This window comes from Suillus subaureus, assembly GCF_016647635.1.
Source record: "Suillus subaureus strain MN1 chromosome Unknown BJ212scaffold_61, whole genome shotgun sequence".
Classification (NCBI taxonomy): domain Eukaryota; kingdom Fungi; phylum Basidiomycota; class Agaricomycetes; order Boletales; family Suillaceae; genus Suillus; species Suillus subaureus.
The window spans coordinates 2,852-146,088 of NW_024538617.1; the positions used below are offsets into that span (position 1 = coordinate 2,852).

General features: G+C 42.7%; 28 protein-coding genes across 28 annotated transcripts in view; 10 read left to right on the plus strand and 18 right to left on the minus strand.

Annotated features, from left to right (window-relative positions):
* The window catches only part of BJ212DRAFT_1449816 (uncharacterized protein), a gene marked incomplete at both ends in the record, with an annotated part of 3,240 nt that extends 2,117 nt beyond the window's left edge, over window positions 1-1,123 (minus strand). Inside the window, 5 exons of the mRNA XM_041338759.1 lie at window positions 1-143; window positions 186-336; window positions 387-408; window positions 596-901; window positions 1,015-1,123. The exon at window positions 1-143 is cut by the window's left edge and continues 41 nt beyond it. Coding sequence (XP_041186787.1) covers window positions 1-143; window positions 186-336; window positions 387-408; window positions 596-901; window positions 1,015-1,123 — 731 coding nt within the window. The remainder of the gene's footprint in view (window positions 144-185; window positions 337-386; window positions 409-595; window positions 902-1,014) is intronic.
* Window positions 1,124-1,134: 11 nt separating this feature from the next.
* Window positions 1,135-1,759, minus strand: BJ212DRAFT_1304384 (uncharacterized protein; the record flags this gene model as incomplete). The annotated part of the gene is made up of 4 exons (XM_041333584.1): window positions 1,135-1,253; window positions 1,276-1,307; window positions 1,345-1,449; window positions 1,569-1,759. 4 exons carry the CDS (start codon window positions 1,757-1,759, stop codon window positions 1,135-1,137), a joined length of 447 nt encoding a protein of 148 aa, XP_041186788.1.
* Window positions 1,760-8,144: 6,385 nt separating this feature from the next.
* On the plus strand, window positions 8,145-8,884 carry BJ212DRAFT_1486807 (uncharacterized protein; the record flags this gene model as incomplete). The annotated part of the gene is made up of 2 exons (XM_041341170.1): window positions 8,145-8,384; window positions 8,471-8,884. 2 exons carry the CDS (start codon window positions 8,145-8,147, stop codon window positions 8,882-8,884), a joined length of 654 nt encoding a protein of 217 aa, XP_041186789.1.
* Window positions 8,885-11,849: 2,965 nt separating this feature from the next.
* On the minus strand, window positions 11,850-12,251 carry BJ212DRAFT_1284646 (uncharacterized protein; the record flags this gene model as incomplete). The annotated part of the gene is made up of 1 exon (XM_041331837.1): window positions 11,850-12,251. A coding segment is annotated over one exon (402 nt), but the record flags the coding sequence as incomplete, so codon positions are not given.
* A 2,503-nt stretch (window positions 12,252-14,754) lies between these two features.
* On the minus strand, window positions 14,755-14,925 carry BJ212DRAFT_1284665 (uncharacterized protein; the record flags this gene model as incomplete). The annotated part of the gene is made up of 1 exon (XM_041331840.1): window positions 14,755-14,925. The coding sequence occupies one exon, from the start codon at window positions 14,923-14,925 to the stop codon at window positions 14,755-14,757; it is 171 nt and encodes a 56-aa protein (XP_041186791.1).
* Window positions 14,926-17,570: 2,645 nt separating this feature from the next.
* BJ212DRAFT_1304385 (uncharacterized protein) lies at window positions 17,571-18,936 on the plus strand (the record flags this gene model as incomplete). Its single annotated transcript, XM_041333585.1, has 7 exons — window positions 17,571-17,776; window positions 17,908-17,936; window positions 18,089-18,179; window positions 18,331-18,355; window positions 18,552-18,597; window positions 18,697-18,724; window positions 18,783-18,936. The coding sequence occupies 7 exons, from the start codon at window positions 17,571-17,573 to the stop codon at window positions 18,934-18,936; spliced, it is 579 nt and encodes a 192-aa protein (XP_041186792.1).
* A 4,057-nt stretch (window positions 18,937-22,993) lies between these two features.
* On the minus strand, window positions 22,994-23,506 carry BJ212DRAFT_1486809 (uncharacterized protein; the record flags this gene model as incomplete). Its single annotated transcript, XM_041341171.1, has 1 exon — window positions 22,994-23,506. One exon carries the CDS (start codon window positions 23,504-23,506, stop codon window positions 22,994-22,996), a length of 513 nt encoding a protein of 170 aa, XP_041186793.1.
* A 13,859-nt stretch (window positions 23,507-37,365) lies between these two features.
* BJ212DRAFT_1486811 (uncharacterized protein) lies at window positions 37,366-39,329 on the plus strand (the record flags this gene model as incomplete). The annotated part of the gene is made up of 8 exons (XM_041341172.1): window positions 37,366-37,656; window positions 37,713-37,844; window positions 37,905-38,063; window positions 38,112-38,130; window positions 38,193-38,303; window positions 38,357-38,664; window positions 38,713-39,178; window positions 39,232-39,329. The coding sequence occupies 8 exons, from the start codon at window positions 37,366-37,368 to the stop codon at window positions 39,327-39,329; spliced, it is 1,584 nt and encodes a 527-aa protein (XP_041186794.1).
* Window positions 39,330-40,917: 1,588 nt separating this feature from the next.
* Window positions 40,918-42,378, minus strand: BJ212DRAFT_1304387 (uncharacterized protein; the record flags this gene model as incomplete). The annotated part of the gene is made up of 5 exons (XM_041333586.1): window positions 40,918-40,944; window positions 41,020-41,181; window positions 41,260-41,430; window positions 41,527-41,831; window positions 42,060-42,378. 5 exons carry the CDS (start codon window positions 42,376-42,378, stop codon window positions 40,918-40,920), a joined length of 984 nt encoding a protein of 327 aa, XP_041186795.1.
* A 21-nt stretch (window positions 42,379-42,399) lies between these two features.
* On the minus strand, window positions 42,400-43,137 carry BJ212DRAFT_1284650 (uncharacterized protein; the record flags this gene model as incomplete). Its single annotated transcript, XM_041331838.1, has 2 exons — window positions 42,400-42,852; window positions 42,901-43,137. Coding segments are annotated over 2 exons (690 nt in total), but the record flags the coding sequence as incomplete, so codon positions are not given.
* Window positions 43,138-43,519: 382 nt separating this feature from the next.
* Window positions 43,520-44,365, plus strand: BJ212DRAFT_1304388 (uncharacterized protein; the record flags this gene model as incomplete). The annotated part of the gene is made up of 5 exons (XM_041333587.1): window positions 43,520-43,565; window positions 43,624-43,635; window positions 43,778-43,849; window positions 44,056-44,159; window positions 44,222-44,365. The coding sequence occupies 5 exons, from the start codon at window positions 43,520-43,522 to the stop codon at window positions 44,363-44,365; spliced, it is 378 nt and encodes a 125-aa protein (XP_041186797.1).
* A 1,784-nt stretch (window positions 44,366-46,149) lies between these two features.
* Window positions 46,150-51,283, minus strand: BJ212DRAFT_1548357 (uncharacterized protein; the record flags this gene model as incomplete). The annotated part of the gene is made up of 18 exons (XM_041341889.1): window positions 46,150-46,171; window positions 46,249-46,267; window positions 46,368-46,817; window positions 47,255-47,566; window positions 47,630-47,794; window positions 48,220-48,818; window positions 48,895-48,905; window positions 48,973-48,988; window positions 49,024-49,565; window positions 49,615-49,677; window positions 49,834-49,959; window positions 50,047-50,102; window positions 50,462-50,578; window positions 50,628-50,723; window positions 50,849-50,889; window positions 50,929-50,979; window positions 51,075-51,090; window positions 51,247-51,283. The coding sequence occupies 18 exons, from the start codon at window positions 51,281-51,283 to the stop codon at window positions 46,150-46,152; spliced, it is 2,739 nt and encodes a 912-aa protein (XP_041186798.1).
* Window positions 51,284-53,942: 2,659 nt separating this feature from the next.
* Window positions 53,943-54,824, plus strand: BJ212DRAFT_1304390 (uncharacterized protein; the record flags this gene model as incomplete). Its single annotated transcript, XM_041333588.1, has 2 exons — window positions 53,943-54,105; window positions 54,244-54,824. 2 exons carry the CDS (start codon window positions 53,943-53,945, stop codon window positions 54,822-54,824), a joined length of 744 nt encoding a protein of 247 aa, XP_041186799.1.
* A 1,495-nt stretch (window positions 54,825-56,319) lies between these two features.
* On the plus strand, window positions 56,320-56,682 carry BJ212DRAFT_1304391 (uncharacterized protein; the record flags this gene model as incomplete). Its single annotated transcript, XM_041333589.1, has 1 exon — window positions 56,320-56,682. The coding sequence occupies one exon, from the start codon at window positions 56,320-56,322 to the stop codon at window positions 56,680-56,682; it is 363 nt and encodes a 120-aa protein (XP_041186800.1).
* Window positions 56,683-59,703: 3,021 nt separating this feature from the next.
* Window positions 59,704-60,228, plus strand: BJ212DRAFT_1252242 (uncharacterized protein; the record flags this gene model as incomplete). Its single annotated transcript, XM_041329725.1, has 1 exon — window positions 59,704-60,228. A coding segment is annotated over one exon (525 nt), but the record flags the coding sequence as incomplete, so codon positions are not given.
* Window positions 60,229-62,975: 2,747 nt separating this feature from the next.
* Window positions 62,976-63,344, plus strand: BJ212DRAFT_1226665 (uncharacterized protein; the record flags this gene model as incomplete). The annotated part of the gene is made up of 1 exon (XM_041329461.1): window positions 62,976-63,344. A coding segment is annotated over one exon (369 nt), but the record flags the coding sequence as incomplete, so codon positions are not given.
* Window positions 63,345-69,962: 6,618 nt separating this feature from the next.
* Window positions 69,963-70,224, minus strand: BJ212DRAFT_1221978 (uncharacterized protein; the record flags this gene model as incomplete). The annotated part of the gene is made up of 2 exons (XM_041329398.1): window positions 69,963-70,070; window positions 70,126-70,224. Coding segments are annotated over 2 exons (207 nt in total), but the record flags the coding sequence as incomplete, so codon positions are not given.
* A 6,744-nt stretch (window positions 70,225-76,968) lies between these two features.
* BJ212DRAFT_1304393 (uncharacterized protein) lies at window positions 76,969-78,255 on the minus strand (the record flags this gene model as incomplete). Its single annotated transcript, XM_041333590.1, has 4 exons — window positions 76,969-77,112; window positions 77,457-77,719; window positions 78,087-78,126; window positions 78,193-78,255. 4 exons carry the CDS (start codon window positions 78,253-78,255, stop codon window positions 76,969-76,971), a joined length of 510 nt encoding a protein of 169 aa, XP_041186804.1.
* A 15,332-nt stretch (window positions 78,256-93,587) lies between these two features.
* Window positions 93,588-94,700, plus strand: BJ212DRAFT_1304394 (uncharacterized protein; the record flags this gene model as incomplete). The annotated part of the gene is made up of 4 exons (XM_041333591.1): window positions 93,588-93,616; window positions 93,695-93,776; window positions 93,833-93,848; window positions 93,877-94,700. The coding sequence occupies 4 exons, from the start codon at window positions 93,588-93,590 to the stop codon at window positions 94,698-94,700; spliced, it is 951 nt and encodes a 316-aa protein (XP_041186805.1).
* Window positions 94,701-104,091: 9,391 nt separating this feature from the next.
* On the minus strand, window positions 104,092-105,408 carry BJ212DRAFT_1304395 (uncharacterized protein; the record flags this gene model as incomplete). The annotated part of the gene is made up of 5 exons (XM_041333592.1): window positions 104,092-104,125; window positions 104,273-104,291; window positions 104,382-104,471; window positions 104,618-105,223; window positions 105,285-105,408. 5 exons carry the CDS (start codon window positions 105,406-105,408, stop codon window positions 104,092-104,094), a joined length of 873 nt encoding a protein of 290 aa, XP_041186806.1.
* Window positions 105,409-112,053: 6,645 nt separating this feature from the next.
* BJ212DRAFT_1486822 (uncharacterized protein) lies at window positions 112,054-112,656 on the minus strand (the record flags this gene model as incomplete). Its single annotated transcript, XM_041341173.1, has 4 exons — window positions 112,054-112,224; window positions 112,276-112,298; window positions 112,349-112,532; window positions 112,585-112,656. The coding sequence occupies 4 exons, from the start codon at window positions 112,654-112,656 to the stop codon at window positions 112,054-112,056; spliced, it is 450 nt and encodes a 149-aa protein (XP_041186807.1).
* Window positions 112,657-120,596: 7,940 nt separating this feature from the next.
* On the minus strand, window positions 120,597-120,835 carry BJ212DRAFT_1284644 (uncharacterized protein; the record flags this gene model as incomplete). Its single annotated transcript, XM_041331836.1, has 2 exons — window positions 120,597-120,706; window positions 120,763-120,835. Coding segments are annotated over 2 exons (183 nt in total), but the record flags the coding sequence as incomplete, so codon positions are not given.
* Window positions 120,836-121,213: 378 nt separating this feature from the next.
* BJ212DRAFT_1199272 (uncharacterized protein) lies at window positions 121,214-121,679 on the minus strand (the record flags this gene model as incomplete). The annotated part of the gene is made up of 2 exons (XM_041329042.1): window positions 121,214-121,401; window positions 121,451-121,679. Coding segments are annotated over 2 exons (417 nt in total), but the record flags the coding sequence as incomplete, so codon positions are not given.
* Window positions 121,680-122,059: 380 nt separating this feature from the next.
* On the minus strand, window positions 122,060-122,593 carry BJ212DRAFT_1284668 (uncharacterized protein; the record flags this gene model as incomplete). The annotated part of the gene is made up of 2 exons (XM_041331841.1): window positions 122,060-122,399; window positions 122,451-122,593. Coding segments are annotated over 2 exons (483 nt in total), but the record flags the coding sequence as incomplete, so codon positions are not given.
* A 291-nt stretch (window positions 122,594-122,884) lies between these two features.
* On the minus strand, window positions 122,885-123,205 carry BJ212DRAFT_1284664 (uncharacterized protein; the record flags this gene model as incomplete). Its single annotated transcript, XM_041331839.1, has 1 exon — window positions 122,885-123,205. A coding segment is annotated over one exon (321 nt), but the record flags the coding sequence as incomplete, so codon positions are not given.
* A 4,686-nt stretch (window positions 123,206-127,891) lies between these two features.
* BJ212DRAFT_1304397 (uncharacterized protein) lies at window positions 127,892-128,490 on the minus strand (the record flags this gene model as incomplete). Its single annotated transcript, XM_041333593.1, has 4 exons — window positions 127,892-128,005; window positions 128,045-128,098; window positions 128,151-128,328; window positions 128,483-128,490. The coding sequence occupies 4 exons, from the start codon at window positions 128,488-128,490 to the stop codon at window positions 127,892-127,894; spliced, it is 354 nt and encodes a 117-aa protein (XP_041186812.1).
* A 7,322-nt stretch (window positions 128,491-135,812) lies between these two features.
* Window positions 135,813-136,409, plus strand: BJ212DRAFT_1304398 (uncharacterized protein; the record flags this gene model as incomplete). The annotated part of the gene is made up of 4 exons (XM_041333594.1): window positions 135,813-135,906; window positions 135,938-135,997; window positions 136,057-136,180; window positions 136,223-136,409. The coding sequence occupies 4 exons, from the start codon at window positions 135,813-135,815 to the stop codon at window positions 136,407-136,409; spliced, it is 465 nt and encodes a 154-aa protein (XP_041186813.1).
* Window positions 136,410-143,150: 6,741 nt separating this feature from the next.
* The window catches only part of BJ212DRAFT_1304399 (uncharacterized protein), a gene marked incomplete at both ends in the record, with an annotated part of 432 nt that continues 345 nt past the window's right edge, over window positions 143,151-143,237 (minus strand). The window contains one exon of the mRNA XM_041333595.1: window positions 143,151-143,237. This exon is cut by the window's right edge and continues 345 nt beyond it. Coding sequence (XP_041186814.1) covers window positions 143,151-143,237 — 87 coding nt within the window.

A 143,237-nucleotide genomic window follows, 5' to 3' on the forward strand; every position in this document is an offset into this window, starting at 1 on the left:
TATGAGTCAATAGCTTGTTGATGATGAAATACACTGGCATAATGTAGTGCAGATGTAAGGGAATTGGACTTTGAGAATGTATGCTCACATGTTTCGAGGTCCTTGAGTCCCAGGCCTTTAATATAGGTTGTCAAGGAAGAAAGCTGACATAATCATTGGTGTGCATGTCCATGGAAAGTGCCAACAAGGCACAGGTGATGCAGTGAGCATATGAGTGGTCCAAGAGAGCTGTTGTTGAGAGTAATCTTGAACTGACAGCTGATATCATACCCAGCACCTAAATCATCACCAAACACCTTGAGCATCCTAGCAACCACGGCTAAGGGGTATTTTGCACTGTAAGGAAAGTTGTCAGAAATAGATATGAGAACAGTGTAATCACTTACAGCTCCCCACTCTGTACCATGTCTGCAATGAGGAGACAGAAATCATGTCAGCAGACTGCAATGAAAACACCCATTTAATCATATATGCCCCAAGCTTTCTTCATCTTAGTATTGTCCATATTTTTCCATCTTCCTTTGCACAAATTCTCTGGTGGTACCAAGTTCTGACAAACAGTCAATTGTAACAACCTAAGGAGTATGTTGATGACTCACATCATCACTTGTTGCTGATAGCAAGTTCTGGGCAAACTGGTTGACAAAACTACAAGACAGGTAGTGGTTGCTGGTGAGTAGTTGGCCAGTAGGGAGTTCAGAGGATATGCCAACAGAGTCCAAGTTGTTGTTGTTGAGAGTTCGACGAATCACCTGCTTCAATGAATCATTCTTGTCCATGGTGTAAAGCATTTTGAAGGTCAGCTGTTCCTCATCAGCCAGCACATAAGAACAAGCCAGACAGGTATGTCTGAGATGCCAGTTAGGTGAGTCTCGCTGGATAGATTTCATTACCATGTCAGCTTTATTTGAAGGTACACATCAAAGGTGATGCAAAATTGGTGTGATAGATGTGGTGAAATTCGACCTATGTGTTTAGTTAGCACTAGGCACAAAGTGTGGACAGTTTGAAAACATACTCCATGTAGATCACACATAGTTTTGACAAATGTTTGGATGCAAAAATGAGGGCTTCTAATATGTGCCATGTGATACAATTCAAGAGCTTCCATAGTTATGCCCATTGCTGGGGATATCAGAGAGCAAGGTAGCACTCCTTGGCGAACAAGTGTGGAGGCAATAGTATGGTCCATAGACAAGATTTGAAGTAACACTTTTTCAGCAACTGCATAACAAATGACATGATTGCCAAAGCTATGAATCAGTAACAACTTACAGAAAGAATCTACAACAGTCATCGGCCACTTGCTACCATTTGAGTCCAACATCTCATTAGTATACTCACTGTGATATTAATTGTAAACTTTGGAAGCCCATCCTTGTTTTCTGTAGGCTCCAGACAAGGTACATGTCACTCATTATGGGGATCTGCTCAGTGAATGCCACATTTCTATGCAGAACATGATCTTGACATGTACAATTGTTGACCCATTGTTGCACCCCACAAACACTGTCCTGTTTATTGATGAAGGTATTTGTCAGTATCTGACAGTTAGTACTGACACTTACATTTTCCAGACATCTCCCAGGACATCCCTTGTGAGGTCATTGAACTCCCCACCAGCATGACTGATGGGGAGCGAATCAGTCCCATTGCACACATCACCAAAGCTGTATTCATCAGCATCTTTGTCAAAGCCAGGAGGAAGGGCAGTATCATTTCTGAGTGTGTTGAGAGTCTGATGCTCATTAACACCCATTGCTTTACAAAAGGTGAGTGTTTTCGATTGAATCTTCTCTAGCTACACTACATATACAAAGACTGACCTTGTAGACGTGTTTCACAGCACTGTGCAAACACAACAATGGCTATACACTTGTTAAAGTGCCTAACCAAAAATATTGTTGTAGGTTGATGCTCTGCCTAGCTGCTACACTTGCAAGCAAGAACGTTCGACCCTAAAGGGAATTGCTACTGAGAACAGCCGATGATACTAAAGACCTGAAAGTGCGCAGAGCGCGGGAACAAGTGCGCGGGTATGTAGAGCGCAGGTATGTAGAGCACAGGTATGTAGAGCGCGGGTATGTAGAGCACGGGAATGTGGAAGTGTAGTTGATGAGTGGTCGATGAGCGGTTGATGCGGAAGTGCAAGATGCTAGGGTAGGGAAGTCTTAAGGAATGGCGTGGGTAACAAGTGAGGGCAAGGGTATTGATTGCACAGGTAAGGAAAGTCAAGGTAAGGTGTCCAGGTATAAGGTAACCAATAGGGGCTAAAAAGCGCACACTAATGGTGACTGCTCCTAAGTAAAACCTAAGGGAAGGAAATACTGCAGAAGGGAAGTAAATATGAAGTAGTCACTCTAGGCACTTTATACTAGCTAACCCTCTCGGAAACGGAAGGGACAGGACAGACAGGCAGTAGGAATATGTAAAGACATGTAATAAGGCTGCAACACTTGTTACAACACACAAGGCAAGGCAAAATATGTACCAATGAGGTAGGATGGACAATGGACTGACACGGGACATCTGTAAGGTAGTCCGAAGGCGTGGGAAATCAACTGCAGGTATGCGCGCAGTGCGGGAGTGAATGCATGGGTCCACAGAGTGCAGGAATATGCATCTGGAGCGGGTTGAGTGTGGGAAAAGCGGTTGATGGTTTTGTAGCTTTCCATCACCTATATCAAAAGATGGCCATTGCAAGCCTAGTGGGAATATGATTGTCACAGCGCCCTTTGCTACTGGCTGCTTGTTGAACCAGTACCCTGTGTTTGACTACCTTAGAGATACTTTTAGTGGTGGGGAGTCCATTATTGTCCCTTGATGATCCTATTTTCTGGATGGACTGGAGGAACAAATTGCTGTGAATTTGCCAAGTTTGATGTCTGCCAGAATCCCACATATCTCACAGACCCACATAGCACACCAGGTATGATTTTTGAATGAATATTTTATTATATGTGACTAATCCCTACACAATACTCACAGGATGCTGACTGGGGCCTATGCCATACTGTGACTAATCATTCAAGTTGCACCCACAAACTTTCATCTATTATCTTGCCTTCTACTATCATTGTTGAGTGTTTCCTTGTCAAATCTGCCATGTCACACAGTCTGTCACCACCTGCTGTCATCCCTGATGATCACATTCAAGACCTCCACCATTTGCTTGAGGGCATGACCCTCTCAGATATGTACATATCTATCTTCCAAATCACTTACAGGATCATGCTCAAGAACAGGTTCATTGTTGGACACTATAACTTGGAGGTGGAAGACTGCAGAGGAGACTATTACTTTGTCTCAATCATTGCACTCGTGCTCGATGCCTATGAGCCAAATAATATCAGTGCCTGTTTCAGGGCATCATACCATCCCATCTGCTCCATCTGCTGGCTCATCCACATGTGAATCTGCAACCACAACAGCTCCACAACTTCCCTCTCATATACTTGTGACTAGCTTCACACCCATTGTGCCTTCTGCACAGGAAGCAAATGGAGTGCTCTGTGCTCCTTTTTGGCTTCCTGGCCTTGGCTGCATCCTAGCATGTGCAATAAATAATTGATGAAAATTTGAATGAGAGCATAGGGGGATGGGGGAACAGACCAAAAGTGCTTGCTCTGCTCACACCTTTGGCCCATTCCCCCATTCCCCTGTGCTCTCATTCAAATTTTCATCAATTATTTATTGACATGTGCTGCACTTGAATGGGCAACAGCATCAAGTTGGAGCTTGAAAACCCATGACTGGGCCATGCAAGATTCCCAAATCAAGGTTTAAGTGAGCTAAGCATTCCCATGTGGCCTTTAGCAAAATACGCAAAATAAGCGAAAGCCATGCGAGCTAGTGAGATGATTCCCACCCGTCGCATCCTACTTTATAGATTCCCAAGCCAAGTGAGATCCTTATGCCATGCACAGGTCTAACACCAGAGGGCTTTTGGGTGGTCACTGTTGGACAAGAAGTAGGAATATTTTATAGTTGATAAGTGTTGCTGATCACTACTTCTAATCACATTGATGATTGTTGAAGGGCTGATGTTGCACAATGGACTAATTTCATGAGCGGTGTCTTCTTACTTGAGGTGTCTTATATAAAAGTGGTCAAAAGGCAATGACACCACAATTACACTTTTGATAAGACTGAATGCTGCCAACAATCTCAAGTTCGTGGTCTATGACTTTTCTTCTTTCATGGTAGATAACGCAGCATTTGTGGGAGGTTACCTGCTATACAGCCTGGTGGTTTTATTCTACCTGGTTGTAAATAGGGGTTCTACAATACAAGCCTAGCTTTATCTGGCAAGACAGATAATGTAGAGTATGTAGATAAAACTTTATCTAGTCTTGTGTTTGACTAGACAAATAGAATAGATTCTGTAGGTAAGTCTCTCTAGTCCTGTGTTTGACTAGATAGAGAATAGAGTTTGTGAGTAAGTCTCTCTAGTCCTATACTTGACTAGACAGAAAATAAAGAATAGGTGTGTACTATGCACAGAACTAGGTAGCAAATAATGCTAGATATTCCCCTGCCTTGATATACTAAAGGACTTATCAAAGGGAACTAGGTAGAAGCTGATTGGATCTCCCTGCCTAAATGCAAAGGGTTTAATCCAAGGAAGATGATATGATATAAGAGCAGATGATCCAACAAAGGAATCTGCAGGCACAGATAATATGGCTTGACTTGATACTTCTAGTCCTCTGAAACTATATGTCAGATGCACACTAGACAGCACAGGTACAGTCAAGAAAAGAATAAATGATCTCAGAGCAAGTAAACCAAATGTACTTGGTCTGCACTTCCTGGCTAACACAAAGAGTGTCAATGTCAGAGAAAGTGGAAGAAGTGGAGGTTCTTTTAAATGATAAAAGAGATTCTTATTTTTTGTGGGTGGAGAAGTGCTCTCCTTAAATACATGAGATGGGAGAAACTGTATAGTACCAAGAAATAAGGTTGGAAAGAGAAATGACATCAGAGTTGCATCATAAATGACCTCATTGTGGAGCAAAGTGGAGCAAAAGTGAAGCCAAGTAGAGCAGAACATTCTAGCATCCAATGACATCACTATGACATCATAGATGACTTCATAGTATCCAACAGAATATTCCAGAAATTTCTGTGGAGCTATATGACATCATCATGACATCATACCCTGCAGGTACATTTTGTGGAGTCTCTGGGAGGTCAAAGAATCAAGTAGGTAAAGAAATGAAAGAAAAATATGAAGAAAACAAAGTAGAATAAATCATAAGACAGAACAAATCAAAACACTGGCTTTTTAGATAGGGTTTTGGTAGGCTTTTATCTTTTCTCCTTGGTTATTTCTAGTCAAAGTAAATAAGCCAAATGATAGGCAATAACCTAAGCTTTTGTATGACTATCAACTTTGACCAGGTCAATATATGATTTCTTCATCATATTTGACTTTTCTTCAACACACCATATTTTTGCATGATTGGAGCATGCAAAGTGAAATATTGCACTTGAGTCTGTACTCAAAGTACATTTTGTGTAGTCTGAGGACTAAGCTAACAGACTATGGAAACATGGGATAATATGTCATATACATGTTCTGCATGATTCCCAAATCATGCAGGACAGTGTATCTCAACCGCACTTCTCCCAGTGTTCACACTTCATGTATCCTCTAGTGCCCATTCAGTTTCAGAGTCTCCCTCAGTCATTTCGAGAACTCTCTCTCAGTAGCTGTCCTTTGGGTTGAGTTCTGTCTCACATCCAGGTCTTGCTATAGAGTTCCCCTAGTAGTAGTCTGTTTCTCCCATAGTCCAAAGTCCTCACCTTCAATGGGTATACACATCTGGCCCCCATCCTGTTCACAAATCTGTCTGCAACGGTTCCCAATGACTTCCTCAAAACACCCATCATGGTCAAAGTAAGCAATACATCCTCAGCTGCTTTCAAAGCAATATACAGACACTGACTTCATCCATCAGATTATCTGTGTTGAGATATTCAGGAAGGCTTCACTCTCTGGGAAAACAAAGGGACATCCAAAGGCTAGGGGTCATTGTTGGGACACACAGTGTGTAATGGAGGGTCTTAGTGCTAGTGCTGCTATTGTGGTAAGTGACTACTAACATTGTGTTACATTCCTCAGCATGGTCTCTTTGAATTTCCATGTATACTGATACCTTTGCATTCGCAGGCACATTTCTTATTGACACATGACCAGGAGCTCATGGCAACTGGATCAGCCACAAAGATCAGATATGGTCAAGACTATGACTTTTACCTAGAACATTTGTTCAAGCACAGCTTGTGGGCCATCAGCATGATGGATTACTACAACAGGGAAGTTTTTGGCACAAGCTCAGTTTCAGCAAGTCCTTCAGTCCCATCATCTACCTCTCAACCTCACACCTGGGAAGACAGTTTTTTATGGCAGTTAGAAGCTCCTGCTCCTGCTCCTGCATCCATGCCTTCAGCTCATGTTACCACACCCACAGGTCATACTAATGTTGTCTCCAACCATCAGACTATTACAGTGGCTCAAAAAACTGTCCACATGTTTTTGCATTTTTTACTATTTACAATATTGTGTGAGAATACATAAAGACCTCAGTGACATGCTGATACAATATTGTAGTGCTGCTTCAGGGCTTTGGATTGAGCACCACATTATGAGAATCAGAGGAGATATGGTGGAGATACAAGGCTTACAAAATCATGACTCATGTGGACAGTTTTTTGAGCACATATTAAAACTATATAAATCATCATTTATGACACCATAACAATCATGCCACCATTAAATAAATTATAAAGTGGTGTCATTATGTCATTTTAAAACCACATCTAACTATACAAACCAAAAATTTCCATATGTCATGGTTATATTCACCATGAAAGCCACTCCCCCTGCTCAAAGGGATAATATCCTCTCTCTTTCCTATTCTGGCCTCTCTGCTTGTCAAATTTCCTCTAGAACTGGAGTATCCAAGTCCACTGTGGCCAAGTTCATCAAAGAAAGTCACACAGACAAGGAAAACTTCTGTGAAGGGTGTCCATCCAAGCTCACCTCTACTGATAGGAGGGCTATTATTTAACATATCACTACAGGAAAGGCTGATAATGCTGTCCAGGTCACCTATTACATCAATTCCACCATCACATTCCCTGTCTCTTCACACACTGTGAGAAACATTCTCAAGACAGCTCATCTCAGGTCAGTAACAAGGAAGAAAAGGTTCTCCTCTCTATCACACATAAACAGAGATGACTAACCTTTGCCTTAGCCCATCAGAATTGGATTACATGGACTGGAAGCATATTATATGATCATATAAGACCACAATAAATAGGATTGGGTCAGATGGCAAGGTATATATGTGAAAAAGAAGGGTGCTAGTCCTCTCTGCATATGTGTGATAGAGAGGAGAGCCTTTTCTTCCTTGTTACTGACCTGAGATGAGCTGTCTTGAGAATGTTTCTCACAGTGTGTGAAGAGACAGGGAATGTGATGGTGGAATTGATGTAATAGGTGACCTGGACAGCATTATCAGCCTTTCCTGTAGTGATATGTTAAATAATAGCCCTCCTATCAGTAGAGGTGAGCTTGGATGGACACCCTTCACAGAAGTTTTCCTTGTCTGTGTGACTTTCTTTGATGAACTTGGCCACAGTGGACTTGGATACTCCAGTTCTAGAGGAAATTTGACAAGCAGAGAGGCCAGAATAGGAAAAAGAGAGGATATTATCCCTTTGAGCAAGGGGGGTGGCTTTCATGGTGAATATAACCATGACATATGGAAATTTTTGGTTTGTATAGTTAGATATGGTTTTAAAATGACATAATGACACCACTTTATAGTTTATTTAATGGTGGCATGATTGTTATGGTGTCATAAATGATGATTTATATAGTTTTAATATGTGCTCAAAAAACTGTCCGCATGAGTCATGATTTTGTAAGCCTTATGTCTCCACCATATCTCCACCGATTCCCACGGTGTAGGGCTCAAATGAAAGCCCTGAAGCCATACTACAATGTGGTATAACCATGTCCTTGAGCCATTTGTGAGTTCTCACACAATATCATAGATAGTGAAAAATGTCAAAACATGTGGACAGTTTTTTGAGCCACTGTACCATCCCAGCTGTGCTGCCCTCCCTGGATGCTACCACTGGCAACTGGTTCCAATGTGCCTTCATCTATCACCTCCCTGAAAATCAACATTCCTAACAACAACACCAATAATACCACGAACATCATCAACTTTCATTCCCCTAACAACAACACCAATACCACTACAAACTCCATCAACTTTCACTTCCCTAACAACAACATCAATACCACTATGAACTCCATCACTCACGCAACATGCAGTGCCAAAATTTTCACCTCCCAGCCAGGAGTCAGCCACACTGTGGATTTCTATGCACTTATTCATCCACATGGGGGGCTGGTTCCTCCACCCATCAAACTGCTGTTGGCACCCAGCTCCCTTCCCCAAGCCCATATGCTACTGGCGCTTGGCCCATTCCCCCATTCCCTCACCTCCTTCAACCAAACCCTTGCCTCCTTCAACTGACCCCTCACCTCCTTCAACTGACCCCTCAGCTCCCTCTCCCAAACCCTCAGCCCCCTCTCCAAGACTCTCAGCTCCCTCCGCTGAACCAACTTGACACTGGTGCTCAGCGCAGTCCCCCAGCTTACCTTCCCCCTTCACATCACCCCTCTCCTCATTTCACTGGCACCAGGGGCAGTCCAGTTGATGACCCAGATGGTGACCTCTATGATGACCCTTACGCTGATGACAATGGCCCTCTCTCTGCTCCCCACCACCGGTTGCTTGACCTATTCTGTTGTCATCAGCCCTCAGCCCACTCCCTCAAGCACATGTGCCACTATTAATGAGTCCCCCCTCCTCCCTCCCCACAGCACATGTTTTTTTGTTCACTTGTGCACTTGTCTGATGGGTCTGGTTCCTGGTACTTATTCATTGTTCCCCTCCTCATGTAGTACATATAGCCTGCTGGAATTCTGTTGTTTGGGCAGGTGGAGACTGACAGACTAGTTACTATATTCCTATGTCCCTTATCATGTGCACTACTCACATTATCACTCACAAATGCACAAGTATGGTTTCAAAGTCCAATCTGTGCTGGCCATCTATGGCCGAGTTTGTTCTCAAACTTTACTGATAGTTTACCAAGTCTTACCAAGTCTTAGCAATGTTTTAGTGAGTTTAGAAATCAACTCTGAGTCCCATTAATGTGCTTGTCCAACTCAATGAGGCTGCAAACTATGACTTACTATATCTATATGTGGGCAGCTGAAGTATCACTGAGATATATGTAGTAGTCAGATTGTCAGATTAAGAGTGGAGACTACACTCTATGGATTTTGAGATAAATCTATCATTACCAGTCACTCAATGTACTATCAACAAGCATACCATCAAAAATGAAAGGGAAAATGCTGAGCTCAGCAAGGACTCATTTAAATATGCATGGATACTCCACAAACTAAAGGCTGGTATCACAATCAACATTGCTCTCTGAAAGTTGTTAATGAATATGTAGGACAAGATATGCAACACACCTGGTAGTATCTCACAACCACTACATCTTTAATTACCCCTGAGCTCCAGACCATCAGATCTCCACTGCTAGCCTGATCCATACCCCCCTATCCCATTCACCCTATGCACACTCCATCTAGCAAGACATCTGGACTTCACCTTGTCTCAGATTCCAGACTATATCCACCTCCTCATATCCTGGTCCTGTATCCACCTCATCTTCCAGATCCCCAGATCTCTGGACCTATTCCCACCTTCTGTCCAACATCCTGCACCTATTGCCATTTAGACATCTCTGCCTTTCTGGCTTTTGGTTACCTCTTGTCCATCCTGCTTATTGATCCTTGTATGAGTCTTCATCTCCAAGTTCATTTAGTTATGTTCCATCTTACTTACTAATGTGTTTCCATGTGCTCATACATAGCCTTGCTCCTTTGCTTACTGATCCCCTCAGATATTCTCCAGTATATAATCCCTGTAGATACTCCTGTAGTTCCTCAGTTTGAATATCATCTTAGACTTTGCTCTACTTGCCCAATCCTCTCTCAGACTTTGGTGCACCTAAAGTGTGTCCTATCCATCAGGCCTAGGGATTGATTCCCTAGGCTGGAGCTTTGTCTTTCTGACACTTACCCTCTTTCTGAACTTAGGTCCAATCCCTGTCTCTCTGACTCTACCTTAGGGTAGTCTACCTCTGTTTGTTTCTACATTGGACTCCATCCAATGTAGCCCCTGTTCCTTCTGGGCCTCTGGATGTCCTGCCCTTCATCCTCCGTCCTCCATCCTCTGTCCTCCTGTCCTTCCGTCCTGTTTCCTGTAGAAGTGTTACCTTGCAGTGGAAACTCTCCTGAGCACTTCCTGCATTCCTCCAGAACTCTCCCACACTCCTCCAGACATTTCCTGTGCTCCTCTAGAAGTCCTCCAGACTTCATCAGGCCATCATTGGACCTCATATGAAATGAAGGGCATATACTTGGGTAAGGGGCACAGTGTATGAGCTGAGGCCAAGCCCCTCTGAGTCAGTCTCTCTCTTCTTTGAGCACAACAGTTCTTAATACTGCCATACAGTCATCACCAATAGTCATGCACTCACATTCTCATGCTCAAAGGTTTAACAGGAAGGGCAAATAGAAAGTGACTGTACTTTCCAATGACAAGGTGTGTGTACAAATCTACAAGTCAATATGTTCACTGACTGTGAAGAACATGTGCAGGATATGCCAGAAGTATCGGTGTCAAAAGGCATGGAATCCTCAGCACCTGTAGGAAAGCATCCAGTAGGTTTGATATCCACCTATATTGAGCTATGTATCACCTTAATGATTCAATTTGTATAACTGTCTATAGTAGATTGAAGATTTGGATCATGATCTTTATCATATACATATCACTATGGCCACTGTTACAGTGCCCCATTCTTTTTCTCATTATCACTGTGGACACCTTATGGCTATACTTCTGATGCTTCCTTTTCACCTTGCTGTTTCCTCATGGTCTTCCTTATCTCTGACTCATACTTTGTTTTCCCATGAACCTTCCTTTCTTAGTACTTGTTACCCTTTGCCCAACTTGGTCTGTGCATGATTCCTTTATGTATATAAATCCTAGTTACTGCTTGTATTTTCTCTAACTTGAATCTACTTGGTTCTTTTTGATAACTTAAACTCTAGCTCCTTGGGAAGGAGGCTAGCCTGTGTCCTCTTTGAACTCTAGATCCTGCGGGAGTCTAGACAATCACTCCTGAGGGTGGCATTGACTTGATAAGGCCTTGTCCTTGATCGACCCTGATCTTGACTCCTTTATTGGAACAATGCTCTATCCGAGTTTGTAACAGCCACCTCCATGAGTCTTGCCTTAATGTGTATCATGGACAACACCAGCTAACATTAGGTAGGAGGATATTGGGAACTTTTATTTTTATTTTTATTTTTTGGTGGAACAATATTGTTAACTAGCAACTGATAAGGTTAATTCTAGCAGACACATTTGGGGCATGGGGGTTTCATACACTTTAGTGAATAGAATAGTCACCCAGAGGAAATACTTTATGTACGCAGATGCAGTGTGAAAATTAATGCCTTGTTCAGATTTACCTATTACATCCTGGGGGATGGTGAGGCATTGTACCCACTCAAACCCCTGATTCTCGGATCCAGTTATCAGGAAGGTTATCTTCATTTTTTAAAAGGCCACTCCAGGTCTTTAGGACCATGTCTATTTTGTAGCTTTCTTTCTGTATCTCATTGAGTTGGTGAGTAGCCTGTCAAACTTTAGTCTCATGTTAATGGTATAGATTCATCTATTGAGGATTTTGGTCTCAGAATGAAATTTTTCCTTAACTCTGCTGATTTTAATCACTCTTTCACATCTAAGCTTCCAAAGGTGTGCAGATTCCAAAATTAAGATTTTGAACAGTCTGGACACTCCCAGTTTCTCTTTCCCTTCTACATCATGGAGCATTCCTAGATTGCATCCCAGGATTGTACTGAACTGTATTTTGGGCCAACTTGACTTGTGTTTGCACCATAGATCACTGGCTGCCTTCCAGGTTATACCTGATGCTGGGGACTTGTCATAGTTGAGGAGAATGTGCTCCATGGATTCTGGTGAGTTGCAAAGGCTGCATAGTCCCCTGGTTTCACAGTGTGGGATTTTATCCCAGAACTTACCTATTTTATAGGCACCATGTAGGCTTTTTCATAGGAATCCACAAACATTTCTCAGAATGTCTCAGCTCTGAATTAAGAGCCAGACCTAGTCAGTCATTGGGGCTACTCCATTAATATTGTATACTGCATACAATGTCATCGCCATGTTCATAGTGGTCAGTCTTTGTTATTTCATAGATATCTGCAAGTTTCTTATTGTTTTGTAGAAGAGGTGCTGGGTTCCCACACATAGTTTTGTACCAGACAGTCTGAGTAGTAAGTCAATTGTTATTGTGATGTTATCATGTACATCTTTCATTATGCCTGACTTTGCAAGGGCAGTGGCTCCTTTAATGTTGGTTGTATCTACTGGTGCATCAATATCTACCAGAGTGGTTAGTGCACATTATGCTCTCAGTTTTGTGACTAATGATATCATTAAGTCTTTGTTAGGATGGTCCAACCAGTCTGTGTCTCCCTGTCTGATGAGGTTTGTCATTAAGTTCTTCCAGAGATTAGGAGATTTAATCATGAGCTGTAAGGGCACAGTTACAGACATGAAGGCTACAGCTGATAGGATGGCTCCTATCTCTCCAGTGCTGAGGGTGGCTAGATATTCTGGGAATTGATGGAGGTATTTTGGTGATAATTAGGGCCAAACCATACTCCACTGAAGGTTCAACAACTCTGCTGGCTTGCAGAGCAGAAAAAAGAAAGAAGGCTCTCACTCTGGGGTGAGAGAAAAGCCTCTAACTCCCTAAGTGTTGATTGAAATGTGCCAAGCAATATGTTCAACCCTTGAGGGAAGCAAGGAAAGCAAAGATCTACAAAGTGACACCAGGTCAACTCTGGTGAAGTGTGATGAAAGTGCATGCAGAAATATGCAGCACATAGGTGCATGAAGTGTAGGAATAAGGCACAAGTTGTGTGTAAATGTGTAAAGACTGGTGAATGTCATCAAGACATAAACTGAGGCTGCTGAATAGTGACTGATGATGGTAGACTGTGCTGAGGACTAGGGTAATGACTGAGGGATGCTAACTCATGATAGATTCTAACTCCAGATGATGACTATGGTGGTAGGTGATTGGTGGTTCTAAGTACTTGCACACTTCCTAGGCAACAGGTAAGCTATGCCTAGGTGCACTCCCAGGGCTCATGTTAAGGTCATACTCAAGAGATAACTGGATCCAAAGGGCTTTGGCCTCAGCTTGTGTGCTGTGCCCCTTACCCAAGTATTGCCCCTTATTTCAGGAAGGCAAGACTAACATGTCCGGAAGGGCAGACAAGTAGCGTAGCAGATCCAGATGACTTCCAGATGCAGGATAAGTATCATAAGGCTAATCCAGACGAGTCCAGACTAGAAACTAATGGTAATGGACTGTCAGAGACAGAGGCAGATACCAATAGACTATAGGAATCAATCCCAAGTCTCAGAGGGTGACAAGATACTCAAGTCTGGAGGACAGGAATGAGTAGAACTAAGATGATATTTGAACTGAGGTACTACAGAGAGTTACAGGAGGTTATATACTATAGGTATCTAACAGAATGATCAATCAGCAGAGTCCGAGGCTATGTATGAAGCATATGGATAGTCTATTGATAAGTAGAAATGGATCACAAATAATGAAATGGAAATGAAGCATAGGTAACAGATCAGGGAGCAGGACAGATATACAGATAACCGAAATACCAGAGTTAAGGGATTACCAAAAGGAGACGAGCGCTGGTTGTGGATTCAAATGAATTGTGGACCAGACCGGATGAGTGGACAGAATGGATGACAAGATGTTGGAGGGAGATAAGATATGGATCGGATCTGAGATCCGGATATGCAGATATGACAGCTCAGAAGCAAATAGGGAGCACTGTATGTATGTAAGTGAGGTAAAGTAAGAGTCCATGATGAAATAAAGTATCATACAATGCCAGATATGGTCTGATAATGAGAATAAACAAGAAGGGATGCACCAGGGAACTGGTTGGACAATGGATGGAAGTTCCAGGATACTGTGCAACATAGTGCAACTGATTGTGGGAAGAGCATGCAAGGTGCATGCATGGGAATGTGTCACATAGTGCAGGAAAGTGTCACACCTCTGGCATGTTTTGCAGGGCAGTCATAGGGAGTAAGTTGTACACTGTACCAATCGTCAGGAGTTGAAATATGCATGATATATGCCTAGAGGAATCTCATTCTCTACACCATCTCTATCTCCTTTGTGTGTGCCAGTGATGATGATGCTGGTTAATTGTGGGGGTACACTGGGTAGTGTAGGAGACTGATAGGCTGATGAGCTGCAGGAGGAGTCCAGTAGTACAAAGGCTCAGAAACCAGTTTCTAGAGAGTCTGGAGAGAAGAAGATAGGATTGAAGATCTTGTCTTGTTATTTATTGTAATTACCTTCATTCCCAGTGAGCTACTCTGGCACTATGTTGAGAGAATAAGGGGGTGAGCTTGTTTTAGAGTGCCATTTCAGAAGGATACACAGAAGTATGTCTTTTGCTAGTTGTGCACATTTAAAAGGTTTGTTGCAGTTCAGGAGGGTTCAGTCTTGTGAGCAGGGATTACAAGGGCAGTTCTTGTGTTGTCTGTGGAGGAGTGAGTTCCTAGTGGCAATTGTCTCTATTTGACCTACTGAGGTGATGAGGTGTTTTTCCCTCAAGCAATTTGCATACAGGTGATTGTTGAGTTTATTCAATTCATCTAATGGAACCATATTGGTAGTTGTCTTGCGATGTCAGGGTTTTGGAAGCAATTTGCCTCATAGATAAACTAGAGGAGCAGAGAATAAGAATATTATCCTGTTGAGCAAAGGAGATGGGCTTTATGATAATTATGTTAAAGTTCATGATGTTATGTGGGTTTATATATGTAAATAATATTAAAATCAGACCAAATATTGATTATTGCACCACTGGGTCGTTCATGGTAGCTTTGAGCTGGGTTGACAGTTTATTCTCCTTCATAGGTATTAGTGTTTTAGTATTCATGCAGCATAGGCTGGTTGTGCTGTTTTTGAATCTGCTGAACACAGCCTGGGGATTGGATTCCATGGTTTATTGATTTTTTGATAAGGTAATTTCTTGTTGAAGGGTTTTACCCAGCTCAATAATCTTATTGCTAAGTTTCTTGTCTTTCAGAATGAAGAGGGGCATGGACCACCTTCCTGTACCAACAAAGGGCATTGTTTTGCTTAATATTCTAGCTGAGACAAGTTGGTGATTGGTATGTAGGCCTTGGGGGATATATTTCATTTGTGACTAAATGGGAAAAACTCATCCTTAATGTAGATATGGTCTAAATACAGTCTATATGGGATTGGTGACTGCCTTGTTGTGCTGATGGGCAAAGATGTATTAAAGCAGGTCAGGGTGTTCTGTTCACCAGCCATCTCTAAGTTTAAGATATATTTTAAGCTCATTGAGCTTTAAGATAGGGCCTTGGGCATCATGTTTTGGGAGGAGATAGTCTAGTGAGTCTTCAACTAGGTTGAAGTCTCTGAGCATAATGTCTCACTTGGGGAGACCTCAGAGTTTTGAGAAGACATAGTCCCAAAAATATTGGTTATTTTGGGGGTCATTTGGGACATAGATTACAAGAATCTCAAGGGTGTCATCTTTTTGCCATGGAATGATAATATATAGGGCCTGGCCATGTATGAGGTTGTGTACTTTGATTCCTGATGTATTAACCAGGTTTTTATTCATGACTATGGCTACTCCTTTGGTGTTCATTTGGGTTAGGTCTATGAAAGATGTAATGTGGATTCTTAATCCAGGGGTAGAGTTCAGGGTGGATTCATCTTCCTTGGTCAGGTGAGTTTCCTGCAGTGCCAGTATGCCAAGTTTCTGATCCTTCATAATCTGGTTGATGTTAGATCATTTATCAGTACTATTATACCATCTTCCCCTCATGTTTAGGGTTGTGACTTTAATGTTCACATGTGAATTTTTGCCTCTAGGACAGCATTTTGTGCTTGTGTCATGTGCTTGACCCATGTAAGGGTCATAAGTTTCTGGAGGAGTGATGGGACTCATTTTCATAGACTATGCTGTTGCATTGAGTGGTGTGTTCATTGGAGGTTTGAGAATTAGCAGCTAGAGGGGAAGAAGGTAGATCAGTAACAGTGTTCTGGTGCCTATCTCTATAACCTGCTGTTCCTTCCTCAAGGGGATGGCTGATGGGTAAAGTGCATCCTTCTCTGGATCTGTGGGACCTGTAACCATTGCTATGTATGTAGACTGTGTTAATTGATTGTGATGTTTGTGTTATAGTGTTAGCAATTAAAATATAGCACCATGCCTTAATCATAGCAGTGGACCACATTGGATTATCCCAGGAGGAACTATGTCATAGGGGAGCCTTTTATTTAATAAGGTGATAAAAAAGGCCCATCCATGATTTCAGCATCTCAGCACATCCCTGGCCTAAAAAGGCTGCTGTTTCAAGTTTACAGTCTGGAGCTTTCCTGTTCTAGCAGTAAATTTGAGCTCCTGTAGACTTATCCATGTTGTGTTGTGAACCTGTTCTGGTTTTTGGACAGGCCTCCCTTTATCATTATATAGAGGGAGAATCATGACAGGATTTGATTGAAGGATATATCATGTTGTAGGTACATGTGATACAGAGGGGTATAGTATATACAGGAGCTGTTAGGAGCTCAAGACACTATTTTAGCTTATGGAAATCAATGTGTTCAGGAGATTAGTTTGTCTTTCCTCTACCTCTCTTGGTGTGTCCATGGGTATAATCTCTAGTAAACCTTCTGCTCCCACAGCTAGGACTGTCATTAAAGGCTCCCCTGCCATGGCTGGACATGGCGTGATTATCTAAGGTAGTGTTGGAATTGTCCACATCTTCTGGAATGGATGAGCTGAACTGCCCAGGGATTCTCAGGAAGAGGCATAAGCCTGTAAGATGGTCAAAGGACCTATATTTTATATAGACAAATTGGGTATCTTGACAAGCAGTGCCATATCTGTAGTTTTCAGAGAAGTAGAAGAACATGTACATTATATTAGTCCAATTGAAGTATTGCTTTAGTGTAAAGGCAGGGGGGGAATTGAAATAGACATTTCAGATAGTTTCCTTGACCATTTTTGAGAGGATAAGGCTCAAGCTTAAAACCCTTACTGATTCTATAGTATGTAGGGCTGCTTCTGCATCTGGGAGGGGGATATTGTCATCAATGAATTGCATAACATCTCAGTTAGAGTGGATGGTGTCTTTGATAATTTCAGCAATCTTTTTATCAGTAGATTCAGAGTCTGGGAAGGAAAAGTTCTCTAGGGTAAATATGTAGGTGGGAAGGGGTTGCTTGAAAGGGATGAAGAAACAAGATATGTCCACAGAGGAGCATACATGGAGGTGGAGAAGCCTCTCAATTGCTTCAGGTGGCATCCCCAGGATCAGGAAGTGCCATGGAGGTGGAAGGCATTCAATAAGCTCTATTGCTGCAGTGGGGTGCTAATGATTGAGGATTCAGCATCTGATTCACCAACAATTTTAGTGATCATGTCCTTTGGCTTTGCAATAGTGCCTTGTGCATTACTCTCATACTTGGCCCTGTAAGTTCTCACCCATGCTTTGGCACCTTCTCTTTTAGGATTTGAGAGATGTTGTGCCAGGTAGATTGGCCCAGTTGAGGGATTGGGAAGCCACCTGCTGGGGTGACTGTGATTTTGTAGCCACTTTCTAGGGTCCTCACCCTGTTAACTAGGATGGGCAGTAAGTTAGATTTCCTTCTTGGAGTTATGTTCAGTATATACCTGAGACTTCCATCATCATGGAAGAGTTGGATTAGAGATAGTTCCACTGACTAGAGAGAATAGGCTGTTGAGCAGGTCACTCTAAGTTGGGCCACTTGTCTGCATTGGTAGTGAAGGTTACATTAGAGGTGATATTCTTGGGTGGAGAGGGGGTGTTATTTCCATTTGTGTTAGAAGGAGCGTCAGGCGTAGGAGATACAGTGTGAGTGTGCTTACTAGCATGGAAGTCTGTATTTATATGGTGCATGAGGAGAGTGACAGTGGTAGTTGACTTAGTCTGAGTGGTTGGTAATGTAGGAGTGTTATTATCAGAGGGCATTGCAAAGAATAGGGTGTTGTTATACTATGTATAGGTGGTTGAGTTTCAAAGGGACATTGGTCTGTATATCAGAGTTTTATAGGTTAAGAATTGTCTTAGTGCCTTTGTGCATTGTTAGGGCACAAGTTGAGCCTCTTGGGTACTGCTTGGATGCAATAAGAGAATTGCTTTGTGTAAGGTAGTGCACAAGGTAGTGGTGTGATGTATGAGTGATTGTAATGAACAAAGGCTCTTTTTACTAAGTGTGATAAGTAGAGCCACTTTGGCTGCATGTTGACCACTGTCAAGTCTTTGAGAGCAGGTGTGTAGCAGAGTATTAGGGTGTGTTAAGCACATGGTTGTGCCAATCTCAAGTTCACCTAATTTTAACTAAGGGTAGTCCTTTGGGCATTGCTAATAGACAAATGTTTACTTAGATTCCTGATCTGGTAAGTTGCCATCAAGGTGCAATGTGGTAATGGTTATCTACTGCCAATAACCCCATAGGTCATTTGTACCACATGAGTCTGAGGGGAGCATGATTACCACAGGATCTGAGACCATTTCCCATAAACACATCACACTTTTAAGTTCTTCTGTGGGTAACAATGGCACCATCAGTGACATTAGTATTTGGACTGAGAGTGAGGAGGACTTTTGAATGCAAATATTGTCTTATTCAGAAGACAACCAGGTGGCAGCATACACCAACAATCCCACCAATGATATGCCTGGGCCTGGTATAGTTCCCATGTGCAACTCTAATAATCAGGATATTTATCATTCTGTACATAAGATAAATAAGAAGACTAGAGGGGAAAGGAGTGGGTCCCTTGCCATGGACTTTGCATCATACCTTTGGACTTAAAGTCTGACCTTCAGACTTTCAACTTCTTGTGTAGTACTGATTATTAGACTTGACTAGACAGCAGATCACTCAGGTTAAATGTTCTTGTGTTAAGAATCATGCTCAAGGGAGAGAGAGACTGACTCAGAGGGGCTTGGCCTCAGCTCATATGCTGTGCCCCTTACTTGAGTATGTGCCCTTCATTTCAGAGGAAGTCCAATGATGGTCTGATGAAGTCTGAAGGACTTCTGGAGGCTGGCTACTCTGGTGGAGAGTGCTAGAGGACTTCCAGAGGAGCATGGTAAATGTCCGGAGGAATGCAGGAAGTGCTCAGAAGAGTTCCCACTGCAAGGTAATACTTCTACAGGAAACAGGATGGAAGGATAGGAGGTCCAGAGTATAGAGGACAGGAGGACTGAAGGTCCAGATGACAGGATGTCTGAGGGTTAGGAGGATGGAACATCCAAAGGACAGGATGCCTGGAGGTATGAGGGACAGGAGGTCTGGAGGTCTGGAAGGAATAGGGGCTACATTGGATGAAGTCTGATGTAGAAGCAAACAGAGGTAGACTACCCTTAGGTAGAGTCGGAGAGACAGGAAGTGGACCAAAGTCCAGAGAGAGGGTAAGTGCCAGAAAGGCAAGACTCCAGCCTAGGAAAGCAATCCCTAGACTTGGGACAGAGATATAGGGGACAAATCCAAAGGTCTGGAATTCTGGCCTAGGGAATCCATCCCTAGGCCTTATGGAAATGGATAAACTCAGATAGACTGAAGTCCGGAAGAAGATTGGGCAGATCTAAGGTGATGAGGACAGATCTAAGATAATATTCAGACTAAGGACTCTACAGGAGTTGTACAGGGGTTATATACTAGAGGATATCTGAGAGGATCAGTAAGCAACAGAGTAAGGCTATGTACAAGCATGTGGAAACACATTGGTAAGTAAGACAGAACATAAGTAAATGAACTCAGAGATGAAGACTAGTACAAGGATCAATCAGCAAGACGGAAACAGAGATAACTGAGAACCAGAAAGGTGGAGATGCCTAAATGGGGATAAGCACAGGATCTTGGACAGGGGGTGGGAATAGGTCTGGAGATAGTAACAGTTAATATCCAGAGGTCCAGAGATCTGAGGATCCAGAAGGCAGGGCAGAAACAGGACTGAGATATGTGAGGTGGTGGATGTAGTCTGGAATCTGAGAGGAGGTATAGTCCGGATGTCTTGCTGGATGGAATATGCATGGGGTGGACAGGATAGGGGTGTATGGATCAGGCTAGTAGTAAAGATCTGGAGGTCCAGAGCTCAGGGGTAAATCTGGAGCGGAGTCGATCCTGCTGAGGTGTGGAGCACACAGCAGAAGGGGATCTGGGAATGAGTTGGATATGGGGTCTGGAAATAGGTCCGGAAAGCGTGGGAATATGATGGGATCTATGTCTGGCATACGGGATATGACATCTTGCTTGCAAGTGTAGCAGCTAGGCAGAACTAGTACAATATATTGGCTAGGTATTTTAACAACTATCTAGCCAAGTTATATCTTTTACACCATTTTGTAGTAGTCTGTACTATCCAAGTCATGTTCATTTGCATAGGTAAATATTTCTGTTTCATGCAACTGGTCCCAGTATAGACTGGTTACAGTCAACTTTTCATTGGTCTGATATTAGAGGTCAAATGAGGCAACTGGCAACTGTAAGATGTTAAATTAAGGGCAACTGAGACTGAAAATTTGGTCTTAAAAAGTTGTGGTACAGTTCAGTCTATGATCTTTCACTGGTTGCACAACTGGACTTTTAAACCCTAATGATAACTCAGTGTTGTGTGTTGAAAAACTGTTGATGATTATAGATACTGCCATCAGAAGCTACATATCTAAAACCAGACACACCTGGTAGAAATTCAATAATTTGTCAGTAGATTATACTTTACTACCATAGGTCCATCAATATCATAGCTTTTGTAGTTCCCACCAGTGCAGTCCACCTATTTATTTCTTTATCATGTGATCTGCAATTATGATGTTTATTTGTTGCATTGCATATTAGACAAAGCTAGCTAACACTTTATTATTCTTCAGTCAAATGCCTGATGTATAAGCACATATTTCCAATGGCTTAGTATCATCCTATGCTGCAATCTATTTATGCCCCCTCCAATTCAGGTATCAGCACAACAGAAAAAACAGCCATTCACCTGGCATGATGGTATCTTGGAGATAAGCTGACATATGCAAACTCTAAAGGGATCATCAATCTGATAGCATACATACACTAAATTGTTAGTACCATAATTTTGATCACATCTAGATCTCATTATCATAGACCACATAGGCTAATTTGTTTTTCACAAAGGCTACTCATACTACATGCTATACATGCTGTACTAATACCATATTTTCTCACCTTTGGCACTACCAGGACCCTTCTGATGCAAATAATGGATATAGCTTGGGTAACAAATCGGATGCTCAGGGCTCACCAGATGACAGAGACAGACTCAGATTGCCTATGAGTGATCATCAATGGTTTTCAGACCATGATTATATCAGCCTCTGAAGTAGTCAATATTGCAGTGGATGCATACAACTGCTATATGGGGATCAATTATGATGGGGAGCCATATCACACCTTGGTATTATCTGAGATTAGTTGGGTCAATGAGCTTCTCAATGGGTATCCTGAATGTATACAATACAAGCTTGGCATACACCATCATGTATTTTTTGTATTGTTAAATGTGCTTTGTGAGAGTGGACTAGATGATTCAAAGAATGTGAAGCTAGAGGAGCAACTGGCCATCTTCTTATATGCTTGTGTTACTGGTCTTATTGTGTGCCTGTGTGAGTGCTTTTAATGTTCAAATGATACTATATCAAAGTATGCCCCCCAAAACCTTGGATCTAATCATACTGACTCACTCCTACTTTCTAGACAGACTTTTCAAATGGATTCTAATCGCATTCTTGTCCCATTCAGTATATACCACCAATGTCTGACTCCCTAATCCACAGGCTTCCACTTCCCCTACTATCCTTAAAATGAGAAAGTTCTATCCTTACTTTGCCAATGTTATCAGTACTATCAATGACACTCACATTGTGTGTCACCCCTCAGCCTCTGATTATCAAGCCACTTGTGACTACAAGGGCAATTTGACACAAACTTGTCTTGCTGCTTGCAACTTGATATAGGCTTTATATACATGCTCAGTGGTTTCTAGGGGTCTGCAGCAGATGCTCATGTTTATTACACAGCATGTCTGACTGACTTTACCATCCCACCAGGAAAATTCTACCCTACAGATGCTGGATTTATTATGTGTAACAAACTACTTGTGCCTTATCATGGAATGTCATAGAGCACATTTTTGTATTATTCAACTCTCACCTAAATATAATTCAGAAATTCAGTCTTGTATCCCTCCAGCACTGTCTTGTCTACAACATCATCTGTATTCATAATGCTGATAACTTGTTGGATTATCACCATGTTGAGTCAGATAAATGGAGTGTTCAGTACACTGGCATACTTGCCAATGGCCCTCCAACTGAAGCTGCAAGGACATGTGCACACAATAATTGTAATCACCTCATACAGTCTATGTGGATAGACTATCTCGCAGAGAGATGCTGAAGAGGGAAAGTAATGCCACCTGTGCAAAGGTAATTTTCTTGCACAATGTATTGAATACTAGCTAATTATGGTGTGATTTCCCTTCTCTGTACTCCTGTAGATATTTTGCAAGAAATATTTTCCATACAGTGTCACATTTGATATTGAGGTATGAATCAGCCATGCAAATGTCAGATTGGAAGTAAGTAATCATAGTAATAATCTCATATGCATCAAGTTCTTTTTCTTCTTACACCTAGAGAATCACTCTCTGCTTGAGGAGAGGGATGGGCTCAACAAAATGTCTGGTAATTATCTCCTGAAATGCTGATATCATGTTAGCAATGCTATTGACATCTTTCCCTCCCAAGTCTTCCAATGCTAGCAGCATTGTTAGACATTGTAACTTCAATAACTCCTTTCCTTTTGAAGATAGTGATGGATGGGACTCATTACATGAGCTGTCATTCACATCAGCCTTGTGTTTCACAGCTGGTAAGGATGCTGGTATAGAAGAAGTGAAGGAGGTCTGCATGGTAGTAAAGCTAGGCATAATTGGTGTAGCAGGAATAGAGTGTGTAGCAAGAATAGACAGTGCAGTAGAAATAGATGACACAGTAGGAATAGAGGGCACAGTAGGAATAGAGGGCATGTCAGGACCAGGAGGTATGATAAAGGAGTGAGAAACACAAGGTTTACTCTGCATATAGATGTTGTTGTTGTTGTCATTAGTAGGAGTGCCAGTGACAGCAAATTCAACATGGTCCATGACTGAGTCACTTGAAATCTTCTAGTTGCAGAATGACATACCATTGATTTTTATCAACCTTTCCCCTTACAAATAACCCAGCTACATAAGGATGAGATTAACATAAGCATAAAACAAAACTTATAGAATTTATGTTGATTCCTTGACAGTAGCACAATTGAGAGGGACTAGATAGCACTCTTGGCAGTTGATGTCTTGAAGGAGCATCTCATCAAATGCATAGGTGATGAACACAACAATCATCAATGTATGACCCTGAGTCAGAGCAGTGCTGGGTATGCTGCTCTGGCATTATCAGGATGGTTTGGTTCAAAAAATGTCCTAGGAACTAAAGCTAGCCATAACTGCTTCTGTAGGCATGTTCTGATATACATCTTGCAACTAATAGGGGTTAAAAGGCCACAACTGGTGTGTGTTGGTGAGGTCTAGGGTGACCTGCCAGTGATGATTGGCTTGAATTTTAGGTATTGCTGTGTCACTATCTAGCATGCAAAAGATCCATGTTATAGACAAAATTCCTAAATACTAGTATGGGTGGTAAGCATTGATTTGGGACAGATATGACAGTGAGGAAGGAGTACTGGCAAAGTCAAGGCCCCAGACAAGACTGTCTTACTTGAATGTATTGAAACACAGGGACCTTGTATATATTATAACAATCACAAGTGAGCTAATATGCAATACTTAAGCCAGTAGCCTCCAATCAGGCTAGTGTCACTATTTATTGGCATATTGATTTCATACCAAGTGTTTGTAACACTGATACCAAAATAAACCTGAATAAAATTGAGCAACTTATCAGCATGTAAGTTTGAAGCAATCAAACCTGTAAGCAGCCATAGGCAATATGTGTGGCTTCCACTGTGGTCATGTCATGTAGAGCAGCATTACAGGTGTGTCACACATATCTTCCCTCCATATTGTCATATGCCATTCCAGACTCTCAACTCTAAATCTGCTTCTCCAGATATCTCCAATGATCTGATCTATCTTTATCTTCCTTCTGGAATCCAAACCCTATATCAGTGCCTAACCCCATTTAGACTTCCCCTGTCTCTGGACTCTGGTTAACTATGTTTTCCTTTGATTACTGATCTGTTACATACATTTCATTTCCAGTATTCATTATTGGTGATCTGTCCTACTTACTAATAGACTTTGCATATGCTTTGTACATAGCCTTTGTGTTTGCTGACTGATTCCTATATGAAACCTACAGTATATAAACCTGCTGTAACTCTCAGAAATACTTCAGTTTGAATATCATCTTAGTTCCTGCTCATTCCTGCGTCCTCCAGACTTGAGCCAAGTCTCCTGTCATATTCTGAGTCTGAGGGTTGTATCCTAGACTACATCTCTGGCTCTACCTTAGGGTAGTCTATCCTCTGTTATTTTCTAGTCTGGACTTTATCCAGATTAGTCTTATCTGCTTGTCCAAGTAACATCTAGACATCCATCAGATTTATCTCACATTTCAGATCTGGACGTCTGTTATCCACCCTAGTCAAATCCTGGAAATTCCGGATGACTGTTCTAGCCCCCAGAAATTAAGGGCACATACTCAGGCAAGGGGTACAGCATACGAGCTGAGGCCAAGCCCTTGTGATCTGACCCTCTTGAGCACACAACCTTAACACATATGCACTTGAGGGACTTATGAAAATGTACCACATAGTCTAATAAACAAAGGAATGTTAATCTAAAACAATATCAAACAAATACCTACTCACTGTCCTGTATGATTTGGGAAATCATGCAGAACATGTATATGACATATCAGCCCACATTTCCATAGTCTGTTAGCTTAGTCCTGTTAAGGTCATACTCAAGGCTAAATGGATCCTAAGGGCTTTGGCCTCAGCTCATGCACTGTGCCCCTTACCCGAGTATTGCCCCTTATTTCAGGAAGACAAGACTAACACGTCCAGAGGGTTGGATGAGTAGTGTAGTGGATCTGGATGACTTCCAGATGCAGGATAAGTATTGTAAGGCTAATCCAGATGAGTCTGGACTAGAAACTAATGGTAGTGGACTGTCATAGACAGAGGCGGATACTGATAGACTATAGGAATCAATCCTAAGTCTCAGAGGGTGATGAGAGTAGAGATACTGAGGTCCGGAGGACAGGAATGAGCAGAACTAAGATGATATTTGAACTGAGGTGTTACAGAGATTTACAGGAGGCTATATACTATAGGTATCTAATGGAATGATCAATCAGCAGGATCCAAGGCTATGTATGAAGCATATGGATAGTCTATTGGTAAGTAGGAATGGATCACACATAATGAAACAGAAATGAAGCATAGGTAATGGATCAGTGAGCAGGACAGATATACAGATAACTGAAGTACCAGAGTCAGGGGATTACCAAAAGGAGATGAGCACTGGTTGTGGATTCAGATGAATTATGGACCAGACCAGATGAGTGGACAGATTGGATGATGAGATGTTTGATGGGGATAAGATGTGGATCAGATCTGAGATCTGGATATGCAGATATGACAAGTCCTCAGACTACACAAAATGTACTTTGAGTATAGACTCAAGTGCAATATTTCACTTTGCATACTCCAATCATGCAAAAATATGGTATTTTAAAGAAAAGTCATATAAAAGCTTAGGTTATTGCCTATCTTTTGGTTTATTTACTTTGACTAGAAATAATCAAGGAGAAAAGATAACAGCCTACCAAAACCCTATCTAAAAAGCCCACATTTTGCTTTCATTTCTTTACATACTTGATTCTTTGACCTCCCAGAGACTTCACAAAATGTACCTGCAGGATATGATGTTATGATGATGTCATATGACTCCACAGAAATTTAATATTCTGTTGGATACTATGATGTCATTGGATGCTAGAATGTTCTGCTCCACCTGGCTTCACTTTTGCTCCACTTTGCTCCACAATGAGGTCATTTATGATGCAACTCTGATGTTATTTCTCTTTCTAACCTTATTTCTTAATACTATACAGTTTCTCCCATCTCATGTATTTAAAGTGAGCTCTTCTCCACCCACAAAAACAAGAACTTTTTTTTACTCTAAAAAGAGTCCTCCACTTCTTTCACTTTCTCTAATATTGACACTCTTTGTATTAGCCAGGAAGTGGAGACCAAGTACATCTAGTTTACTTGCTCTGAGATCATCTACTCTTTTCTTGATTGTGCCTGGATTGCCTAGTGTGCATTTGACATATAGTTTCAGAGGACTAGGAGTATCAAGTCAAGCCTTATTACTTCTATTTGCAAACTCCTTTGTTAGACTATCTGCTCATTTATTCCTCCTGGATTAACTCCTTTGCAATCTAGGCAAGGACAATCCAACTAGTCTTTTTATCTTCCTTTCTATAAGTCCTTTAGTATATCAAGGCAGGGGAAGCTCCCAGCAGTATTTGCTGCATATTTTTGTGCATAGTATGCACTAATTTATTATTTTCTATCTAGTTGATCCTAGGACTAGAAAGACCCACTCACAAAATCTCTTCTTTTGTCCAGTCAAGTACAAGACTAAATAAAACTCATTTACATATTCTACATTATCTGTCTTGCCAGATAAAGCTAGACTTCCATTGTAGAACCCCATTTACAACCAGGTAGAATAAAAGCACCAGGCTATATAGCAGGTAACCTCCTACAAACGACACATTATCTACCATGAAAGAAGAAAAGTTGTAGACCATTGAAGGTTCAAAAACTCTGCTGGCTTGCAGAGCAGAAGAAAGAAAGAAGACTCTCACTCTGGAGTGAGAGAAAAGCCTCTAACTCTCTAAGTGTTGGTTGAAGTGTGCCAGGTAATATGTTTGACCATCAGGGGAAGCAAGGAAAGCAAGATCCACAAAGTGACACTGGGTCAACTCTGGTGAAGTGTGATGAGCATGTGTGTGGGAATACAGAGTGTGTAGGAGCACAAAGCATGGGAATAAGGTACAAGGAGTGTGTGAACATATAAAGACTGGTGGATGTCATGAAGGTATAAACTGGGACTGCTATGAAGGAGACTGATGATAATGGACTGTTGCTGAGGACTAGGGTGACGACTCTGATGGATGCTAACTCATAATGATAGATTCTGACTACTAGATGAAAAGGGACTCACTAGGAGACTGATTGGACAATGGATGGAGGATCTGGGATGCTGTGCAACAAAGTGCAACCAAGCGTGGGAATGTGTCACATAGTGTGGGAAAGTGTCACACCTCTGGCATGTTTTGCAGGACAGTCATAGATAGTGAGTGATGCACTGTACCAATCATCATGAGTTGAAATATATGTGATATACGCCTGGAGGAATCTCATTCTCTACACCATGAAATTGAGGTTATTAGCAGCATTCAGTCTTATCAAAAGTGTAATTGTGGTGTCATTGCCTTTTGACCACTTTTGTATATGACATCTTGAGTAAGAAGACACTGCACCCACCAACCCAACCTTCCTTTTCCATTTACTGTCAACAATGATGCAGCCATCTAAGCCTGGTATCTAGGAGAGGAGGGATTGGTGTAGTTGGTGAGGAATGATGCCATTGATTCAAGCTGTAGTTTTGTCCAGTCTTTCAGCTCAGTATCCTTATAGACACAGCCAGTGTCTCATGGTGGCTTCAGGGTGATTTGAATCTTTTTGAGTGTACTTGTGGCTTTAGAAATTTCAGGTGGCTTTCAGAGTTCCAATACATGTCCCATGTCATCAGGACACATGCTGAGCTCTGCATTTGCTCCAAGTTGAGACTCATCCTTATTCACCTTCTTGTCATCTTCATTATCATTCATTTCTAGCTCAGCCTGCTCAGGTGAGTTTTTATTATAAATTCCTGGCTTGTTATGATCACAATCAGCTGCAATGAAGGTTTTATCACCAGACATTGCCAAAAGTGATTTATGTATCTTGATAATCTTGATAGCATCAAAGATTAATTCTATGTTGAGTGAGAATGGACCATTGACTATGGATTTTATGAAAGGTGAAGTGTTTAACATGTCCTGCACTGGTGGTAGGCTGAAAGAAAGTATGACCCTAGGTATTTCTGTGTCTTTGTTAGTGGGAGAGTTAATATCTGCAGACTGACAAGAATGTTAGATATAGAAAATGAGTGTGGTGTCTCTGAGTCTTACTTGTGCCTAGGTGAGCCTGGTTCTCTTGGTGTTCCTTGTAGCATATTCACCAAGATTCTTCAAGTTATGAAGAATGCACTTTGGAATTGTGCAGCCTGTAGTACTGTAGTCTGAGGATGGAGACAGAGAGGTGAAGATTTACTATTTTCTGGTATTTCCATTTTTCATCACTTACTTAGCATCCTTCAGCATAGTGCATGAGTTATGAGCCATAGTCAGTAGCTATTGGCAATCTCACTCTATCATTATTGCATTTGTCATTCTCATACTTGTCAGTATCAGTCATCATCCACCATTAGTCTCCATCACATTCCTAGCCCTTTGTGCATTTTCACCTATTAGTGTGACTTTCTTGCACTTCATGTACCATATCACTCTCTGTGCATGCCTTCACCTTCACACACAACTTTTCCATGCTTTGTGCAACCTGTAGATGTGTTGCACTCATTGAATCAAACATACTCGCCTTTGTAAAGTATAGCAGCCAAGGCAGAGCTGAGATGACCACATATATACTCTGTGTCATATCCCATATGCCAGACATAGATCCCATCATATTCCTGTGCTTTCTGGACCTATTTCCGGACCCCATATCCAACTCATTCCTGGATCCCCTATCCTGTCCACCCTATGCACATTCTGTCCAGCAAGACATCTGGACTTTACCTCCTCTTGGATTCCAGACTACATCCACCACCTCACATATCTCAGTCCTGTTTCCACCCTGCCTTCTGGATCCCCAGATCTCTGGACCTCTGGATATCAACTGTACTATCTCTGGATCATTCCCACCCTCCATCTGAGATCCTGCGCCTATCCCCATTTAGGCATCTCTGCCTTTCTGGTTCTTGGTTATCTCTGTTTCCGTCTTGCTGATTGATCCTTGTACTAGTCTTCATCTCTGAGTTCATTTACTTATGTTCTGTCTTACTTACCAATGTGTTTCCACATGCTTGTACATAGCCTTACTCCTTTGCTTACTGATCCTCTCAGAGAGCCTCTAGTATATAACCCCTGTATAACTACAGTAGAGTCCTCAGTCTGAATATCATCTTAGATCCTGTTCTACTTGCCAATCATCTTCTGGACTTCAGTCCGTCTGAGTCTCGTCCTTTTCCATAAGGCCTAGGGAAGGATTCCCTAGGCCAGAATTCTGAACCTTCAGATTTGTCCCCTATGTCTCTGTCCCAAGTCTAGGGATTGCTTCCCTAGGCTGGAGTCTTGCCTTTCTGGCACTTACCCTCTTTCTGGACTTAGGTCCACTTCCTGTCCCTCCAACTCTACCTTAGGGTAGTCTACCTCTGTTTGCTTCTACATCAGACTTCATCCAATGTAGCCCCTATTCCTTCTGGACCTCCTGTCCCTCATACCTCCAGGTATCCTGTCCTTCAGATGTTCTGTCCTCCATACCTCTGGACCTCCTGTCCTCCATACTCCAGACCTCCAGACATCCTGTCCTCCTGTCCTCCAGACCTCCTATCCTTCCATCCTGTTTTCCTGTAGAAGTATTACCTTGCAGCAGGAACTCTCCTGAGCATTTCCTGCATTCCTCTGGAACTCTCCTGCGCTCTTCTGGATGTTTCCTCCACTCCTCCGGAAGTCCTCCCGCACTCTCCACCAGAGTAGCCAGCCTCCAGAAGTCCTCCGGACTTCGTCGGACCATCATTGGACTTCCTCTGAAATGAAGGGCACATACTCAGGTAAGGGGCACAGTGTACAAGCTGAGGCCAAGCCCCTCTGAGTCAGTCTCTCTCTCCTTTGAGCATGGTTCTTAACACTCTGACTTGGTATTCCTTGTAGTGCCATAGCAGAGTAGTTGATCCTTCACTGGTACTACCTACAGTCTATTCTAGTCTACAAGAGGGAATTGATGCAGCACTGCATGACCACTGTTAATCAGACTGTTAAACAGTTTGGTACCCTAGCAATATTGATTGAAAAGAACAAGAGTGTCAGAACACAACCTGGGCGCACATAAGGACCTCAGAATCCAAGGTATTGATGTTAGCAACTTGTTCAGAAGCAGGTCAATGTCATGTTCAGAAGAACAAAGACAACAAATTGAGAACCACAGTTAGAAATGGAGGGAGAAAGCGACAATCTAAAACATCAATTGTTCAAGATTCTCCAGTGCAACTAGAGAGTGTAGAAAAAGACAAAATGAATGAATCTATAAGTAGAAGCCTCCAAGAGACTTCCAAGTTGGTCACATCCAGGGTGAGACAAGTGAATAATGATATGCCAATGGCAAGCAATAATGTGAGAGGTGTTATTTCCATCTAACCATAATGATATCTGATTCTTCTATAATCTCCTATACCAGTCATCAACCCACTCAGATGTCCTAGTAACCAGGAGATCCTATAATGAGCCATGCTGTTTGCAAATGGAATTACTGTTGTTAACAATATGTTAATCTGGTTAGTCAAGGAGTATTGTGTTCTCACTGGTGTTTCATTAATCATGGACTTCAATAGATGACTCATTTTGCAGAGCCCAGAGGAGGGCTTATTCAATCAGTGTGATTCAAACTTGGAGACCCTTAGGCTTGGATGATTTTAGGTTGCATTAACTCACATGGATCACAGTCCTTACCACCTCATCCATTTTTTCCATGGACTGGGAAAAGCCACCCTGGAGACAAACCTATCATTAGCAAGTAGCTTCACAGTCGATGCTGTGTACCCATTGCTAAGATTGAGATCAAGACAGTTTGAAGAGTCCCCTCATGATGAGATCATGATTCTTGATGATAAAGATATTGAGTTGCTTTATGATGATAAGGTAGATTGTGATATCATTGTCATTGACCATGATATCAATCAAAGCACCAAGGGAGACACTTGTAACATATGAAAATGAGACAATGTGGGAGTGAATGAAATGCAAATAAAGTGTCAAGGACATGATATATAATCAATACAAGCTAGCACCAGGTAACCTGATATAAAGATTGAGAGGAAAAGACAAGTGCAAATTTCTAGCCATCTATCAATATTTTTAATCTTGATTCTAGCCACTACTAAACCTATCTCTTTCACCATGGGCTCTGATTATACCCTCAGCACAATATCATGTTACCTTGGCAATAATCAGTTCTAACTGTTCTTCTTTTATGTTATCTGATTTTACATCAGTCAGAAGCACCTGTGATTAGCCTTTGGCATCTGGTTGCACAATCTGTGCCATTTATTAGTAGGTATCATCCAGAATAATTTGATGTGACACTCACTATATCAGGTATGTTGGGCTCAGGTTAATTGTTGACCTCTGGTTGGCATGCTTTGCCAATGGGCCTTAGCAAAATGGCAATTACATGCAGGCCACTGCAAGTGCTGGAGAATAGCACATCACCATGGGCTGTCCTCAAGTGATTGTTCTTCTGGAATGTCAGAATTATCTATAAGGATCAAATAGTACTTACCAATTGCTCAGCTTGTATGTTCCACAAGGTTGAGATAAGTGATGGATGGATGATAAACATCATAAAATTGTGGTGTGTATGGTTGTATTTGTGACACATCCACATGGTCCTCATCCTTTAGTGGACTTGACAACTAACACATCATTATATAATTTATTTGTGTTATTTTTGACATGTTCATTATTCTGCTAAGTCTTTTGTTCTAACTTTGCATCTAACTCCTTTTTAGTTCTCATTGTCTATCACATCTGCTATTTTCTTACCACACATTGGTCACACTGTGGATCAACCATCTCTGTGTGCACATATCTTGTTCTTAATATATGACTCAAACTCCATTCTATGAGCTCTTATCTTTGATCGCAGTGCTCTCTGACACACAGACTCCATAGTCCTACTTTTTAGTTCTATTATACTAGTAGCATTCAAGGTAGTTTTCTGAAAATTTGCTAAGCCTAGTAAGCTCAGCTAGAGTGTCTTGCCAGTGGCTTTAAGTTTTGCTAAAGTTTAGGTTTGATAAGTATAGTACACATTGGCATGTCATCAGAGTGTGAAATGCAATGCCTGCCCTATGGCCATAACTTCAATAGTCTGCATGCATGCAGACCATCTCTCAGAACATTGACCCATCACTCATCCTGCAGGAGGTTCACAGGATCCTTATGCAGGCACTTCATATGCCCATCTGTAGCTCAATGTTTCTATTCCTGATCCTACTGCAGGCCACTATGCATGCTCTTTGCCAAGTGTTAGAAAACCCTTTAGAGTTGAATAGCAGCTAGGCATAGCACATTTAACTTAACATTAGAAAACTACTTTACAGTTCTCTCCTTATTGTGTTTCTCACAACATGTTTAGTTTGAATAGTCTTCCTAGGTCAAATAATTCTTGCAGAAAGAAGCAGCAGCCACCTTTGTCCCACACTCTGTCACCTCTCCAGTCAGATGCATCTCCTTCCTGCACCTCCATTCATAACAGTCACAGCTCATTTAAGTCCTATGCTAATAATGTTATCATATGCAAGAGCACTTCTTCTGCCACTCCATCATTGAGAGCTTCATCAGGATGCTCAAACTCTTTTTCTCCTCAACAGGTGTCACCAACCTCATAAAGTTTGTTCTCCAAGTGATTGAGCAGCAGGGATTTAGTGAAGAAGTGCCTTCAAACAAAGGTTCAGGAACATGTTGATATGCTGAATAACAACTTGGAGAGTATGCACCCTGAGAAGTTCACACTCTACCAACTCAAGAATGAATGTCTCATGGTCAAGCTTAATACTAACCATCAGGACAAGGAGCATGCTCACAAGCACACAGGTGCTACACTTATCCATCAATGCTGGCAGGAGAACAAAGCCTAAGATATCTGTTTGCAGAAAGCAGATGCAAGGGCTCTTGAGTTGGAGGAGGAGGTAATGCTCTTATATATTAAATATGCTAAGCTCAACCAGAAGTAGTATGTACCTCCTGCCTCCTCTTTTTTGTTTGCATGTTGTTGTATGTCTTTTCTCACTGTTCTTGTTTAGTTGCATGTTGGCATTTGTTCCCTGCTATTTAATAATACTTGCTGGCATATATGTAGTATATTTGATGTCAAAGTTTGTGTCTATCCTTGCCTTTGCTGAGTTTTTGAATAAAGACTATCAAACAATTGACTCATCAACCTGGCCCTGTGTGTTGACCAGGAGTACCTTCATAAGACCTATCACTTACCACTTCATTACCATCTGGACCTTCATATTCTTCATGCAGAGTGTGTTGTAATGAGGAGATTATGGGGCATAATAACTGCCTGAATTTTTTATTAATTTTTAACCATTAGAATAATAGAAAAAAATACCTGACAGTTGAGGGAATAGTTAGACTTTCTGTCATAAAATGCCTTATCATAAAGACCAGGTTTCTCATACAAATTAATAGCTGAGCCATCAATTGTAGGGATATCATTTCTCTACTCAGGGCAAGACTTAGCCTCAACATATTGTCAAGCACACTCAGCATTTTCAGAGTCAGGAGCAGGAAAAGAGATGAATGTGTCATGCTGATCAAGGAGGGCAATCATCACATGATTACTGCAATTGATTACTGAACTAACACTGACACCTGCCCATTAACCAACATCATCTGGGGAGATAGCATTGTCATAGTGGCCAGCATGGTTGAGGCAAATAGCCAGTTGAATAGCAATTGGAAGCTAGGGGTTGTTTGACCAGTTAGTGAAAATGGGGTGATTAGAGATTTGATCAAGAATATCATCAAAGATGTCAAAATTGACATGTAATTTCTTGTGGAAGAGATGGTATCAGAATCATAAAGATTATTAAGGCTAATGAGCAAATGCTCAAGCCTGACCTTGGCTAAGGCTAGTTCAGCCTTATCCAGTTTCTCAAGCAGCTGATTGTACTGCTGCCTTGCCCTACACCTTTACTGGTAGCTCTACATGCATATTTGCATCTGATAGAGCTGGAGATATTTGTGAGGCACCTTCATCATTACCATCCATCTGTTTCTCTTCACTATCTTTGTTGTGGGATGTGAGTGCACCTTTACCCTTCCCCTTACCCTAGACCTTCATCTGTTATAGGATGCCTTTGTCATCAATGTCCAACTGTTTCTCTTCACCATCTTCATTGCAGTATGTGGGTGCACCTTTATTTGCACCCTTACCCTGGACCTTCATCCATTGTAGGGCACTGTAGAGAATGAGATTCCTCCAGGTGTATATTGTGTATATTTTGACTTGTGACAATTGGTACAGTGTATGACTATCATATCCCACAATCTGGACCCACAATCCATCATATTCCCACACCTTCTGAGCCTATGTTTGGACCTCACCTCATATCCAATTCATTCCCAGTTCTCCATCCACTGGTCAGCTCCATTATGGAATTACTCCTGAGCTCCAGACCATCAGATCTGCACTACTGGTCCATACCCTCTATCCTGTCCACCCTATGCATACTCCATCCAGCAAGACATCTAAACTTCATCTCATCTTGGATTCTGGACTATATCCACTGTCTTATATCCTGGTCCTGTATCTACCTCATCTTCTGGATCCCCAGATCTCTGGATATTAACTCCAGACCTATTCCCACCTTCTGTCTGACATCCTGCACCTATCCCCATTTAGACATCTCTGCCTTTCCAGCTTTCAGTTACCTCTTGTTCTGTCTTGCTTATTGATCCTTATACGAGTTCTCATCTCCAAGTTTATTTACTTACTAATGTGTTTCCACATGCTTGTACATAGCCTTGCTCCTTTGTTTACTGATCCCCTCAGATATTCTCCAGTATATAACCCTCCTGTAGTTTCCTCAGTTTGAATATCAACTTAGACTTGCCCAATCTTCTCTTGGACTTTGGTCCACCTAAGTCTGTCCTATCCATCAGGCCTAGGGATTGATTCCCTAGGCCAGAGCTTTCCCTTTCTGGCACTTACCCTCTTTCTAGACCTAAATCTAATTCCTGTCTCTCCAACTCTACCTTAGGGTAGTCCTCATGCTCAGTCAGACCAACCTACATGGATGCTGGGTCTCATTGGGTGCCACACAAATTAAGAGAAGCTGCATGATGCCATATGTCACTGCCAAACTCACATACATATATTCAGTAAAATATGTTGTGATTTTGACAATGATACGAACTTGAGTTTACTATACAACACCTAGATGTGTATGCTAATAGGACCCCACTACCAATACAGCCTTGTTCAAGATCATCCTGATGGGATTTCAAGTGCCAGCTTTGCCAGTTGTACACATCATAAAGGCAGTGCATGAAATACTGTCAGGCACAATTCAGAAGTGTATGTGTGGTAACCTGTGGTTTGATGAGATACTCGCTCTAACCATGATCCCACTGGTGTCTTGGATGAGTACTGATTTGCAATAACACAGCTACTCTTCTGGACTCTGTGTGTGGTGAGCACAAGAGGTGTGGATCTATACCTCTGAGGCAGCCCCCATGGGGAACCATTCCTCTGGTGAGAATGATCAGTTGTGTGAAATGGTCTGCATTGAACCAACCAACCAACCAACCAACTGGGCAACTGGGCAGATCATTCTTATATATACATGTGTGGATAGCCAACATGTTGTTGGTGCTGTTGGTGTTGGTGTTGACTTGGTGGAGGAGTGTTCAATTGCATCAAGCCAAACCCTGCATGGGATGTCAATTAACTGAATAAAAATTCAGTCAATAAGATTGTCTCATGTATTTTTATCTGATGATGAGCAGATCAGTATAGTATGAACCATAATATGGATCAATAACATCATTGAATCAAGGTTTAGGTCTGCTATCATGAATTGCAAATCAGTTGATGGGATCCAGTTGCCCTAGTACACCACTATTGTCCACAAGTATATCTGACATTTGAGTTTACCACAGTGCAGTGAAAATGCCAGGAAGAATTAGACAAGGCTCCCATTTGGGACTGGCAGGGTACAGAGTGTATGTTGAGGTAGAGTATAACACAGTTCCCAATAGGGACTGACAGGGACATGGGATGAATATATGCCTGTATGTATGCAAGTGTCCCGCATGGCTCCCACAATGAACTGGATGGGTATCTTGCATGTATGTGAGACACTATCATGGCTCTCATTGTTCACTGGCCCCAAGGTATGTGCCTGGCATACTTGACTAGTGCAGTGCAACTCACTGATCCATTACTGCATGCAGGATTTGTGCAATATTGCCCATCTACTGTGGATTTGATATTTTATCAGCCCTCTCGGTGATGAGTGGGAGGATGCTGAATTGAAGTGACTGTGTGCCACATGGCACATCATCAGTAAAGAGGATAAGGAGCTTGCTGCATCTCACACGATTAAATGACTGGTAGGCTTTGGGAGTCAATATAAAGAGCCAGAATCCAAGATTTGTGTGCAGGAACTAACAACCAGCTGGATCTCCAATATCAGGGCTGGATTTGAAGGATGGGTCATTCGGTGCATGGTCGAGTCTCATTGATTCAATGGCAAGAAGATCAATGATACCTTGCCTCCCTACAAAATGATTATTGTTCCTGTGTACATGAATGATAAAGAGCTCCAGATCATCAATGTGGGCATGAAATCTTTGGCCAGTGAGTGAGTCCATGTCTCCCCACATGTATCATGGCTCATGTATTATCTTTCATCACAGTGGCAAATTGGGTGATATAGACAATACCAGTGTATTCAACACAGTGAGCAGGATCCATGTGGCCCACTCCCAGAGCCATCACTAACACACAGTCACTCACCAGTCATTTTATCTGGAGAGTTGCACGAAGGTCACATTCCCATGACACAATTCTCCACTCTATCCTCCCATGAGCTCAGTCAATGAATATGAAGAGGTACACTCTACTAAGGTGGACAGCCTTATGATGATCATCCAGTGGCATCTTGTTTCCGACAACAACAGTGTATACTGGGATCTCGACAAGGAACTTACTGCAGAACAGCAACAACAGTTGGATGACAAGTATGACAAAGATACAGATCTGGATTTTGTTGGCCTCCATTCTCTTGAGAATAATCTCCCTGACCTCATAACCATGGGCAGGCAAAAGATCTTGGTATTTACAGAATTCCCCATGATGGCACCCTTGCTGAAAGCTGTGAGAGTCGTGTCAGACCACTCCATTGTCCTATGTGCTGACCAGTTATGTCTAAGATTCTTATGCTACACAATATATCAGTGCTCACGCTACATGGCTCACACACCACTGATGAGCACAACAAAATTATTCACAAGTTTAACACTGATCTGGAGGAGCATGTCCTGCTGTTTTCCACCTTTGGGGTGGTGAGTCTTAATCTTATGGTGGCAAACATTGTGATTCTCTTTGTGGGCGTTCATCACTAGTCTCAGCTGCCACCAGCTGGCCAGCCATCTCAACTCATGCACTTGCAGGATCAGTGTTGGTCAAAGATGCTTGTCAATCAAATCATTAGCCATGCATGGCAGCTTGGCCAAGAGGATACCATGTTTATCTATAATATGGTGGCACTAGGCACCATCAATGTGCTTATGGTCAACCACGATGAAGGCAAGGGCATGATGCTAGGCTAGTTCTTAGACAAAAACAAAGGTATGTGAATACCTGTCTGTCCTTGACATTAATAATCTGACTACCACATTATTGACTACAAGATATCATGCACAAGATTCAATGCACTATGCGAGGAGAAAAACTCAAAGAGAGCAACAATGAAGATGAAGGTGACTATGAGATTGAAATCCAAGATGGCCCTCCTCATAGGAGTAACCCACATCCTCCACCTCTGCATCTGCCACTGGATCCTCACACAAGTCAGCATCTGTAGCCTCTGGGCAGTCTGCTGCATCCACATCAGTCAAACAAGGTACTAAACACAAAGTAGTCAGGACGTATGGTGGCAAGAACTGGGTTCAGAACATACAACCAACTGGTGACAACAACAGAGACATCTTCAACAGTTCATCCATTGTGATTGATGAAGACCCCATAGTAATGGATGAAGACACCACCAATCCTGGTCCTGATCACATTGAGAATGCTAATGAGCAGGATGTGGATGCAAATGTTGCACTTTCAAGCAGACAACAGAATGTGACTGGAAAGGGGAAGGCCAAGGAGAAGGCAGTGGCACCTAAGCCAAAGGCAAAGGAAAGACCTAAGCCATGACCGAAGTTGAAGGGGAAGGGTAAGGGTAAGGCAAAAGCTGTGCTGATGGCCATTGAGTGCATCCAGCAATATGTGGATGACACTGACAGTAATGCTGTGGGTGCAGATTCAAGCGCACACCTGGCCTCTCACATGGGTGACCCTGACCTCAGTGTGAGTGGCTCCCAGAATGCTCCACCCATCCCTGCTGATGATTACAGTCCACCTGACTCTCACCCTATCATTACTGGCTCCCAGAGAGTGCTGTCTAACCCTGCTGACAATGTCATTGCATCTGAACCTGACCTCATCATCACCGGCTTCCAGAGAGTGCTGTCCATCCCTGCTGATAATGATAGTGCATCTGAACCTGACATCATCATTACCAGCCTCTGGAGAGAGCAATTCATTCCTTCATCTCCTGTGCATGATGATGCCATGCAAGGTCTCCCCATACAGGATCAACAAACAACACATGATACACCAGATAGATGTACATTCGAACCTTGCACCATCCCAGACACACACTGACTTGCAGTACTGTAGTGTCAACACATGAGCAGTGTATGGCTTACAGTGATAGCAATGATGACATTGGCACTGACCATCACATGGTTGGATCAGCCCGACATGACCCAGGTTGATGATAGGTTCATGCCAGATGATGACATGCTTGAGGACTAATCAGATAGCCCACAGAATTCCAGCTGTGTAAGCACACATTAACAATTCATCTCACAGAATTACTCATTTCACATCATACTCTCCAGGATAAGCTGGTGCATCAGGGAGTCCAGGGAGTCCACTAGGGAGTACATAAATGACCTTTCTCATGAATAAAAGCTTTGGGGAAGGCTCATCCTTTGGAAGAACAAGTCCCTGGCTAAAAAAGATGAGCTTGAGGATGTTGTATGTTTGTTTGTTAACCAATATCTTTCCAATTGGCTGTGGGGGATGCATACAAAGAGGATCCGTGAGGATTTCTGTCTTGGGGGGTTGGCAGTTAATGTAGCTTTGCTTATGGAGATACTTGCTGGTGCATCAAGTGCTGTGGGGGCACTCCTGGTCTGGGGGAGGGCAGTACTGCCAACCTGGGTAGCCCCATCCACCAGGGGTTTGACTAATGATTCCTGCCATGCAGGATCTAGAGCAGGTAATTTGTTTGTTGTCAGGCAAGAAAAGGTTGACATATTTTCAAGCTGGGCACCCCAAAGCATCTTTGTAAAGATGAGGATTGAGGAATCAAGATTGCTGAAGACAAGGCAGGATAAGATGTGAAGGTAGAGGTTTGGATCACTGACAATATTCACACAAGGCATTACAACACCACCTGAGTGATCATACATGTGTACTTGCAGGTCATGGTACCCATTAGAAAGGGACAGCAGTAGAACAAATCACCTCCAAGGCTGATGCCTCAAGAGAAGATATGCCTTGTTATCAATAGTTTTACCAATGAGTTCCACTGCTGCTCATCTTCATCAAACAGCAGAACCAGGTCTTGTTCATCAGTGAGGGTGAATTTTCTGTGGAATCTGTGATCACAGTAGCAAATTTGATGTAAAGGGACCCTCAGCTCCATCACATCAGGGAGTGGGACCATAAATGACTGAAAAATCTGCACAAGCATAAAACTAAAAGGCTTGTTACCATCATCTGGTGGTTCTTCTTCTTCAATGATCAAGTGATTGAGCTCATGATCTGTCAGTTTGTCCATAGTATGGACATTGCTAATGTAGGGAGCTGATATTAGTGACACCATCTTAATCCCATAGTCAACAGTTTTGCTATGATATGCCATAGTATGGATGTGAGAGCAACAATGAAGACTATTCTATTTCCCACTAGCAACAATATTAGCATGAGTGATTTTGTAGCACACCAAAACTGAACCTATCAAGTAAGAGGTATACTGCTATGATAAGGCGAAAAAGGTATTTCTGTCCCAAAATGAATTTAACCAAAACTCTGTCGCATGCTCTATGCTATTATAAGGTGTGAAGTGCTTATCTGCAGCAGCACCAAAGTGGGGAATGAGATTGACAGGTTCTCTCAGCTGGAAGACTGGAATAATATGACCCATCCAATTGTCATTAGAGTGCTTTGCTCTTTTCAGTATGTGTAACTGAGTGGTTGGATCACGTTTATTAGAAATATCAAAATGTTGAACATATGCAATGAATTGATTGTTCCATGCCCACTGCATACAGCTTTTGTCAATTGGCTGCATGATCAATCTGATCTCTGCAATGGAATGACCTATGTGAATCATTCTTTAACTGACAGTAGATATCACAATAAATGCAGAAAGAATGCACCTGAAATGCCACTGACAGGCCATGAGTGCTCTTCACTGGTCTGAATAATGACATTGTCATAACAGCCCAACGTCCAGGGATTGCTGGGTGGTGCACAGTTTAGTGTCTGAGCTGGGCAAATACTGTGAATATCATGAAATTCTGTCTCCTGTAAATGGATTTTAAACCAGACTTGGACCTGATTAAATGGAAGTTCAGTGTTATGTCCAGCCCTTCTTGGACCACCAATTGGGTGAACACAATTACCATAAGTTACCTCATGGTGAAGGAAATCAGCCATAGCTGGGCGCAGATCTGGTAGGCCAAACTTGATGGCAACTTCATCAAGAGTAACACTTTTGATAGAAGAATTGTAAGCAAGATAAAATGCTGTCTGTATGACAACAAAGGTGTGTAATGGTACTGGCACTGATCCAATTTCCCTTTGCTGGAGCATATTGGCGATCACAAAGTAGTTCAAGATAGAATGTGGCTGTCCAGGTCATCGAAATCCAGAGGACAGTCTTGTGAGAGTATCATCCACATCACTCTCATCATCCTCAACAGCAAATTCCTCTCCAATGCCCTGCAACTCCTCAGTACCTGGCTTGCAGTCTAGAAGACTTGTCATAAGTTTGAACCAATTGCACTTATCCACACAGTCAAGATGGTGACAGATTTGGGGATCATAGTTGTTATTATTACTGGACCTTGTGGGGTCTTTTATCTCCATGATATGCACATGCTCAGTAACATCTGCAGACCATTGTTCTGTGATGCCAGAGCTGTGGATGCTAGGCACAATGCTTTGCATAAGCTTGAGTTTAGGTATGTACCAGTTGTCGATAACTGTATGGCCTTTTCCTCAGCAAACTCTAGCACTGATGATGGCATCCTTATTAGCATGGACTTCATCTAGCACAGCTGAGATGTAGCAGATATTATCATTGTTAATGCAAGGTGATTGTATGAGGTAATGGAAGTGCAAAAGTACATGAACAGCAACAATGACAGCAGGGCATGCTGCATCTGTGCAGACTGCGATAATGGATCACTGAGCATCCTGGTGGCAATGACCTGTCACTTGCTTAAGTTTTGAGATGCCTTCATGGAAATGCTGATAACCAGTAGTGGGCTGTAAGATGGAAAAGCAAAAGTCTATCTCAGACTCTCCAACTGCAAGGATAAGCCACTGTGCATCATGATCCCAAAACTTCTTGTAAATGATGTGCAAAGATTCTGGTGTGAAAAACCAGTCAGGATCTGCTAATACCCAATCACTCCAGAAAGGCTTTGCAATGTCATTCAGGCAGAACTTCTGCAATTCATGAAAAAATGCTTCAATATCATCTTGATCGGCACACAAGTGCACAACATCTAGCTGTGCAAGAGTCATTGCTCTTGTGTGGGATTCATGTTAGAATGCATCTCCAAATTGTTTGTATATGGCCATTGTAACAGGAGACATCTTTCTACCAACACATGCCAGCATAATGGCTTCAGGGGTATCAGTGATATAACTTGCAAGTGGGGTAAAGCAGTAACAACTGCGTCCAGTAGGATCTGACAACATGATGCCCTCTTGAGTAGCCACCTTCAGCAGTTCTAATACAACGTCCAGGCACTGATGAACAAGCTGATCCTGTAACAAGCCCTTCATGCATTTCTCTTTGTGAATGAATTTAGGGACAGGTAACAGCACAGTAAGTACGAAAGTGTTTAAGGATGATTTTAACCATGTGTTCATGTGAATGTTGGTGATGCTGAGAAGGAGTGGATGTGCAACACAATCACCTGTCAATGCAGTGATACATGTCTTGTCCAAAGACAAAATAGTACCAAGGAGTGTTGCACCATGAGGTAGTGCTGACTTCAACAATATATTAGGCAACGAATTCATATAAGATGCATCACATACCTGCATTTCCCAAGCATGGTCAGCTGTCATCCATTCAGTGTACACCCGGGACCATTTCTGCACCATAGTACAAACCTTGCAAGATGTAAAGTCTATATGGTTGTGAAATAGTGGGTGATTGAATAAACTGGAAATGCACTCAATTGGATCCCACCAGTAGAGAATAACCGCTGACTTTGTAGCATGAGATGTATGAATGGCTTGGGATTTCCAACATGGACCAGTCAGTAGTGATTCAGCTTGGCCTCAGTGTACACCTGAGACCATTTCTGCACCATAGTATAATCCTTGCAAGATGTAAAGTCCATACAGTTGTGAAGTAGCAGGTGATTGAATAAACTGGAAATGCACTTGATTGGATCCCACCAGTAGAGAATAACTGGTGACTTTGTAGCATGAGATGTACGAATGACTTGGGATTTCCAATGCAGACCAGTCGGTAGTGATTCAGCTTGGCCTCAAAGCTCTTTCACTGAGTAGAATGATAGATGTAGATCCTGAATCTAAGTATGTGCCATTAACTCAAGTGATTGCAATAACATTGAAAATAAAGCATGGACCATCTCCAATGCTAGAAAAGAATTAATTTGCCCCATGCTTAGGCCAGAATGCAGAAGCCATGCCACAACTTGCCATTCTCTCCTACTTGAAAATGGATAGTGAAGGTTAGTTTTGTGGTGGACACTATTCTCATCAGATTCAAATAGACTGAGAAATGTGTAGCCATGTTCAAAGGTGAGCAGGGGCTCAGGAAAGATGTCAGTTACTTCGGCGTCCCTATCCTGAGTTCTACCTCCAGATTCTCACTCAAAAATATCTCCTTCACTACTGAAGTCATACATATTCATATTGTCTTGTTCATGATCTGTGACCATAGGATCATGGCTGGGTGGGAGAATCAAGTCAAGCTGGATCAAATATTCTAGCCAAGTATTACACCCAGAACAAGGTTGGCTCATATGACAAGCAACAGAGGTATGGTCCTTGAACTCTTTCCTGCAAGAAGAACAGCAAGCTGGCATAATGCCAGGATTGTAGACTAAGAAAAGACAAGGTCAGAATTGACCAGCATTTTCTGGAATCTACACTTACATTCTCTCCTCATATTTCCTGAGTCATCAAAATTTGACATTACCACTCTGTGATCATTGTCAGCAAGTGCTTCCTGCTCCCTACCTTTCACCCATTTTGGCTCTGACAATAATCACAGTGATGGACTGTTCACCAGTATTAGTGACCTATATGATGTCCTTGAAGCAGTCAGTTCTATGGCAAGTTGATCTCATCCATCAGTTCCTCAATACACCCCACATTTCAATAGTCTGTCCACAAACTGTCAGACTCCAAGGCAAACTTGGTCATGGATGTTGTCAGAGCAAAATGCAAAATTTTCTTCACTCAGAAGATGCTTGCAGATTGTATACTATGGGAAAATGAGGTGTTTACTAGCTTACTCAAATTCTGAGCAGAAGCCACTGAAAATAAAGTAGATGATACTGACCTTGGGTGTCATATGCCATTCCGGACTCTCAACTCTAAATCCACTTCTCCGGATATCTGGATCTGAGATCCAGATCTCAAATGATCTGATCTATCTTTATCTCCCTTCTGGAATCCAAACCCTATATCAGTGCCCAACTCCATTTAGACTGCCCCTGTCTCTGGACTCTGGTTATCCATGTTTCCCTTTTGATTATTGATCTGTTACATACATTTCATTTCCAGTGTTCATTATTTGTGATCTGTCCTACTTACTAATAGACTCTGCATATGCTTCATACATAGCCTTTATGTTTGCTGACTGATTCCTATATGATACCTACAGTATATAAACCTCCTGTAGCTCTTGGAAATACTCCAGTTTGAATATCATCTTAGTTCCTGCTCATTCCTGTGTCCTCTGGACTCGAGATAAGTCTCTTGTCATATTCCAAGTCTTAGGATTGCATCCTAGACTACATTTCCAACTCTACCTTAAGGGTAGTCCATCCTCTGTTAGTTTCTAGTCTGGACTTTGTCCAGATTAGTCTTATCTGCTTGCCAGGTAACATCCGGACGTCCGTCGGATTTATCTCACATTTCAGATCCAGACGTCCGTTATCTGCCCTAGTCAAAACCCGGAAACTCTGGACGACTGTTCTAGCCCCCGGAAATTAAGGGCACATACTTGGGAAAGGGGCACAGCATATGAGCTGAGGCCAAGCCCTTGTGATCTGACCCCCTTGAGCACGCAACCTTAACATTGGGCTGGGATGTATGAGGATCATCTTTAAGAAGCACAGCTGGTCTCATCTCTCTCTAAGTCATGCATTATTGCAAAGACAGGATCAGATGAGTTCATTTGGTAGGTGTAATATCATCTTTTGTGATGTCATTGTTATAATATTATCAGATCTCAAAATCCTGCAGAGCCAGCAACCCACAATAATTCTTGATTGACCACTTTGTTTCATACTCATCATATAGCTGTACTATGTCCTTGATACATTTATGAACCATATAGATATGTAGTTCTACACCTAGTATGTTTATATGTTGCCTGTTGTCAAGAATGAAATTTATTTTGCATTTGAAACATTGTTAAACAGCATTGAATTAAATAAGTCAGTGTCATCTTTCAGAGGTACTCCACTTGCTTCAAAATCAAGTCACTTACACTGTATCCATACTTTAAACAACTGCAATTGCTGTGAAGTCTGGCAAAGTATGAGGCTTAACATCCTGTGAGCTTTGTCAGCACTGTATGTTGCTGTGCAGTCTGATAACATATGGGGCTGTATATCCTGTGAGCTCTGTCAGTACTGTGCACTACTGTGAGAAAATATCGAAAATGTCAATCTCTGTGGAGAAAATAGTGATTTACTGATGGAGGATGAGTGACTTGAGGTTGTGAAGGAAGCTCTTGCCCAGAAAATCCTCAAAGTCAAAATCAAAACATCAAAGTCAAGCTTCTCAACATCAAGGTCAAAATCAAAATATCATGGTCTAAGCTCAAGATAAGTTTTGCAAAGCAAAAAAACAATTTGTCCAGTACGGTCCCTTATACTTTCAGTTCAGAACCAAATCTGGTGCCAAATTGCAGGGTTTGAAACTGAGGACGACCACTGGTACTAGAGCATGGAGCCAAGGCACTTGCAACCTTCAAGACCCAGCCCAAGGAGAACACCACATTGGCTCAGGCAGAACATGATGTATTTCAACATCTATGCCTTCATAGTTTGCACTTATATATTTTCAAGCTGCAAACAATCAAGATTGTGTCCCAAGCCCACTGCAAGCACAAGACACACATACAGAACATAAGCACAACTCCTACTTTCCTGATACATGATTGTCTACACCACTTACATACCTATATGCATTGAATCTACCACATGCCTCAAAGATAAGACTTGAAATTAATAATGAAAACACAAAGATACCAATTGAATGCAACCTTCCTATACACAAAATGTCTCATGACTCACCCAACCTTGGCCTCTTGCCACCTGCATCCTGTGAGCCCCTGAACACCCCAACATAGACTGCTGAAGCATCCTCTTGCAGATATGGATGCTTCCTCACCACAGTTTTGTTCTGGTCTAGCCACTGACAATAGGATGATGGGTTGGAGAGGTTACCACTAGCTGCACACTGCTGACTGGACTGGGAATAACCCTTCACAGTTGATGGCAGAGGGATCACCAAAACATGATCGAAAATTCCATTGTTGACATAGGGTTGATGATGTGCCATGCTATGTAACACCCCTGGTGGGAGTGCCTTGCTCATTTTTGGCGGGATCTTGAAATTGCTGTCCTCATTGATTACTGCATGGGTGGCCTTCCATTCAGCCAGCATCACTTGAGGGTGGAAGTGTTCAAGACCCACAGGAGTCTTGTCACTCAGAAGTGATTTGATTGCAGCCTCAACTGCTTCTATCATTTGATCATGTGTAACTCAGTCTCCCTCCCCCATGTCTCATAAGGTAAGTAGCAGACTCTTGATCACATCACAGTTGAAGTAGCTGCTTAAATTAGCCAGGATTTTCTTCTCAAAGTGAGGGCAGAACATCTCTCATTTGCAGTGCACAGCCTCGAGATCAGTTGGGTCATGCAACTGAAAGATCCAAGCTATGTTATGTTTCTCATCCTGAATGTCTTTGGCATAGAAAGGGCACTTGAACCAGATGCAAAGGGTGGTGAAGGATATGAAGAGTATTTCAAGATCATGCCAGTATTGAATTTCCAGCTGGCAATCCATGAGCCAAGCAACCATCATGTCCAAGCATACAAAAGGCCAGGTACCCTTTGCAAAAGGTCAGCTTGATGCTTCGAAGTTCTTATGATTTACACCATAGCATTAGAAAGTTGACCATTTTTCTTTCTCAGAGTTTCGTTCACCCAGTTCAGGGGAGGGTTCCCATGCATTGCACCATGAATGAATGTCTGAGTGTTCAGACATATAAGGGTGCCATCCACACATTCCCACAGGGGAGGAATAGTGTAGGTAGCAAGAGAAGTGTCAGCAAGCACATCAGGTGTAGGGTGAAGACAGTGACACATATTATCTTCTTCACTGCCATTGACAACCTCTTGCAGTTGCGCTTCCCATTTTATGGGTTCAAAAACTTCAATATCTTCATGGGTCAAGTCAACAAACTCCCCTAATCCTGAACTTTCAAGTGCTGCAAAACCCCAGTTGATCAGCAACCCTCAATGGATTGGGTTACAGAGTTGCCCTGGAGTACAGTCCCAGATATTTCGAAGTTCTTTGGATACCCATTCCCTTTCCACAGGCCAATCCAAACACCTTTGAGATACAATCATAAAGTTCCACAGGCTCATGTCATGATGGAGAATAGAATAGGATCCCTTGCCAGAATTTGCTAAGACACTACTAGCTTGCTTGTGCACTGAGAAATGTCAGCATCAGTATTATCTTCAGATAAGTTGCAAACACTTGCATTCCAAAAGGTTCCTTAGGATGCAGAGCAACTCCAAGAGACTGGAAAACCAGTAGATAGGAGTGCCAATGGGGTATATGTAGCTCCAAACATGACTGCATGTGATGAAGTGACAATTTGTTGTGTGACCCTTCTGGTCATTGTCAACGATCTGTGGTGTATGTGAAATTGAAGCCATGGCAGATGGTGATGGAGAATGTCATCCCTTCCCCTTCCCCTTGGCCAATGCCTTCAATTCAGTCTTAATCTTCTCCACTAGCAGTATGGAAAGAACCTGTTTGAGCCAGGGAATATAGGATGGCTCATGGTTCTTCATCTTCACTTCCAGGTTGTCCTTCTGGTACATGATTTGTGTAGCATATGGCAACACTCACAACTCCACACACCCCACCAAGAGCAGATATACATGGTATTGTCAATGAACTGAGGTTGATAAACCACAGACATTGGGGGGATGGGTGGGTTGGGAGCTGGCACAGGCCTTTCGTCTAAACACCATGAAACACCCTGAACTCCCTTGGCATGAAGGAGCTGTAAAATAGAACCTTCACTCAGTGCTTCCTCTCTGTCTTCCTCCCAAGAGTTCTTGGAGATGATCCTGAAATTTTCATCTCCAGGTTTCATGCCAGGAAGACTCATGTATTGCATGCCTCCATCGCTGTAGAAATTGGCAACTACCTCTGAGACGACCTTCAGCAAGTGGATGGTCATTCTGCAGCTGTTTATCCTGCCTGTCACATGAAGTACCAGCTGCACTTCAAGATCCTGGAGGCCCAGCCTGTCACAAGCTAGGTCTAACCTCAGCCGACGAGATGCTCCAGACCCACTGATACTGGTATCATAGCCAATGTAGTGTCTCTCAGCAAAAGATATACCCAAAATGAGCTGATAGAAAAGAAGGGCTTGTGTGTTGATATTGGTAAATGGTGCTGTGATAGACCCTCTGTGATCATACACTGTAACTAAATCGATCCTACAATATGCAGATCTGGAGGGCAAACCTAATGAAAGTTATTTTTAAATACAATTGGCAGGGAGGATCTTCATACCTATGATCGTCCTGAACATTAAATAACATTCAGGCACATTCAGCTATTTATCCCAAGGAAGCTCTATGATCCACACACTCTCCATTCTTTATTTCTACAACACACCAGTCATCATGTGCATCTCAACACCTGACAAAGATGTCAGGTTTGTGACTCTCCAAACAACCCAACAATGCATCTCTGTCGCTGGCAACCCAAGTCCACACTACAAAATTGGTGCTGATGAGCTCGAGCATTTTGAGTATGATGATCTCTATGAAGGTTGCAAAGTTGTGTTCTGTATCTTTGAGGTACTCTTTCTTGAAGTCAGGAGCATTAGCTCTGGATGTCCATTGTTTCTTCTCCTCAGAATAATAGCCAAGATCGCAGAGCTGTTTGAAAAGAGCCTGAATGGTGGACATAGGGGAAGATGTGGTTGTTGAGGATGAAGGAGATTTCAGAGTGGCTAAAGGTGCTAAAGGGAATATAACAGCATCAGGAAACATGCATTTGAGCAAAGCCCTGGGTGGACAAAGTGACACCCCTAATGTGAAAGGTGGATGCAGTGGATTGGTGTGCAGATGGAGGTCCATGCCAGAGGCAATGGAGTCAGTATCCACAGCAAAAGGTTCGGTATCCTTATGAGCAGCCTTTTGGAAAACTGATCGCTTCACTTTCAGGATGGGATATGTCTACAAAGTCAGCTTGGCATGAAAGGACATTGAAAATCACACAGCTCACTGAAAGTGAACTTTGTTGCATATTGATATTTTGCTTGTGAAACATTTCACAAATTTGTGCAGGCTAGTCTGCAAGGTCATAGAGTGTGACGTCTATTTAGTGTTGACATGAGTGGGACAAGCATTACTATTGGAATACGCCATGGGTACTACAGAGCTCAATGGTCTCTGTTGCTGGTATGAATAAGCCTGTCAACTATAAATTCTATTTGCAACTCACTTTAGTTTCTCCCCAGGTCATGGCAATGAATATGGAAAGAGCAGCTGAAGATGGGGAGAAAGCACATGCAGGTGAGCTTTGATAGAATTCCCCCTTCAAGTTGATCCTCCCACCAGAAAACTGGGCCTACACATGGTTTCCCTATATTGATTAGGGTCTTGCTTCTCACTCATTGGTTCATGGTATTTGGCCATATGTAGTACCTTCACTGACTTTGGGGTGTTGGAGTGTCCATACCGGTACAAACTTGAAACATTGAATGTGGAACCCTGGGTTAATAGTCTGATTACTAGGGTTCTTCCACATGCATGTGAACTCCTTTCTTATTAGCTTCATTGTTCTTCCACTCAGTGTCTCAGACTAAACTCAGATGAAGGACTAATCATGAGCAAATTATCAATGGCCCAGCACTGGACAATGTTAATGATGTTTTCTGTAGTGCAAGACCACAAATGTGAGCTGAACAGGCTTAAGCATTGTCAAAAGTGGACTCGTCTGGTGCTGGGCATGGGATTTGTGCTGTTCTCCATGAAATTTTCATGGGCCTCTGGCTCTACCATGTATGAATGAGTTAGTGAGTTGATGGTCTTGCTGCAAAAATGAGACCTGGAGCAGAAGCTTGAATAACATTCAATGAGGTGGAGAGCAAGGAGGCCCTCAGCAACAGACCAGATAATTGTGCCCCTAAAATTGGATCCCAAGCAGAAGCTCAGAAGGCAGAGAGCAAGGAGATCCCATGTGGACACTTAAATCAAAACCAGTAAGAGATCATGTCACCCATTTAGAATACTTACAACCTTGAACACACTCATTCTCAGAGTGACCAGTAGTGCCTCTGTCCAATACCAGCCAGATCCATGATATCATTCCAGTGCCTTGAGAATGACCACCTGTGAAACCACCAATCAATTGAACATCCTCCACAGTTAGTGGCTACTTCAACAGTAAAGGAACTTCTGGTGGGTCTGGGACAGACAGTGAGATTGACATGATTAGAACAGAACACAAAACACACAGTTCAAGGAAGTCTCCTGGCGCAGGGGGATGTTCATCACACTAAAAATATAAGCATAAACTCCAAAAATATAAACATACCAGTTGAAATGATGACACCAATAGTCACTCTGCGACAGCATCCATGTGAAGCTAAAGTTAGTATGACAATACAAGCTACACAAGGAAGAAGAAACAGAATGAAGTGACAGTCAGCCAAGACAGGCACATGCAGTGTTAGGACTTACAAAGTGATGTTGAAACCTGCATACATTGGCTGGATGCCACATGGAGAGCATAGCAGGCACCATGACAGTAGTTAGAAGGTAACTTGAAGATCAAAAAAGGGACTCAGTGCATGAAAATAGTGTTGGGACTGTGGTAGTCACAGTGCAGAGGGTCTGCATCTTGCAGGCGCACTATGGACCCTACACAGATGTTCAACGAGGTGGGACATGATGTTGTGAATGATCGTGGTTTATCCAGAGGGTCCTGGGAGGGACTGCACAAGCATCCAGGACTCAGAGGAAGCAAGATTGTTTAGGTATGTGCTATATTTAGATCCTCCATGAGGCCAGGTCTCTTAGACCTAACATAACATAATAACATTCTATAGGGTCTGAGAGACTGTTACATAATAGTCCCAAGAAGTGCTGTTTGAGGTATGCCTGCTTTGCCCTCAGAAAAAATGGGCCTTGTGCAGCCACAGTCATTGAATTACCTCACAGATAAACCTGCAAAAACAAAGTTTTACTCCTGATTAATATCTGTGAACATAACTCAACTTATGTCACTTAACTACCTTAGTAACCAGGTCAGCTGGAACAGGATAAGCTCATCAAGTGAGTTCTGGGCCTGTGTACAGTGGCCGTCCTGAACACCCACCTGCAGTGTGGTATGGAAGCAGGCATTACAGACACTGCAGTTTGTTTAGCAGCTGGAATATCTCAGATCTAAATCTGTTTATCATGTATCAAAATGTTCTATGTACAATATCAATCAGGGTCTCTATCAGATCTAGAGTTTGCATGCAGCTGGCCCAGTGTGTAACTGTGTAATATCGTCAAACTCATTATGTCCATATGTTACTAATGACTGATCGACCTGGTTACATAACATACAAGATGTGTTCAAGAGCGCCCACTTAGGCCAAAGCTTCAAATGTTTTGTTGAGTGTCTAACTAACTAACTAACTAACTAACTTGGTTTAGTAGCTGTTTGCATTTCCAATTTCTGTGTGATGGTATTATTATGTATGTGTTTGTATCAGGAACATGACTTTCAAACCACATTCACAAATACATGTTGTGCAGTCGAAATAGACTCAATTGCTGCAGTCAATAGAGGACCCTTAGGAGTTCAAGTCAGAGTGGCTGGGAGTTAATTAGCAACTCAGAAGTGGGTAAGTATTATTGTGCTGCTTTACATGGTGGTAAGAACCATGTTGCTCAAAGGAGAGAGACTGACTCAGAGGGGCTTGGCCTCAGCTCATACGCTGTGCCCCTTACCTGAGTATGTGCCCTTCATTTCAGATGAGGTCCAATGATGGTCTGACAAAGTCCAGAGAACTTCTGGAGGCTGGATACTCTGGTGGAGAGTGCTAGAGGACTTCCGGAGGAGTGCAGGAAACATCCAGAGGAGCATGGGAGAGTTCCGGAGGAGTGCAGGAAACATCCAGAGGAGCATGGGAGAGTTCCGGAGGAACGCAGGAAGTGTTCAGGAGAGTTCCCACTACAAGGTAATACTTCTACAGGAAACAGGATGGAAGGATGGGAGGTCCAAAGGTCTGGAGGACAGGAGGACAGGAGGACAGGAGGACAGGAGGACAGGATGATGGAGGACAGGAGGACAGGAGGGCAGGATGATGGAGGACAGGAGGACAGGATGTCCAGAGGTACAAAGGACAGGATGTCTGAAGGTACGGAGGGCAGGATGTCCAAGGGTTAGGAGGACAGAATGTCCAAAGGACAGGATGCCCGGAGGTACAAGGGACAGGAGGTCTGGAGGTCCAGAAGAAATATGGGCTACATCAGATGAAGTCCAATGTGGAAACAAACAGAGGTAGACTACCCTAAGGTAGAGTTGGAGAGACAGGGATTGGACCTAAGTCTGGAAAGAGGGTAAGTGCTGGAAAGGCAGAGCTCCAGCCTAGGGAATCAATCCCTAGGCCTGATGGGTAGGACAGACTTAGGTGGACCAAAGTCTGAGAGAGGATTGGGCAAGTCTAAGTTGAGGGAACAGGATCTAAGATGATATTCAAACTAAGGAAACTACAGGAGTATCTACAGGAGTTATATACTGGACAATATCTGAGGGGATCAGTAAGCAAAGGAGCAGGGTTATGTACAAGCATGCAGAAACACATTAGTAAGTAGGACAGAACATAAGTAAATGAACTCGGAGATGAAGACTCATACAAGGATCAATAAGCAAGACAGAACAGGAGGTAACCAAAAGCTGGAAAGATAGAGATGCCTAAATGGGGATAGGTGCAGGATCTCAGACAGAGGGTGGGAATAGGTCCAGTGTTAATATCTGGAGGTCTGGAGATCTGGGGATCCAGAAGACAAGGTGGATACAGGACTGGAATATGAGAAGGTGGATATAGTCCAGAATCCAAGATGAGGTGAAGTCTGGATGTCTTGCTGGATGGAGTGTGCATAGGGTGGATGGGACAGGGTGGTACGGATCAGGCTAGCAGTGGAGATCTGATGGTCTGGAGCTCAGGGGTAAATCTGAAGTGTAGTTGATCCTGCTGAGGTATGGAGCACACAGCAGAAGGGGATCTGGGAATGAGTTGGATATGAAGTGGGGTCTGGACGTAGGCTCAGAAGGCGTGGGAATATGATGGAATGTGGGTCCAGATTGTGGAATATGACATATGGGCACAGATATTAAACAAGATTAGGATAGGATGCACAAAAGGTTCCACATGGACTCTCTGAGAGTATCCTTGGCCCTTTGAGTTAGAAAGAAAGAAATCTTTAAGCAAGATGTACAGGTGCCAGATGTTTATAATGCAGAGTGCACTAGCATGATTCCTCTCATCCCCCCCTCCTCTCTGGTCTTTTCATTGCAATTTGTGTCCGTCCTCACTGTCATTACAATTTCTTGCTATGCAATACCCAGATGATGCTGATGATCTTACCCAACTAACAATGGAAGACTTTGTTGGCCATTCTCAACATCTGTTCCAGCAGGTGCCGTCCAAGGGCGATCTTCAGTCAGAGGTTGATTTTATCCATTTCATGTTGGCAGGTAGCGTTGGGCCACAGGCAGGTGAGGAACTCAACCAATGCCACATCAGTCTGAATTGCTTGTAAGGCATTCCCCCCCTTCCTAACACCACAGTTACTCATGACCTTGACTTGGCCATTGGAGTATCTCATACCTTACCTTATACTAGCGCACTGGCAGTCTGGCCCCTTACTCCTTTCAAGGAGACATTGAGAAAGGACAATCATATCAAGAGTAAGGCATATGATGCTCAGGCAAGACATATACTTATCATGAAGTTATACATGCTGACCATGAACCAGGGCACTGAGATTTGTGTTCCTATGCATAAGATTCCCAATGTAGCCTTAGGCAAAGTTCAACAAAGGCACACCCCTAGGCTCTATAGTGCATCCTCACTTGGAGTAGAAGTGTCTCAAGTGGACTTGGCCCTTATTTGTGACCATTGCCTTCATCCTATGATGGCTAAAGTGATCCTGGAATCAACTGACCAATGGCTTGCCTCCTATGCTACTGCATACACCCAATTCAGGAATTGCTTCAGGACACTCACATTCAGCAGCATCAACATTCCATGGTACAGGTTGGAAGATGTCACACAGATCTTGCTAACCAAACTTGGGGATGAAAAGCCTGCATTCAAAGATGCCTATTTTGTGCACAAGCTGAGGGGGATGAAGAATGCCACCATACACAATGGGAGTGATGAATATGAGAGACAGCTAGCTTTCAAAGACATGTCCGAGCATGTCGATGTTTGAAACTTGGTTGCACAAGACTGGCAGGTGGATGTTGCACTCGCCATTGGCATACCAGGGCATGTTGTCACCTGGCACAAGTCCTGTCACCAAGAGCTCCTGAATCATCTCATGCCCGATGCACCCATACCACACATTGATCACCTAATTAAGAATAAAGGCAATTTTCACCTTGATCACGTGTTGCAGGTCAAAGAATTTGCCAGCTTTCATGCAAACACAGCCAATGTTGCAGGTAGAGGTAGCATATTGTACATGCAGGCATATTGCACTTTGAAGAACATGACATACCAACTGAATCCTGGAGTATTCTGCTGATGTCAAGCTAAGGAGCTTCTACAAAAGGAGATGGAAGAGAAGATTGTACAGGACCTGGATGTCATGAGTGAGGTCTTTTTTGAATGCACTGGCAAACAAGAGGACATGGCAGGTCGTGATGGTTGTGCCTGTTTAGAGATTCAAGTTACACTAGACAAGGTCATGGGCTTGCTGTCTGCTCTCCCTGAGGATCTTATTGGGCATTCTGTGGTCGCCATTGACAGACAACTGTGGTAGTGAGTGCATCTGGATGATTTCCTTCTGCTCCCTTGAATTGATTTGTCGTCCCAGGCTGTTCATTTATTATTATCTGGCTGCAATCTGCCTTGTCCTCATGAACTTGACAAAGGCAGATGGCAGGATACATTCCATGGACTCCATACTGGCATTGGGAGCAGTTTGCATTTACATGATCAACGTGTGCTTCATGCATTCTGCTGAGGAATTTGGATGGGAGGGCCTGATTGAGAGATCTTGTCAACAGGTGCTTGAAGACCCTGATGATGGCATGGATGACAAAGACACCCCTACCATGCCCATTCCATATGATTGTGGCACATTCTTCATCTGCAACATTGTGCTCAACAGGAACCCAGTGTTTTTTCAAATTCCTGTGCAATGCATGTTTGATGCAGATTCTATGGCTCGCAATTATTATAAAGCATCCATGGATGACATCTATGCTTTGTTTACTTGGAGCACAGCTCCAGTTAGCAAGCACCTCCCTAATCCAGATTGAATACAAAATTGCAAGAAGTGGAAGACTTATAATGTTGACAATATCAGAGAGCTTGATCAACAGCACTTGCACCTTGACACAGAGATTCAAGGTGTTTGTATCAAGCCTGCTGTTTGCTTGGGGGGCAGGGATGTGGACTTGTACGTTGTCAATGGGGGTAATGAATGAGAGTTTAATGGGACAGGTGACAATGAGGAAGGTGAATGCATGGCTAACAAGTGAGCTGCCAAAATTTATGAGCAATTTTTCCTTGACATCATCAAGGAAGTGCCTAACCAGAAATCTGCAGAGCTTGGATCATACCTCATGATCCCTGTTAACATGTGGTGCGAGCTGGTGCAGCCAGAGCTCCTACAGACCATGGAACTTCCATTCAAACTAGCTCAATACTGTGTCTGCATGCTGGGGCAGTGGGAGATGCACTTCAATTAACTTTTCCCCATGACTTACAACACAGCTGCTAAGAGTCCTGGTCATCAAAACTATGGGAAATGTACATACTACAGCGATTACCTTGCTCTTGTGCATATCATATCAGGCAAGGCCCTCGACAGGACCAGGTGGGTGCTGAGGGTTGAGTTTGACAAGCTTGTGTGGGTGCCATACACTCAATGGGACCACATCTGGTCAACCAGAAAAATGGACACATCCACATGGAAGGCACTTCCTTCTGGGACAAAAGGAGGCCCATTGGTTGGCATCAACCTGAGGTGCACCCAGGAACAGGTCACCCTGTGGGTGTTTGAGCAGCCTCATGAGGGTGACCAGCTTGTGGCAGACTCTGAGGGGGAGATGGAGGATTGAACTTACCCATATCTAGTATACCATAGACACACCATTAATTGGGACTTTTCACTATGGATATCCTTTGGACTAACACCAGTAGACACCAGTAGTTTGTTGTCTTTGCTTGGCTCAACTTATTCGCCATCTGTAATGAGATCACCAGCAGAATCTTACTGCCACATCCACATTTGTCAAGAGTTTTAACACCCCTACAATTAATGTCCAGCATTCAACTTGGAACACTTGTTACAATTACTGCATAGGCACCACTTGGACCTAATCTACTCATATACAGCAACACACAGTTTACAGTTGCTCAAGCTATTTGTAGTCTGCATTCTATGTGTTAATTACTGTCATGATGCCTTTCTTGCCAGGTGATTCCAAGTGTTTTATCTATCTCATGTTCAATGGGAAGATAGTGAATATCCAACCCCAATTGATGTGGGATATGGTGGTTTGTGATGTGGGTATGGTGAGTGGCAGGGGCCTAAATTAAGGAAGCAAATGTTTGAAGATCAAAAATGATAAAACTAGGATTGCATACCTCAATGGTGCCAGCAAGAAGGTAACCATAGTGGGGTAGACCAGTTGCAAAAGCAGGATCATTGACAGCTTCAAATGGGTCCAAAGCACATATATCTTGTGCCAATAAGTGTTCACTACCTTCTTGGGGCAGAATTCTGTTAGCAACAGGCACAGGACTGGCCATTGGGAGCCAATAGCTGCCAATAGTCTGGCATTGTATCAACATTGAGGAGAACACACATGGTGAGCATTGGACCAAAGGTGATGAAGAACCAGTGATGAGAGCTGGATATTTGAAGCAGAGGATGATCTGCTCAGGGATGGCATCAATCTCAACATGTTCTATTTACATTGAAGGAGAGACCACTACTGTAACTGCATTTAGGAGGATTAAATACAGATGAGATGTACTTTCTGCAATATACTCATGTATTATGTGTTGCAACAAGTCTTACATTCAACTTTCATGGGCACCACGAAGTCGAGTACAAGATCACCACAAGAAAAAAACTTGGTGATGTGAGGAAGCAAGAAAATGAGATGCCAAGGTAAGCGCTACAGTATGCACCTGTAGTGAACATTAATTTCTGAACAATTGTTAGACATAACAGGATGTGCAGTGGGCTGTGAGGCATAGAAATGACTGTAGTGGGAATGCACTGTGAAAGAATTAATTTGTGCCCATGCTGTTGGTACAAATCTTAGGATTTGGAGTGAGGAATGGGTCTGGGAGATCCCAAACTCCCATGATTAGTGGGAAAAGGTTCTTCATTGCAACAAACGTGCATTTCTCTGCAAACACATGCCTGCAAATATATTTCCTAATTTCCAACCATGTGAATCAATTAGCTCAGCTGGAACTGTACAGATCCTTTGATCTGGTTGTCCTGTTTTGATGTGGTCTTCTTGTTTCTCTTGCCTCCCTACTTTGTCTGTCTCTGTCATTCTGCTCCACTTGTCTTGGACAATTGTCTGTCTTGCTTCTATTATTGCATAGTTTGTTGCTCATTAAATGTGTGTATCTTTTGTCTTCAATTGATGTTGTCTGTTATAGTCTGACTCACATTTCCACAGGTCCTTTATTGCCATCTCTCTTGCCTCCCTACCCAGTATGTCTCTGTCATTGTGATTCCTGTTATCTATTGCAGTCCATCTTACATATTCATAGGCCATTTATTGTGAAGCTTCTGTGCTGTGTTCCATGGGTGCTTGCAGAACACTCCTGCCCTTATGAACTTGTTCCTCATGATATAACTGCTTATCCTGTCTACTATGATGCTCTTTAGTATCCTGAATATCATACCTCTCACTTTGAAACTCCTCATATATTTTGTTCCTGGCTCTTGTCATCTCTTCAACACCATCATGAATCCTGCCCTGCTTGTTCCTTGCCATTTTCTGGCTGTGTTGCCTTTGATGGTGTATCTGTGATCATTGATCAGAGCAATACATCTGTTATTATGTCTCCTGCCAAGTTTGAGAGTCCCAGTTATCATCACTGCAATGTTTTGCGCAAGTTGGCATATGCTTCTGCACACAGTGTAGCTTCCTGTGTTACATTTCAGTTGGATCAGTTTCTGTCATGGCTTTCCTATGCTGACAATACATTGTTGCATATACTCTCTTCCCTTTCCATCCCCATCCTTGCCCAGTGTAGCTTACTGCTTGGGTCCAAAGTCAAGCATGCATCCAAGGCCAAGCATGTGCAGCACATCCTATGATCCTTTCAAACTGTCTGCTCCGAGTTCAGTGCTTTATCGCCTGTTTCTGCTGTTGATCAACTGTCAGATATTGAGTTACCCTTGCCATGTGGGTGCTCCCTGTTACCTCTCCTTTCTGTGCACTTTGTGAATATTTTCAGTGCTGGTGTAACCAATGTATTGCAGCATCCACCCCCTGTGTCTTATGTGGTTCTATCACCACCTCTTTCTCGGATTCCATGGATGTCTCTTTCAACTGAAGTGCTTGTGTGATGTTTGCACAAGCTTTCTGTGGATACTTTGTCAGATTCCATTTGCAGGCTGCCATTGAATGGCCGTCCCACACTGAATAGCTGATCCTGAACTAAGATGTGCAATGGCTTGGTTGTCCACATTCGTGCATGCACTTCATGTCTGCAGGCCTTTGGCTTCCATCTTGTAAGTGATGTGTGGCTCACTTATTACCTGTTTGAGCATCCATCCAACATTTCAGACTCGCATTATCTTGTCAGTATCCTCAAATTTGAATATGGGCCTTTTGTTGTTCACAGACTGTCCTTGGAAGATCCATCTCCTGCTGATTAACTCAAGTTGAAGCACCGCAGCCTCTGGTATGTGCCATTTGTGCACAATATGAATATGATTGTGAGCTGATTGTTATTTCATCTGACCAGCCATCAGTATTGAATCTGGAAAGCCTTTATATCCACAATCTCTTCATAATCACAAATGTATTGTTCAGCCATTGTCCATGGCCTTCTCTTTCGGCTCTCCACTTATTGATGGCCTGATGCTTCACAAGTCTGGTGTGTTTGTGGATGACACATTGGTTATTTGTCTTAGTATCTGTTCAGCATGCTGCATTGCCCTGTCCAAGCTTGACTGCATACTGTGCTTTGCATTGGCAAACAATCTCTACTGTGGTGAGCTGCCTGGCCATTTTCATGACTTGGCCTGGGTGCAGGAGAAAATTTGTGCCATCTATTGTGTGACTGCACATGTCACACGCTTGTTCCAGTCTTCTAATTCTTCTCAACCCAGAGTGTTTCATGGCAATACGTGTGCCCATGATATGAATATGGTTTCCACTGTGTTGGTCCTTCCTCATACTCCTGCAGATGTCAATGGTCTGCTGAGCATTATATTTGTAGGTCCTGGAAAATTTGACCCTGCTAAAGTTGGCTCAGTGTTCCATGTTTGCAAGCAGATGATTTGGCAGTTCCTCTTGTGGCTCAAACATCATAACAGGTTATATTCCAGTGTTGCACTTGACCTGGATATTTTGTCTTTGTATCCTGAGGATGATGTCCTCCCAGGCTTGTCTGACCATGTGATGGAGGATCATGAACTTGACGCAAACATGGTCTTTGAGCACAAAACAGCAGGGTTTTCTGTCCATCCCACAGAACTTTTGAACTGCAGTGATGGTGATATGCAGTTGGCCACAATTGACCACACCAATGACATCTCTGTGGTGATGTTAGAAAAAATGGGTGTTTCAGATCCTGAGAGCAATAAAATTAGTGGGCACACTTTTACTGCTGCAGCCCTCAGGAACTTGTACTCTCGCTCTAGCTTGCAGCCTGACCTTGTCATTCATCATGGTTCCCAGGTGATCAACAAGTACAATAACCCTGATCTCATCCCAGGTATGTACCCAACTCTTTTCCCTTCTGGTGTTGGGGGCTTTCAGGACAAGACAAGACCTACCACATTGTCCTTTTAGCAGCAAGTGCAGTATTATTTGAATTTAGCAGACTGCTCATTCCTGTCATATCCCACAATCCGGACTCACATTCCATAATATTCCCACGCCTTCTGAGCCTACATCCAGACCCCATATCCGACTCATTGCCAGATCCCCTTCCACTGTGTGCTTCACACCTCAGTAGGATCAACTCCACTCCAGATTTACCCCTGAGCTCTGGACCTCCGGATCCTCACTGCTAGCCTGATCCATACCACCCTGTCCCATCCACCCTATGCACACTCCATCCAGCAAGATATCCAGACTTCACCTCGTCTTGGATTCTGGACTATATCCACCTTCTCATATCCCAGTCCTGTATCCACCTTGTCTTCCAGATCCCCAGACCCCTGGACCTCCAGATAGTAACTCTGGACCTATTCCCACCCTCTGTCTGATATCCTGCGCCTATCCCCATTTAGGCATCTCTGCCTTTCCGGCTTTTGGTTACCTCCTGTTCTGTCTTGCTTATTGATCCTTGTACGAGTCTTCATCTCTGAGTTCATTTACTTATGTTCTGTCCTACTTACTAATGTGTTTCTGCATGCTCGTACATAGCCTTGCTCCTTTGCTTACTGATCACCTCAGATATTGTCCAGTATATAACTCCTATAGATACTCCTGTAGTTTCCTTAGTTTGAATATCATCTTAGATCCTGTTCCCTCAACTTAGACTTGCCCAATCCTCTCTCAGACTTTGGTCCACCTAAGTCTGTCCTACCCATCAGGCCTAGGGATTGATTCCCTAGGCTGGAGCTCTGCCTTTCTGGCACTTTCCCTCTTTCCAGACTTAGGTCCAATCCCTGTTCTCTCCAACTCTACCTTAGGGTAGTCTACCTTTGTGTGCTTCTACATTGGATGAAGTCCAATGTAGCCCCTATTCCTTCTGGACCTCTGGACCTCCTGTCCCTCATACCTCTGGGCATCCTGTCCTTCGGACATTCTGTCCTCCTAACCCTTGGATGTCCTATCCTCCTGTCCTTCATACCTCTGGACATCCTGTCCTTCTGTCCTCCATCATCCTGCCCTCCTGTCCTCTGGACCTTTGGACCTCCTATTCTTCCATTCTGTTTCCTGTAGAAGTATTACCTTGCAGTGGGAACTCTCTTGAACACTTCCTGCATTCCTCTGGAACTCTCCCGCACTCCTCCAGACATTTCCTGCGCTCCTCCAGAAGTCCTCTAGCACTCCACCAGAGTAGCCAGCCTCCAGAAGTCTTCTGGACTTTGTCAGACCATCATCGGACCTCATCTGAAATGAAGGGCACATACTCGGGTAAGGGGCACAGTGTATGAACTGAGGCCAAGCCCCTCTGAGTTAGTCTCTCTCTCCTTTGAGCAACATGGTTCTTAACAATTCCATTACTACCATTCTTATCTGTTTGTGGCTTTGAACATGATTCAGTGGCATACTGCTCATCTCAATACATTTTTCACTGTTTGCAATGCTCAATTTGATTCCATAGCAAGAAAACTTACCCAGGTCTCACCTGCTGTCCTCAACAGTCTTGTGTGGTGTTTGGAATAGGAGCATAAGCTATCTCAATTGAGTGCAGAAGAAAAGACAGCATTCAGTTTACTGAAAAACATTAATACCATTGCTGCTAGAATTCCTGGCTCTCAAGCCTCCAAGATTTCTGTCTGCAATGAAATATGGAGCTACTTCAGTTAATTTGGATTGCTGCACCTTTTTTCACTTTCAATCCCAGTGCAGCTCACAGTCCCATTTGTCAGGTGATGTATGGTGATATTTTGGTGGACCTCTCCAGTCAATTTCCTAGGTTGATTGCTGGCCATGAGCATGCACTCCATTTGGTGCATGACCCTGTGGCCGCCACAGATTTTTTTGAGTTGTCTTGGAGATGCTGTTTTGAACAAGCCAAGAAGTCTAGTGCTGCAGGTGGTATCTTTGGTCAGTTATGTGTATTTTATGGATCGTCTGAATATACTGAGCATGGCTCTTTGCATGGTCACTACCCCCTGTGGTTAGATGGCACAGCCAATCCTTCTGAAATACATGCCAAGCTACATGATGAGGATTATCAGAAAAAATTCTTTGATTTCTTTTATGATATAATCTCCCATCATCTACCAGATGTTGAGGTAGAAACTGACCCTAAATTTGATCTTCATGTGGAGCACACTCCTTGCCCTCCAATCCTGGCCTCTCAACAGAATCTCATATCAGACAAGATTGCAGAGTGAAATTCAGTTTTCCTTACAGATGTCAAGAAGTGCAGAGAGGCCCTGCAACACCACACATGTCACACTGTTTGTCATAAATACAGTAATGAAGGAAGTTGTTGATTTCTCTTCCTGCATGACATTGTCGATACCTCCTATATTGATCCTGACACCAACTCTGTTGTTTTTCAGTGCCATGATGGGACTGTCAATTATTTTAATCCCTACATACTTGTATTCTGTCGTCACAACCATGATCTCAAGTGCATCCTGTCCAGCAAAGCTGCAATGTTCTACATCTCTGACTATATTACAAAAATGGGCACTAAGACATATGAGATGCTGTCATTGCTCTCACATGCAGTTGCTCATCTACCTGATAATCTGACAGAGAATGGTGTTAAAGGTGGGGCCAAGATGCTGCTCCATAAATATTTGTTGCAGTTCAATCGTCAACAGCAAATTCATGTGCAACAAGTGGCACATTATGTCCGGGGCCTTGGAGATGGTATTCCTTCACATGTAACTGTGCCAATGTTATCATCATTACTACTCTCATATGTCAAAAAACATGAGGTACTAGAAGGACAGACACCCAATGATGACTTAGGGTATGAAACTGATTCAGATGGTGGTGACTCTGAAACAGGATACAACAATGAGCAGACTTGCATATACATTGCAACAACAAATACAGGTGACATTGTAGAGACCAATCAAGTTCAACATTATATTCACCATGCTGACACTTTGGAGGAGATATATTTTTATGACTTTTGTCGCTGTGTACACTTGCAGACCAAAGCAAGGAGTAAAGGTATCAAGAATACAAGTGAAACTTGACTTGGTGTGCTGCAGAGGCATGCACTGCAACCTTCCCATCTGTTAAGTAGTATACACAAATTGGTAGAACATACCAATGAGGATCATGGCAAATGTAATTGAGAATATGTGCTGAGAGTTGTTGGGATGTCCATTCCCCATGTGAATAATGTGAAGCTATGGGTGCTGTTCACACTGGCTCATTTCAAGCCATTCAGTGTTACCAACCCCTTGTTCCCCCCACCAGCACAATAGCAGAAACAATGTTTGTACCAATTCTTGCCACATAGTAGAATGGTTATGCACCACTGGGAGGCTGTTCATGAATGCGAAGACAAGAGAGATGCTGAAAGGTTATGGAAACAAGTGCTGTTGATGGGAGTAAGAAAGACACCTACAACAAATACTTTATCCTTGGATGATGGGCTTGACCTTGTGCTTCCAGATCCTCATGGTAGAAGCTCACAGGAAGACTTTTGTATGAACCAATTACTGCTGCTTCTCCAGCAAGCTGGTTGGTTGGGGAAGATTGCACCAATTTCTTCTGTAGTCCCTGTACCATAGTCTGAGTCAGTCAATGAATCCACAGGTGGTGAAGGCAATGATGAGGTGGTCAACAACACACCTATTGAATGCAACCTGAAGTGCCTGAGAACCTGAAACAATGAGATAAAAGCACAAGAGGTGAATGTTGCTAATGCTTGTTGCAATGCTTTGAATCCTGATCAGCTAGTGGAGCATGTACCAGTCTGGGATATGGACACTTATGCCAATGCAATGGCTCTTGATGTTGATGCTGGTCTGGGTTGCAATACAGAAAGTGCTGCAAACTCAGGAGATGCACTGTCCCATGAAGAAGTTATAACCAAGATCAGGAATAATTATCATCTTAATGAAAAACAATGGCATGCTTACTGGATCATTGCAGAGTACTTTGTAAAAAAATTCATACAAAAAGGCAATGATACTGATGGTGCCTTCCAGCTCACAATGTTAATGACAGGTCCTGGCAGTACAGGGAAGAGTCACATAGTGAACGCAGTGTGTACTGTCATGGAGTACTATGGGTATGGCCATATCATTCATTTCCTGGCACCAACAGGTTCAGCAGCTGCACTTATTGATGGGATGACAATTCATAAGGGTCTAGGCATCAAAATTAAGTCAGTAAACAAAGGTAAAGGCAACCGAGAGCCAGGAGAAAGTGCACAAGACTATTCTGTTATTGTCAGCATGCAGAATAAGTCTCAATTGTGCAACAAATGGAAAAATGTTGAGCTTCTGTTGGTGGATGAGACTTCCTTGCTAAGTCTTCAATTGTTAGATGAAATTGACCACACTCTGCATTTTGTGAAAGAAAGACCTGACTTATGGTTTGGAGGCATTGTTGTGATATTCTCCGGGGACTTCTTTCAGTACCAACCTGTGGGTGGAAGTGCATTGTATATGCCAATTTCACAGTATGCAGGGCAGACAGATGATGAGATTAACAAACAGTTAGGAAGGATGGCATGGAAAACAATTAACACCATTGTAAGCCTCCAGGAGCAACAGTGAATGAAAACTGACACTGAGTATGGTGATGCTGTGACTTGCCTTCACACTAGACAGTGCACATTCAAAGATCTTGAGCTGTTCAAATCCTGTGTGATTAAGTCCACTAATCATATTAATGGAGTGGACATGTCTGCATGTGGAAATCACAATGCAGTTGCCATCATAGCCACCAATGCAGTTCAAGAGGTATTGAATGCTAGAAAGGCTGAGAATTCATGTCCTGCACAGAACATTGTTCTTGCAAATGCATTAGATAAATGTTCCCATGAGTTGCTGACACTGAGTGACTGATTTCAATTGATTTGGTTGGACTTCAGCTCAGCTAAGGTTTCTCGTTCATTGCCTGGTTGAGGTTCTGTTTGACATATATTCTCCACTAAATGTCCTTTGGGCCTGACTCATGTTAATTGCATCCTTGTTGACTTTCCTGGATCCAAAGTCAAATTGACAGATTTGCCTGCAGGATGTTTCCCTATTGTGCCTGTGAGTTGGATTTTCACTACTTTGTTAAGAGATGATCAAGGTGTTGAGCACAAGATATGGATTACTCAACTTCAGTTACCAATACAGCCTGCATTTGCTGTGACCAGTCACTCAGTGCAGGGCAAGACTTTGCCCAGTGTACTAGTCAATTTGCATGAAGGTGGTTTTGGTGCTTATGTTGCAGCATCATAAGCACATTCATGTGAGGGTCTGTGTATCTCTGAACCTGTGACTTTGAACTAGCTGAACAAGCCACTTCCTTTGGACCTCATTCATGAAGTCCACTGATTTGAAGCTATTGAACACAACACTTACATCTACTGCCAACTGCAAGATAGACAAATAATGGTAGTACCTGATACTGAAGCTGAGATGGAAATGAGACCTGCCAAAGTGAGTGCCACATTTGATCAAGACATGCCTTCTGCTATGAATAAAATATGAAGGGATGAGGAAGTTCACTCTCCAACTGAAGTTGATAGACCTGTGCACAAGTGTAGCAGAGGCTGACAACATGTCTGGCCTAGCCTCATAGGCTACAGGAGCATGGTCTGTATCCTCACTTTCTGTTACCATTGATTGCAGGTCACTCATTGAATCTACCACTCAGCTTGTCCAGATTATACTATAGAACAAGCATTGACATCTTCTGTGCTGTTGATTAATTGAATACTACTGGTAACTACCACATGCTGCAACCTAGTCTCTTGACTGACATCTATCATAGCATATTCTTAGCCACAACACATTGATTATGTGATCATCACCTTTGCCTCACTGACCAACATCTATCATGCCTTTGATACAATGACCTTGACAGCTCATTGTGCTAATCTCGAGCATCTCTTCTTCCCATGGTTATCAGTTTACAATAAAACCTGTGCCTGTTGTTTGGGTTTCACATGTGATTCAGCACTTGCCTGTGAGGGCTGGTGGTTATCTGTAGATGAAACACACATTACTCACTTGTCTCTTGCCATCAGAACCCGACTGTGAATCATGCCACCCGCTGCTAATTGCTGTGTGAGATGAATCAGGCTTCTAGTTGGTGTATGCAGCACTTCTTCTACATAGAGCTGTATCTCACTTCTTTTGCAGTCTTGAATGTTGACACACTCATTCTTGAGGTGTACAAGCACCTGCTTCTCCTTATTGATGTCCTGGCATGAAGGGCCACAAACACCTGCACTTGTAAGGTTGGTTTGGAGGTGGTGTCAGCCCAGTTTGCCCATATTGTCAAACTGTTTGTCTGAGTGTACATCCCTGAGTTGTGCCACACTATGCATGTCACAAGGGCCATGATCACAGGCTCATGTGCACAGCAAATGCTCAGTGGGGACATTAATCCCATCAATAATTTGAACATCCTTGTGACAAACAGGGGGTTTGACTTGTTCCATACCTTGATTGAAAACACTCTCCTCTACAAGTGGGTTGATAGGTCTGCCAAACCCCACTATGCATTCAATAGCTCTGCACAGTAGTTCACAAGGTTCAAATTCTGGGATCTATTTATTACCGTCATGGAGGCTAAGATCAACAGCTTGTTCAAAGTCGTTTTGTGTTCCCCCACCACTGCAGATATGTTGTTTATGACAGCAGGAGGTTTGGTATGCTGTATCCTGAATGGATGTTAAACCATGTTGCAGTTGTCAATCAGATGATCCTTTGAGGAAATTGAGATTACAACAAGGTTGGATCCATACATCACAACCAATTTGTGTGCCATGATGATACTAGCTTCATGTTGGGAGCATGCAGGTAGCTCTGCCCTATGGGCATGCAGAGCAGGTAGCTTGCTAAAATTCAACTTGACCACATATCACAGTCTACTGGGGGCAATGCCAGTTAAGATGTCCAACAGGGAGCTGTCTAGTAAGTAAACCTTCCCAGGCGACTAGCTGTCTTGAATAGCTTAATGGCAAACAGTCTTTCAGAATGAGATGTTCATGGAAAACATCTACAATCATCTCACTTGCCTCTTAGATGTATTGGCATTTAGCGCAACATGCTAGGATGCAGAACTTGCAGGTATGAATGTCATACCACAACAGTTTGCTGCTGTGGTTGAACTATTCATCAGAGGCTGTGTTGCACACCTATGCCATGTCATGCACATCACAAACACAGTCATCACAGGCTCGTGCATACTGAAATTGTGGCTGGGAGAGGAGAGTACACTGAATGATCTGAACCTCATCATGGTAGACACTCATGCCAGAGGCCACTCACTGTACTCCTTCATAGTCAACACTCTCCAATATGTCCAGATGAGCAACAACACAGAACTGAACTATGCCTATGAGGGGACTGTTCGTAGGTTCACAAGATATCAACACCACAATTGATTCATTACAGTGTCACAAACATGTGCTGATGGTATGTTTAAAGTGATCACCATGAGTCCCACAATGGCAGATATGATCTGCAGGCACTGGATGGACATGCTTGGGCCAGATCAGTTTGTGATATCAATCACATTTCAGTATAGAACTTTCAATGGAGATGTAAAATCACAGGCCACACAACAGAGGAATATGCATACATTTTCATTCAAGAGCATGGTCTCCTTTATTGGCCTCCAAACACTTTGATCCATTGAATTGGCAGTATCACCAAGAATGTAAACAATGTGCCAGGAAATGTGCTAGTAATCAAGTATAAGCATGAGAACAAGGGCTTCATGTTAAACTGCACTGATGAAGACATCAAGGACACAACTAACATTATCAAAAGGTAATGCTTTGCATTAATACAGTCCACACAACTAATTGATGTTTAGCACTCTTGGGGTTTCTGATTTCTGGTCTTGACGAGGGTGATGGAAGACAAGTTACACAAAGAACAGCATATACATATAAGACATAAGACAAGGAGCATGTTGAATGGTGTTTATATCTTTGAGTGCTGTCTGTGTTATGGGCAAGAATACATGGCGAATAGGAGCCAAACAAAAAGGTTCAAATGGAATTGAGAGGAGTTGGAAGATCTTGATACATCAAAAGACATCTGGGGGACAACTACTACTTCAGAATTTACAGATAGAGACAGAGTGCATCTTGAGCTTTGCAAGCACATACCACTGCACAAATTGATATAGCAGGGACTGCACAGCTGCATCATGCTTGTGAGGAAACAGCCCTTTGAGAACTGCTGAAGGTTTAACAACTCTGCTGGCTTGCAGAGCAGAAGAAAGAAAGATGGCTCTACCTCTGGGGTGAGAGGAAGCCACTGACTCTCTAAATGTTGGTCAAAGTGCGCTGAGCAATGTGTTTGACCCTTAGGGGAAGCAAGGAAAGCAATAATCCATGAAGTGATGCTAGGTCAACTCTAGTAAAGTGTGCTGAAAGTGTGCACAGGAATATGGAGTGTGTAGGAGTGTGAAGCATGGGAATAATGCATGTGCTGTGCATGGACATATAAAAGACTGAAAGATGGTGTGATAACATGAACTGAGGCTGCTGAGTGGACTGGTGATAATAATAGAATGTTGCTGAGGACTAGGGGAATGACTCTGATAGATGCTAACTCATGATAATAGATTCTCACTCTAAAGACTAACTGACATGATGGTGGTTGATGTATCTCCAAAAACTTCCTAGGCAACAGGTAAGCTGTGCCTAGGTGCACTCCCAGGGCTCAGAAGCAAATAGGGAGCTCTGAGTGTATATAAAATGATGTAAGTAAGGGTCCATAATGAAATAAAGTATTGTACAATGCCAGAAATGGTCTGATAATGAAAATAAATGGAAAGGGATGCACCAGGGGACTGGTTAGATGATGGATGGAGGCTCCAGGACACTGTGCAACAAAGGGTGACTGAGTGCAGGAAGAGCATGTGAATGTGTCATGTAGTGCAGGAAAGTGTTGTGCCTCTGGTATGTTTTGTGGGAAAGTCATAAATAGTGAGTGATGTGCTGTACCAGTTGTCATGAGTCATAATATGCACAATACATGCCTGGAGGAATCTCATTCTCTACACTGGAATAGCACACTGAGGATAGAGAACATGTTAGAAGGCTTAATGCAGAAATTTGAGTAACACACAAACCTGTAGGATGTCTTCAAAGTCATGAGCTGCTAATCTTTTCATCTTGGAGGTATTGTTAGTGAATTTTCAAATTATACCATTACCAAAGGTCGGAATCTTGCAAAATATACAGTGAGGTTGAATGATTGGCAGGTAGCAGAGCATTGTACCAATTCTATATATCTGCTGTCAAGGGTCACGACTAGCTGACTACCCCAAGGAAAGACATATAGAAGCCTAATTAGATGAGTGAAGAGTGACTTCCAGGTGCCCAAGTCACATTCATGCATGAAGTCAATGACAAGTATTTGAAATGAGTTGAAGCCAAAAGGACCAAGCTTCTTGACAAATTGATTCTATGAGCAGCTGGTATGAGGTGAGCAGGAATTGTAAGGAGCCATTTGTGTTTACCAAGATAGGTACCAAAGAACCCTCTCCAAGAGTGTCTTCAACCTTTGAACCGTCGACAGTGTTTTGTTGCTTGTAAATATACTCATGGGCCTTGACAACATTGGCCATAACATACACATGAAGATTTTCTATGCGAGCTTTCATATCCCTCAATAGACTGAGGGAACCAAATAGCTTTCTGGATGTGAGGCATCAAGGGCATGCACATAAGCCCATATACTTGATTGTTGCAATCAAAGCCCTAGAAAGTTATGAGTAATCTGGCAGTTTCAATGAAGGCAAAGTAAAAATGCACTTCTTGTGATAATCAGCAGAATACATAAAGATTTGGGGAAACACTCTCCATAGCACTCCATCAGCATATTTTAGAATGATACCATGGCAATATGCTCAAAGAAAATCATTATCAAGCAAGACTTCCTAGCACCCTTGAAACAGCTCCCTGCGGCGGTGGGTTTGAAGAGATACTATGCCAGTCTTTGATATGCCAGACAGGCCATTCAGAACATCCTTCACATCATCAGGACACTGACAATAGTAGCTATTATCAATGCTAGTAGCCAATTGTCCCAAAATCAGGAGGACTCATGGACAGCAAAAACCCTACTAGGTGGCATGCTCCTGATTGAGGCAACGATCTTACATACTTTGTCAGATTGCTGAAGTATAGGTAAAGCAGCCAGGTGTTAAGGTCACGTGCTCAAGGGGGTTGGATCACAAGGGCTTGGCCTCAGCTCATATGCTGTGCCCCTTTCCCGAGTATGTGCCCTTAATTTCTGGGGGCTAGAACAGTTGTCCAGAGTTTCCAGGATTTGACTAGGGCGGACAACAGACGTCTGGATCTGAAATGTGAGATAAATCCGACAGACATCCAGATGTTACTTGGACAAGCAGATAAGACTAATCTGGACAAAGTCCAGACTAGAAACTAACAGAGGATAGACTACCTTGAGGTAGAGTTGGAAATGTAGTCTAGGATGCAATCCTAAGACTCAGAATATGACAAGAGACTTATCTCGAGTCTGGAGGACACAGGAATGAGCAGGAACTAAGATGATATTCGAACTGGAGTATTTCCGAGAGTTACAGGAGGTTTATATACTGTAGGTATCATATAGGAATCAGTCAGCAAACATAAAGGCTATGTATGAAGCATATGCAAAGTCTATTAGTAAGTAGGATGGATCATCAATAATGCATATTGGAAATGAAATGTATCTAACAGATCAATAATTAGAAGGGAAACATAGTTAACCAGAGTCCAGAGACAGGGGAAGTCTAAATGGGGTTGGGTGCTGATATAGGGTTTGGATTCCAGAAAGAAGATAAAGATAGATCAGATCATTGGAGATCTGGATCTTGGATCCAGATATCCAGAGAAGCAGATTTAGAGTTGAGAGTCCAGAATGGCATATGACACCAGGCTTTTGTGGTTCCAAAAATTGCCAGGTGGGTAGCATCCGAAAAGAACATAAGGCCTGTAATGACATGTTCTAAAGAGCAACCAGGTTCCTTTGGCAGCCTCTGAAGATCATCCTGAGCATCCAGTCAAGCATCAGATGTATAGAGTTCATTGAATATGCATTCCTGGTGGTTGTCCAAAGGATCCTTCCATAGCCATTTGAAAGGTAAGAGGTGGAATGCCCCTGATTGGACATCTGCAAATGCTGCATGGATTATCTCAACAAGAGGCTGGTAATGGAATCTGGGAATGGCAAATGACTTAGGATCTTCTTTCCTTGACTTGGTTGGAATCTCAATAGTAATACTCATTTCAACCTAGTCATCTGGGGGAATGACCCTTTCCCTACCCTCATCCTTATCTAATTCTCACAAGCTCTTCCTCACCAAGAAACCATCAAGGTGGTTGATGTTGAAATCATCTGCCTGCAAAATATCTTTGACAAGGCATTGGATCTCAGTCTCTGACTTTTGGTGGTTCCCCAAGTTCATCCAGGACATAGGCAGTACACTGACATATTAGGAAAGGGGTAGGGCGGTGGAAAGACATTTGGTAAGTAATCTGTTCCTTGAACAGCCATTGGACATGACTGTACAAGTAAGGATGATGGAATGAATTTATTTGGCTCAAAGGAAGGGTGATGAGGGTATAGTTGGCAGAGCCCAAAGGAGTTAAAGGTGGTCTGTAGGGTGTCCCTTAGTGTCAAAAGGACATGTTAAATTCCTGGTAGTGGTGGAGCATCAACAATATCATTGGAGTCATTGATATCCTTGGCCAGATGCTCAATATCATCCAAAGATCTTGGGATCTGTCTCCTAGGAGGCACAGGTTCTTCTGAAGTTGAGTGATGAGTAGATGTTACATGCAGTAGTTATATAATGTGTACCTGAGGCATTGCAGTCAAATCTATCTCTCCAACTGGGGCCCTTGTCATATCCCACAATCCAGACCCATGTTCCATCATATTCCCATGCCTTCCAAGCCTACGTCTGGACCCCACTTCATATCCAACTCATTCCCAGATCCCCTTCTGCTATGTGCTCCATACCTCAGCAGGATCAACTATGCTCTGGATTTACCCCTGAGCTCCGGACCATTGGATCTCCACTACTAGCCTGATCCATACCCCCCTGTCCCATCTACCCTATCCACACTCCATCCAGCAAGACATCCGGACTTCACCTCATCTCAGATTCTGGACTATATCCACCTTCTCATATCCCGGTCCGGCCATTTTGATGAGTCTAGCAATAGTATTCCTGCCCAGACCAGCTGTAGTAGAAATCTGCCTGGTAGACAGATGAGAGGAGCTGAGAATGAGAATAGGGGCTATTTCAGCTATGGGAGGGAGTTGCAGCATAGTGGGGGAAGATTATTAATGGGCAATGCTAGGAATTGATAGAAAGTATGTTTATAAGAGTGGTAGAGGTGATTAGAGCAACAGGAGGACACACCATGTACTAGAATTATAGTGATTGTATTGATCAAATTGAAAGTCAAAAAAGTGTTCCAATGAGTCACCAGATTAAAATGTCCATATTTTCACACACTAATGTCATATTCCCACGCTATAGGGAACAAAGACAACACAAAGAAGCAGAGCTTTCTGATGCCTCCCTTTGCTGGGTCAACAAGCTGCTAGATGAGAGGGTATGTGTGAGACTGGAGGTAGAGTTGAAGGATATTAAGCAGCATCTGTCCAAAATCCAGGACATGCACTGCAGGGCTGAGGAAGCCTGTATAGAATTGGAGCATGAGTTGAAATATCTGAAGAGATGCCTTGTGGACTAGTAGATACATTGTGTGATGGCATAACTAGATACAATACTTACTGTTACCTTATATCTCTTGGACTCCCTTATGCACTGAGGCCAGATGTTATTTTAGTTGCACAGTACAGTCAAGTATATTGATCTTTGCATGCAATGTGACATCATTGGTGTATTGTCAGATCTTCTTATATGTAAATATCTTACAATGCTGAAATAAACAGGGCCAATAATGATTTGTTGACTCCTAATGCATGTTGTGGCTGAATATCTCTTGACAAAGTGACCTACAGTCCACTTTATCAGGAATTTCCAGTGAATATACATTCAACAGGGCATTGTTACTCTTGGGTGAAGTGGCTGCAGAATGCATCTTAGCCAACAGTGAGATAGTCCACTTGTTCTAAAATCACCATTATGCCTATATCCATATTTGAACACCACTATAAATTATTTGCCCATGCTGATCAATCAAGGTCATCACTCACTGAGTTTAACATTTGAAGATGCAGCCATTCCCAGTATGCACAGTGAGAGACCCTGGTTGTGCCTCCTGCATGGGTCAGCCAGATGAAGCTTGTGTCACCTGTCATGAGCAGTACACTAATTGTATGTTTATTTTTTATCCAATGTTGCCAATTTTTACTATTCTAAAAGTGATCATATCATAGTCATCCAAAATAAAGATCCTCCACATTCACATAGGAGTTCATGTGATTCTTCGAGTGATGTGATACTACTAGGAAAATGACTGAACAACTGGAATGTGAGTGCTAGGAAGAAGAGAAAGATTGATCAAAAGAAGAGGCAATGTTTGGAGGTAGATGTCAGGAAGGTGGAGTAGCATCTTGAATGCATGAGGGAAGTCGGCAAGAATGCCAAACTCAGGTGCAAAGAACTAAGGCAGCAGCTGCAGTGCATCAAAAGGCATCTAGGGAATGAGTAGTTGTGATGCTTTCAATATATTGTACAATTCTCAAATTGCTTTTTATCAAACTGTGGTTGTCCTAATGTCAATGATATTGTACAAACTTAATGCATTCTATGGAAGAAATTAGGTTCTGCATTGTAGCCATCCTGTCCTTGCCTGGTGATCTTTGCTTGAATCACAGTCAATATCAAAGGAGTTGAAGAAGGGTGTCATGGATTACATGTGTCTGAAGTAAGTTATAAGGACTATTGTACAGCAATGGTTAGTGGTGCAGGAAACATTTAATATCAAAAACATGTGTCTAACTGATGGGTTACAAGAGTGCATGATTCATGAAGTTAATGATTGTGTCTCTGATGACAGCATCAGCTTGGTACCTCTCCATCTCAACTTTAATGTAGAGACTAATAAGGTCCTCTATCTCCTTCCTCTGAGCATTTGTTTACATGTCAAGCCATTTCACATTGTTCATCCAGATGTTGAGTGTCACAGTTTTATATTAAACCTCTTCTTCATATTTCTTCCTCATCTCATCTAACTCTTCTTTATGCCTTTCTATGATCTCCTTGAGCCTCACATAATTACAGACTCCACCATTCTCAAGATACTTGATGTTCTCCACATTGCTCACATAACTGCTGCTTGCTATATCTGGCTATTCTGTTCCTGTGAACTGATGTCTGAATTCTCACATCTTACACAATCTCTTTGGCTTGGGCTCACACTAGTCAGAGCCTTCTAGCCCATGACTGCTTGGGATGTCTGCAGCTTCACATCCCACTTACCATCAGCTATCAAGCCTCAATGAATACAGCTGATATGATCAAGAAGTTTGGTCCTGCATATCCCTTGTGGCTTTTTGCATTCAACTGGTTCAATGTCATACTGGAATGTGTTCACAGTACCTTCTTGCTCTTCCTGCCAATACTCATTCATAGGTAGGGCCTGTGTCCCTGTTCAAATTACAGTGCTATTCTTAGTTGGTGTTCTTGATGTCATTCCTGTAATGTCACAGGATCTCTAGTAAATCTTTATATTAGGAGAGAGAAATGCCCATGCATTTTCAGCACATCTACACTCAGTGTCCATGTCTCCTACACTGCAGGGGACTCTCAGGAAGTGATTCTGGTCTTGCAGATTGAGTGCCTATTGGCATGGTTTCCAGTGCACTTGAACATCCTCCAAAAAGATCTATGGATCAACATCTTATTCGACTGTGTAAGTCTACAAACTATTATAACTCTTGCATGACAGTCTCAAAACATTTTCAGGCGGGGAATGAACCTGAAGACTATTTAGATGATAAAGTTGGAGAGTAGATGAGGTACACACTGTTCTGCATATATAGTCACTAAATTCTACCATCTGACCCACTTGTAGTCTGCTACCATCTTCTTAGGATCTCCTCACACATGGCCACTGTCCAGGATATCACTGGGTGAGTCATGCCTCTTGTTTTCTTCCTTTGTGAGCCACTCTGCTGATACTATCAATCAATGTGCTCAATTTTCAATTTGCTTTGCAGCTAATAGAGGCAGTTGTTTTGGATTATCTTTCACCCAAATGGTGAAGTAAGAAGGCAGTTGGAAATTCACAACTTCTTTGACAGCAGCCAGGAACCTTGACATCTACAATTTGTATCAGCATATGTGTCAGGTTTTGGCAGTTGTTGTGATACTCACAATACCACTTCAATATTCTCCAGCATGCAATATACAGGGTCCTGCCTTTGACCCCTGCTCATTCACCTTATCATTATCCTGTGACATTAAGGACTCTGTTAGTTCTGCTCTGTTATATGCCATTCTGGACCCTCAACTCTAAATCTGCTTCTCCAGATATCCGGATCTGAGATCCAGATCTCCAATGATCTGATCTATCTTTATCTTTCTTCCAGAACCCAAACCTTATATCAATACCCAACCCCATTTAGACTTCCCCTGTCTCTGGACTCTGGTTAACTATGTTTCCCTTCTAATTACTGATCTATTATATACATTTCATTTCTGGTATCCATTATTGGTGATAGTCCTACTTACTAATAGACTTTGCATATGGTTCGTACATAGCCTTTGTGTTTGCTAACTGATTCCTATATGATACCTACAGTATATAAACCTCCTGTAACTCTTGGAAATACTTTAGTTTGAATATTATCTTAGTTCCTGCTCATTCCTGTGTCCTCTGGACTTGAGTTAAGTCTCTTGTCATCATCTGAGTCTTAGGATTGTATCCTAGACTATATCTCTGGCTCTATCCTAGGGTAGTCTATCCTCTGTCAGTTTCTAGTCCAGACTTCATCTAGATTAGCCTTATTCACTTGTCCAATAGATATCTGGACATCTGCCAGATTTATCTCACATTTCATATCTGAATATTCATTGTCTGCCCTAGTCAAAACCTGGAAACTCTGGATGACTATTCTAGCCCCGGAAATTAAGGGCACATACTTGGGAAAGAAGCACAGTGTATGAGCTGAGGCCAAGCCCTTGTGATCCAACCCCCCTTGAGCATGCAACCTTAACATGCTCCATACTTCTCATCCCTGAACTCTGACACCTCCAACAGATCTTATTTTTTCAGATATACACTTCAAGCTTCTAAGGCATCCAGGTGAGTGTTTGTTTTATTGAGGTCTAATGGTTCAAACTTACTCCTTTGACATGACTTTGTAGTTTCAATTATAAAATCACTATCACAATGACAACCTCAGCCTGTGGCCCAGGAGGAGTACTTTCAAGTCTGTCTGAGGCAGCAGTGAGGGGTATTGTCAGGTTTCCAGACAACTTGCAAGCCTTCCAGAAATTCTTCTGTAGGTCCTGACACTTCTTAACAACACAGGCACACAAGTCTTCATCACTGATATCATGAAGAGTAGGACTATTGCTAGTGCAAACAGTAGCAAAATGTTGTTAGATGTAGGCAATAATGTGCAGTACACTGACATGATCATCAGTATGCTAATAAGATTCAGCCCAGCAAAAACACATCAAGTGCTCCTTTGTGGTAGGATTGAGTGGCTAATTTTCATCATCATTTTGATATGGGTGGAGAATATTTATAGGAAGCTTTGCAATTCCAATTAACATCTGAAATACAATGTGAACAATTGCCTAAATGATACCATATTACTATGCTCTTCATGTACTAGATCTGCTGATTTACTTACCTTCAGACTATTGTCTCCAAATGCAAGGGCACTCCTTTCAAGCTTCTTAACATCTTTCTCAAACCCTTCATTGGTCTCTGCTTCAGCCATGTCTCCTGCATCATTGCAATTCTTACTCATAAGCAAGCTGGCCAGTTTCTTCTCAAACTGTTCCTTCATACCATTGATCTCAGCCTTCAGCTCTGTCTTTGCAACCTTAATCTGCTGAATATATCTAGTCTCCACTGTATGTAGTTTGTTTGTATGTTGTAGCTCTAAGTCCTCTGCATGGGCCAGCTAGCAGTTAAAACTAGTCATCTCACTCAAGACCTGAGAGATTTTTATCAACTTCACTAGACTACTAGTTTTCTGTGCCAAGCTGGTGCTTGTTACAATACCCAATGGAGCTGTTATAAGTGGGGTAGCTATGATGGAAGCAAATGATTCTGGCCACTGGAACTCATCTCATTTCATTATTTTCATGCTGTAATAGAAACAAGAGATCAATATTAGTGAGCTTTCATGAGAAATATATGATAATTTGGATCAAGATCATAAAAGTCAGACCATCATCATTGGTAAGTTGGTTGAGGCCATCAATACACATGCTGGCATGGTCACAGACCTTTTATAAATGACAGGTGAACTCACCTGAGCTAGCCCTGTAGTGATTAAACTCTGATTGATATTGCTGTGGCATTAGAATGTCACATGACATGATGTTTGGCAATTTTCTTTCTTGTTTCCTTATCATTACCTTCACAGGTGGTTTCTTGCCTCCATGGGTGTTCACTGTTGATGATGGTGGCCACCTTCCCATTCCTCATTTGATTTTTAACATCCATGCAACCCTTGGACTATGTTGAGTGGTTTCTCACCTCTATGGGTGTCTGCTATTGATGATGGTGGCCATCTGATTGTCTATTAGCCATGCACGTAGCATCTGTATCTTTTTCTGGAACATGGGGGGCTGGTATCTTACCTCTATGGGCATTTATCATTAATGATGGTGGCCACCTTTTTCCATTGTCTAATTCCCATACCTCTCTGCTTTTTCTTTTTTTGTTAGTATGAGATTAGTAGTGTACTGTAGTATATGTGTGATTGTATGATTCAAACAAATTGATACTGTCCTCTGTAGGTATAACCCTGACACTCCATAAGATATGAATAGGATTCAATTTCATGTAGCAGTCCAGAATGATCTTTGCTACATTTGCAAGTACTTCCAAGCTCAAATACACAATATTGGTATTATAATAACACAGGTTTATTTATGCAGATCTGTGATAACCTGTGATAACCAGATACTCTGCTTGAAGTAAGTAAAAGTGAAAGTAAGTAGATAACAGGTATCTTACCTTAGATTGTGTGCATGAAGGCAAATGTCTGAGATAACAGCTTGTATCAGCAGTAACTAAGTAGCTCAAGTGCTTTTGTAAGTATATGAGACTGTAACAATGGAGGATGGCACTGGCCATAGCAAACAAAAGTTTTTAGTGTACATAAGAGCACATAATTAAACAAGAAAGACAAAGGTAAAACACAATAGAATGAACAATGCACACTTTGTTCTGTCAAATGGACTTGGTGTAAGCATGCTCAATGTCCAAATTCCAACAATTAGAATACAAATAGTTGAAATGTTGATGTATATATCTATGATACTATGCACTACCCATGAGACTCACACAACAAATGCACACAACCTAAAGTCAAATCAGAGGTAATATATCTGAGAAAGGATAAGAGGAATATCAAGCACAAGGTCATGAAACTTGAGATGATGATTGCTTCCATGGAAGGTGCTCTTAAATCAACATATTTTTGGAGTATCTTGTAAGGGCTGCTGAAGTCCAAAGTGAGGCTACTTACAGTTGTTGAAAAAATTTGCTACACATGTCCAAAGGTAAGGGTTCCTTGTTACCACAGTCATATCACTCACTTGCATTGAAAACAATGGTTAAACATGGTGAAAGGTAAGGATAAGTGAAGTTGACAGTCAGATGACTTGCTATTATGGACCAAACTAGTTACACATGGCAAAACACAAGGTTTGCTAAAGTCCACAGTCATACCACTACCTGTTGCTGACCACAATTGTCAAACAGGCTGAAAGGTAAGGGCTGCTTAAGTCCACAGTGATACCACTTACCATTAAGCATATTCAAAGTTATCTGCCTCTTTGTTTAAGTTGAAAAATACCAGCATGCAGTCTGATCTGCTCATCTTTAACTGAAGCTGACACATGAGGGACTTGAGGAGTGCATTGAAACAGTTTGGAAGGATGCACAGGACATGGAAACCTATTTCAGGGTGATCTGTGCAGGTGTGATATATGAGGACCTCATTGAGCTCAAGCAAAAAGGCTTTTAAATAACTAGCAGTGTTGAATAAGAGGAGACATTGCTGAGAGCAAGTTGATTTGCTTTGGCCACCTAGAAAATTGTGTAGCAGGGTAATGCCATAGTTCCTTGCAATCAGGATGACACACCAGGAAGTCATGGTGTTCATCAACAAACATTTTCATAAAGGAAGATCCTTGGGACAATGCTATGAAGCTAAATACAAACAAGATGTGAGGTCAAGACAGTGGTCAATCAAGTCATGGCCACATACACCTGGAATGCCTTAGAAGAAGCACTCTCTACCTATACAAAGAGGATCTGAACATCAAGGGGAACATTCTTATCTTTGGTAAAATTATGTGCTCTCAGCCCAAATTGCAGGCATTTTTCTACTTGTTCCTCTAGAAGAATGATGAATGGGCAGACAATAATACAGCACTGGCTAGGATCAATAAGAGGAGCAGTCATCCATAGTGCACTCTTGCCCCTCCTGTCTTGAGGGTGATGATAGTGTCCTTTTTGGTACTCATGATGCTCATGATAGCCTTGCACTATTCATGAGACCTTTCTTTAGCAGCAGGATTGTTAAACAACTGTCTAAATGCAGCTCACACCTTCTATGTCCATCCATCCTCCTTTTCTTAGGAAAAGTCAGTCAGAATCTCTATCTCTTTGTCTTCATCCATGATGATTAGATCATCAGGCTAAGATGAGCAAGCCCCCTTATGGAATAAATAGGAGTCTCAATCATTGTCAATCAATAGACACTCTGCTTAGGAAGAGAAAGCCACTGCATGAGATTTCTTGTAATTTTCTTCTTTGATATGTAAGTCCATGGCATCAAGGTAAGAGGTTGCTATTTGAATGTGCTTTTGGGACTGAATAGGTCCACCTCTACTGTTCAACTGGCTTGATGATCCTTAGATATGAGGCTGTTTTTGACAGACTGGAGTTATGGAAAGAGTGGCAGAACTAGGGGAGGAGAATAAGGCCAGGCATAAAAAAAAGAATGAGGGTGAGGCAAAACATAAAGAGAAGGACAAGGACAAGGCAAGAGATAAAAAGAGGATGAGGACTGAGTAGGCATACCAATTGTTTGATCCATAGGAGTAGCAGAAGGGTTAGTGAGATGGGAAGCCAAGGATGAGGGTGAGGATTGGGTGGGGAATCTGGTGGGATGCTGGACATTGTTCAAGGCAGGGTCACCCATATATATTATAACTTAGTTGAAGTTAGCTTAGATTAGTGAGTGGTGCTGGATGCATACCTTCCGACCAAACTGGGGCACATTGTCCAGTACCAATAACAAATTCCATTGCAGGAACAGGAACAGGGCTCTGCATGGCATGGAGAATGAAGGGCAAGATATTCTGGGTAATGGCATCACAGAGTAGTGGTACCAAGTTTTTCTGTAGGTAAGTATCCAATACCACATGGACAGTGGTTGAGGTAACCTCAGAAATGACCAAGACATCAACTGAAGAGGATGGTACAGATGCCCTGGTTGACCTTTTCTTTCAAATGGGCGCCTGGGAGTCACCAGGACTGAGGCCATAGAATGTGTGACATTCCTTTGACAGCCAGCAAGGCTTTGCTATAACATTGTTAGTAAGTTCAGGGACAGAGCCATGGATGGTACCATAATGAATGTGATCAATATATGTGAAGTGGTCTGCACCCTCAGCCCAGAGGTCATCAGTAAGAGAGAACACATGGTCGGGAGAGATGAATTCCCTAGTCATGGCAATGGAACCTTGTCTGAAGTCTCACACATTCCAGGCACACTGGAAATACTCTCAGTTGGCTTATGTGAACATTGCATACCACTCATCAGGGTTCATTCAATGGCCATTGTCTATGATGAGGAAGCTGTAATGAGATGAGAATGAGTACAATGCAGTAACTAGGAGACTGCTAAGGTTGTACTCAAGGCTAAATGGATCTGAAGGGCTTTGGCCTCAGCTCATGTGCTGTGCCCCTTACTTGAGTATTGCTCCTTATTTCAGGAAGGCAAGACTAACACATCCAGAGGGTCAGATGGGTAGCGTAGCGGATCTGGATGACTTCTGGATGCGGGATAAGTATTGTAAGGCTAATCCGGGTGAGCCCAGACTAGACACTAGCAGTAGTGGACTGTTGTAGACAGAGGCGGATGCAGATAGACTATAGGAATCAATCCTAAGTCTTGGAGGGTGATGAGAGTAGTGATACTCAGGTCCAGAGGACAGGAATGAGCAGAACTAAGTTGATATTCAAACTGAGGTGTTACAGAGAGTTACAGGAGGTTATATACTATAGGTATCTAATGGAATGATCAATCAGCAGGGTCCAAGGCTATGTATGAAGTATATGAATAGTCTATTGGTAAGTAGAAACAGATCACAAATAATGAAACAGAAATGAAGCATAAGTAATGGATCAGTGAGTAGGACAGATATATAGATAACCAAAATACTGGAGTTAGGGGATTACTGAAAGGAGATGAGCGCTGATTGTGGATTCAGATGAATTGTGGACTGGACCAGACAAGTGGCAGATTGGATGATGAGATGTTGGAGGGAGATAAGATGTGGAAAGGATCAGAGATGAGATATGGATTGGATCTGAGATCCAGATATGCGGATATGACAGAGACCCACCTATTATATTCATGCTGGACCTTTTCCCCATATGCAACATATACCAAGAGAGATTCTGCATGCCTTAGCCCTCCAGTGAGGAACTCCACTATCCACCTTCCCAATTTTAAATGAATGCAGGAGTGCAAGGATCTTTGTTGTTAATATGGGAAGTCTTGCTATAGCCAGACAAGAGAATGACTTCCTGACCCTGAACAAAAATGTTTTGGTGTCATTTGGCATTGATGGTTTGATGTTGCAAAAATTGCCCTGCTCTAGTAGATACCTGTGCTGTGATATAGAGCAGATGGTACAGCAGCATCCATACCTCACCTATATGGCAAAGGATGTCCTTTACTACTAGCATGTCCTAGCCAATATGACCCTCCTGATTCACCATGGTTAAGTGATGGATCTCAACCAGGTGAGAAAAAAGTTCCAGCCTAAGGGTGTTAAATTGTTTATTGTTGGTGAAGGAATAGCTGTGGATGGAGTTGGTTATGTCATCTGTGATGTGGGTGGGCAGTCCCTCCAGCATGGTGCAACCTTGTGTCATATCCCACAATCTGGACCCACAATCCATAATATTCCCATGCCTTCCAAGCCTATGTCTGGACCCCATATCCGACTTATTCCCAGATCCCCTTCCACTGTGTACTCCACACCTCAGCAGGATCAACTCTACTCTGGATTTACCCCTGAGCTCCAGACCTCCAGATCCTCACTGCTGGCCTGATCTGTACCACCCTATCCCATCCACCATATGCATACTCTATCCAGCAAGACATCTGGACTTCACCTTGTCTTGGATTCCTGTTAAGGTCATGTGCTAAAGGGGGTTGGATCACAAGGGCTTGGCCTCAGCTCATATGCTGTGCCCCTTTCCTGAGTATGTGCCCTTAATTTCCAGGGGCTAGAACAGTCGTCCAGAGTTTCCGGGTTTTGACTAGGGCAGATAACAGACATTCATATCTGAAATGTGAGATAAATCTGACAGACATCGGGATGTTACCTGAGCAAGTGGATAAGACTAATCTGGACAAAGTCCAGACTAGAAACTAACAGAGGATGGACTACCCTTAAGGTAGAGTTGGAAATGTAGTCTAGGATGCAATCCTAAGACTCGGAATATGACAAGAGACTTATCTCAAGTCCAGAGGACACAGGAATGAGCAGGAACTAAGATGATATTCAAACTGGAGTATTTCCAAGAGTTACAGGAGGTTTATATACTGTAGGTATCATATAGGAATCAGTCAGCAAACATAAAGGCTATGTATGAAGCATATGCAGAGTCTATTAGTAAGTAGGATGGATCACAAATAATGAACACCAGAAATGAAATGTATGTAACAGATCAATAATCAAAAGGGAAACATGGTTAACCAGAGTCTGGAGACAGGGGCAGTCTAAATGGAGTTGGGTGCTGATATAGGGTTTGGATTCCGGAAGGGAGATAAAGATAGATCAGATCATTTGAGATCTGGATCTTGGATCTGGATATCTGGAGAAGCGGATTTAGAGTTGAGAGTCTGGAATGGCATATGACAATTCTGGACTATATCCACCTCCTCATATGCCAGTCCTGTATCCACCTCATCTTCTGGATCCTCAGATCTCTGGACCTCCGGATATCAACCATAACTATCTCCAGATGTATTCCCGCCCTCTGTCCAATATCCTGTGCCTATCCCCATTTAGACATCTCCACCTTTCTGGCATTCAGTTACCTCTTGTTCTGTCTTGCTTATTGATCCTTGTACAAGTCTTTATCTCCGAGTTCATTTAGTTATGTTCCATCTTACTTACTAATGTGTTTCCACATGCTTGTACATAGCCCTGCTCCTATGCTTACTGATCCCCTCAGATATTCTCCAGTATATAACCCCTATAGATACTCCTGTAGTGTTTGAATATCATCTTAGGCTTTGCTCTACTTGCCCAATCCTCTCTCAGACTTTGGTCCACCTAAGTCTGTCCTATCTATCAGGCCTAGGGATTGATTTCCTAGGCTGGAGCTTTGCCTTTCCAGCACTTATCCTCTTTCTGGACTTAGGTCCAATCCCTGTCTCTCCAACTCTACCTTAGGGTAGTCTACATCTGTTTGTTTCTATATTGGACTCTGTGTGATGTAGCCCCTATTCCTTCCAGACCTCCTGTCCTTTGGATATCCTGCCCTCTGTACCTTCAGACATCCTGTCCTCCATACCTCCATACCTCCTGTCCTTCCATCCTGTCCTTCCATCCTGTCCTTCCATCCTGTTTCCTGTAGAAGTATTACTTTGCAGTGGGAACTCTTCTGAGCACTTCCTGCATTCCTCCAGAACTCTCCTGCACTCCTCTGGACATTTCCCATGCTCCTCCAGAAGTCCTTTAGCACTCCACCAGAGTAGCCAGCCTCCGGAAGTCCTCTGGACTTTGTTGGACCATCATCAGACCTCATCTGAAATGAAGGGCACATACTTAGGTAAGGGGCATAGCATACAAGCTGAGGCCAAGCCCCTCTGAGTCAGTCTCTCTCTCCCTTGACCAAACCAGTTCTTAACAACAGCAGAGCATTAATGTATAATATGCATGTGTCTTGTTATAACAGCCTTCCTATACTGCAAGATGCAAACAATAGCTGACCAGTCACTAACCTCATAAATTTTACAGCCCATAATCCAAGTATCTACTAAGAAAATTGCCACAGATTGAGTGATGTTTATCAACTATAGTCTACATACTCTAGATTAAAGCTAGCCTGCTCTACTTGATATCTCCAGCAAGCTAGCTGACTGGCATCTGTGTTCTATAGATAGATGCTAGCCAGCTCTAACTGATGTCTCTAGCAGGCCAGCTGACTGTTATGTACATCTCATAGATAAATCCTAGCTGGCTTTAACTGATACCTATGTTTCATAGATCAATGCTGCCCTACTCTAACTGATATCTCCAGTAGGTCAGCTTACTATCACATATATTCCATAGATAAATCCTGGCCTGCTCTAACTGATGTCTTCAGCAAGCTAGCTAACTGGTATCTACATTTCATAGATAGATGCTAGCCTATTCTATTTGATGTCTTCAGCAGGCCAGCCAACTAATATTTATATTTCATAGATCAATGCTGGCCTGCTCAAACTGATGTCTCCAGTAGGCTGGCCAACTGGCATATACATACCATACATAAAAGCTGGCTTACTCTGACACTTGTTTCTAACTAGACTCTACATCCCATAGATCTATACATCACATACACAGGCTGGCTGTAGTAATACTATTTAGAGTTATACTAGCAAGCCTCAATACTTCATGTCTCATACTCAAGCTGGCCCTAGTAGCACTACATTCATGGCCTGGCTGACTACAGTCTATAGCCAATCTTGCCCCTTGATAACTTTGGACATATTTCTTGATTTTGATGTGGCAGTGCTGAGCTTCTTGCTTGGACCTTGTCCTAGTCCACACAGAATTAGCACTTTGAAAATGTTGGTAGTAGATGACAGTCTTATGACCAAGAGCCAATCAAATTCTTTCAAGGCAGTCATTAGCCAGCTCCCAGTAAATAGATCTATGGATTTGTCCTTGACTCACAAAGTATTATATGGGTGTACCAATTCTTGTACAAGCTGGAACTGTTATAAAGCATAGACATGAAAAATGTACATGAACCACATAATATAGCACCACATAGGTCACTATCAGTAAATGCATGAGTCTTTGAAATTTTAGTCATGGGAACTATAGGAGGACATAATTCTGCTCCTGCCAAATATGACCATATATGCTACAAGAAATTTGACTTGTTCCAAAGTAGAGTCCAGATGTCTGGACAAAAATGAGGCCTAAGAGGGCCTAAGGCCCAAAAAGTCTGAAATTTATGTCTGATAGTAATCAGGCCATGCTTATAGACTTTTGTCCACTTTACATCCCAGATCCTTCAGATAGTTTGATAAGATTCTATAGATTGATTAAACAACTGATCTTGAAGACACACCACACTTGACAGAGGAAGACTGCTTTGTCTCTCCAAGAAATCCTAGAACACCCTTGTTTCCATGGCTGTAACACTATTTTTGACAAAAAAACTGTGATACTAACTTTTTATGTATGGTTTGGTTGCTTGTTTGGTGGAATTCTTCTGCTCCACAATACAGACAAGGGAAACCATCACACTTGTTGACCCACAATGAACTACTAGAGTGAGAATTCATTATACTGTGAGTTAAATGATCATTACCTCATTTACTTGGGATACTGATAACAGCCTGACTCATCAGATAGGTTCTTGTATCATGGACCTGGCTGGGAAGCCACCCCTCTGAGAGGAGACTAATTTTTGGGTAGCAGAGACCCTATGCACCCCTGCTGTGAATTACCACCTGAAATGCCCCTGGAATACCTTTCACTTTCTGTTATGAACTAGGATAGTTCTAATGACAGATGACTCAATAAGAGTCAGGACCTCTGCCAAGATTCTACACAAGATGATAAGTCAAGCATTCAGTGCTAGCTAAGTTAGAAGGAGTGCTTCTAACTTAAAGTATGATTCAGATGACAAGAGATTGGAGGTCTCAAGTGAAAGATGTTCCAGGTAAAACCTAGTAAGATTAAAGTAAAGAACTAAAGCATACAGGAGGACTATTTATAGTGACTACTGTGCTTTAGGGCAGGCGTGAGAACAGAATGAGTCAGAGATAAAGGATATGTAAGTGATAGCAAGAATGGGCCATCTAGCAATGGCAACGGCGATTGTGATGTAATACAAGGTAAGAGATAAGTCTAGTGGCAGCATCATGTGGCTCGTGACGTAATACACAGTAAGAAAGGGAAAATGAATAGGGGCGTACGTGGTTGTAACACTTTCTGCATGGCAAATATCTCTTTACAGACTTCCTCCAGAGACCCATCAATATGCAAGGCATTAAGAAGTCTCTCATTGAGAAAGACTATTGTTACAACCTGTTCACCCACCTCTAGACACTTCTGGGGCCATTACTCCTAATGGATGGTACACTTCAAAACCTTGCACAGACACTGCATGAAGGTGGCCAACACAGGATGTCAGAAAGGCTAGTCAGCAATAAGACATTGTTAACAAGGGCCACCATAGTGCACCTAGACATGGAGAAAGACAGAGTTGCTATGGAACTTGCACTTGCTTTGTTTGATGTGCTTGGTGAGAATGAAAGGAAAATTACAGCATCAAATGTAAGTCAAACACTTGTCACCAAGGTATATAGGCCCATTCTGTTTGCAGTTAACATACCCTGTGTGCCCCTTACTCAAGTATGTGCCCTTCATTTCAGAGGAAGTCTGATGATGGTCTGTGTTAAGAACCATGCTCAAGGGAGAGAGAGACTGACTCAGAGGGGCTTGGCCTCAGCTCATATGCTGTGCCCCTTACCCGAGTATGTGCCCTTCATTTCAGAGGAAGTCTGATGATGGTCCAACAAAGTCCAGAGGAGCATGGGAGAGTTCTGGAGGAATGCAGGAAGTGCTCAGGAGAGTTCCCACTGCAAGGTAATACTTCTACAGGAAAACAGGATGGGAGGATAGGAGGTCCGGAGGACAGGAGGACAGGATGTCTGGAGGTCTGGAGTATGGAGGACAGGAGGTCCGGAGGTATGGAGGACGGAATGTCTGAAGGACAGGATGCCCGGAGGTATGAGGGACAGGATGTCTGGAGGTACAGAAGACAGGAGGTCTGGAAGGAATAGGGGCTACATTGGACAAAGTCTGATGCAGAAGCAAGCAGAGGTAGACTACCCTAAGGTAGAGTTGGAGGGACAGGAAGTGGACCTAAGTCCGGAAAGAGGGTAAGTGCCGGAAAGGCAAGACTCCAGTCTAGGGAAGCAATCCCTAGACTTGGGATAGAGACATAGGGGACAAATCCGAAGGTCCAGAATTCCAGCCTAGGGAATCCATCCCTAGGCCTTATGGAAAAGGACGAGACTCAGACGGACTGAAGTCCAGAAGATGATTGGCAAGTAGAACAGGATCTAAGATGATATTCAGACTGAGGACTCTACTGTAGTGGTACAGGGGTTATATACTAGAGGCTATCTGAGAGGATCAGTAAGCAAAGGAGTAAGGCTATGTACGAGCATGTGGAAACACATTGGTAAGTAAGACAGAACATAAGTAAATGAACTTGGAAATGAAACTAGTACAAGGATCAATCAGCAAGACAGAAGCAGAGATAACTGAGAACCAGAAAGGTGGAGATGCCTAAATGGGGATAGGTGCAGGATCTTGGATGGAGGGTGGGAATGGTCCAGAGATAGTACAGTTAATATCCGGAGGTCTGGAGATCTGGGGATCCGGAAGGCAGGGCGGAAACAGGACTGAGATATGTGAGGTGGTGGATGTAGTCTGGAATCCAAGAGGAGGTAAAGTCCAGATGTCTTGCTGGATGGAATGTGCGTAGGGTGGACAGGATAGGGGATCCAGGAATGAGTCAGATATGGGGTCCGGAAATAGGTCCGGAAAGCGTGGGAATATGATGGGATCTATGTCTGGCATATGGGATATGACAGTCTGTCAAAGTCCAAAGGACTTCCAGAGGCTGGAGACTCTGGTGGAGAGTGCTAGAGGACTTCCGGAGGAGTGCAGGAAATGTCTGGAGGAGCACAGGAGAGTTACAGAGGAATGCAGGAAGTGCTCAGGAGAGTTCCCACTGCAAGGTAATACTTCTACAGGAAACAGGATGGAAGGATAGGAGGTCCAGAGGTCTGGAAGTATGGAGGACAGGAGGACTGAAGGTCTGGAGGACAGGATGTCCGAGGGTTAGGAGGGTGGGACATCTGAAGGTATGGAGGGTGGAATGTCCAAAGGACAGGATATCCAGAGGTACAGAAGACAGGAGGTCTGGAGGTCCAGAAGGAATAGGGGCTACATCAGATGAAGTCTGATGTAGAAGCAAACAGAGGTAGACTACCCTTAGGTAGAGTCAGAGAGACAGGAAGTGGACCAAAGTCCAGAAAGAGGGAAGTGCCGGAAAGGCAAGACTCCAGCCTAGGGAAGCAATCCCTAGATATGGGGACAGAGACATAGGGGCAAATCCGAAGGTCTGGAATTCTGGCCCAGGGAATCCATCCCTAGGCCTTATGGAAAAGGATGAGACTCAGACAGACTGAAGTCTGGAAGATGGTTGGGCAGATCTAAGGTGATAAACAGGATCTAAGATGATATTCAGACTGAGGACTCTACAGGAGTTGTACAGGGGTTATATACTAGAGGATATCCAAGAGGATCAGTAAGCAACCGAGTAAGGCTATGTATGAGCATGTGGAAACACATTGGTAAGTAAGATGGGACATAACTAAATGAACTTGGAGATGAAGACTCATACAAGGATCAATAAGCAAGATGGAACAAGAGGTAACCAAAAGCCAGAAAGGCAGAAATGCCTAAATGGGGATAGGTGCAGGATATCGGACAGAGGGTGGGAAGTAAGACGGAACATAACTAAATGAACTCAGAGATGAAGACTCATACAAGGATCAATCAGCAAGACAGAACAGAGATAACCAAGAACCAGAAAGGTGTTAAGGTCACATGCTCAAGGGGGTCGGATCAAAAGGGCTTTGCCTCAGCTTGTATGCTGTGCCCCTTTCCTGAGTATGTGCCCTTAATTTCCGGGGGCTAGAATAGTCATCCGGAGTTTCCGGGATCTGACTAGGGTGTATAATGGACGTCCAGATCTGAAATATGAGATAAATCCAATGGACATCCGGATGTTACTTGGACAAGCAGATAAGGCTAATCCGGACAAAGTCTGGACTAGAAATTAACAGGGGATAGACCACCCTAAGGTAGAGTCGGAGATGTAGTCTAGGATGCAATCCTAAGACTCGGAGTATGACAAGAGACTTGGCTCAAGTCCGGAGGACACATGAATGAGCAAGAACTAAGATGATATTCAAACTGAAGTATTTCTGAGAGTTACAGGAGGTCTATATACTGTAGGTATCATATAGGAATCAGTCAGCAAACACAAAGGCTATGTATGAAGCATATGCAAAGTCTATTAGTAAGTAGGATAGATCACAAATCATGCATATCGAAAATGAGATGTATGTAACAGATCTATAATCAAAAGGGAAACATAGTCAACCAGAGTCTGGAGACAGGGGAAGTCTAAATGGGGTTGGGCACTGATATAGAGTTTGGATTCCAGAAGGAAGATAAAGATAGATCAGATCATTGGAGATCTGGATCTCGGATCCAGATGTCCGGAGAAGTGGATTTAGAGTTGAGGGTCCAGAATGGCATATGACAAAAGGCAGAGATGCTGAAATGGGGATAGGCGCAGGATCTTGGATGGAGGGTGGGAATAGGTCTGGAGATCTGGGGATCTGGGGATCCGGAAGGCAGGGCAAAAACAGGACTGAGATATGTGAGGTGGTGGATGTAGTCCAGAATCTGAGAGGAGGTAAAGTCCAGATGTCTTGCTGGATGGAATGTGCATATGGTGGACAGGGGTGTATGGATCAGGCCAGTAGTGAGGATCCAGAGGTCCAGAGCTCAGGGGTAATTCCATAGCAGAGCTAATCCTGCTGAGGTGTGGAGCACATGGCAGAAGAGGATCCGGGAATGAGTTGGATATGGGGTCCAGAAATAGGTCTGGAAAGCGTGGGAATATGATGGGATCTATGTCTGATATACGGGATATGACATCCTTGCTGAAAATACAAGTGGATTTGAGTGGTCTAAAGTAATCTTGATTATCAATGTCAAGTACTGCCATACCAACCATCTTCTCTGGAAGTCCATGGAGTACATGGTAGAAGTTTCTTGGTTGATATTTGCCAACTAGCTGGATCATTGCTTCTTTGTCAGAGCTCTCTTGACTGGATTGCAATTGAGGAATGGTCTTTTCACTCATAGTAGTGCAGGGTTTACTGAACATGTCAATATCTATACTGATCCCATCAAGTATATGCAAACCATATCATGATTTGCACATGTTTATCTTCAGTTTCTCAGATCTGGCACCTGGTATGATTGGAGACTTTGCCTTAGCATTGGACTTCTTGGATGACCAGGCAAGGAATAATAAATAGACTACAACAGTAAGCGGATCCTCTTAAACTTGCCTTTCTGCTAGTGAACTCACATGTAAGTAGGGTACTTTTCCTTACAGCAGCATGGACCAACCACATTACTTGCACATCTGCCATGATTTAGAGTCTCATATATTTTCCACATTCATCATCAGTATCAACATTATTGGTCCTTACCATCAAGTTCAAGTTTGGCCTACCATTCTTTGTGGTAGTATTAAACCCATAAAGACTGGAACAATATCTACTGCTAAAGCTAGTGTCATTACATTAGAGAAGTATAGCTTTCCTAACATTTATCTCAAAGGGAATGAAAATCTACCTGCCAGTATATCATTGCACCATCCTCGTCATTATCCTATTAAAGAGCTGATATCTTGGGCAGATTGTTCACATTTCATGATAGTTCCACCATGGGCCAAGCTTGAAATCTACAATTTCAGGACTGAAGAGGTGGATAGGGAAAAGGAGGGCCTGACTTGGGATGTATTCCAGGGTTCCCTCCATCCCTACTGGAAAGTCAGCAACATGATCCTTGTATGAAAAAAGATTTATGATCTGCTGTGGTCTTGATGCTATGCCAGTAGACCAGGATGGTGTGTCAAAGAGATCAACAGTCATCATGGCAAGAGAGAGATTCAATAATTCAATAACCAACCTGACCTCCAAGCAAATCATCATTATTAATGAACCAGGATTCATTGCACCCTCATCTCTACCTCAACTGCCTTCCTATTCCTCTTCATCATTTGGGATTTCCTTCTATCATATATGAGCTCTTGTCAAACAAATGCAAGGCATCAATTTCTTTATCACAAGGCAGCAACACATCTGGAACAGTGCCTCCTTCATCATCAGCATTTCACACCTCCAACATGTACATGTCTTCTGTCACATCCTTTCAATAATAGGATCCCTCTGAAGGGAAACATCAAAGAATATCCTGAACAGAAGAAGAATATTAGTGGTGAGGTTTTGTACCAACTGGACTAAGGATAATGATGTTCTACTTTTAATTCAACATAAGTGGGATTCAGAGCTGGCCTTGAAACTTGCTTGGAACTTCCCTGAAACATCAACAAATAGGCAAACTTTCAGTATTGGAGTCTGAAATCAAAACTTTATGCTACACATGCACAATGTCCCCAATATGTTCACCCACTGTAAAGCATTCAGCACACCTCAAGCAACTTTCTCAAATATCTGCTGGTCTAAATATAAGCAAACTACCACCACCACTGTTGCCACAGCTGCCACAACCACCACAACCTTTGAAATCCTTGTGTGATAGGGGAAGGGCTAGGGCTAGGGGGAGAGTGAGGGGTACTACTGTGACTTGTGGGAAGGGATGAGGATGAGGAGGTACCAACCATCCAGATCCCCTCCCAACATCAATCTGTAACTGATCTGGACAATGAAAACATAACTGGCCCTGAAGATTGGCCTACAACTCATAGGGATGATACTAGCTTTGTCTCTGCCAAGATCAGGTTGGACACCACCAATTTTGATGGCACTACAATCCTTGTATCCTGGCTTGCTACACATCCAGCGGACTGTGATATACTTTTCTCTGATAACAAAAAAAAATTGCAGCATGGTGATCAGCACTGATTGTCCTTCAGGCAAGAGTAAAGTCAATATCTACATTGTAATTGCTAGACATGTATTTGAAAACGACCTGACATATGGGACCCAGTACACTGTAGAAGGGAACTAGCCAAAGTTTGGACGAGCCATTGCCAATTGTCTCACATAGTATGTGCATCTTCTTCCTTACATGTGTATTCACTAACTGTTATGAACTTAGATAGAGTTGTTCCAATAAAGGAATCAAGGATCAGGGTCAACCAAGGATAAGACCTTGTCAAGTCAATGCCTCCCTCAGGAGTGATCATCTAGACTCCCACAGGATCTAGAGTTCAAATGAGACATAGGCTAGCCTCCTTCCTGAGGAGCTAGAGTTCAGATATCAAGGAGAACCCAGTAGATTCAAGTTGGAGAAAAGTACAAGTGCTAGCTAGGGTTTATATATGTAAAGGAATCGTGCACAGACCAGGCTGGTAAAGAGTAACAAGTACTAAGAAAGGAAGGTTCATGAGAAAGCACAGTATGAGACAGAGATAAGAGAACAACATGAGGAGACAGCAAGGTGAAAAGGAAGTGTAAGAAGTACAGCCATGAGGTATCTGCAGTGATGATGAGAAAAAGACTAGGGTACTGTAACACTAACAAAACCTTAGTCTCAGGGAGAAGTATAAGGCTGTAACCAATCATTTTGGGATGACTGGTACTAGTGTCAACCCTCTTGACCCTCTATCTAAAGTAAATCTTTGAGGCAAGTTTTATTTTAAATCATTTAAATTATCTGATTAATCTAGAAACATTACAACACAAGTATCATCTGAATTTTCATGGTTTGAAGATCTTGATGTACTGTGGAAGGACAACCCTGCCTTTGCCCCAAAGACCTTCTCCTCTATTCCTGGAAGGGATCACACTGGTGCCCTCCATGTGCTAACAGAGCCTAAATGCAAACAGACCTCTCACCCTACTGGCAAGCAGGTTGCCTCTCATCCTGCAAATTCCAGTGCCACCACAGATGATTCCATGGTGCACTCACAAGCAAAGGGGAAAGAGAGGGCTCCAAATTTTGAACCCAATGACACCCCTTATCCTACTGCATCCCAAACTCCTTCCAATACCAACCCTAACCTCAACAATATAGATGCTGACCTTGACAATATGGACACTGACAATTCACTTGACAAAGGTGTGCCCCCTGCTACCTTTATTTGGGGCCACAACCCTCCATATGACCCTACATACGATGACTCTGACCCTGCACTTGAGGAGTGTGACCTCAGAAATTTGGATAACAGCACTGAGGAGTTGGAGATGGAAGTGGATAATGAGGAACAGGATGACACTCAGTGTCCAAGCAATAAACACCCACACCAAAGGTCCCCCTCACTATTCCACACCTTCAAGCCAACAAATCACACCTCACAGTATCATTGTCATGAAGTAGCCTTCACTGGCAAGTCTCACACCGCCCATGCCATGGAGCATGGCTCCCCTCATGCAAAAAAACCAGTGTCTATGGCATCATCATTGGTGAATACCCCCAGCTTGTCTGCATGGACATTTGCTTCATCATTCCACATGGTATCACAAGACTCACAGACCTTGCTCAAACCTGGCCAGAAAAAGACTGCACACAAGTGCAGCCTTTCAGGGCATGTTTAATCAGGAACATCAGATGTGCTTGACCAAGTGGGGTCTCTCACTGACAATATAAGCTATATCTACTCTGCAAAGGAATCTATCTTTGAGTACAAAATTGCCAAGGTCAATGTGCTCTGCCATGAGTGCAATATACAATTCCAATGGGAGCAGGGTGTAATTGAGCACAGTGAAGCTGCTTCAGTGCACCAGTGGTCACAGGAGGCAAAGACACTCAAGCTTTGTCTTCTTGAAGCCCAGGCCAAAGTTCAGTCAGAGAAGGTGGCAGCTCTTCACCTTGAAATTGAGTTAATCACTCTCAAAGAAGGGTTGTTATCAAAAGAGATTTGATTTGTTGTTTGCTTGCTCACAGCTGTTGCTATACTTGTTCATGTTGGAGCTTTCATTTGCCATTTGCATTGGACTCACTTGTTTGCATGTATTCATGTTTAAAGTCATGTGCATTTTTTGTAAGCCTAGTGTACCTTACATGTTCTATTTCACTAATGTTATGCATTGTACCTTGTTCTTGCCTACCCCTGCCTCCTCTCCTGGGTTTCAAGCAAGTAGTCTATCAACCAACCATAAGATGCCTGTCCAGGTGTTCCATCATACAACATATCACCAACTCTGTCCTCACCAGCATCCTCCTCTTGTTCCTCTTCAAACTCATCCTGCCCTGTGGACCATTGAGTAGTAGATATGTGGTGCTCTTCCTCGAATCGGATAACCATGTTGTGGAGAATCAAGCAGCACATGATCCAGTATGATGTATACTCAAGGAGTTTCTCAGTTTGTATCAGATGCCAAAGCTCAAGTATTTGTTGTTTCTACCATGAACTAGCATAGACACACAAGATATCTGGCAGAGGCATTACTGAACCTTCTTTATTTCAAACATTTTCACAAGAATCCCACATACTTGGATGAATATAAGGTGTTCATTGTAGATTTTGATAATCCAGCCAGTGAGAAGATGCTATGCCCCCACTATTATACTGACTTTGGATCTCAAGGAACATCCTCTAGCTTTCTTTTGCATATGCTATTGTGACCCCAACTGAGACAATACTGTGTAGGAATGACTTTTGTGCCTGATGTGGTATTAAGACATTTCTGGGCCCCAGACTCACCTTCACTATCACCACTCTCCATTATTTCTATGATTCCTTGTATAAGTACTTGTGATCAAGAGAATGATGTTAGTATCACACATTTTTTACACTACATCATTTACAATGAGTCACTTGCAGGTGATGAAGTGACCAGCCTCACCTATTGTCAGACCACAAACCAGTTCAATCAGAATCATCACTTCAATGTTTATTGACTTCTATTTATGCATATGAACCTCTGAATCATTAATTATCACTGGGTGGCAATCCTGAACCCCAGAACATCATGTGATCATGTCATGTCTGTGAATGGCATGAGAACATCATGTAATGTGAAGTTGGTATATCACACATTGGCAAATTTTGCTCTTTCTTTCTTACCATTACCTTTACAGGTGGTTTCTCACCTCTATGGGCATTTACTGTTGATGATGATAGCCACCTCTTCTCTTCCTCCTCCCACTCCTAGCATGCAAGCAACCCTTGGACTATGTTGGTGGTTTCTTGCCTATATGGGCATTCACTGTCGATGATGGTGGCCATCTTGCTGTCCATTGGTCATTATGGTATCACTACTGATGGCCACCTTTTGCTGGTATTGCATTTCTATATCTTTGTAACAGTGTTTTCCTTTGTCACTGTGAGATTGTAAGTGTACTGTAGTGTATATGGGATTCAAATTAATTAATTCATGTTTGAATACAATGTGTTCGATGTCAATTGTATTGGATTTCATGTTTATGCTACATGATTCTCGTGTTATTTGGCCAAACATTCAAGTCAAGATGAGTGTCATTAGATCGTGTAGGTGACTGTGTTGTGCAATACATGATTGTGTATTATGCACTTGATGTTGTGTATCACTCCAAGAAGTATTTTCAATGTGCCAACAAGCTCAAGTAAAGTATATCAATTATACCCACTCATCTGCATGACTGTCTTATCGCTCATTTTCTCATTTCCCTTCTGTCACCCAAGTGCCTCCAATAAGCAGGGGACCTCAATCAGGAGCAAGAAAAAACCTGGAGTTCATACTGATTGGTGACACAACAGGTTCTCAAGAGCATGAGAGGTGGCCCAACACTTGGAGTTGAGGAGAGGTTAGACAATACTTGGACACTGTCATATCCCACAATCTGGACCCACATTCCATCATATTTCTATGCCTTCCAAGCCTACATCCAGACCCCACTTCATATCCAACTCATTCCCAGATCCCCTTCCACTGTGTGCTCCATACCTCAGCAGGATCGACTCTGCTCTGGATTTACCCCTGAGCTCTGGACCATCAGATATCTACTGCTAGCCTGATCCATACCCCCCTGTCCCATCCACCCTATGCACACTCCATCCAGCAAGACATCTGGACTTCACCTTGTCTCAGATTCTGGACTATATCCATCTCCTCATATTCTGGTCCTGTATCCACCCTGTCTTCCAGATCCCCAGATCTCTGGACCTATTCCCACCCTCTGTCCAATATCCTGCACCTATCACCATTTAGGCATCTCTGCCTTTCTGGCTTTTGGTTACCTCCTGTTCTGTCTTGCTGATTGATCCTTGTATGAGTCTTCATCTCCGAGTTCATTTACTTATGTTCTGTCTTACTTACTAATGTGTTTCCACATGCTCGTACATAGCCCTGTGCCTTTGCTTACTGATCCCCTCAGATATTCTCCAGTATATAACCCCTGTAGATACTCCTGTAGTTTCCTCAGTGTGAATATCATCTTAGACTTTGCTCTACTTGCCCAATCCTCTCCCCATCAGGCCTAGGGATTGATTCCCTAGGCCAGAGCTTTGCCTTTCTGGCACTTACCCTCTTTCTGGACTTAGGTCCAATCCCTGTTCTCTCTGACTCTACCTTAGGGTAGTCTACCTCTGTTTGTTTCTACATTGGACAGAGTCTGATGTAGCCCCTATTCCTTCCAGACCTCCAGGTGTCCTGTCCTTCAGATGTCCTGCCCTCCATACCTTCAGACATCCTGTCCTCCTAACCCTCAGATGTCCTATCCTCCTATCCTTCAGACATCCTGCCCTCCATATCTTCAGACATCCCATTCTCCTGTCCTCTGGACCTTCAAACCCTTGGACCTCCTATCCTTCCATCCTGTTTCCTGTAGAAGTATTACCTTGCAGTGGGAACTCTCCTGAGCACTTCCTGCATTCCTCCAGAACTCTCCTGCACTCCTCCAGACTTTGTCAGACCATCATTGGACCTCATATGAAATGAAGGGCACATACTCAGGTAAGGGGCACAGTGTATGAGCTGAGGCCAAGCCCCTCTGAGTCAGTCTCTCTCTCCCTTGAGCAACATGGTTCTTAACAGATACTCATTGACATGGATGACTATATAGCCTTTGAGATGGTATCGCATAGTACCAAATTGTGCACATGATGCAGGATACTCCATTGAAAGTTATGTGGCATGACACTAATGAGCAGTGACTATTATACATATACAAAATATGATGGGGATGGGGTGATAGGTCAAGGAGACAGAACATAGCTAAATAGTGTCTGAAGTGGATGATATTTGTACATCTGATGATCATCCACAATCATTATACAATGCTCAGTAGAATCTATATCTTGCTAGTAATCCTGTGAAGTGCATCACACATCCAATACATCTTCAACAACAAAATACTTACCATTCACTGCATTTAACAATTGTGAGTGGTGTGATTGTGGACACCAGTCTGTTTTAGTCACTGATCAATAAGGTGAAGTCCATCCTCACTTCACACTTTCTACAGCCTACATCTTAACCACATATGCCAACTATCAACCATTACTCCATTTGATCCTTCATTATGCCTTCCACTGGCAGATGACCTGTGGGACCATTGAGACTGCCAACTAATGAAGGTATGCACTGTCTTGCATTCAGTTCACATATTGTACTGACTTCAGCCAACCATATCAGTCATTGCAGAACAACCCATTGCAGATTGTGTAGATGCACATGAGCACCAGACGTGGGTCATTATGCATGTCAGAATGCACTTGCACAATGTAACACTCGGTGCACATGACATCTTTTGGCTCACTATTGATCTTGACAAAACGATTATCTTTGACAATAACTGTCATATCCGCATATCCAGATCTCAGATCCGACCCTTATCTCATCTCAGATCCACATCTTATCTCCCTCCAACATCTTGTCATTCAATCTGTCCACTCATCCAGTCCAGTCCACAACCCATCTGAATCCACAACCAGTGCTTGTCTCCTTTCAGTAACCCCCTAACTCCAGTATTTCGGTTATCTGTATATCTGTCCTGCTCCCTGATCTGCTATCTATGTTTCATTTCTGTTTCATGATTTGTGATCCATCTCTACTTACCAATAGACTATCCACATGCTTTGTACATAGCCTCGGACTCTGCTGATTGATCATTCCGTTAGATACCTATAGTATATAACCCCCTGTAACTTTCTGTAGTACCTCAGTTCAAATATCATCTTAGTTCCACTCATTCCTGTCCTCTGGACTTGAGTACCTCTACTCTCGTCACCCTCTGAGACTTAGGATTGATTCCTATAGTCTATCCATATCCGCCTCTGTCTCCAACAGTCCATTACTGTTAGTTTCTAGTCTGGACTTGTCCAGATTAGCCTTACGATACTTATCCCTCATCCAGAAGTCATCTGGATCCGTTACGCTACTCATCCGACCTTCTGGACGCGCTAGTCTTGCCTTCCTGAAATAAGGGGCAATACTTGGGTAAGGGGCACAGCACATGAGCTGAGGCTGAAGCCCTTTGGATCCAGTTATCCTTTGAGTATGACCTTAACAACAACATTGGCAACTGCAACATGGAGTGTGAGGCCATCATGCAGCAGAACTGTATTGCTGTGCACAAAATGATTGATCTTGCTGAGGTGTAGAAGCTTGAGATGAACAAGGTGATGGAGGAGTGCATGACCTGGGAGGAGACTGATGCTGATGGGGCATATATTGACACACTGATGAAGAAGGTGTTGGAGTTGCTTGGTGAAATCATCACAACAAGTGCAGTAATCCTCAAGACCATCAATTCAGTGGTACTCCGTCACAACCATACAGCATCATGCATAGAGAGGAGAGCCATGAAGGTAGAGACACATGTTTCATTCATTGTCACATTGTGTACTGAGTTGCAGAAAGAGGTGGATGATGCCCTTGTGCATTCAGGGTTCTGGTAGATCTAATAGACCTTAGGGTACAAGGTCAAAAATGCTATCATGATGATATGTAATTGATGTAGGTGTTCAGACATTAAATGAATGGTTCCTTCATGTTGCTGCAACCATTGTCAAAGGCTCTATGACCCAGGAGCTGCTTGTAGAGTGACTTGAGAACACTGTCATAAGTCTTGACATAAATATGTACTGTTAATGTAGCAAAGAAAACTTTGCCAGCTCCCAAAGTATTCAGCTCATCCTCAGTGCTGAAGTTCACAAGGTTGTTGATTGTTTTGGTGCATGCTTTCACTAATACTCTGTGTGCTTCACTATATTTTGTGTTTGTAGGTGTGAGTATTCAATAAAATAAAACACTGGCTCCATCACCATCAAGACTACTATCTAGCATACAGTATGACCTCAACGAGCTTTCCAATCACTTGGTGAGTGTAGTATAAAAAGATGTCAGTTAGTAGTTACATTGCATTGGGTTGAATCCATGAGAAGTCCAGTGTCATGCACATTAGCTGTGTATAGCTAACTCTATAAGTATCAACTATCTCAACAATAACAAATTGACTTGCTTGATCCTGAGCATGGAACTGCACTTGAGATGAATCAAATCAAGTAAGATTCTTTTGCCCAGATTGCCCCACTCATAAGAAAGGATAGTGTCCTACATTGTGATTAGCTTTGTTGGACAATCCTTTCATTATCAAGAAAGGTGTCAACTGCACTGACACCCTTGGATGATGGTGATAGAGTGATCTGATTTTGCATTGAATATCAAATTATTCCATCAGTCAGGTAGGGGATTCTGTCCAGCTGACCCCATGCTGATTTCCGATGACTGAAGATCTTGCATAATATTGTTGCAAGAGCATGTACCAGTGATCTGGTGAAACCAATGTCAAGAAAGGAGCTTTCTGCCCACTTGGCCTAACACAGTTAGGAACAATCATTTGTATACAATAGATTAACCATTTACTATTAATGCTGGTTCTAATATGCCTCATCAGGTGCTCACTATGTATGGGGCATTTGTAAGCTAAGCAACATCCATTTCCTCATCTCACTCCACAGATGCTGTTGTGTCCATTGGAAATGGCCTGGATTTCTGATGATGTGGGGGAGGGGGAACTCACTTGTTTCTCTTTGCTATGGTCATTTTATTTTGAATCTCCTGACACTTTTGCCTCTCTGTTTTCCTTCTCAAATTCCCATCAGTGTCAAATGGTTGTGAGTCCATCAGGTCAGCTGCAAAGAAACACTTTCCCTTGATCAGCTTCATTGTGTGACACGCTTTTGGAGCCTTTCTCTGACTCTCTGCCCCCTGTCCAACACAGTCAATCCTGTAAAATGCAGGATTTGTTGTGAATACTATGGCATCATGCTTCTGCATCCACACTCTTACACCACTTGCAGGGAGATAGTGCAGGTCAGAACACACCTTGCACAACCCTTCCTTCAGTGCTGCCTGCTGATCCACTTCCATCAACTTCATCATCCTGTGAAACTCTGTGATATACCCATCTCCTTCCCATAGTGCAGACCACTGAGTATTATTTTTATGTGATGCATCAGGGTCAGGAAAGAATAGCGAGCACCTGTTCACAAATGTTCTTGACCTAGGACCCATGCAACCTGGAGTTACACCCATACTATCATGCAGCCCAGCATTGTATGCTTCAAACACTACTGCAGCAAGGGTGTCATCAATGCTAGTAATCATCCAGCACTTCATGGCCTCCTGAAGTGAATTTGGATAGGGTCTGATGCCTTTGAATACTTCAGGCATGAGCATCAGCCACATGTGCCTTGTGAATATCATGATCAAACACTCAACAGAAAGTGGACCATTGGATAATTTGGGCAACTATGTCCATGGTCTCATGATCATTGCAGGTGAGTGTGCAATGGCTGATTATTGATAGACTGTGGGGATTGACATGCACACTGCTATCCATTCAGTTCACTAGCAACACTACTAGCAGTGGGAGCTTGATTTATATTGACATTTGGCATCATGTGACCTGTTAACTTATGCCTGAGAAATGAGTTTGTAATTCCTGTTGGTGTGGCATGGGAGTATCACATGATGTCAAGTTGATATATTTTCCTTTTGCAAATTTCTTTCTTCCTTTCGTACCATTACCTTCCATTGGTGGTTTTCTTGCCTCTATGGGTGCATACTGTTGATGACAGTGACCACCTTGCTCTGTCCTCTTTCGCACACTTGTTAGCTTCACATCTTCCTTCTCCTTGGGCTATGTCTATTGGTTTTCTCAGCTCTATGGGCGTATACTGTTGATGATGGTGACCATTTGGTTCTGTCCTTTTTCACATACTCTACCTCATATCTTGGACTATTTCTGGTGGTTTTCTCACCTCTATAGGTGTGTACTGTCGATGACAGTGACCATATTGCTCTGTCTTCTTGCACACACTCTCTACTTCTTATTTTCAGGCTTCTTCTGCTGTGATCAGTATATTTGATAGTCTAGTCCATGCAGTGATCAATATAACAATGTTTGCATCCCTTTCTATAAGTGCTAGCAGTTGCACTGCAGAAAAATGCAGATTACATCTGGGATGCATCTCATGAATCTAGACATTCACACCACATTTGTTGCACATAACACTCACATCACAGCAGCGCTGGGATTTCATACTAATCCTCTCATGATGACCAGATCCTAGCAATATTCTACCCTAGATCTGTTGAATTCAGGATCTTTTTTTTGTCTAAATCCAAAGTTTTGTGTGCATAAAAACCCTTGACCCAGCCACAACACTTCTTGCAATGACATGACAATGAACACTATCTGCATACAACTCCAAGGCTACATTTGTCCATTTTGCATATGTGCCTGCTATACTAATAATATCACATGGCTGCTCATATACTAGCACAAGGAGATAAGAGAATGTTGAAATCAGTGTCTGCCCCAGAGTACCAAAGGTTTTCCTTGCAATGATGAGGTAATGACACTGCTTGCAGGAGTTTTTATATACTGAAGTATTGCTTACAGATCTTCATTTCTTGAGCCATGGTGTAAGCGCTTTTAGCAACCAGTTAGAGTGATTGATTTCTCTGGTTTGGTTCTGTAAGTGGCTAATTCTTCCCTGTAACAGTACAATTTGTGTCTAGTATGAAATCAAGTCTTTCCTTATGGCAGGATATTTGCACCATTTACCTTTCCCTTCTCCAATATTCATTAGATAGTCTGGGAAGTGCTACAGATTGACTTTCTGGATGCCTAGCAGAATTCTGAAGCTTTGACCTACTAGATCCTTTGTTCAAGCATTGTGTTCTGTTTTTTTTTTGCCACATGACATACTAAAAGGTACACACTCTGAATTGCATTATCACTTGCATGCTGTTGATTATCCTTCTCTCCCCTCACATTCATGGTAGTTTACTGTCTACTGCTATCTACCTGCTCACCCTTGTCATTCGTTCTCTATACTTGCACCATTATCTGCTTCAATATATTCAATGCTGACTTACACTTTGATGCATTGCAAACACCTGTCTGTATCTTTCCATTGCAACTTCAGGTGTGAGTTTTTGGCTTTGAGAAGCTTGTTTTTATTCTAAAGGAACTGGAACTCATTTTGTGTTTGGTCTTTCAGGGTTGAAATCTTCATTTCAAGCTACTCATGGGTGACAATTGCAGTATTGGGTCTCACAAGGTTCACAGACACAGTGAGGGGGAGAATTGAACTGTACCATTACTCAGACATCATACAGTGCTTGTAACTATATCTGAGATTCACCAGCAGTACTGCTATATGATCTGCTTGTCACTATGGCCAATGGGTTGGAGTATGAACAGTAATCAGTGCACTATAGCAGGCTGCAGCTGGTGGTGGGAGTACTGGGTAGGTGGTTGGGGATTATAAAGCAAACAAATTACACAAGAATCTATGTGAAATGAGACACAAATGCACAAATATTGTGACCAATTGTTTGACAATGTTACAGCTGCAGCAGACCTGACAAGAATCTTGCACAAGTCTGCTACAGATCTGCAGGTTTTTGCCACATCCATCCTATACATAATCAGCCTTTTTCTGCAGTGTTTATTGCCTCCTTCAATAGGCCCTGTTCTTTGATCCATCCACTACCTGAATTGACCTATTAGAAGCAACTCTTGCCTGTAAAATATTTGAATCAACACAGTAAATACAGACATAAAACAAACATAAATGAAAGCTATCTACATTTCCCTCACACATGGGGTCAGCTTGGTAGGAAACACCTTTCAATGTAACAAGTGGACTTAGCTATGGGGAAAATCCTACCTGACCATGACTGCAAGTTCTGATATTCAGATCAATATCAGTACATACAATCATGGTGAGGCAAAGGCATTATTCCATCTGACCCCTGTGGTATTATAGAGTTGCTGACCAGTGAGTTGGAACATCTTGTATCCATCAGGAGATGATCCACCCATGTAGCAAACATTCACCAACCATGATGGCATGCTCAGATATTCAACTATAAAGTATTCCAGATGCCAGGTTTATTAAACACAGATGACAAAATCACATCTTGCATTACTAACTACCAGGACAATGAATCTATTAGGACCTCATCAAACTCTTCCAATGACTGATGACATAAATTGACAACTGCCCACACACATGATTCCATTTTGTCCGCTCTCCCCTTCCATGATTGTGCCTGCTCCTTGGTGTAGAACTCCATATGACAGTGCCTGAGAATTGCCCCATTCCCAATGATTAGTTGACTTGTGAGATCCACAATTGTGTCCATTTGATGGCTGACATATGCCTTCCTTGGTCCTTCCAAATTATCATCATCCCAAGCATCACAAGCATTCTTCACATGCTGCACCTTAATCCTGAGTGCTTGCACCAGCTCCATAATCCTCCAGACCATCTGTGAGTCCAACTTTGCACTGTAGATTGCTTGTGCTAATGTGGTGCGTCTTTTCCTCTCCTGGCTTAATATAGCATCCTCAGGTAGCTTGCTCCTGGTGTCTTTGTGCAGGGGTAGCCCATTCATTGGCATCATTGGTGTGGCAAGCAAGCTGAATGACTCTGCAAGAATATTATGGAGGCCCTTAGCACAGATGTCCATGTGCCAGCATATGTGCATATGGACTGCCAAGGCATGTGGATTGCCTGCATGGTCAGGATCCATTCTGTCCATTGATGGCCTGTATTCTACAATGATAAGATCCTTGAGGACAGAAGAAAATGGCATTGCAATATCATCTGCTACATCTATCATCCATCAGCAGTCAGTCAGTGTGTGGAAATGAACTGAATGTATCACAGGATGTACAGTGACCAGACATTGGCATCATAGGCCCTGGAGGCTTTCCACCTGTGCATGGCATGATGTCAAAAACAATGTAATGCACCAAATTGAGAATATATTGAGGTTGCAGTTGATTCTGACTAGTCATGGAATGTGTCTGAACTCAGTTGTGAGGAGTATTGTATGGTAACAGCTAGTGGTGCAGGCAACATTTAATATCAAATGCATGTGTCCAACTGACATGTTACAAGAGTGTGTGATCCATCCAGTTGACAATTTTGTCTCTGACAATAGCATTAGCTTGGTACCTCTCCATCTCATCTTGAATGCAGAGGCTAATGAGGCCCTCTATCTCCTTTCTTTGAGCATTTGTTAGTGCATCAAGCCACTCCATGTTGTTTGTCTGGATGTCAAGTATCACAGTGTTATATCATACCTCCTCTCCCAAATTGTCAATATGGTCATGATAGCTCTCAAGGTCCTCCTCATATTTCTTTCTCATCTCATCTAACTCTGTTTTATGCCTTTTTATAATCTCCTTAAGCTCCATGCAACTACAGACCTGATTGCTCTTGAGATATGTGATATGGATTCCACTTGTTCAAGCATCTCTTGCAACTGGACAGCATGTTCCCTCCAAGTGGACTCCGGCCATGAGGAGTGCACTCCTGAGATTGATTCAGTCCCCTGCTGATCAATACATCCATTAACAAGAGCAGTCAACCATACAGATTAGTCAGTACTTACTGGTGATAGCCTTTTGACAGATTCAGAACTAGATTGCATTCATTTGCTCACTCTCTCAGGTGTATGGTCATATGATGGGCTGCACTTTGAGGTAGAGTGATACATTTGATCCAAAGAATATGAATTAGTGATAGTTGCCAACCATTGACTTAGTACATAGATCAATAGCCCCATGTGCCCAACTCATGAACATCCATTATGTAAGCAATGAACTGAGGGTCTGATATTACCAGATAATCAAAACCATACTATCGACTTGCACAACCACAAAGTCTCCAGGGACATGCATGGAACAAGGTATGTGCATATATGCTCAGCATCCTATGTTGCACAAATGTTTCTAATACAGCCCCAACACCCATGCACATTTAGTGGGCCATGAATTGACTCATGTGTGCCTCCTCAAGCTCCCCTCTTTCATGGAACCGATCAGCCTCTAAATCTTCAACCTCATATCCAACTCTTTCCAATGTCTTGAGAAGTGTGTAGGTGTGCTCCCTCATGGTGCAGTCTTGCATTGATGAAGGACAGCAGTTGCATTGGTTGTCCTTTGTATCCATAGTGTAGTTAGTATCAGATATATATTTAAGAATAATCCAAACATACCATTGTTGTCCCTTCAGCTGACTTTAAATGAAAGTGCATTCATTTGCTTGCTTTGTAGGTGTAAGATCAACATTAGCACCACATTTTGATCCAGACAAGCACATAATCAATAGAGGTATGAGGTCAAAGTCAGCATGTTACTGACTATGGATAGTGTTTGGATTTGAAAGCAGAGGGATGCAGGAATGCAACATTCAAACATTGTATCAAACACATCTTAGGTAAGCATAAATGCTATCTCTACATACTAACCCGCTGTGGGAAACACAACAAGAAGATAACTGGAAAGTGTTATGATCAAGCTAAGTCTGTGGCAAGCAAATGAAGCGAGTGAGTAACATAGAACTTTGATTGGGGCTTGCACCAAGCCTGCTGCAACCAGCAAGTGTTTGCAGGTATGAGTTCACAGCAATCGACCTAGCTGTGAGAGCTATGATTGATTATTGACAATTATGACAGTGAGTTGTCAATTGTTCTCTTCACAAGGCTAGAGACATTGGCAGCAATGAGCTCCAATGAAAGTACTTGCTAAAGAGGAGAGCTTGCTTAGGGCTCAAAGGGTAGGCAGTATGAACTAAGTAGATTCAAGTTAGAGAATACAAGTGCTACCCATAAGGTATATATACCATTGGAAGGGATAAGAGCAGGTCTGCTGTATTAGTGGTAAGGGTAGAGGGCTAGTCGAGTCATGACGAGTCAAGATACCAAAGTAAGTAGAAAGTACTGGTTGAGTGGTAAGGGTAAAGGGGACATGAGTCATGGTGAGTCATGATGAGTCAAAATACCATAGTAAGTAAGAAGTACTGGTTAAGTGGTTAAGGGCATAGGGTCGGTGAGTCATTGGACAAACTGAGGATAAGGTACAACTGACAGAATGGTCAGTGGAACAATCAAGAGAAAAGGGTAGAACGGTCAAGAAGGAAAAGAGGGGCAATTGGTCAAAGAGGAAAGAGTCCAGCAAGGGTGTGAGCAAGGAAAATGAATAGGGGCCAAACAAGTGGATGTTACTGTAACAGAAAGTAGACTTCTAATGTTGGGCTAAATGTGCTATGCCTAGCTGCTATTCAACCCTAAAGGGTTTCTGGAATAGACTCAGTGCTCAGAGAGAGTAGGAAATCATGCTAATAACTGCTCAGTCTCAGACTAGTACTGGTAAGAGGTGAAACTATGATGATTACATAAGCACCAAAGTGCGAACATAACACTAAGTAATATCTGCCTATACAAGCCCACAGTAAATGAAATCCCTACACTGCATTGCTTATACATAGCTGATGCAATGATGGGTGATACTGTAATACAGGTATGGTTTGATTTCCATGATTGTATTATGTGTTTTCATTTTGTCACACCTGCATTAATAACACATGTGATTCATCTGCACTGACTTGCACTTGCATGGACTCATTTGAACAATTCCTGGCCCTCATGCACTTGGGCTAGCTCCCATTAACTCACCCATCACACAAACCTGTCTGCATGCCTCTGCACTCACATGTATGTGCTTTTACCCCATGTACATGTCTGTATCACAGCATGAACACAAACAATACAGTGCTGGAATGATTTAAGTATGTAACAGTACACCTTGATAACTGACTTAGTGCTTATCATTGTCCAAATCAGCTGGGGGAATACCAATCACTCAAGAAGGTTGGTAAGTGGTGCCATCTTGTGACAATTACTTCAGTCATTTTTTGGTGATCTGGGTGCTATGCTAATAATAGAATACTGTCATATCCCATATGCCAGACATAGATCCCATCATATTCCCACGCTTTCCGGACCTATTTCCGGACCCCATATCCAACTCATTCCCAGATCTCCTTCCACTGTGTGCTCCATATCTAAGCAGGATTAGATCTGCTATGGAATTACCCCTGAGCTCTGGAGCTCTGGATCTTTACTACTAGCCTGATCCATACACCCCTATCCTGTCCACCCTATGCACATTCTGTCCAGCAAGAAATCTGGACCTCACCTCATCTCAGATTTCAGACTATATCCACCTCCTCATATTCAGGTCCTGTATCCACCCTGTCTTCCGGATCCCCAGATCTCCAGACCTATTCCCACCCTCTGTCTGATATCCTGCACCTATCCCCATTTAGGCATCTCCACCTTTCCAGTTCTTGGTTATCTCTGTTTCCGTCTTGCTGATTGATCCTTGTACTAGTTTCATCTCCAAGTTCATTTACTTATGTTCCATCTTACTTACTAATATGTTTCCACATGCTTGTACATAGCCTTACTGCATTGCTTACTGATCCTCTCAGATATCCTCTAGTATATAACCCCTGTACAACTCCAGTAGAGTCCTCAGTCAGAATATCACCTTAGATCTACCCAATCATCTTCCACACTTCAGTCCATCTGAGTCTCATCCTTTTCCATAAGGCCTAGGGAAGGATTCCCTAGGCCAGAATTCTGGACCTTCAGATGTGTCCCCTATGTCTCTGTCCTAAGTCTAGGGATTGCTTCCCAAGGCTGGAGTCTTGCCCTTCCAGCACTTACCCTCTTTCTGGACTTTGGTCCACTTCCTGTCTCTCTGACTTTACCTAAGGGTAGTCTACCTCTGTGTGCTTCTACATTGGACTTTGTCCGATGTAGCCCCTATTCCTTCCAGACCTCTGGATATCCTGTCCTGTGCACCTCCAGGCATTGTCATATCCACATATCTGGATCTCAGATCCAATCCACATCTTATCTCCAATCCTATCCACATCTTATCCTCCTCCAACATCTCGTCATCCAATCTGTCTACTTATCCAGTCTGGTCCACAATTCATCTGAATCCACAACCAGCACTTGTCTCCTTTTGGTAATCCCCTAACTCTGGTATTTCGGCTATCTGTATATCCGTCCTGCTCCCTGATCTGTTACCTATGCTTCATTTCCATTTCATGATTTGTGATCCATTTCTACTTACCAATAGACTATCTATATGCTTTGTACATAGCCTCGGACTCTGCTGATTGATCATTCTGTTAGATACCTATAGTATATAACCTCCTGTTTTCATCCAGCTGTTTTGGATCATTTTTCACCCAAATGGTGAAGTGAGGAGATGGTTGGGCATCCATGACTTCATCCACAGCAGCCAGGAACCTTGACATCTACAACTTTTATCAGCATAAGTGTCAGGCTTCAGCAGTTGTTGTGATACTCACAACATTACATTGATATTTTCCAGCATGCCATGTGAAGGGTCCTGCCTTTTACCCCTGTTCATTCACTTTACCCTTATCCTGTAACTTCAATTTTGTTAGTTCTGCTACTCACTTCTTATCCCTAAACTCTGACACCTCTGGCAGATTCTCATTTTTTGGGATACACACTTCAAGATCATAAATGTCAATGCTTTCATTGTTGCAAAGTTGGTTGAGGCCATTAACACACATGCTGGTATGGTCACAGACCTTTTGCCAATGTCAAATAGCCCTCTATTAATCAAACTCCAATTGTTGTTGCTGTGGCATGAGAATGTCACATGACATGAAGTTTATATACTGCCCTTTGGCAATTTTCTTTCTTGTTTCCTTACCATTGCCTTTATGGGTGGTTTCTTACCTCTATGGATGTTCACTGTTGATGATGGTGCCCACCTTCCTCTTCTTTATTCAACTCTTGTCATCCATATGCAAACCTTGGACTATGTTGGGTGGTTTCTCACCTCTATGGGTGTTTGCCATCAATGATTCTGAGGTATCACTGGATTCTGAGTTGACAGGGCACTTGGCTGTGTTGACTTTGATTGACATGGACAGGATCTGAGTCTGAATGCCATTGATGACTCAGATCAAAACTAGTGCAACAGCATTGCTCATATGTCCATATGGTATACCAATACCTCGGCCCATATGTCTAAATGATACATATCTGGACCCACCCATCTATATGACATCCCCCTACATCAGCCCACCTATCTATGTAATATACACCTACATCAGCCCATCTGTCTATGTAATATACCACTATGTCAGCCCACTGTTACAAACTAGGATAGTTCTAACGACAGACAACTCAATAAGAGTAAGGACCTCTGCTGAGATTCTATGCAAGATGATAAGTCAAGTGTTTGATGTAAGCTAAGTCAGAAGGAGTGCTTCTAACTTAAAGTACGGTTCAGATGACAAGAGATTGGAGGTCTCAAGTGAAGGATGTTTCAGGTAAAACCTAGTAAGATTAAAGTACCGAACTAAAATGTACAAGAGGACTATTTATAGTGAGCTACAAGTGCTTTAGGGCAGGCATGAGAACAGATATGAGTCAGAGATAAAGAATACGTAAGTGATAACAAAAATAGGTCATCTAGTGACAGCAACAGCAATTGTGATGTAATACAAGGTATGAGTCACAGATAAGTCTAGTGGCGGTGTCATGCGGCTCATGATGTAATAGACAGTAAGAGAGAAAATGAATAGGGATGTACATGGTTGTAACACCCACCCATCTATCTAATATACCCCCATGTCAGCCCACCTGTATATATAATAAATATTTCACCACCCCATCAGCCCACCCATCTACAAAATAATACTAATATATCGGCCCACCTGTCTATATAATAATATCTGCCATATATCTCTTTTCAGCCCAGCTGTCTATAATATATGTCTATTCTACTCTACATATTACCCAAATGGGCCCACCCATCTCCATTGGTAATAATATTTCTCCTGGTCCATCCACTATTGTTGAGGATATTTATAACATTAGCATAGATGGGCCCACCCATTCCCATTGGAAATAATATCTCTTCTGGCCCACCTGTCAACATCAAGGATATACATACATAACATCGGCCTATAGTCTGCTGGCCCATCTTATATGGGATATTATGTAGGTCAGGTGACCCATATAATATGGAGTTTGTCACTGAAGGGGCTCCCCCATTAGTGTTCACTCCTCTGTTACCTAGGCCTACATGCCCATACCTCGGTATTACTCACTAAAAGACAGTAGAAAATGCATGAGACTGTAAGAAGAACATCAGTGTAATATGTTATGACATGTAACTGTCGATATTTATAGTCCCCCTGCCCCTGCAGGAGACCAGCCAGCAGGTTTATCTTTCAAGAGCTCATATGAAGAATGGGGAAAGAACCACACATTAGATACCTCCCCTGGCATAACCCCATCCTCTGACACTCCAGGCTCAGGAGTCTAGTCCCCTATGCCATAATAGAGTGTACTAGCCATGAGAATGATAACCTTACCCAGCCAGTACCTTGAAAAGTATGAGGACATGCTAAATGACTGAATACAGTGAGACTCATCATAGTTTGAGTTTGAGATCAGGCAGGTAACACTCTCCACCTTTAAAATGGCCCATTAGAAAAATAACTGCTAGCTCCTCATCTAAGCTGTCCTGGTGTGGGAGTACTGATAATTTCCATATAATCACCCTACCCAGAAATGGCCTGGGATTAACTACTGTCTATTTGCCTGCCTCAACTGTCTTCCTGTATTCCTCATAAAATTCTGGAAAGGCCATGCAAAACATTTCAGCAAAGTACAAGGCCAAGACCTCAGTCACCTGGAAGTATGCATAAATATATGGGGTGCCATGAGGTCCAGACACCATGTCTTTAGACAGGTGAATCCCATGCTAGTGGTTAAACATAAGAGAAGCAAGTTGTAACATGGAGGAACTGCTAACCATTTCAGGATCATGGCCTTGCTCTGGCCAGCCATGAATGAGGTGTATCACACCAGTGCTCTCTGATGCAAACTCATCGTCTTCATAAATGTATTCTGCCCCCTCTCATACAAATTTCCTTGATTGTTGGTCTCAGTAAGAGTTTCACCTGGGGGAATGCTGGCCTTGGCATACTTCATTAGGATGTCCCCCTGGTTGTGGTGACCATCACAAATAGTGTGCTGCATAGACACTGGCACTTTATCAGGCATCTGTGTCTATATATATAGTTAGACAGATCATACCTAGGGCAATCACAAACAGCCTTACCTTGATTCCATCAAAATACACTCTGCTACCTGCACTCTCTGCATTGTCAAGACACTCTGAAGATTGCCCCATCACTGATGGTGTGTGAGGTCCTGGAATGTAGTGTGTGTATCCCTTCAATAATCCACAGGTCTGGCGACCTGTCAGTTCATCCTCCTGCCAAAGTAAATAAGCACCTACCTCAACATTGGCTTCTGCTCATCTTACAAAGTATGTAATGAGAGTGTTGGCCAGCTCATGCTAAAAAACTCATGTACCTGTGCTCTATCCTTGAGACCATTTTTGATGCAAGCCTAGAGTTCTTTGAGGGAGACGCCTATAAGCCTATACATAAGCACCTTTGTCATATGCCCCCTCTGTCCAATATCCTGCACCTATCCCCATTTAGACATCTCCACCTTTCTGGCTTTCAGCTACCTCTCATTCCATCTTGCTTATTGATCCTTGTGCAAATCTTCATCTCCGAGTTCATTTAGTTATGTTCCATCTTACTTACTAATGTGTTTCCACATGCTCATACATAGCCCTGCTCCTTTGCTTACTGATCCCCTCAGATATTCTCCAGTATGTAGCCCCTGTAGGTACTCCTGTAGTTTCCTTAGTTTGAATATCATCTTAGACTTTGCTCTACCTGCCCAATCCTCTCTTGGACTTACCCATCAGGCCTAGGGATTGATTCCCTAGGCCAGAGCTCCACCTTTCTGGCACTTCCCCTCTTTCTGGACTTAGGTCCAATCCCTGTCCCTCTGACTCTACCTTAGGGTAGTCTACCTCTGTTTGTTTCTACATCAGACAGAGTCTGATGTAGCCCCTATTCCTTCCATACCTAGGGGCACAGTGTACGAGCTGAGGCCAAGCCCCTCTGAGTCAGTCTCTCTCTCCTTTGAGCAACATGGTTCTTAACATCTGGACTTCATCTGGATTAGTCTTATCTGCTTGTCCAAATAACATCCAGACATCCATCAGATTTATCTCATCTTTCAGATCTGGACATCCATTGTCTGCCCTAGTCAAATCCTGGAAACTCCAGATGACTGTGTACAAGCTGAGGCCAAGCCCTTGTGATCCGACCCCCTTGCACACATGACCTTAACACACCTTACACACCCAATACTCCAAGTTGTGGTTCACATTGATGATAAAGTGTTTCACCAGCTGGCTTTCCAACTACTTTCACTTGCAAATAATTTGTTTCAGAAGGATGGTCTTAGAGTGCAGAGTCCTTGTTCACTTCCAAAGGGCACACTTAGAGCTGTCTTTGAGCATGGCAGCCACTTGTGAAACCAACTTGCCATCAGTCACAGATTGCAGCATTTCACTGTTGCAAGAATCATTCAACAGTTCAGTCAAGCTGCTGAGGGATAACCTATCATTATCATCAATGTCTTGCAGCATGAGTCTTAGGGAGGAGGTCTTGGGAGTAAGTATGCCCCCTGCAGATATCCATTGACTTGGCCAGTCCCATATGAGTAAAACTATCATACAAGCATATAATTACTACCTACTGAATATGACAAGTAATGCACTTAATAGGCCTGCTGGGTGCAAAATTTATGATTAATAACATGCGATCAGATGAACAGCCTCACCTCATGCTCCACACTTCTGCCACACAGTTTCCATCCTCTGAGAGCTCTCATCCACCTGACTGTCACAGGATGAGACCATAATATATTTCAAGCAGAACAATCAACAAGATTTTTCTCTTTTGTACTTCACTTGGATGAGACATCCACACCACTTGTTGAAAACAAGGTGGAGTGCCTGATATTAGGCTGAACCTCACCATTGGAAACACTATAAAGATGAGTTAGCCCAAGAAAGCAACACAGTCAAAACATACCTCATGGTGACCTGGTTATTAGCAGCATCACCAATCAACTGCTCACTGTCCAAAAAGGACACAGCACAGAGTGCAGCATGGTTACCCTTGTCATTGACATGGTGATCTCAACTCCATCATTTTGGCAAGCGCTCACACACCTACATTATTGCATAAACATTAGCAATCAAAAATCTGATTCTCAAACTTACCAGTAGTCCACATGCATGCCCCACCATCAAGCTTTCCCTCTATCATAAGATCCATATGATGTCTATAAATCAGACACCATAATTAGACATGTGAGATCTAGAACAGGTAACTTAGAATGTACCTCAACTTTAAATTTTCAACAGGTTTGCTATGAAAAACTCTATGCTTTAATGTCATTGATAATTAAGTCCATCATTGATGCACCTCTAGAAGACTAGACAATACAGTCATCTATCAAGTCTATGATCAAAGCCTGTTTATGATTAAGTCTGTGATTAAAGTCTATACATGAATAGACACTACACTACTACATCTGTCAAGTCTATAATTAACACTATGATCATGACTGTAGCTCATCTATAATTAAGTCTACATGTGAAGAATACTAGACATGTCATGTATCCAGTCTATAACTTAAGCTAATCACAGATACTAAAAACTGCTGTCTAGTACATATGCTATAGACTATAGACTTTGGATATGTGGTGGATCAAAAGAGGAATAAAGTTGGTGGGAAAGCAGTTAATATAGGGAATACCACAACAGTTCAAGTCCTACCAGTGTGGGAATCACAATACAGCTGGCCAAGCTGCTAAGTGGAAAGCAGTATGTTCAGCTCATGGGATTCTGACTTGGCTCAATGCTCAGAGAGTAGAAAGTATCATCAAAAAGGACTTTCATTCAGACTGGTACTGTCATATCCACATATCCAGATCTCAGATCTGATCCTTATCTCATCTCAGATCCAATCCACATCTTATCTCCCTCCAACATCTTGTCATCCAATCTGTCTACTCGTCCAGTCTGGTCCACAATTCATCTGAATCCACAACCAGTGCTCATCTCCTTTCGGTAATCCCCTAACTCCAGTATTTCAACTATCTGTATATCCATCCTGCTCCCTGATCTGTTACCTATGCTTCATTTCCATTTCATGATTTGTGATCCATTTCTACTTACCAATAGACTATCCATATGCTTCGTACATAGCCTTGGACTCTGCTGATTGATCATTCTGTTAGATACCTATAGTATATAACCTCCTGTAACTCTCTGTAGCACCTCAGTTCAAATATCAACTTAGTTCTGCTCATTCCCGTCCTCCGGACCTGAGTACCACTACTCTTGTCACCCTCTGAGACTTAGGATTGATTCCTATAGTCTATCCACATCCGCCTCTGTCTATGACAGCCATTACCGCTAGTTTCTAGTCTGGACTTGTCTGGATTAGCCTTACGATACTTATCCTACATCCAGAAGTCATCCGGATCTGCTACACTACCCATCCGACCCTCTGGACATGTTAGTCTTGCCTTCCTGAAATAAGGGGCAATACTCAAGTAAGGGGCACAGTGCACAAGCTGAGGCCAAAGCCCTTAGGATCCATTAACCCTTGAGTATGACCTTAACAGGTACTGACACTAGTGAAAGAAAGACATGCTTAAGTAAGTAGCAAAAATGCAAACATAAGCTAAAGAAAGTGGGGGTAGGTAAAGGTAAGTAAAGTAAGTAAATATAAGCCCAAGGAAAACTTGACTGTCATACCAGCATTCACTGCCAGCCATTCTTGGAAACAACCCACTGAGTTTCAACTGCAATTGGTCATCCCTATCTGAAGTTCATGGATGACAAATGATTCTTCTTTCCTTCTTTCCACATACCATCATAGCCTACACTATTTTTACCTATACTATAATACCACATTCATTAGATGTCCAATGCTACACATATAAATACCTATGGTAGTAGTAGAATGTGGCAGGCGATGCAGAATGCTCAATTAAAATTTGTGCTGCCCTCACTATATTGTGTCCTACCTCCCACCTGTTGAGGTAGACCTCATTCAAATCCTTGAGGTCACATGAATGTGACCTGCTGTGACATGTTTCAAGCTGAGATGCCAGAAGTCAAATAATGACATGTTAAGTATCTGGAAAGTATGCTGTGAATACTTGTAAGTAGTAAGTAGTAGGAAAACTAGGAGATATTATTGTCAAAATCAAGCATAATATTTTGGTGAAGAACTCAGTGGCCACAATATTTTCTAATAGCCCATGCTGCCTGTGTTCTGACAGTCCAAAAAAGATATTAGCATCCCTTCTCTACTTGCATTCTTCATCCATTAGGAAATGGGAATGCATTTCCAAAAAAAGTGCTGAATCCCTCAAACACTCCACCCTTAAACTTCCCAATCCATCATAGGTCTGAATCAAAGGCAGCAAATACAAAGGCAACATTGCCTACATTTTCAATCCTGACTAGACCAACAAGTTCATTGCAGTTCTAATCCCAGAGGGATTTTCCTTATCCTATGCCCAATGGATCAGTGTCATTGTTTGACAGATCCCACATTCTAGCCAATTAGGCCAAGACTGGCATTACTCATGGTGGTGATGTCATAGGGTTGAATTTTAAGGTGAGGACTACTACAGCAGATTTCTCAAGAAGAACTTTCACCATTACATCATTGATCAGGTCTCCATTCCTCACCCAGACAATATCTGCCTCCACTGCCAGTCAAGATTTGACCTGGCTTTTGTCAAGCAAGCCAAAATGCATTCTCAATGCACATCTTACATTCTGGTGACTGTGTGCATCTGATTCAAGGTGAATTCCCTTCAGAAATCAGCACAACATTATCTGTTGACCATACATCCAGCAGCTCTTTACAATTGCAAATTGAAGTTGATGGTATTTGCAATGAAACTGAAGCTCATCTTCAAGATGTGGAGTGAGTTTGAAGGGTTAGTGATGAAGTCATAGTTATAGATGGTGTGCACTTGGGAGTTCAAGGGCATATTATTCAAAAGACAGGAGAGATATTCAACATATGTTAACATACAACCAACAAACAGAGATATTTCTTTCTATCTTAGCAAAGCCATAATTTTGTAAAGATCCAGGTGTCTCAATATTACCTGGATTGTCATCCCTTGAAGCATTTGCTTCAAGCACAACTTCTCCTGTCCCAACACATTGAACCTCTGCCTAAACAAGAATCCATCAAAATTGGTGACTTCATCAAAGTTGTTAGGGGAGAGCTCCTTAGGAAGTCCAGCATTGTTGAATAGATCACTCCAGGAGGTCTGATGGTATGGTTCTGGGATGCCAACCTTCCACTCACAGTCAAGGACAGCCTCAAGACACCCTTGATCAAAGTAACTGCCTCTGCAGTCCACTTCACATACATTCTCTCCACCCTGAAATTCATGAAGGACAAAGGCTATGACATCAAGCCAGGAGACTGTATTAGCATGGCCTGTAGGCCTGAGTATCAAGCCACAGGGATCATGGAAAGCATTGACTTTCCTAAAGCCTGGCTGGTATTTAGGTCTGATAATGACCTCTCAGCTGTTAGTTAAATCAAGTCTTAAGCAGCATCTGTTTGCTAATTCTCAATAGATTGAGGTACCAATGTGATTCACAATGAAAGTCTAGAACTCACACATTGAGACGTTCCATGCTTATCTTGGTAAAGAGGTTCATATTATTGGAGAAAAGAAAAGAGGGTACTGAGGTACCTTGCATGACATACACAGTGACAAATGCACAGTTGCTATCCTAGGCCAACACCAGATATCACTTCCATGCTGTAACATTGTGATACAGTGAGTTGCACCATATTTTATGTCATTAAATTACTGACATGCATCAGATACAGCATGAGGCTTATCACAGTGGGATCATGATGGTGTCAAAGTGTAGCACAATGTCCCACAATGTAGACTTGAGGCTCATGCTTGGCACTAATGTTACCACTACTCTTTGTTTTGACCAGGTCTGCATTGTACAGCCTATGCAGATTTAATAACATATGTCTCACATTCTACTTACAATACAGCCTATCTACTTTGATTACACCCAATCTACCTTTGACTGCCATAGGCTACATAGGAAAGATGTCTATATACCATAAAATGGGAAACTTAAATTGTAACATACAAGGGGAAGGCAGTGTGAGAAACATAACAAGAAGAGAACTGGAAAGTAACCTTCTAAAGTTGGGTCAAATGTGCTATGCCTAGCTGCTATTCAACCCTAAAGGGTTCCTGGACTAAGCTCAGTGCTCAGAGAGGATAGGAAATCATGCTAATAACTCTCAGTCTCAGACTGGTACTGGTAGGTGGTGAAAACTATGATGATTACATAAGCACCAAAAGTGCGAACATAACACTAAGTAATATCTGCCTATACAAGCCCACAGTGAATGAAATCCCTACAGCAGGTGCTCAAAGGATACCTAATGAAATCAGTCCATATTGTGTTGCCTTTGATCCTCAGAAGCCTGGTTGAGCAATATCTATCATTTTAGTGGTAGATCACTGCTACAGTACCCTTCCCCCCTGCTGTCCCTGGCCTGACATTGGCCTCTCAAAGTCTATCCACCATCAGTTCACTGCCAAGAGATCTATATGAGATTTCAGCAGTGTTTTGTCCACTACAATCTATGTGAGATTAATGGAGATCTCCTCATGGAGTTTATACCAAGCCTAATCCATATGGGCTTGGAAATGCTCATGCTCCCATACTGCAGTGTCTTCTAAGATCTATGTCTGATGTAGCAAAGGTGTGGGGGATTTTGTACATCACATTCACCTGATCACTTCACTGGGCTCTCTGACCATACTCCTTCTTGAGCCCACAGAGATGTAAGCAGTCTTCTCATACCCCTCATTGATCAACCTGGTGGTTGTTATACATGACAAACTGCACCTGCCACAGGTGGTACAGTAACATCCACTTGTTTGGCCCCTATTCATTTTCCTCACTCATGCCCTTGCTAGACCCCTTTCCTCTTTGGGTGATCACCCCTTTTCTCTTTTCTCAAGTGTTCTATCATTTTCTCTTGATCATTCCACTGACCATTCTGTTGGTTGTATCTTATCTTTGGTTCATCCAATGACTCACTGACCCTATGCCCTTACCATCTAACCAGTACTTCTTACTTACTATGGTATCCTGACTCATCATGACTCACCATGACTCATGTCCCCTTTACCCTTACCGCTCAACCGGTACTTTCTACTTACTTTGGTATCATGACTCATTGTGACTTGTTCACCCTCTATCCTTACCACTAATACAGCAGACCTGCCCTTATCCCTTCCAACAGTATATATACCTTAAAGGTAACACTTGTATTCTCTAACTTGAATCTACTTTGCTACCCCCCCTTCATTACACCCCCCATCATCTTCTAACAGACTTGCAAGTAAAACTCCCACATTTTATTGCATATTATCTTTCCCACCCCCCATCATCTGCTGAGGGACTCGCAAGTAAAGCTCTCACATTTTATTCTATGTTGCCTGCAAGGCAATCCAATTACTCAATGACTAGTGCTGCACTTGGTGTCATCTATCACTCTTTTGCACCTGCCCACCACTGCCTCAGCAGTCTCAAAGTGCGTCTCATAAGCATTATATATGCCAACAAGTAATTTTTATAGCTATTGATTGCAATCAATACAATACAATAAAGTCCACTCAATGCATGAATCTTGACTATAGTATACCATCTATTTGAATCTGTTATACACTGCTGGTGCCCACCCACCCTTACAGTTCTCATTAGACTTCTCTTAGGTTCATGATGATGTTTCAGGCCAAAATCCCTGCAGGTTTTGTCTGATATCAAAATCTTGTCTGAAGCACATATACTGGCCTTACATACCTAATACTACTCCTTCTATGAATGTACAAATTGTGAATTTTTATGCCATCAAAATGTCTGAAAAAGGACCCCTATCACCCCTATTTATGATGGGAAAGCCCTCCTAATAAATGCCCCAGGACATCCCAGAGACATGCTAGAGTGATCCCAGTTGGGATTGGGAAAGATAAACAATAGGTCCTTGGGATGGCCCAGATACTTGCTTCAGTGTGGACCAGGACATCCCAGTACATAGGGTAAAATACTGGGAATACCATCCTAAAACACACCCACTAGGTCCTTTGCTAGTCACAAACACATAGACCTAAGAGGTCCTTTCAAGTGGTTGACTGAAATGCTCCAATTGGACCAATGTCATTTCTTCCTTCCATCGATCCCATAGGGCCTTTGCCTGAAGCCAATGAACTCGGTAAACTTTGGATGGGTCCTGTCAGCTGAGTGTGGGGTATGTCAAGCATGCTCAAACTCACATTCCTCATTCCACAAGTGATCTGGACCCCCCAGGTCCACTTCAATGGACCAGAACCAAGCGAGGGACTCATTTCACTGACCTTGGGCATTTGGATCGCCAATGGCAGTGCTGATTTTGAGCTACTTGCGAAGCAGTGGTTTGTATTTCTGAAGCTTGTCTTGCCCCAGCTCAAGTTGCATCATCTCCAGTGGAATCAGATCCTCTGCCATACAGCATCTGCTTCAATCTACCCCAAGGTTTGATGGCAATGGGATGACAGTGAGCTCAGGAGAGTTTGCCCATGTATCAGATGTGTTAATGAAATCTGCCAGGTCATCATCAAGATCATAAAGAATGTCTATGTTCAAGTCATCAGGATCATTGTCTGCATCAAATCCCTCTCCCAGATGCATAAGAGTAGACTGAGTGAATCCATCTATCTGGCCTTGGAGATGATCATGTTGCCAGGCAATGTCTAATCTCTGTGTCTCTGTAGTTCTTCTTTCAATTCTTTGGAGCTTAATGACAAATGCAATTTGAGCCTCTTCAATTGCCAATCCCATTGATATCCATGTTGCCACTGATCTGTGAGCAGGTGCTGCATTACGGGCATCACCCTCCTCTAGCAGTCTAAGCTCAATCTCCTTTTTGCTCAGTGCTGAGTGCAATAATTAATTCTGACTTTGATGGAGCCAAAGTCAACTTACCCTTCTTAATATTAATCTCATATACATCCATCGCCACAGGATCATTTATTCTGCTGGACTGAGCAATCCTCTCACTGGCTAACCATTCTTTCTTTGAAGCTGCAGGCACTGCTCCATCGAGTCTGTTGAAAGCCTTTTCACTTTCAGCAATGCCATTCTTTGCCTGCTTGTATTTATGGCAAAGAGTCCTTTTCATGTGGATCATCTTGCAGAAATTGGAATTGTTCATCTGATAATCAAGACATTCCTTTTGATGCAGGGATGACATTCCCTGAGCAGCAGGGGAAATCAGGTTGAGATGTGACCATAGGGTCTCCATGATCTCTCCATCAGTCTGACCAATGGCTTCAATAAAATTTGACACATATCAGACATAGCAGCTGTCCTGATGTCCATGGACATGTCACAACCTGATTCCAGGAATGATGGTCAATTCTGGAACCATTTCAAGAAATTGGCTTTGATCCACCCAAACCTGAAAGTGCTTGTTGTATTGACAGTTGATGTCATAGAAGGTGACAGCCCTGGTGATGCCTTCCATATTATGCTGGGCAGCCTTACAAAGGGCATAATCCATGTTCATTTGTCTGCAAATGATGCATCATTAACTCATGAATGTAGAATGGCATGATTGGCTTGCCTTTCACCTTTCTGAAAATCTACCACCAAGTGAGGAACAAAGCAACTGTGTTGGGCACAGGCAACTCCACCGATACCCACGGACTCCAGCTTGTGCTGAGCCACATTTGCTTGATTCACCGCCTGGTGATTGTTGCAGCTCAATTTTTCCAATGTGTCAGCAGCCTCTGCAAGATGCATTTTATACCTGTCCTCTCCCACCATGAATCCTAACCCATTGGAAAGCCACACTTCATCAAATGGCTTGATGGGATGCAGGTGTTCAGCTTTGAAATTTCCATCCATAACAAATGACTGGGTGTATTTCCAGCTTGGAGTTGTTATTATCGCTGAGGTGACTTCAGTATCAAACTAGACTCACTCATCAAGTGATTCATCCCCTGACAAGCATACATTAATCCCAGGCTGAGGACATGTGGGGCAAAAGAATGTGAGATCTCCTGCATTCAGGTTGTCAGAATGATGGCCAAATCCATGCCATTTCATGGCCTTCAACTGCCTCCACTATCAGCGACTCTCATGAGCTCTCTGTATTGGTCCTTGCCACGTGCTTTGTTAATATAATGTCCTTTAGATGTCAGAGATTTGGCATTACCAGAACAAGATGTGGAAACATGCTTGAGGTCATTCACTGGATCTTGCTGTAATAGTTCATTGCCAAGGTGCTGCATTCAAGGTTGTCCAATAGAAAATCATCAAGCACCCTGAAGTCTTTGGCTTGTTAAATGATGCAGGGAAAAATCCATGTCGAAACATTTGAATGTCTGGACTCGTAGCATTTGGACAATCACAGCATTAAACCTCAAGGTAATGAACTCCTGACTTGACCATTGTGTTTTCCTTCAGCTGGAACTTGGGTCCCAACACAGATGGTCGATCTTCAGGCTCAAGCTGGTCTTCATGCTCATCTTCTTTGAACAAATCCCACCTATCTGTGAGGACTGGACATTGTTTGCCATCATGACCAAGGTGTATGATGAGTCTGACATGAGTGAGACAACTCTGCTTGAAGAATTGACCATTCCATTGACTGATCCAGTGGAAAGGATTGCAATGATGTTGACTCCTGCAACAGCCAGTGCAATACAGTGGCTCCCCAAGACAATCTTGACATTGTGTTGGTTGATTTTGCCTGACTTATTGCTGTTGTATTGCTTGTCTTGCTGGGGTATTGTATTGTGGTGTATTGTAGTGTCTTGCTAAGCTATCTAACCGAGAAGCAAGATGCTGAGAGAATATGTTTTTATATGAGATGACGAGAGAGCTAATGGGTGGGTGGGTGGGGGCAGTCTAACATATGATTGCCCTGCTTATCCTTATCCTTATCCTTGACTATCATATTGTTACCGTAAGTTATTGTATCATAGTCTGTCATATCATAGTCTATCACATTTCTTATCCTTGTCTTGACTATGGTATCATGTTTCTTATCCTTGACTTCCTTATCATAGTCTTGACTATTGTGTTTCTTATCCTTGACTTGCTTATTGTATCATAGTCTTGATCATTGTGATCCTTATCCTTGTCTTTTGCTTGTTTTCTTGATTTTTTGCTATCATAGTCTTAACTATTGTATTCCTTATCCTTATCCTTATGGCCTGGGTTGAATCCTCATTCAGACTTTGCTTGACTTTGCTTGATTTTTGCATTTTTATCGGAGCATTTTTATCGGAGTAGTTCCCACAGTTGAATTGCTTTCTTGAACCCTTTAATTTCGAGTATTTTGCTTATAATTCATTAGGATCTTATCCTATTGATGTCATTAGACTATGGATAGACTCCCCTTGACAAGGGCTATGACAATGGTTTTTATCAATTAGTTGATCAGGTATTAGCTTACATAATGTCTTTGTCTTGTCATGGAGTTGAGCCTCTGATGGAACTGTTCCAGTGGAGGATCATTGTTGTTAACACCCTGGTACTCTGTGACCCTCCGATGGAACAGTTCCAGTGGAGGGTTATTTGTAGTTGACCCTAGTACTTTATGTGTCTCCATTGTAACATGTTCCAGTGGAGGCTTGCTGTAGTCGTATGCGCCTCCATTGTAACATGTTCCAGTGGAGGATTATATTTGTGAAATGTCTTGAAACGATCCCTTCTTAACCACAACCCATATAGAAAAGTGCTATATAATCAACCCATGGTGGTAAGGGTGTTCTGTGAACATGGGTACCCTCTTGAGGGCCCCCAGGCATGGTTAAGGACAAGCCATCGCATGGCTAGTCCCCTGTATCTCTGAATCTGTCTTGATCATAAGGGTACCTGTCATAGGATGTACCATCATCTTGGGGCTGCAAAAAATTGGGCTGGGGGTTGGTTAAGGATGAGCCATTGTATGGCTGGTCCCCTGTGTCTCTGAATTTATCTTGATCATAAGTGTACCTGTTGTAGGATGTACCGTCATCATGGGGTTGCAAAAAATTGGGTTGGGGGTTGGTTAAGGATGAGCCATTATATGGCTGGTCCCCCGTATCTCCAAATCTATCTTGATCATAAGTGTACCCATCGTAGGATGTACCATCATTGTGATTGAAGTGCTAAGGCTGTGCAAATTGAGTGCTGAAAGATGTAGAGCTGGATGTGCCAAAAGACATAGAGTTGGATGCATGGGAGTCATCATATTGCATGAATCCACAGAAAGAGTGCTGATCTGTTTTTTTTTTGGCTCGTTAGTTGTGAGTACTCGTGATTGGACAAATCACTTGCCTGGGCCCCCACTTTGATGCATACTGTCTTTGTGTGGATTGAAACCAAATGCTGACACAGAAGGTTGTTCAGCTGGAATGTTGAGTTGATCAGTGGCTGGAAGTCCCAACTCCCTCACTGGCTTAGGGATGGCAACCTTGCCCTTTCATTGTGAAGGATGGTTAGTCATATGGTGGTCAGAAGAGAGAGAGAGAGAGAGAGAGGAGAATTGATAGCACACTGATTGTTTCAAATTCTATTACAGACACAAGGTAATAAAACACACCCAAACATACATAAAAGCAGGGCGGTCTGATGATGAAGTGATCTAGAGTGTGAACAGCCTGGTTTTCAATAAGTAAGATTATGGACATATCTGCACAAGTTTGACTGATTTTTCAGCCAACAATTTGACAAGGTTCTGACATGGAACTGCCAGCATGCCTTTCTAACCTGCTTCTCTATGTCCAGTATTTCCATTTTGTCTCTCATCCTGAAGGCCATCCTGAACTCATGATGTGGACTGTGGAATGCATGTACACTCATGATGCAAATGGTAACCACCATAGACAGGGAGCCATTGTGCGGGTTACGGATGCAACACATGTGGTTGAATTTATACCAGAGTACGGTGAGGCAGTGGACAAGAGCATGACCTCTGCAACATGCCTGGAAAGCTATGAGTGTTTCTTTCTGAATAATTTTGCAGACAAGGAGAGTTATTACGTATTCAGTGCCAAGTGTGTATAGATAGTAGCTTGATCAGCATGTAGCAATTGTATTTGCATCTACCATATTGCATATCTAAGCATATCACATCTTATCATCCGAAGATAACTGGGCTTAAGTTTTATCAACCAGATATGGTGAGTAATATTGGCATTCAACATCTCCACCAATTGCATGAGTTCACTAGTGAAGTTGTAAGCATTCATAAGTGTTCGTAATGCACATAACTTAAGTGTTCATTTCAGTTGTTTTGCAGATGTTGCACTCCAATTTGTTGCTCATCAGCCACACTTGCCATAGATCTCAGACCCATATTTAAACCTCTATGCCACCTCACATCAGGAAAAAACCCAAATTGCCATAGCCCTGGTGACAGCTATATAGCACTGTGTAGGCACTATATAGGCACAACTTACACTACATTGAGCTATATAGTGCTATATAGCCTAAAACTTCACTACCAGCAGCTATGGGACTTGATCAAGCAAACACATGTTACAAGAGACAACATGTGGCTACAGTACTTACTACAAATTATTTATGCTCACTAAGTTGTGTAAAAAGTGGTACTTAAGTGGGTCAAAAGTGATCTCATGATTTCCTGATGTTGCTCACTATTATCCAATACCTAGCCAGTTCAGTTGATGGTGTGTCTCATTCACTTTGTAAATTACTGGTCACCCCAGGAGACCACTCCACCATGTATTTCACCTCCAACATCACATCGTTAATACCCATACCCGGAGCACCCTACTGGCACACTTACTTTGGGCAGAAGTTCTTGCACCTCCTTTTGAAATATACCAGACTATTGGGTTATTGTGTGTCGATGAAGAGGCGAGCGAGATGACTCTTGGCTTTTGGTGCCTCTTTCAAGAGTTATTGTGGAGTGTGGAGTATGAAGACCAAGCTGAGGACCAGGATGGCATACCTTCTGTTAAGAACCATGTTGCTCAAGGGGGAGAGAGACTGACTCAGAGGGGCTTGGCCTCAGCTCGTATGCTGTGCCCCTTATCCGAGTATGTGCCCTTCATTTCATATGAGGTCTGATGATGGTCCAACAAAGTCCAGAGGACTTCCGGAGGAGCGTGGGAAATGTCTGGAGGAGCATGGGAGAGTTCTGGAGGAATGCAGGAAGTGCTCTGGAGAGTTCCCACTGCAAGGTAATACTTCTACAGGAAACAGGATGGAAGGACAGGAGGACAGGAGGACAGGATGACAGAGGACAGAAGGACAGGAGGACAGGATGATGGAGGACAGAAGGACAGGATGTCCAGAGGTATGAAGGACAGGATGTCCAGAGGTATGAAGGACAGGAGGATAGGATGTCTGAGGGTTAGGAGGATGGAATGTCTGAAGGTATGGAGGGTGGAATGTCTGAAGGACAGGTTGCCCGGAGGTACAAGGGACAGGAGGTCCGGAGGTCTGGAAGGAATAGGGGCTACATCGGATGAAGTCTGATATAGAAGCAAACAGAAGTAGACTACCCTAAGGTAGAGTCAGAGAGACAGGGATTGGACCTAAGTCTGGAAAGAGGGAAAGTGCTGGAAAGGCAAGACTCCAGCCTAGGGAAGCAATCCCTAGACCTGGGACAGAGACATAGGGGACAAATCCAAAGGTCTGGAATTCCGGCCTAGGGAGTCCATCCCTAGGCCTTATTGAAAGGATGAGACTCAGACAGACTGAAGTCCAGAAGATGATTGGCAAGTAGAACAGGATCTAAGATGATATTCAGACTGAGGACTCTACTGTAGTTATACAGGGGTTATATACTAGAGGCTCTCTGAGAGGATCAGTAAGCAAAGGAGTAAGGCTATGTACGAGCATGTGGAAACACATTGGTAAGTAAGACAGAACATAAGTAAATGAACTTGGAGATGAAACTAGTACAAGGATCAATCAGCAAGATGGAAACAGAGATAACTGAGAACCGGAAAGGCGGAGATGCCTAAATGGGGATAGGTGCAGGATCTCGGACATACCTGAAGGCTGAACTACCTTGACAGGGGAAGAACAAGGTGCGGGTATCCCTGTGGGGAAACCTTGCCCACACCCTTGCATCCATCTTCAATCACTGTCTCAAGCTTTGAGATGTGCATGTCAGATAGCACAGCAAGTTTGGATATGTTGTTAATGACAATGCATGTGTCCGTGACAGATTGTGGGAGCTAACAGGTTGGGCATGAAAGTTGTGCAGGAGCCTTGGAATCGGGCAGAGGAATTACTAAAATAGTGTAAGTAGACTGAACGTCATACAGAGTGTCATTGAAGGGCAGTTGCGTGGATCTCAATTGGATAGAAGGCACATTGGGTGTATAATTGGTAGACAAAACCTTGGATTCCTCTGCAGGTGAGTATGGAGGCACATGGTGAGCAGTATGTCTTTACCTAATATCTGCCAATGATGACCATGACCCTGCCAGGCCCAACCCGAAGAGAGATGATGGGCCCATAGGTATTGATCCATTCAGCAAACTGCTGAGATTGGCTGTACTGTGTTTCCTGTTAGCATTCACATAGTAGACCCAGAGGGTATCTTACATGCTCGCTTGACTCTTGGTAGAGGGTTTCCAAACAGCCAATGTCCAGGAGGCTCTGGAGGAAGAGGCAAGCATGACCTTAATCATGGAGGACACCTAACAATGACCATAGGGGGTGCTAGTACCGCTCCATTGGCTCCATTAATTGCCTGCCCAAAGGTGCTGTGCATCTTGGCACATGTCATGTCAACTTGATTGTGAGTTGTAGTGGCTTCATGGATGAGCAGGGTGGCTCCAGTGCCTGCCTGCATGAGCTTTTGAGTTAAGGCTGTGTCATCCAAGAACCTGGGGATGCACTGTCAGTAACACAACAAGTCAAGAAAAAACAATGCTGTACATGATAGGTGGTATAAGGTCTGTGAGGCTTTGGCTGTGCAAGAGTGACTACCAAGGGGAAACCACATTGGTATTCATGGTAGACACTTAAGTTATAACTTACATGGCCATAGCAGATACATGAACCAAGTCCTTGAAAGGTCAAATTGCTTGTAGATCTCCGGACATGTGCAAATAGCACAGGCAGTATAATGCTCAGATTTTTCACCACTAGTTTGGTGAGCATTCCTCAGCATCATGTCTGGAACCCTGGATGTGTCCATGTTGTTCACATGTGGTGGAGTTTCGATCCACCTGTTTTGCTTCATCACTAGCTGGTCTACAATTTGTCAAACCTGCTCCACATAGGTTGCAGTGGATATATCAGTGGTTCGCATGGACAGAATCAGGTTTGCTGATGATCTCGCTCAGGTTGATCATATTGTTCATGGTTCGTGGTTCACAGTGAGTGAGGCATGCTAGAGGACAAGGTATAAGCTCAGTTTTACAGTGGCAACAACAAAACCCAATTAGGAAATTTCTGACATCTCAATGACAAATTTCATTCTACTCACGCACATGGTTCAATTGTTACTTTTCTCTTCCATTTTCACAACTCCTCATGACATCTTCGCTTAAGGCCTGCTCTCACTTCTACTTGCAAATGAAATCACCTTCAACACCCATCTGACTGTATCACTCATATGGCTATCATCCCCATCATCCTCCATCCCAACCAAAATGTAGATTTGGATGTCAGCAATTCAAAAACCCTCCAGCCCAATATATACCATTGTCAAGTCCTTTTTGCATACGAGTCCTACTGCTTCATGTTTGTGTGTTTGTGTTTGGCTCAATTATTTGATTCTGATGCTGCTGTCTCTAGCTTCTACTAATCAGGACCAAATTATGGATCCCCTCCATCTACAGCACATCTATTCCTGCTTCATGGGCCTGCAGTTCACCAACTGCCAGCAAGACCTCAGTTCCCTCACCTTTCCATCTGCAGGTGGCCTTCTCAGTTGAGTGAGGATGGACTGGAGAATTCTGGGGATGAGCAACCCAATGAACAGCTTGGCACTTCCTCCATATAACTGACATTCTTGAAGTGTCGTCATGCAGCAGGACAACATTTTATTGATGTAGGTGATTGGTCTTTCACTATACCTTATGGGGGCTGATAATACACTCCCAGTGATGAGTATTGTTCACATTCAATAGGGATGAAGACGAGTTACTCCCGCTATGGTTGCCTTTCCACATGTTAAGTTACTATCTATATGTGATTGAGTTCTATCCTCGCCATCAATCAAATGTGATTTCTACCCTGTTATCCCACTGTGCCCCCATTATCAAGATCCTGATCACAATGTGTTGCTACCCCACTGACCTTCGCAAACCGAAATCCTTCTACAGTATGCACAGCTAAGCATTGTTCTGTTAATTTCAGAGATATGTGCAATGGTAATTGGTCTCATGTTTACAGGTCTACTCCCATTTTAACATATCATACTACAACTATACAGGAATGAACCTCTAAGCGCTGCTCAACACCCAAAGCACACCATCCCCACTCAACATCTGTATTGTACTCACCTTCTCCTACTCACAAACAGCCTCCTGTGCACCTTCACTTCCTCCCCACAATCTCTCCTTCCCACCTGTCCTTGAAGTGGACACACATTGTAAGCAAGGTGTTCATTGATATCTTGGGAGAGGCTGATTGCAGACCCACAGACAGTCACATTTTACCTAAGCTGCTTGCAATTAATCTTCATCCAGTGCCATTTGGGTATCTGGATGCCATTTGTGCTGATGGGAGTGTGTTCAAGGGATGAAGGAAGTTGATGAGTGACTTATTCAGACAAGAGTTGAAATGGTGAGGATGGTGCTGATTACAACATGACCATTGTCGAGAGATGTGGTTGAAGTTCAGGTTGAATTTTAACTTCATGGTTGATTTATGGGAGAATGAACAGGAGAGTTAGTCTAGAGATAGAGTGATGATGGATACAGTGTAGGAACAGCATTTGAGCCAGCAAATCTTTGTGGCCACCTACAGTAAACACTTGCACATAAACCAAAATTCTAATGTGACAATAATGTTTGGATATGCAATGACCATACTTATGCAACATTATAGGGCAATCAAATGAGTGAGGCATGCATGATATGAGGATCAGCAAAATGTAGGGATATCTTGTTTTCCTGGCACTTGAGCCAGCCCTGATATAGCATTATAGAGTGCAAGATGACACACATTAAAATCAATACTGGTGGCCATCCTCCTCTTCATTTTCATCACTGCTATTCTTGTGCTCACCATCTACATTGGCAATCTCTTGCTCTTGCTTAGAGAGTTGTATCTTCCTTGTGACTGACTTTGGTCAACCCACCATGACTGAGGTGTGTTCAATGTGAAAATAATGCTGAGATGCTAGTTTTTGAGCCCAGAAATGAAAGTCCCAAAAGAGGTTACTAGTTACATCTTGTTCACACTCAAATGATGCATCTTCAAGATCCATGTCTGGCATCCCAGTGGCAGCACATCTTTGTGCTTTGAACCTCTTTTGTGCTATTAGAACTGTACTGTAGAAGTAAAACTTTCCTTTGACACAACTTTTGGCAACAGGGATTAAATATTTTGTCCTCAGTGCATTGATCAGGACTGAAGGAGGGTGTATTTCAGACCTGTAGCCTGCACATCTATTTGTTTTTCCATTTCTACTTGAAATTATCCAAGACCCATGCATTATAATCAGTTTGATGTTATACAATGGGCCAATAAACAAAAGTTGAGTGTGTGGTAGCTGTTTGGCTCAATTGATGGTGTTGGCTCAAATGCCAGTCCTACACTGTAAAGGGTATAAAATTGTGGTCTATTCACCTTTGCAATCGTTCTTCAGAACAAAGTCATAATGAAGTACTGCAAGAAGGCAGATATGTGTTGTACAACATCTATGTAGAATCTCTTCCGTTAACTAACAAAGTACATGCCCATTATGTGACAGAAATGTATGTATCGCAAAGACAGCGCTACCTCCTACTTCCGACACTTGTGTCATGACATGCCATGCATGACACAACTCAAGTCCAACTGTAAGGCATTGTTGGGTATCACCAACACGTTGCCCTGGGCAAATGTCACTGGGTGGAAATTGAGCAGGATCCAGAATAGAAGCTGTCCTTTGGGACCTATAACCCATCCCTTCTTAGTTGGGCCAGAGGGGGCTGGTGTTTCAGCATCTTGGAGAAAGGAGGGGGCAGAACAAAGAGCATGGGTTGTGTTAGGTGAAAAACATATTGCAGGCGTGGAAGGGTGGTGTGGTTGAGAAATTTGATATCCCATACCTGGATGGTCTTGTCATATGATCCAGACACTATGTGTTTGCCATCAGGCAAGATTGCAACAGACCAAACATAGGCAGTGTGCCCTCAGAGAGGGGCACCCAATGCCTCACCAGTTGCCATATCCTACACCTGGATTGTGCTATCATTTGAACCAGACACAATGTTATTGCCATCTGATGAGATTGCAACAGTGTTAACAGAGGCAGTGTGGCCTTGGAGAGCAGCACCCAATGGCTTGCCAGTCTCCATATCCCACACCCAGATGGTCTGGTTGGCTGAGCCAGACACAATGTGATGTCCATCTGGTGAGATTGCAACAGAGAATACATAGCCAGTGTGGCCTCAGAGACAGGTGCTTGAGGCCTTGCCAGTTCCCATGCCCACACCTGAATTGTCTTGTCATCTGAACCAGACACTATGGAATTTCTGTCCAATGAAATTGTAACAGACCAAACCAAGCCAGAGGGTCCTTTGAGAGGGTGACCTGATGCCTCGCCAGCCTCCACATCCCACACCTGAACTATCTTGTCATATGAACCAGACATGATCTGGTGTCCATCCAGTGAGATTGTGACAGAGTAAATGGTGCCAGTGTGTCCCCATATCCCACATCTGGACAGTCTTGGAACTGGCAAAATATTCTTGACTGGGTTGGAGCAAAAGGCAGGGTGGAAAGGTATAAATGGGGAGTGCTGCAGAGAATGGTGGACACAAAGGTTTGAATGAAGCGCAGTGTGTCCTTGGCAGCATCACTGATATGTGTGTACTCAGGATGACCCTCTGATAACCCCACTACTCATAAGAGTCTATAACATGAATAATAAACTTGAGGCATGCACTGCAACCTAACCTGTGATAGACAAGAGTGAGTCTACTGAGCCACCAAGGTTTTTCATCAGAGCCAGTGCTTCCAACCACCAAAGGAGGCACTCTTCATCAAAGAAAGCTTCAAAAAGCTTCAACTTCCTTTGCAAGTGTTGCTTCAAAGGATGTAGCTGCCACATGAGTCCCCCAGAATTGACACGAGTATGATAGCTCAGCTGAAATGGACTCTTTGACTCAATTCCCCAAGTCAGGGACAGCAGAATTGGGCAAGTAGGAATTCTCCAAGGAGCAGATGTTGAAACAAAGCCCACACTCTGAGTCCATGATCCAAAGTGAGGCGAAGGCAAGGTCACTCTGTACTGATGATGTGTCAATGAAGAAGTCTTGGCTCCATGATTCATCTGTGAGGAAGTCATAGAATGATGTGTGAAGGGGACATATGGGAGTATCAGAATCTGAGGTGCCAGAAACAAGTGAGCCAAGATGTCCAATGAGCAAATTCACATCATACTGGTCATCTTCACATGGGAAATACTGCTGCATCGCATTCAATGCAGTAATGGGAAGTGGTTGCGATGATGCAAGAATTTGACCCACGACAGACTGAAAAATAGGGATTGATTCCTTGTGATTGTTCCTTGGCATGATATCTGCCAAGATGTGTTGGTAAATCTCATCCAACAGATGTACTCCTGTGGTGGATGTATCAGAAATGTCATGGTAATGGCGCATTAGGCCACAGCTCACAATGTTTGTGCTCTTGATATACCGTCAGATTTCAGAGCAAGTGCCTCAAAGTGTGCATCATTAAAGATATGGCAAAGACCTTTCGACCTGTCAGAGATATAAACCTGGATGTCATGTTTGGCAGATGCAGCAGGGATATCATCATCCATGAAGATGTGGTGGATGTGTGATGTATCCAGGGCATTGCAAATATCTTGGAGTGGATGGGAAGTGACAATGATATGGAAGTTTGATGGAAGTGGGGATAGTGGAGGGGAAGAAGTGTTGGGGTCACCAGCAAGAACATGGAGAATCTGTTCCTGGGACTTGTGGCTGCCACCCCCATCTAATGCATCAATAATTATCAAGACAGGTGCAGTGATTGTTTTTGAGGCTTCATTGACTGGTCCTACGATTAACTTCTGCCAGTGTCTTGAGATGTCTATGGTGTGCTTGAGCTCTTTGTCATCATGAACTGCACATGCCACTGCTCCCTGCATAGTAATATCCCAATTGGCCAAGTTGTGTGCTATTGTGATGAATATCTTGTCATGGAGGCATTCAGCTTCCCTTGTGCGGTCCAAGCAGAAACAAGCTTGCATTCCCCCATGCTCATGAGACCAGTTGGCTATGGTATGTGTGATGGTAGATTTGCCTTTCCCTGCCATGCCAGACAACCATAAGACATGTGGCACGTCGTCCCTGTACTACAAATCCAGCACTTGATCCTGGACAGAATGTCTTCCCGGATGCCTGGGAGACAATTTTTGGAGGTATTCCATCCAGTGCCATCCACACATTTCATACTGCTAACGTCCAGGTCCTCAGCTGGATCATTGACATCACATGTCAGAGAAGGTCAGAGAGAACTTAAAAGCCACTCTTACTGATCCAGTGGACAGCTAGGAGTGTATTGAGAGCCATTTGATCTCGGAAGTGCTGCATGAGATTGTCAAGAACCTTGTTGTAGTGTTGAATTGCAGCCCCCATTTCATTAAAGACCTGCTTGCCAAGTCTTTGCCCTATACAGAGAGACTGAGTCTTGGGTGGTGATGTGGTGGAAACAACTTACAGAAACTCTTCATCTCTGAATAATGGATGATGAAGTCAGCACACTTCAGTGTCTGCTGTGCTATCTTCACATATATCTCTAGCATGGATCGAATCTTGGCTAATTCCTCCTCATGTGTGATAAATGTATAAACTTCAGAAATCTTCGAGAGCAGATGGGAAACAGCATCATCATGGTCCACCTGATCGAGAATCATCTGTCACAAATGACTCCATTAACTTGTGAAGGTAATATGATTGAAAGAAATGAACCTTGGACGCGCAAGTGAAGACACTCAATGCCACCTTCACATAGGGATGGACCTACATATGAAAGTTATTTGCATAAAAGACAGACATAGATGCCCATACATTGGCAATGCAATTGACAATAGAGTTGAATGCCCTCAAGGGTCCAAGCAACACAGAGAATGTGTCGACCATATCAGAAACATATTATAAGTTGTTGGCCACTGAAGAAGTGTTTTGGGCAATTGCCAGGACATGGCCAATGCCTGCAAGAACATTGGTGGCATCAGGGATTCTTTTGTTCACAAACTTCTGGCCAAGTTGTTCGGCCTGATTAGAGATGTTATTACATGATCAAAAGAGGGAGACAAGGTCACTCAAAGTCACCTTTGCAATGCCTGGATTGGAGGATTGCTCAATATTTGGTTCGGGAGTGAAAGCAAGTGGTGAAGGATCCTGCAGGGGCAATTAGTAGCAATCCTGGCACACAGGCATACTCAGTTGAGATTTCAAATACCTTGATTGGCTATATAGGTTGAATATCCTGTGTGCTGGAACTTACACCCATGCATTCAGGGTTGGAAGACTGTCGAGTGCGTGAAGCAGAATATTTGGTGACCTTGTCCATGAAGTTGGAAATTGACTGTGACAATCATTTGCGAGATCCATTCCTTGAAGGGGGGAGAGATGATGTCTGTGAAGATTAGGAACATTGCGTAGTTGTAAAGGCAAAAATCCATACATCATTGGTTGGCCTCTCCTCTGGCAAATGAGAGGTTGAACAACTTGGTTTCAGCCACTGACTGAAGCAACATCAGACAAGTAGAAAGTGTAGTTACCTGAGCACCTGTGTGCTCCTGTGTGACACCATTATTATTACTAATTAGTAATGAACATGTGATGTGCACCTGGCCTTCCCAATAAGTAGCTTTAGTAATACTGGGCAGTTACGTGCTTCGTCAATTACTAGAATAGTCATTTGCGCTCAAATACCAACACCAGCCATAAACCTTGCCCTAAATGCTGCTAGTACTTGGGAATAATCTATGTATAAGATACAGTAATTCCTGTACCATGCCTGTTTCGTCCTAATTCCTCCACTCATTATACAAACTATTCCCACAGCTTTCCCTCCCCTCCCTCATCGTCATCCATGCTGTTGAGGCCGTCAGAGCTACCTACCAATATGTAGGCTTGGTCCCAGGCATTGCTCTTGATGGGCTGACCATCATTTGTGGACTCATCTCCCTTCAATGCCCATTCCTCTCATTGTGGAGCTCACCGTTGTTCAACCATTCTTCCAACCTCATGCTGGCAAGATACATTTCCACTGGGGATTAATGCTAAGTACCTACTGACTTGGTATCATTCTCAACAGTCCTTTCTCCTCCTCTGCTTTGCAGACGACACATACACAGAGAGTTATATCAGCACTTTGGTAAGTTGCTGCCGTGAGGCCTATACCTATATCTACTGACTTTTGGTATTGTTCAACAGTCATTTCACCTATAGATTCTTTCAAGAAAACCCAGGGTAGCAAGGAAGCTACTAGCATGGAACCACATGATGAGATTGAGGATCTGATCAAGCAGCTCAACTCTATGTCACTTGAGGATCCTCAGTATGCTCTTTTGTATTATTGTGTTACTAAGTTGGACCCTAGAGTTATGTGGATCATTTTCCCACCACCTCCAAGAGCTGGTGCAGGAATAGCCCCTGACTCAAAGGCCCCTAATTTGAATGGTAATCCCAATAATGGTGCTGGAAGAGGATTTGCTCAAAGGAGAGCTCCTTTGTGCACTCTCTTGTCAAAGAGCATGTACTTGATGAGCAAGATGAGTTCAAAGTAGTCAAATTTGCTCATGCACAAGACCGTGCACTCGAAATACGACGAGTCCATCTGTTTATAGTTGCATATCATCCTTTTCATTCCTCAAACGTTTCTAATGCATCGCAGCTTTGAATTTGCGCATGCTTTGATGATGATGACAATGATGAACTCGATGACAATGATGAATGCAACAATAATGAAAAGGGACCAACTAAGTCCCATATCTTTTTCATGCCTTAGTGTTGAGGCAAATCCTCCACAGGGCTATGACGGTAGCGCACTGACGTCATTGTCTAGACACCAAACATGTATTTGTATCAAGATTGAACTTATTTTCTTGTATTTGCCTTTCTGGTTTGATTTTATTTGTTTCCCAAGATTTCTACCATTTAAAACTCATAAAAAATTTGGCTTATGTTTCTTATTTATAGCCTTGAGCTTTGAATTTCGCATTTTGAGTTTTATTTTGTATCATTTCAAGTTTCTGATTGTCAATCTGTGTATTTGTATTCTCCAAGTGTTTATGTTCTCGGTGTTTGTATTTTTTGTTTTGAGTTTGTTTATGTTTTGATTATTGACCTTTGCCTATATGTATTTGTATCTCAAAGGTTCAGGGTTTGAGAGCCCAGAACACCATTTTTACTATCTGTTAAGGTCATACTCAAGGGTTAACAGATCATAAGGGCTTCAGCCTCAGCTCATGTGCTGTGCCCCTTACTTGAGTATTGCCCCTTATTTCAGGAAGGCAAGACTAATGCGTCCGGAGGGTCGGACAGGTAGCGTAGCAGATCTGGATAACTTCTGGATGCAGGATAAGTATTGTAAGGCTAATACGGACAAGTCCAGACTAGAAACTAGCAGTAATGGCTGTCATAGACAGAGGCGGATGTGAATAGACTATAGGAATCAATCCTAAGTCTCGGAGGGTGACAAGAGTAGTGGTACTCAGGTCCGGAGGACGGGAATGAGCAGAACTAAGTTGATATTTGAACTGAGGTGCTACAGAGAGTTACAGGAGGTTATGTGCTATAGGTATCTAATGGAATGATCAATCAGCAGAGTCTGAGGCTATGTACGAAGCATATGGATAGTCTATTGGTAAGTAGAAACGGATCACAAATCATGAAATGGAAATGAAGCATAGGTAACGGATCAGGGAGCAGGACAGATATACAGATAGCCAAAATACCAGAGTTAGGGGATTACCAAAAGGAGATGAGTGCTGGTTGTGGATTTGGATAAATTGTGGACTGGACTGGACAAGTGGACAGATTGGATGATGAGATGTTGGAGGGAGATAAGATGTGGATAGGATCGGAGATAAGATGTGGATCGGATCTAAGATGAGATAAGGATCGGATCTGAGATCTGGATATGTGGATATGACACTATCTCTACCAATGTCAAGTATGGTAGCATGTGTTAGCATAGTTTGAAATGCTACATATGATTATCCTTGTGTTAAGTCTGAGAAATTAAGGGATCCAAGTGAAAGTTTATCTTGTCTAGCTTTGTTCAGTGATAGTATTACTGAAAATCCTAGTGAAGTACCTAAGCTTGTATACCCTGAGGACTTGGATGATGATGATCAAACAATTGAAGAATATTGTTTGAAGTATACAACTGAAGAAGAACATCAAGCATGCCTCAAGGAGCTGTTTGATGACAAGTCTGCTGAATCTGACTGGGAAAATCCAAGTTCTGAACTAGAAATTGATGATGATTTCCTGGACTTTGATGAGGATGATTTATATTTACAATATGAACCATCTACCCTTTCAGACCCATCCTATAACCCAATTCTTACCATGTATAAATGAGTTGACAAGAAGGTCAAGCCTGTTTCTGGTACTTTTCTTCAAGATGCTCGGGTCTTGAGACAGTTTCCCCATGATCCATTAGAAACTATGATTCCCTTGACACCCTATCCCCCTGACTTCATTCCTAATGGTAGACTTACCATTGAGCATTTGAAAAGCCTGAAAATCAACTCTACAGCATTTCTTTGGCCTGAAGAGGTCAAACTATTTCAACATATAATGCAGCTAAATCAAGATGCACTAGCATTTGAGGAGACCAACCAAGGAACCCTCAAGGAATCATATTTCTCTCCCTATATTATCCCAACAATCCCACATGTTCCATGGGAATACAAGAATATTCCTATTCCACCTGGCATCAGAGAGAAGGTCATTGATCTACTATGTACAAAGATCAATGCAGGAGTATATGAGCCAAGCCAATCAGCCTATCATTCATGCTGGTTCTGCATACTAAAAAAGAATGGCAAACTCCAATTAGTTCATGATCTTCAGCCACTTAACAAAATTTCAATTTGAGATGCAGGCCTGATTCCTATTGTAGATGACTTTGTGGAGTCATTTGCAGGCAGGCAATGTTATATCATATTTGATTTGTTCTGGGGATTTGATGCATGAAAAATGCACCCAGATAGCAGAGATTTGACAGCTTTCCTTACACCATTAGGACTGCTTCAGCTAACTGCATTACCAATGGGATATACTAATGCACCTGCAGAATTTCAGAAATGCACCAGCTTTGTCTTGCAAGAAGAAATTCCTCATGTTGCAAATGTTTTTATTGATGACTTACTGGTCAAAGGATCTAAGTCTACTTATCATGACGAAGAAGGGAATCCAGAGGTGTTGGAAGAAAACCCTGGAATCAGAAGATTTATATGGGAACATGCTGTAGATGTGCATAGAATAATGCACCGTATAAAAGATGTTGGAGCAACTTTTTCTGCTACCAAGATACAGCTATGTTTGCCTGATGTCCTAATAGTTGGACAGAGATGTACACCAGAAGGAAGATTACCAGACACAGAAAGTGTCAAAAATCCTCAATTGGCCTATCCCTACCACAATCAAAGAAGCAAGAGGTTTCATGGGCCTTTGTGGAACTGTTTGTATTTGGATCTTAGGTTTTTCAGAGCTAGCAAAACCTATCACCCGACTATGGAAGAAAGATGAACCCTTTGTATGGGGAGGAGAACAAGATGAAGCATTTGAGAAGTTGAAAGAGAGAATTTGTTCTGCCCCTGCAATGAGAAGTATAGATTATACTTCAGCCAACCCAGTGATTTTGTTGGTGGATTCTAGTTTTATGGCAGTGGGAATCATATTGTCACAGATAGATGATGAAGGAAGAAGAAGACCAGCCCATTATGGTTCACTACAAATGGGTGACACAGAATCAAGATATTCCCAACCAAAACTAGAACTCTATGGACTTTACTGTGCACTTAGGCATTTCTGGCTTCACATTATTGGAGTACAGACTTTGATTGTGGAAGTTGATGCAAAATACATCAAAAGAAACCTTCTGAGAGGAAGATCCACGGTAAGCCATTAAGCCACTGTATGAGAGAAGAGGACAGACAGGTTGAAAATGAGGATCAATGATGAGGGAGCCAATGGAATGTCGTGGGAACAGTCCATACAACAGGGCAGAAGGTTTGGAAACTAGGCGCACCCTGCCATATAATATTATGGCACATAAAAAAGTTCCTAAAGTGGGGAAGAAGGTATGGCAATGAGGTGGGCCCAGGTGCTTGCCATCTGCATAGTGGAAGAAACAAGACTGTTGAATAACACCAAGTCAGTAGATAGCTAGGAATAGGTTCTAGAGTAGCAACATACCTAACCACAATAGTACTGATATAACTCTCTGTGTATGTGTCATCTGCAAAGTGGAGGAGAAAGGACTGTTGAATGACACCAAGTCAGTAGATACAGTGGCTCAAAAAACTGTCCACATGTTTTGAGCAGTTGGTCAACAGTTTTGTTGGTACATTCACTTGCACCATCCATCTGTGGGTGGTATGCTGTTGACATTTTTAGTTTGACACCAGTCATTCTGTGAAGCACCTTCTAGAATTTGCTTGTGAAAAGTTTGTCACAATGTAGAGACTCACTCCTCTATATCACCATTATAGGACAATATACCACCCCTTCCCACTGATACTTGGTTCTGATCCTCTGGATAAGTCACTCACACTATCGCAAACTGATGCATGATCACCGCATGCACACAAATGCACTTGCACATCCTGCGCGCCCACTCTAGGTCCTCCACTACAGTCCATCCACCCATCCATGTCCTCGCTAAAGTCCACTGGTGTGTTTTTATTATACTCTTATCACTCTGACATACCTTCCAGGCTGATTATAGCGCTATAAATGTGCAGGCGTGCATTTAAAACACTATTACATACAGATGTCACTACCTACTCGCTTTGCCTCCACACTAAAAGTGTTGCCTAACGCCCAATATAGGGAAGGGGGGGGGAGTTTTTTAGAGTACCTTATCCTAGCACCTCCCACCTCTGTGTAGTAGCAGTAGTTTGTGCATTTGAGCTAGTTTGAAAGCACTAAAGAATTGGAACTTGTGCACTACCTTCATAGGCACAATCGCCTCTAGTCAGCTCAATTCTCTCTCCACTGGATTTCATTTCCAGATAGCTCTAGCACCTATGCTTTAGACCCCCATCATGTGCACTCTCACTTTCTACCACATCAGCATGCTTTCATGCATGTCTTCTTCGCACTTCTTCTGGTATTCACGCTTCACACATCCTATAGCACTCATCTGGTTTTGAAGTCTCCCTCTGTCATTTCAAGGACCTTCTCTCAGTAGCTGTCCTTAGGGTCAAGTTCAGTCTCACATCCAGGTCTTGCTTTAGTTCCCTCATAGTCCAAAGTCCTCACCTTCAGTGATCGGAGATGATGCTCAAGGGCAGGCCATTCTCACAGTACCAATGGTCAAAAAATAGATTTGCAACTTCATGGGTGTCCATATTCATTTGACAGGGTACTAGTTGTACAGTGGCTCAAAAAACTGTTCACATGTTTTGACATTTTTCACTATCTATGATATTGTGTGAGAATGAACAAATGCCTCAAGGACATGCTTATACCACATTGTAGTATAGCTTCAGGGCTTTCATTTGAGCCCTACACCGTGGGAATCGGTGGAGATATGGTGGAGACATAAGGCTTATAAAATGATGACTCATGTGGACAGTTTTTTGAGTGTATATTAAAACTATATAAATCATTATTTATGACACCACAAAAATCATGCCACTATTATATAAATTATGAAGTGGTGTCATTATGTTATTTTATGACTATATCTAACTATATAAACCAGAATATCTCATGTATCATAGTCATAATCACCATGAAAGCCATCTCCTCTACTCAAAGAGATAATATCCTCTCTCTGTCTTATGTTGGCCTCTCTGCTCGCCAAATTTCCTCTAGAACTGGAGTATGCAAGTCCACTGTGGCCAAGTTTATCAAAGAAAGCCACCCAGACAAGGAAAACTCTTGTGGAGGACATCCATCCAAGCTTACCCCTACTGACAAAAGGGCTATTATCCAACATATCACTACAGGAAAGGCTGATAATGCTGTCCAAGCCACCCATTATATCAATTCCACCATCACTACCCCTGTCTCTTCACAAACTGTGAGGAATGTTCTCAAGGCAGCTCATCTCAAGGCAATAACAAAGAAGAAAAAGCCTCTTCTCTCCATCAAACATAGGCAGAGAAGACTAGCCTTTGCCTTAGCTCATCAATACTGGACTGTAGAGGACTGGAAGCATGTTATATGGTCAGATGAGACCAAAATCAATAGGATTGGGTCAGATGGGAAGGTATATGTATGGAAATAGAAGGGAGATGGCCTAACAGACAGAGAGGTTAATGGGACTGTCAAGTTTGGAGGAGGTTCTTTAATGGTATGGGGCTGTATGGGATGAAATGGTGTGGGAATGCTTGCTGAGGTTGAGGGGAAGATGAATGCTGAGCAGTATATGGACATTTTAAATGACCACTTGCTGCCTAGCTTGGCAGAATCAGGGATTGATGAAGAAGATATCATTTTCCAACAGGATAATGATCCCAAGCACACATCCAGAAGAGCTAAAGAATGGTTTGAAGAACATAACATCAATGTTCTTGACTGGCCAGCACAGTCTCCTGATGTCAATGTCATTGAACATCTTTGGGGAACACTCAAGAAAAAGCTTCAAGCCTATGAAAACCCCCCTAAAGGAGTATGGGAGCTTTGGGAGAGAGTAGCATGAAAGCCCTGAAGCCATACTACAATGTGGTATAAGCATGTTCTTGAGGCATTTGTTCGTTCTCACACAATATCATAGATAGTGAAAAATGTCAAAACATGTGAACAGTTTTTTGAGCCACTGTAGTTAGGTATAGGCCTCATGGTAGTGACTTACCAATAGTGCTGATATAACTCTCTGTGTATGTGTCATCTGTGAAGTGGAGGAGGAGTGTTGCTGTGCCAGAATATTTGTCCCTATGTCTAGGAGTTTCCTTAGCAACATGTTACTTCTTCAAACCTTTCTTAGTAGACTTGTGAGGTTTAATCTCTGGCTCATCCTCTGAATCAGATGACTCTGCACTAGAAGTCAAACCTGAATCAGTTGAGTCAGAGTCCGAAGAGTCTGAAGATGAGAGATCAGTCTCTTCCTCAGAGATAAGCAAATCTGAATCAAAACGGTCCCTGTGAAGTAGCTTCTCTGCTGCTGAGATGACCTTGTCCATGCCAAATGCCTTGGACAAATCCTTGTCAGGATCCTTAGCCATAAGTCAGCTCTCAATCTTTGCATGCAAATTCTTATAAATTCCCTTCCAAAAATAACCTGCATACTCATCTTTTGTAATCTTCTTTGCAGATTGAAGCCAACCTGCAATCCTAATAAATCCTCATACATATTTCTTCCATGCTGCTAGAGTAGGAATACATTGTCCTCTCATAGCTTTAACATAGGAGAGTAAATCTTTTCTTTTATA